Source organism: Lepus europaeus, chromosome 11, assembly GCF_033115175.1.
Source record: "Lepus europaeus isolate LE1 chromosome 11, mLepTim1.pri, whole genome shotgun sequence".
Taxonomy (NCBI): domain Eukaryota; kingdom Metazoa; phylum Chordata; class Mammalia; order Lagomorpha; family Leporidae; genus Lepus; species Lepus europaeus.
Window position 1 is genome coordinate 107889711 of NC_084837.1, and position 144179 is coordinate 108033889.

The following is a 144179-nucleotide window of genomic DNA, read 5'->3' on the forward strand; positions in this document are numbered from 1 at the left end:
GTTGGTCGCACTCTGAAGCTTGCCTGTGTATACCCTTGGATGCCGTCTTAGATGAGGTGCTTGGCCGCTCTGATACAACTCTCCATTTCTTGCACTAGGCTTCCCTCGGGACTGTGGGAGCCCGTCACTGTTCCCTGGGGGTTGCTTCTCTTTGGGGGGTATTTTCAGACCCAGCTTAATTTGTCTTCATTCACTGTTCATCTCCAGTTATAAGCTCTCATCTTTAATAGCAAATCCCTGGAAGGAGACGATTTTCTGTGCTTTCAGCTTGGACTGTCGTCTCATCTACAAAATCAATTCATTAACAATGTGAATTAAAGCAATATTAGCTTTAATAGGAAGGCTTTTAAACATAATTTGATGTGATTTTATATACACCCAAGAACCTTTCATGATAATTGTCCTCCTTTATGTATGGAGAACATTATAATTTGTGAAACTCATTCATTCGTGTAGTTCTTAATTAAAGTAACATCTGTTGAACATCTACGATATCCTGGATGCAGTCCCAGGTCTTTCAAGGGGGTGGGGCAAAGATCCACAAGACAGGGTCTCGGTCCTCGAGAACCCATTGTCTTGTAATAGGGTGTCTTACGACAAAATGGGAGGGGACCATCATTCAGTGAACAGAAATCAGTGAAGTGAGGTTGATGGGCTTTGAACTTTTTTAAAATTTAATTTTTTAAAGATTTATTTATTTATTTGAAAGAGTTGTACAGAGAGAAAAGGAGAGGCAGAAGGAGAGAGAGGTCTTCCATCCAATGGTTCATTCCCCAGATGGCCACAACAGCTGGAGCTGCACCAATCCAAAGCTAGGAGTTTCTTTCGGGTCTCCCACACAGGTGCAGGGGCCCAAGGACTTGGGCCATCTTCTAGTGCTTTCCTAGGCCATAGCAGAGAGCTGGATTGGAAGTGGAGCAGCCGGGACTCGAACCAGCACCCATTTGGATGCTGGCACTGCAAGCTTCACCCAGCTACCCCATAGCGCCAGCCCAGGATTTTCGAGTTTTAAATGCTGTGATGCAAATATTCTATGCATAGCCACATCCATGGTTCACGAGTAGAAGCAAAAGAAAGTCACTGTCAGATTTTTATTTTTTATAATATATTCTTAGAAAACATATTGTCTCCAGCTTCTTTCTAAAAGCTTTACTTGATGATATGCACAAAGCAGCTATGAGATAAATCAAAATGAAGGGCTCACACACGGAGAATTCGCGGTACGAGAGGGATGGAGGGATGTCCTGTGACACTTTAAAGACGCGTTAAACCTGGAGACGTTCTGTAGGGATGGCCACAGAAAAGTTAAATATTGCAGGTCATTCTTCAAAGAAAAGATTTGTAAGAGAGTAAAAGTTTGTCATCAAGAATCTGGGCAGGGCTGACGCTGTGGCGCAGTGGGCTAAGCCACCACCTGCAGTGCTGGCATCCCATATGGGCACCGGTTCGAGTCCCGGCTGCTTCTCTTCTGATCCAGCTCTCTGCTATGGCCTGGGAAAGCAGTAGAAGATGGCCCAAGTCCTTGGGCCCCTGCACCCGTGTGGGAGACCCAGAAGAAGCTCCTGGCTCCTGGCTTCGGATTGGCTCCACTCGGGAAATTGTGATCATTTGGGGAGTGAACCAGTGAACAGAAGACTTCTCTCTCTCGCTCTCACTCTCTCTCTTTGTAACTCTACCTTTCAAATAAATAAATAAAATTTTTAAAAAAATGGAAGCTTGGCAGACATTTGGCCTGGCTGCTATGACTCCACATCAGAGTGCCCGAAATTAAGCCCCAGTTCCACTCCTGATTCCGAATTCCCATTAATACGGATCTGGAGAGACAGCAGGTGATAGCGCAGGTGCTGAGGGGCCAGGCTGCTCCTGAGCCAGATCCTGACTCCCGAACATTTGGGGAGTAAACTAGCAGATGAGAGCTCTCTGTCTCCAACTGAATAAATTAATTTTTTTCTAAAATGGAGCTGAGTAGGCCAGCGCCGCAGCTCAGTAGGCTAATCCTCTGCCTGCGGCGCTGGCACACTGGGTTCTAGTCCCGGTTGGGGCGCCGGATTCTGTCCTGGTTGCTCCTCTTCCAGTCCAGCTCTCTGCTGTGGCCAGGGAGTGCAGTGGAGGATGGCCCAGGTCCTTGGGCCCTGCACCCACATGGGAGACCAGGAGGAAGTACCTGGCTCCTGGCTTCGGATTGGTGCAGCACCAGCTGTAGCGGCCATTTGGGGGGTGAACCAACGGAAGGAAGACCTTTCTCTCTGTCTTTCTCACTGTCTAACTCTGCCTGTCAAAAAAAAAAATTGTTAAATGAAGCTGAATAAAAAAAGTCCCAACTATATTATTTAGAATCAGAAGAGGGTGGGGTAGAAATCATGACAGTTATAACTTTTTTTCAGCATCTACGATCATATTCAACATATATTATATTGTAGGTGATGAGTGTATTCAAAGAAAACTTAAGTAAAATTGCTTACGAAGTTTTTAAACTTTTCCTAATTCCTAAATGAGCAACAGTGAAAAATATGAAACAATGAACAAGTATGAAAATAAAAAAATATAATATGCATGACAGACGTAAGCCGTGAGACCACATGTAATTGGATTAAAATATAAAGTATTTTTGAGGAATACAATTGTACTTCAGGGCCAGTGTTGTGGTACAGTGGGCTAAGCTGCTGTGTGCGATGCTGGCATCCCCTATCGGAGTGCCAGTTCAAGTCCCGGCTGTGCTGTTTCCGATCCAGCTGCCTGCTAATGTGCCTGTGAGAGCAGTGGCTGATGGCCCAGGTGCTTGAGCCCCTGTCACTTGCTGGGGGGATCCAGATGTGGTTCTGGGCTCCTGGCTTTGGTCTGGACCAGCTCTGAACACTGTGTCAACTTGAGGAATTAACCAACAGATAGACGGTCTCTCTCTCTCTCTCTCTCTCTGCTTTTCAAATGAGAACAAAACTATATTTCAACTCTATACTGTTTCTAAGTGACACTCCCAAAGCAGAGTGCTTCAAAATCTAAAATCATAAGCAAAAGGTTTTACCTTTCACAGAAAAAAAAAATCAAAGGGAGTGACAAGTTACCTCCGCCACACATCAAGAGAATGAAATCAGCATTTCAAAGAAGAGGGAATTTTTGAAATGCAAGGACAGCTCAATATTAGGAAGGCTAACTGTAAAGTTAATTTTGTTCATCGATCAGAAAGTAAAAGGTTATGTGATTATCTGAATCCTTTTTGAAGTTCAATTGATAAAATTAGATAGCTATTCCTTGCAAGAGACCTCTCGTCAAGTAGGAGTTGAAAGGTATCTTGACTATCACAGTGAACACTGAAATACTAGAAAATTTCTGTCAAAAGTAGGGAAAGCACAGATCTGAGAGTTAAACAGAGATACGGGCGTATGTCCCAGTTCCACACTAACTTCTGTGGGACTTCAGTCTCTCCAAATCTCATTTTTCCCTACGTGTAAAATAATAATAAAATAATAATAGTCATAATACTGCGATAACAGCTGTTGTAATTGAAGCTGGCTCTACTAGCTAATGAGCGAGTGTTTTATAGGCATTTAGTCTCTGCCGCAGTCCTGAGGTGTAGGTAGGTTATTATACTCATTTGGCAAATGGGAAGCTGAGAATACAAAACTCAATTAACGTCTTACCTGATGAGGTTATTTTGAAGAATAAATAAGATCTGTAAGTGGATTGGCAGAGATAAGCATATACTCCATGGTAACATTTCTTAGATGCTGTTATAAAAATATGGCTATCAACATCATTATAGATAATTTTGCTACAGTACTACAAGGAGACAGAGCTGTTAGAGGTAGAGGGAAGATAACTACTTGTAAATGACATTTTCTTTTCTTATCTACTGGGAAAACCCACGTAAATAAACTGAAAATGTGTTTGGAATAAATGAGTTTATTAAACTGATTGGGGGATCATTTTCAAAATAAAAATATAGCAGTCAACAGTTTCCCTATGTACTGGGGAAAAATAACTTAGAATATACACAGTTACTTCAAATGTTTGTGGACAATAAAATTAGTGGGTACTTTGGAAAGACCTTGGAAGATGGATTAAAAGGTCAGTTAATTTTGTTGCGAAAATGTTTGAAACCCAGGCGGACAAGGGGGTCTTTGAAAAGTTCATGGAAAATGTCTATTATGAAAAAAAACATGTATTGTTTCAATTTTTTTGCACCCAAATAAACTTCTCTTTGGATCCCATTTTCCATGCGTATTTTCAAATATCCTTGTATATCAATATTATCAATATCCCCCAGAGAAATTCACCAGTTACTGCATTACCAGTAGAAATCTGAAAGTTGTCAGAATACCATCACACAGTCACAAGGTTAACCCAGTAGGGCAAACTGGCAAAAAGGATTGCAAAAAAAAAAAAAAAAAAAGGGTAAAGATGGAGAGAGCTTTCTTTACTAATTATTATGAAAACGTATTTTAAGGTGACATTCATTTCACAAAACAGTTCTATAAAAAGCATCAGCAGACAAAGACTGGAAAGAATAAAACGTCCAGAAGTCGACTCGGGCATGTGTGGAAGCTTCTACTGCATGGCGCACGTGATCACGTCCAAGGCTGGGGAAACACAGGATCCCACAATAGAGAGATTAAACAAAGACTCACCGAACAGAAGCCAGGAGAATGGAATCACAGGAGGGCTTCTTCAGTGAAACAGATCCAAGGAGAGATTTTTTTAAAAACTGAGAGAGAGAGGGTGGGAGAGAGAGAGGTCTTCCACCTACTTCTTCGTGTCCCAGATGGCCGCAACAGCCCGAGTTGTGCTGATCCGAAGCCAGGAGCTGGGAGCTTCTTCCGGGTCCCCGACGTGGGTGCAGGGGCCCAAGGACTTGGGCCATCTTCCATTGCTTTCCCAGGCCACAGCAGAGAGCTGGATAGGAAGTGCAGCAGCTGGGTCTCGAACTGGCACCCACATAGGATGCCGGCGCTGCAAACCAGGGCTTTAACCCGCTGCGTCACAGCGCTGGTCCCCCAAGGAGAGATTTATCTTAAGGAATGGGTTCATGCGGAGGACCAGTGGGCCGGAGACCCAGGAGCTGGCTGCTGCAGTGCCAGCCCAAGGCCACCTGCTGCAGAGCTGCCTCGGCCTCGGGGAGTGGGGGCTGCTTCCCCAGGTTGTGAAGGGCAAGTACTTAAAGCTTGATGATTTCAGTGTTAATCTCATCCCAAAAGACCCGTGTGGAAGCATCCAGAACAAGATGACCACATATCTAGGGGCCCGGTCAAGTCGACACATAAAATTCACCCTCAGAAAGCAGGAGCTCTGTGCAGTGGTTAGTGCATCCCACGTTGGGTGCCTTGGTTAGAGTCCCACCTCCACTTCCTACCCAGCTTCCTGTTAGGCCACAGGTGTTGTCTCAAGTGCTTGGGTCCCTGCTACCCATGACGGAGGCTTGGACTGAGTTTCAGGCTCCTGGTTGAGGCCTGGAGCAGCCCTGGCTGTTGCAAACATTTGGGGAGTGAGTCGGCAGATGAAAAACATCTCTCTGTGTCTTCTCTCTCTCTCTGCCCCTGAAATAAAGTAAAATAAATAATAAGACATTTTAAGAATTAATTTTAAAATAATTTTTAAAATTTTCTTAAGATTTATTTATTTACTTGAAAATCAGAGTTACATGGAGAAGGAGAGACAGAGAGAGAGGTCTTCCACCTGCTGGTTCACTCTCCAATTGGCTGCAATGGCCAAGGCTGTGCCGATCTGAAGCCAGGAGCCAGGAGATTCCTCCAGGTCTTCCACGCAAGTGCAGGAGCCCGAGGACTTGGGCCATCTTCCACTGCTTTCCCAGGCCAGAGCAGAGAGCTGGATTGGAAGTGGAGCAGCCAGGACTCCAACTGGTACCCACATGGGATATTGGCATTGCAGACGGCAGCTTTATCTGCTACGCCACAGTGCTGGCCCCTAATTTTAAAATAATTAATATCTCTATAACATAATATATGATTCACTAATTATACATTATGTACCTAAATAAATTTGGAAGGATCAAAGATTAAAATTTAATATAATGGGATTATAAATATATAATAACGTATATATCTTATCCATCATGGCATGAGGGGCCAGCCACCTTCGAGGGAACTTGAATGAAGCTTTGATCCGTGTAGATGCTCTGCTTTGGAAAGCGGCAGCCTAGTGCAATCCGACCTTATTTCTGTGAAATATCTGAGTGTTAGGTGAACTGTGAAAAGGTGAGTCATTTAGGTTTTAGCCATTGTCCTAACAGTGCTGCATTGCCTAATCATTCTTTATGAGATGCTTGTGTATACCGAACTCAGACACACAGGAATAGAGAATGTTTGTGTAGTAATTAGGTACAAGCTAAAATAGCCCCCTGTCACTCCACACTCCGTGGATCCTAATAGCACAAATCCATCACTGGTGGACATTGCTGTTCATCTTTCTTTACATTTCCAACCGACCCGGAGAAGGACTTTTTAAAAAATTAAAAAAAAATTTTTTTATTTCATAAATGTGAATTTACAAAGTGCAACTTTTGTATTGTTGTGGCTTCCCCCCAACCTCCCTCCCTCCCGTGGCCCTCCCCTCTCCTCTCCCATCCCACCCTTTATCGAGTTTCATTTTCAATTACCTTCATATACCGACGATCAACTTAGTATATACTAAGCAAGGATTTCAACAGGCTGCATTCACACAACCGCACAAGCTATAGGGTATTGTTTGACTAGTAGTGTTTTTAAGTTTCATAGTAAAACACATTAAGGACAGAGATCCTACATGGGGAGCATGTATCCAGTGACTCCCGTTGTTGATTTAACAATTGACACTCTTATTTGTGACGTCAGCAATCACCCGGGACTCTTGCTATGAGCTGTCTAGGCTATGGAAGTCCCTTGAGTTCACTGACTCTGAACTTGTTTAGTCAAGGCCGTGTCACAGTGGAGGTTCCTTCCTCCCTTCAGAGAAAGGCGCCCGGAGAAGGACTTATAACGTGCTCTGTAAACGGTTCGTTCTCAAAGGCGTCACCACCTGCACACATCAGCTCCTCTGAATGGCGCTCTTGGAAGCTCCCAGGCAGTGTGCGTTTCTTCCCCATCTGTCTTTGCTGCAGTACAAGTTCCCATGCCACGGCAGGCTGGTGTTAGAAACTCCTTCACAAAACTCCATAGACTGAACAATTTGCCTCCCCAATAATGGGTGAGCAACTTTCAGAAAGTGATGTTTAGGGTTTTTCTACGTCTGTAGCACGCAACAGGGTACCTGGAGTATGCACAGCAGGTACTCAATAAATGGCATTTGACAAAAGTTCTAGTAGAGCTCAGTGGTAATACTAAACATTGCCAACAGGTGTCGCTGTGACAATAGACGTTACCATTATGGAACACCCTCTTTGCAAAGGACCTAAATTGTCTTATCAACCCCTATCCTACAGGTGAAGAAATTGAAGTTCAGAGAAGTTGTGTTGCCTGCTCAAAATCACTCAATTAGTAGGTTGGGAAGAAGAATTCATATGCTGCTCTTTGATCTGAAAATTTTTAATTTCCAGAAATCAAGTGAAATTAACATATGCAAATCACTAACCTCGTCCACTAAATCATTCACTTACATTTTAAGTTTTTATTTCAGGCTTACCATAAGAAGAGTCTTCAAGAAATTCACAGGAAATGTGTATCATGCAAAAAGCATGAATGAATTTCAAAAAATATTTTGCATCAAAATTAGCTTCTCTTTGAATTGTGTGTTTCCTAGTTCTGGTGATAATGGGGTCATGGAGAGTTGAAACTGAAAGAGGAGCCAGAGACCATTAGGTCTTTCCCCTACTGCCCTCTGACTGTAGGAACCAGCAGTCAGAGCTGAGGTATGGGAAGTGATGCTACGTGTTCCAGGTGCCACATTTACGGCTTCCTTCTTGACACTTGGGTCTCCTGACTCTCAGCTCGATGCCTTTCCTTCTATGATTTGTTGTCCTCCTACTGCACTGGGCTGATAGGAGAGAGAGCTGGTGCAATTTCAGGCAAATCCTTAAGTTTTCCTTTTGTAAACCTGGGCTGACAGTCTCACAGTAAAATGGAGAGTCACTGTGTTCAACACAAGATGCTAGGCTTTGGGTACTGAGAGTGTTAGGTACTAGCGGGCGTGGGAGGGCCTCTGAGCCTGGGGCTCACTTACAAATAGAAGTCAGTGCTGCAACAGACATCTGTGCCGCATTTAAGGTGACGGCAACACAAGGTCCCATCTGAACAGAGGGCATTAGGAGAGGATGAGTTAGAGTGACTCGGGTGCTCTAAGCTGTCATGGAACTCGCCATCTTGGTCATGTCCTGTCTTACTGTGGACACTGAAGGGACAGACGCTAAGAAAGCTGTGATCCATCCAATATTTACAGTCTATCAGAAGTGCCGGTAGGCATGGCCAGCTAAGGACACGAGGAACCTTGATACTCAAGGTGGGGAGAGACTTCCCTGAGGGAAAGGGGTAGGCTCTTCCCAGTCAGACAAGGAGACTCGAAGTTCATTCTCAAAAACCCAATGTGTCCAAATGCAACTCGTCGGAGGACCCACTTCTTCAACGTACACTTACCCATTGTGGCTTTACATTTTAATGCGACTCTTTTAATAGATGTGGCAGGAATGTTTGCTTTCGATTACTCATTCCCTAATAGGATTTTCTAATTATGAACTCATCTGAAATTGTTCTGCCACCCGAGAGGCTGGCAAGCACATCCTAAAATTCTGAAAGATTAATCCAAGAGAAATTGCCCTGGAATGCTGTCCAAAGGAAATACTATTTTTCTGTAATTAAAATTTTCGTATTTTAAATGTGATGAGGTCTTGGTTTCTTCTATTTCCTTCTGATGACTTGGGGTGGATTTTTGAAAGATTCTCAGTGCCTCAGGCATTCTTTTGCTAATCCCTCAAGTCAGCCTGTGTGTATTCCTACCAATTAAGTTTTCAAAGATACACTAACTGGAAAGATCCTAAAGGAATCAGAATGAACTGGAAACATCTTGCTAAAATGTTGAAATTTTCATTTCTAATGAGGAATACTTTGGTGTGTTGATTTGTTACTGGTTGGCAGGGAAATCAGGAAATGATAAGCCATTCAAATCAGGCGAAAGAGAAAGGGAATTCTTGAAGAAAATACTCTGGTGGGTTGTGCACTCGCAACTCAAATCTAATTTCTATTTATACTGTGAAATGATGAAAGGAGGATTAAAATCATAGAAATGCTAAATGATAGTTAAAAGCAACGACAAAAACATTGAAAGCGATTTCCAAATTGGTCATGAAAATGAGCGTGAACTGGACAATGTGCACCTACAATGCTGACATGTTGGCATCGGATAATGAGATACCTAATATTCTGGCCGGCGCCGCGGCTCACTAGGCTAATCCTCCACCTTGCGGCGCCGGCACACCAGGTTCCAGTCCCGGTCGGGGCACCGGTCCTGTCCCAGTTGTCCCTCTTCCAGGCCAGCTCTCTGCTGTGGCCAGGGAGTGCAGTGGAGGATGGCCCAAGTGCTTGGGCCCTGCACCCCATGGGAGACCAGGAGAAGCACCTGGCTCCTGCCATCGGATCAGCGCGGTGCGCCGGTTGCAGCGCGCCTACCGCGGCGGCCATTGGAGGGTGAACCAACGGCAAAGGAAGACCTTTCTCTCTCTCTCTCTCACTGTCCACTCTGCCCGTCAAAAAATTAAAAAAAAATAAATAAATAAAAATAAATAAATAAAAAACTTCACTCTCAGTAATAAGGATGGATTCTTAAAGCAGTGGAGTAATCACTGGTAAGGTGGTGAGGAGCATTTTGGGTACAGAAATGCGGTCATTTTAGGAAATCATTAGTCAGCTGTTTCCATCAAATCCGTGAGTCAGCGAATTTCACGCCAGTGCTGGCTCTGGAGGGTGGGCCTCCCGCTGGTGCACGCACACAGGGACTTTGGCAGCTGAGGGGGCAGGAACTGAGGGGGCAGCTCAGGGGTCTCAAAGGACTCTGGGTTAGCACAGGGAGACCTTGTGCTGGGAAAAGGGTGGGCCTAGGTACGTGGCCAGGCAGTTGGGAAAGGCCAGGAAGGTGCCGCCCATGAGGGTCAAGCGACCGGCCAGGGACACCAGGTGACATGGCTCGGTGGCATCGAGGCAGCCTGTAGTGACAGCAAAGCTTCTGCACCCCTCTCTTGGTCCAGAGGGCTCACCACCTGCAGGCCTCCGCCCGGCTGTCATCCTGAACTCTCGGCACAAGCCAGGCCCCTTCCTCTCTTCCCATCTCCCCATCCTGCTGGGTTTGTCTGCAGCTCTCACCTGATCTGGTAGCCTCCGCCTGCTAGAAGACATCAGTAACATACAAGGAGCTCTGTCCACTCCTGTTTCCTCTCCTGGGTCCTGCTGTCTAGCTGCTTCCTGCAAACAGCCTGCTACATCGCATCTGCCCTGTGTTTTATTTATTTATGCTTGTATTTTTATTGGCTGCTCCGCCGCCTCAAGTCCCCTCTCGGGCTTTGCATGTGCTGTGCTTCCTGCTCATCACCTGAGCCACCGCTGGAGTCCCCTGTCCCATCTCAGGGGTCGGTGACCTGGCTGCTGCTGCTGCCGCACGGCTGAGTGCATCTCTCCAAGGTGGGTGCAGGGAGGGCCCCGGAAGTGTGCACAGCACGAGGTGTGCACTGTAGCCCCGGGCTTTCCCTCTCCAAATTGGGCCTCGATCATCTTCATTTACCCCAGATCTGTCACAGGGATTCTGGAAAGATGTGTGGCGTGAATGCGTCCACAGCAGGGACACACGTTGAGTTTGTCCGCTGAGATTCTGAGTGGATTGCGCAGGATCTCAGCCTTGTGTGCCCCCATCAGGGATAACCGATTGCATAGGACTCTGCTGCACCACGCCCCAACTGGAGGCAAGAAAAATGCCACTGCTTGTGCCTGCACCGTCTGGTCTCACCGCCTCCAAGGACAAGAAAGGCAAGGGACTGAATTCAGCCACACGCCAAGCTTGCATCTCTTCTGGGCCCCTCTGGGATCCTAACTCATGGAGCAGGGGTGCACCCCCAAGAAGGAGAAGGGGACAGGTGCACCAGGCAATCAGAGCAGGGAAGCTGCCCGAAGATGGCACTGCCCTTGGAGCAAAGGCAGATGGTAAGGTTTTTATTTTTAGCCTCATCAACTATTAGTATCTGGGAGCAACAGAACCCTTGATTGCTCATTTCCACCTGGCAGGTGGGAGGATGGGGGCGGTAAGGGCATGGGCGCCCCCTAAAGGTTACCTGCTGCTACTACAGCAACCCCTGTTAATCTCCCAGGTTGGGTCAGTTAATATACAACCAGACTGAAGACATCTGATGGGACAAGGACATCAGCCTCAGCCATTCTAGCTCCTTGCCTGAAAACAGATCAAATCCGAATTTACCCCTTACTCCTGTATCCTTTGGAATCTGAAATGTACCCCTTATCCTTTCAAGAGACTGGGTCAGTCTCACACCCTGTGTTGCTTCCCCACCCTACCCCCCTGCATTGTTTTCCAGGTTTGAAAACCTGAAGAACCTGTACAGAGAAACCCACTCCATGTAGCACCACCACCCCACCACCAAACCCTTAGTCCATTCTGGAATCTGTAAGGCCCAGCCCACCGGAGGACTCGGCCCTCTGCCATGTGCTTGCTCTGTGTGCACCCGGGCAGTTTGCCACCTCTGTGAATGTATTTATTTTCCCTGAATAAATTTGTTTGGACTGTGAGTTCATATCCTGTCTCGTCTCTGTTCCGTGCCCCTTTTCCTTGCAACATCCACTTCAAAATGTTGGTGGAAAAATGGGGTTTGAAAGACCAGTGTATGTGGATGCGAAAAATTTGAAATCCATGCATAGTTTTCAACATATGTTCTTCTGTGAAGAGTTTTTGGGTGGCCTTTCGGAGGTCAGGTGTGTCCACTCCTTTATAAACCGTATTGGGATGACCTGTTCACCAAGCGGATCCATAGGGCAGGCACTCTGTCTCAATCCACCGTCTTTTGAATGTGGCAAGGAATCAAGGCAAATGCAAAGGCTGTCTCCGCTGCTGCCTCGGTAACTTAGGAGATGAACACGTTTCTAAAGACAGAACTGGAAAAGGCATCCAATGTCCTGCCTTGGCTTCCGTCGCTTCTCATTTTGAGAACTTGGATTTCATGACTTTCTGGAGATCCAGCCTCTATAATTCGCTTCTCCGGCATCACCAGCTGAGAGCAGGGTGCTTCTGTGGAAAATGCATTGAAATCATTACAGAAAAATGTCTCCAAGAAGCGCTGGCCAAACAATAAATGACAAGACGCCTGGGGGCATATATCTAGAAAGGGTGTATGGGAATTGCAAATGACACCACTGCCGCCGCCAGCTCCCACGCTCAGACAGTTTTTGGCTGTCGGACACTTTTAGGAGCCTCACTGGTCGGCCCTGTGATCCTCATCCCATCGAGCGAGCGTTCTTGGAGATGAAACCAATGCTGTTAGCACAGCTTGGGAGAGATGCTGACTGCTTTTTCCCACTCGAATGCCAGCCTCACCAAGGACAGTTTAAATTTTAGGTATGTTCACTCTCGGAGCAAAAACTCCCATGGAAAATAATTCTTGGGAGGACATGCAAATATGCCGCTGACCTACATACGGAGCCCATAAGCCCATCAGATTGCTTCTGCCACTTGAAACTTGGGGGAAAAAATGGAAAAATAAAATTACACTTGTATGCTATGCTCCAGAAAGCACTACATTTTTTTTTTTTCTTCCGGGATTGTCTAATAAAAGATTATTCATTAGGGTTTTTATTATTTTCTCCTTTGCCTTTATGGCTTTGCCAAATGACACATTTAAACTAGATGTGGTTATTCATGGAATAATTAAGGTGTGAAATGATTGTGTTTGATGTTTTATTTGAAGGTTTCCAAACCGCACGGTCCTTTCACTCCATACAGGAACAGTAGCTTTACATAAGAGAAGCGTGAGTTTGTGGAGCCAGTGTCAACCAGCCATAAGCATAGGAGATCGCCATCACTCTCCTTGTGGCTGGGCAGATAGAAGCTAATGGCAGAGGATGGTTTGGGATCGGTAAAGGAGGTGGGGGATTCTGAGGTCTGTGTTGAGCCAAGCCACACACTGGACACGGGAGGTTCGCTTCCCTCTGTGGTGTTGGCACTTGCCTTTCCTTGGCTGGCAGTGGCCCCGTGCTAGGACTGGGCTATGGTTTGAGTTTGCTCCCCAAAGGCTTTGGAAGCTTGTCTTGAGGCGTAGGAACACGCAAGAGGCGACACTTAGTGGGCAGCAGTTAGGTGATGGGGGTGGTAGGAAAGGATTAATGTTGATATCACGGGAAGTCTTGAAAGAGTGGATTTCTACACAGGACGCCCCGTGCGGTTGTCCCCTTCTGCTCACTGCTGCAATCCTTTCTACTCCTGTGTCACACTGGGGGGCAACTAAGGAGGTCCTCCCCAGGGGCTGCACAGAGGAGACCACTTGCTCTGGGACCCCAGCCTCCAAACAGAATTGAATAAACCCCATTTCTCTACACAGTACTCAGCCTCGGCTATTTTGTTACAATAGCAGAAAATGGATTAACACTGGAAAAACTGGTGCCGGTTGAAGACCAAAGCCTCATGTGAGATTCAAGGCAAACTCTTTCCAGCTGTGAGCCTGTAAAATCACACACAAGCCCTAAGTTTCCATGATGCAATGGGGGACACCCATCTTTCCATTTGCAATAAAATATAATGCCATTGGTTATTGCTCATCCTCCCTCGCCCACCCAGGACTGTATTTTGGGGAAACATACGTGTGCTTAGTATTTGTCAAGAGGATCAAAAGAACACAAAACACACAGAAGACCCCCAGGCACATCCGGGCTGGCAAGGAGACCAAGCAATGAAATGCTGTGCCATGAAGGAAATCAAGACCAAAAATACTATGGGGAGATGGTTGGAGGCACAGCAAGAATGGGAAAGCTCCAGGAGTTATCACGTGACCCTGGAGCCTTTCAGATTCAAGAGACAAAAGTGTACTTCGCACCAGCTTGGGAAAAAAACTGGGCGAGAAGGTCTCTGGGAAGTGCAGGGATCTGTGAGAACAAAGGGAACGACTCAACACCCACTTTGCACCTCCTGTGTCTCTGCTTTGGCTGAGCTTGTCCTGGCTTTCAATCAGTGAGCTTTCTCCACGTGGAAATGGTCAACAGCAAAAGCCACCTGCAAAGAGAAAGAAGTAGCCAATCGTCTCTGCATTAGCTCACTCTGGGTTGTGTGGCTGGGGACACAGGGCAGGATAAGTCTGCTCTTGGCCATGCGTCCAGCCTGTGTGCTGGAGAGGGGAGAGCAGGGCATTTGATTTGCAGCCTTACCAGAAGTACCGGAAGCCAAGGAAGGAACGCCCCCAGGAGAGAAAGGGCTGTGAACAGAGCGCAGGAACGGAAAGCCGGCAAGAGAGTCAGAGCAGACTCGCCATTTCCCTTTGCAATCACTGACCTTAGAGAGGAGGGCAATGATTAATGTACCAGGGTGGCTGGATCAGTTTCATCTTAGGCCTAAAGAAAGAGCCTGCCCGGCTCTGGGACAGCATCAGAGAGTGGGTAGAGATTTTCAGAGACAGACAGGGAAGTCACTGTGTCCCTGGAAATGAACTCAGCAAGTGACGTGTGTAAGGCTACTAGCTAGTAAGCTGCAAAGTGGAGCTACACCTTTAAGGATTTTATGGAAGTAAGGGATAGGAGAGTGCTGTTGTCCAGAGAGCTTGGTGGATGATCTTTGACAGGCTTTTTAGCTTGGGGTTTCTGGTGGCGGGATCTGGGCTTGTCTGTCTTCATGTCTTTCTTAGTCTGGGGCCGGAAGGGACTATGGTGGAGGGGCAGAAGATATGTCTTTGGTAGGCTATTAACGGGCTCCAGTCTGACCAGGGGGAATGCTTGGAAGCAGGAGGAACCCCATTCTGGCACTAGGGGGCACCCAGGGGAGAGTTTTGGCTTGGTGAATTCCCAGCCCCAGGTATTGATCCCAGGGACCCTGGGACCTGTGCTGGGTCACACACATTTAAAGCCAGGCCAAATTCTCATTGGCTTAGAACCTGGGAGGGGCTGAGACAAAGGAGGAAGGATGATGAGGTGTCAAGAGGCACCTGAGACAGTGACACCAGATAGGAACTGGGGAGGACGAGGGGGCTCACCCATCCCGGGATCGCCTCTGTGCTTTGCCCTAATCCAGTGCTACACGGAAACTGCCAGGCTGTGTCCTTCCTGCCTCGTCACTGTCAAAGGTCACCTGGGCAGGTGCAGTGAGGAGGTGCTGGCCTGGCTTTGCAGGTCCCGCAGGCACTGCTCTCTCCCAAGGCCACATTCAGGGGGCTTCAACCCCAAGTTCTGTAGGCTCAGTGCTCTAAACCCCCCTGTGACTGCCGTCGGCTTCTCCTCAATTTCCTCTTGGCAGTTTTGAGGCTCTGGAAGCAAACTCCGCTGCCTCCTTCCCGCATTGTTTCTCTCAACCACATTGCATGGTCCTGCACCAACCTGGAGGGTTTAGTGCCGAGTGCACAGATAAGAACAGCGTTTTTTTCTGAAATTGAATTTCCTTTTTCCCCCTCTTCTAGGAAAAGTTCAAGCAGCCAGGACTATATAGGTCATGTTTCTAATTATAAAACACACCATGGATGCTATTTTTTTCCTTCCAGTGGAAGGAGAAATAGCAAGAACAAGGGGAGCTGAGTTGTTCCTGTGAAGCCAGCAGTCACCAGCATGGCTGCTGCGAGCTTCCGCTGTGGACCAGCCGTCCCCACACGCCTTGATGTAGCAGTCACTAGGTGGCGCTCTCAGGAGGGAAGGATTCAAAAGTGCTTCTTGCCCCCAGACCTGTTAAGACCAGTTAAGAGAAGCTGATTATTTAAAAAGATTTATTTTATTTGTTTGAATGGCAGAATTCCAGAGAGAGAGAGAGAATCTTCCATAGGCTGGGTCACTCCAAATGGCTGCGATGGTTGGCGCTCGGCCAGGCAGAAGCCAGGAGCCAGGAACTCCATCCGGGTCTCCCATATGGGTTGCAGGAGTCCAAGTACTTGGGCCATCTTCCCCTGCACATTAGCAGGAAGCTGGAGACTCGAACAAGTGCTCATATGGAACGTTGGCATTGCAGGTGGTGGTTTACTTAACCAGCTATGCCACACCATGGGCCCAAGCTGGTTTATCTTGTTGTTTTGTTTGTTAGTTTTGGTAAATGATATTCACCCATGGAAGAGAGTACTAGCAGGCAAGTTGAATTCCTGGAGAGTAGAAGCTTGAGGGTGGTCAAAAGGGGCACGGGTATTCTTGGAGGAGGGAACACATTCTGCAAAGCATCTTATGCAGAACAAGACTTTCTCTGTGGCACTTAAGGAATGCCATGTGCTGTGGCTTCAGCTTCCTGTGGGAAAGCAGGAAGACGTGAGGCTGAGACGGCGAGTGGATCTGAGCAAGAGGAAGATTACCTCCCTAATACACACCTGTTCTCCAGGAGTAGAATCTCCCTTTGGAGTCTTTGGAGGAGACCTTCATGATGGTTAATCCATTGCAGGGCCTTGCTGACGTCATGGTCAACCAGTTTCTGCTGGAGAAAACACTTACAGGCATGAGCCAAGTCAACAGATTGTGTACAGTGCAAAATAGAGGAGATCCTGTTCATTGCACGTGTAGCTTCCTCCCTAGCAAGAACCATAGCTGCGGCTGGGGCTTCCTGTCCACATCCCAGCAGACCTTGCCTCTGCAGGGGCTGCGAGCCAGCTGACCAGAAGCACTCGGGTATGAGCGACTTCCGGCTCAGCCCCCAGCTGATGATGAGTGGGTTACTGCAGAACATTCTCCCCGCTTCCCCTCGCCCGAGGTAGCTGCTTCCTAGAGGTGTCTCAGCAACATCGCGCCTTAGATGCTGTGAATGTCCACTGGCTCTTTAATGCCCAGTTTCTTGCTTCCTTCCTTTTTCTGTCTCACTTCCCTCCCCGGCCGCCATTGTAGGATTTTGGGGTCTGGAGGAAGGCAGAAAAGACTTTTACTGTGCCGGCGCCGTGGCTCAACAGGCTAATCCTCCGCCTTGCGGTGCTGGCACACCAGGTTCTAGTCCTGGTCGGGGCACCGATCCTGTCCCGGTTGTCCCTCTTCCAGGCCAGCTCTCTGCTGTGGCCCGGGAGTGCAGTGGAGGATGGCCCAAGTGCTTGGGCCCTGCACCCCATGGGAGACCAGGAGAAGCACCTGGCTCCTGGCTTCAGATCAGCGTGGTGCGCCGGCCGCAGCGGCCATTGGAGGGTGAACCAACGGCAAAAAGGAAGACCTTTCTCTCTGTCTCTCTCTCTCACTGTCCACTCTGCCTGTCCAAAAAAAAAAAAAAAAAAAAGTCTTATATTGTAGGCAGGGGAAATAGGTTTCCCGCTAGGACAGGCAGCAGGGGTGTGATGCGAGGTCCAGCCCCTTCCCAGCGGTGGGGGGCAGTCATCTTTTTAAACTCCTGTCTGGGGAGGGAGACCCGCCTGCAGGCAGGACCTGTGCCCACTGCAGTAAGGTGGGTCTGAACGGGCAGAAGACGCCCCCTCTCCCCGCCACTTGACAGCTGGTGATCCAAGCTGTTTGCTTGCCATCTGTGACGGTGCCAGTTTCAGATGTCCTGGGAGTGGTGCTCGTCAAAGCTCCCGGAGCCTGGCTGATGGAGTGCCGGGCACTGAAATCCCACCGTGTCACGTCAGGGTCATCGAGTTGCGCTCAAGGACACAACTATCAGGTTTGAAATGGACGATTTGTGTCCTAGTGGCCGAGTACGCCCTAACACCAGTATTTCCTGGGATCATCTCTGACGCTGCCTGCTTTGTCTTCGGCTGAACTGAAACTGGGCATAGCCCCGCTCTATAGAGAAAATACACTGGAAAGGATGCTTGGAGCCAGTCAACCAGGCAGAAGCTCTGAGGGTGGAGGCGGTAATCCACAGCTTAACAAACTCTCAGTAAGCCTGCGAACCCCTGGGCTAGGGGATACTCGTGTAGCGAAGTTGAAGGTGACGCTTCCAGAACCTTCTAACCTCCCTCCCCCTTTTGGTGGCCCTCTTCTGGGTGCATCCGAGTTCTCCAACATCATCACAATGCCCCCAGCCCGCTACGGCAGAACCCCCAGGTCGGAATTCCCTACAGGTCGGAATACAACTCGCAGGAGAGCACACAGGAGAGCCGCTGTCGGAGGGAAAGCTCTTTCAGCCTCATTTTCCCAAATCCTTCCAGCATGTATCCCCCGAAGCTGTCTACAGCTACTGGTGACAGCCCCAACAGTAAGAACATGTGGCAGGAGGATGCGCACTGGCACACATTGTCTGTGTCTCTTCTGTACGATGTTGTTAGCAGAAGCTAAGTGGGCGTGGAGGGTGCTGTCAGGGAGGATGACGCCTGCTTTCTTAGGTGCATACTAGGGGGTTCTTAGTGCAAACTAAGAGTCACCGGGCTCTGGCTGTTCTGCAGGGAGGCACGCGGGGCTTGTGGAAGGAAGGAGTTTGCACACACCACCAGGCATCCCAGCTGTGGCTCTCCGACCTCCTGGACGGCAGTGCCCGCTGTTCCCTGTTTGGATACCACCCCTGTCAAACTCGGGCCGCTCACTTTTGTCTGTTTTCTGCCTTTCTCTAGATCCCTTGGCTTTCCCCATTTGAGTTGAAATTTGTTCTCCAAGAGCACTTCAAAAGGCTTGTGGACAATGAAATGAAAAGCCGTGTTTATTTTGCTACAAAGCATTCCGAAACTCATGCATGTCACGGGTCCCTAAAATGTTCATGGCAAATGTGCATTATGAAAAAAAAAAGCATAGATTTTCAAAATCATTGACACCCAAACCAGCTCATCTTTTAATTCCATTTTTTTAAAAAAAAGATTTATTTATTTATTTATTCGAAAGGCAGAGTTACGGAGAGGCAGAGAAGAGAGAGAGAGAGAGAGGTCTTCCACCCACTAGTTCACTTCCCAGATGGCTGCAACGGCTGGAGCTGGGCTGATCTGAAGCCAGGAGCCAGGAGCTTCTTCCGGGTCTCCCACATGGGTGCAGGAGCCCAAGGACTTGGGCCATCCTCCACTGCTTTCCCAGGCCATAGCAGAGAGCTGGATCAGAACCGGAGCAGCCGGGACCCAAACCGGTGCCCATATGGGATGCCGGCACTGCAGGTGACGGCTTTACCCACTATGCCACAGCGATGACCCCTTAATTCCATTTTTTGCAAAGTTTTCAAAGCATTCTCAGATGTGCCACACGATGAGTTCAGGATGCAATATGAATTATCAGCAGCATCTTTACTCCCAGTGAAAACACACTGGGTGGTGCTCCGCTCCATGTGTATCCCTTGGGGGTTCAGATAGCACCTACTCGCCAGGGACATGAGCCAAGCCGTCAGCACACTGGCGTTGAGCTGGGGCACCTGACAGATGATGCGGGTCTTTAACAGGCAGCATTTTTGCCAGGACACTCTCAGGGTCCCATTTGTTTCCCAGGCCTGAGGCTGGGAGGGGTTCAGAGAGGTCTACACCCTATACTGTCCACTACCTTCTCACGCCCAGGCCAGCATCTCCTTCCTACCCTCTGTGTGTCATCTCCTCCAGCTGCAGACCACGTGGAGCCTGCCGGAAAGTGGAACACAGAGAGGCTGAGGAAGTGGGGAGAGGCCACACAGCCGAGAGGAGGGGTGAAGAGCACAGAACTCATCCATGAGTTTCTGGAGTGGAGATCTTTGCTCATCCCCTGCCCAGGATCTCAGGTTTCTGTGAGAGTGGGAGTCAAGGGGGAGGCTGTTCTGTAACTTCACTTGGAAATCAGTGGGAAATCACTGCCCAGGGCCCTGAAAGTGGAAAACTGGCACTGTCATCCCCCAGCCAGTGTGTCACCGGATGCTGACGGGCTCACGGCTGGAGTCGCATTCATCAGCTGCTGTCGCTGACACCTTTTAGGACACACCCCCCTGTGGGGGCTGGCCTTGTGGCACAACGGGTGTGGCTCCTGCGTGGGAGGCCGGCATCCCGCATTGGAGAGCCAGTTCAAGTCCTAACCATATCACTTCTGATCCAGCCCCCTGCTACTGGGCCTGGGAAAGCAGCTGGAGATGGCCCAAGTGCTGGGGCGCCTGCCAAACGCGTGGGAGACCTGGATGGAGTTCAGGTTCCTGGCTTCGGCCTTTGTGGCCATTTGGGGAGTGAACCAGTGGATGGAAGATCTCTTTATCACTCTCCCCATCCCCTCTCCTGTGTCACTCTGCCTTACAAATAAATAAATAAATATTTTGAAAATATTTATATACATGCCATGTCCTCAGATCCTTTCCTTTGGTCACCTTCTCCTACAATTGAGCACTTGTCATTATATATTAATTTTTTAAAGATTTTATTTATTTACTTGAAAATCAGAGTTACAGAGAGGCAGAGACAGAAAGAGAGAGAGAGGTCTTCCATTGCTGGTTCACCCCCAATTGGCCACAACGCCTGGAGCTGTGCCGATCCTAAGCCAGGAGGTAGGACTTTCTTCTAGGTCTCCCACATGCAGGGGCCCAAGGACTTGTGCCATCTTCTACTGCTTTCCAGGCCACAGCAGAGAGCTGGATCGGAAGAGGAGCAGCCGGGACTTGAACCGGCGCCCCTATGGGATGCCAACACTGCCAGGCAGTAGCTTTACCCACTATGCCACAGTGCCGGCCCCTGTTATGTGTTCTTACAACATGACCTCTAACATGGAGAAGGGAGTTCTGATGCAGAAGGTGCAGAAGCAATGCTCCCAGATTTCTTTAGCAACCATATGATGCCCACAGATTTCATTCATTTCTTTTTTTTTAGAGACTCATTTATTTGAGAGGCAGAGTTACAGAAAAAGAGAAAGAGGCAGAGAGAGAGAGAGAGAGAGAGAGAGAGAGAGCACTCTTCCATCTGCTGGTTCACTCCCCAAATGGCTACAATGGCTGGAGTTGGTCCAATCTGAAGCCAGGAGCCAGGAGCTCCTTCCAGGCCTCCCACATGGGTGCAAGCACTAGGCCATCTTCCATTGCTGTCCTAGGCACATTAGCAGGGCGCTGGATTGGAAGTGGAGCAGCCAGGACTGGAACCAGTGCCCATGGGGGATGCCCGCAGTGCCACAGCACTGACTTCTCATTCATTTCTTCAATCTTACATATGATTCCCAGTTTTATCCCTCTCCTTGGCAAAGAACAATGGTGGTTCAAAAATAGACATACTTACAAACCACTAACAGGTCTCATCCACCATCCTTCCTCCCTGCCATCTCCCATTTCCAATCACCCTGGCTGAGCAATGGAAAAGGCCTGGACCAGGCATCCTTCCTCTGCTCATCTCTTTCCTTCATTGTCTTATCATCTTATTGCAACCAAGGTTTTCCATTTCTGGGCTTGCCCCTGGACACAGGGGATTAAGCTTTATCACCTGGGCCTAGAGCAGTGCTTGGAGGAGAAGAATAGCTTAATCCAATCAAGTCAGTGGGAAAAAATTCTCTTAAGAAAGCTATCTCCAGGCCAGCGCCGCGGCTCAATAGGCTAATCCTCTGCCTTGCGGCACCGGCACATCGGTTCTAGTCCCGGTCGGGGCGCCGGATTCTGTCCTGGTTGCCCCTCTTCCAGGCCCGCTCTCTGCTGTGGCCTGGGAGCGTAGTGGAGGATGGCCCAAGTGCTTGGGCCCTTGCACCTGCATGAGAGACCAGGAGAAGCACCTGGCTCCTGGCTTCAGATCAGCGCGGTGCGCCGGCCACAGTGCACTGGCCGCGGCGGCCATTGGAGGGTGAACCAATGGCAAAAGGAAGACCTTTCTCTGTGTCTCTCTCTCTCACTGTCTACTCTGCCTGTCAAAAAAAAAAAAAAAAAAAAAAAAAAGGAAGAAAGCTATCTCCAGTTATTTTCTGTTCCTCCTTTTTTAATGTGTAGAAAGAGATTTTCTTATTCCATTGGAGGCAGATGATCTTCCTTGAGCACACCTGCCTGCCCCGGGTCTTGCAACTTCTATCACATGGCTTTTTTTTCTCCAAGTCCCAACAACCTTCCCATCGCCATGCATTGCGAGAGCTCACAGGCACCTAGCCCAGGAGGGACATGTTAGGAAGGACCAGGCTTGTCTTGCTGTGTGTCTGTTTTTTTTTTTTTATTCTCCCCCACCCTGCTACCTTATTTTAGTGGCAGCAAGCTCAGCCATGGAGCTCTCTGTGACCCTAGGATTGCAACGGGGTGAGAGGTCTCTTGTCAAAGCTGCCAAGGGGGTAGCTGTGATGATTCTCAAGCCCCCTCTCTGGCCCCAGGTCTAGGATTCTTGTGTTCATTGCCCTGCGGGCTTGGTTAGATGCCACCTTTCACCTAGTTCTGATTCTTAGACCAAAAGATAATAAGAATACACAGTGACCTAAGGCATTTAGCACAAGCACGAATGAGACCCTCTGTACAATGGAGCAGATTTTCAGCCAAAGTGACACCCTTTGGTGGCTAATAAAGCAGCCAGCCCAGGTTGAATAGATCAAGTACAAGCCACGTTGTTGAACCTGGCCACGCATTCTCTCACACCATCCATCCTGCCCCATCAAAGCCGCCTTCCTGCTAGTCACATCTTTTCTTTCATTAAACTATTTTTTTCCTCTCTACCTTTGAGTAGATAGGTCGAGATGTTGAGGGGAGAAGAGTGGAGAGGCAGAGGTTTTGAAAAAGACTTTGGGCAAAATGGCATGCAATTATTCTTTTAAATAAAATGGGCAATTATTAGAATGTCGACCTCAACTCTAAATGGATGGCAAAGTACTGGAATATATTACAAAGTGTCTGTTTTAATATCTGTATCTTGGTAGTTGCTAGGTTACACTGGTACTTTTAATAACATAAAGGGAACTGGAAATGTTTTTAGATACTTTTCCCACTGAAAATATTACTGGCAAGAAAACGGACATACTGCTGGCTCCTGTGGTGGGATATTATGAGCTTTTTGTTGCTCATTAAAATGCATCTTAGTTGTTCATATTATTAATGCTTCAGTTTAGAGTTTTCCTTCAAAATAGACTAACCCTGTGATAATGAGACTTGTGACTTGGCAGGTCTTCCCGAAACCCAAGCATGTGTGATTCCATTCCCCCTTACTCTAGTCCATCCCACTGGGCTCAGAAAACCTCTACTGCTCACCCAGTAAGTGCTAAGCTCTCGTTTGCTTCTTGCAATGTAGAAGCTTTAAATAAGACAGGATTGGGACTTTTTCTTGGCAGTCAGGAAAGCATATAATTTTTTTAAATGAAAATTAGCAAGCATCTTTATTTCTGCTTAAGAATGTACACCTCCTTTCCATCACTTGGGTGTCAGACACTGTGGACCTCGAATTAGCCCTTCGTGGAAGAGTTACCCCGCTCCCAGTGTGTGCTGGGCAAAGCTGCACCAAGTGGTTAGTTCACATACAAGGTTGACACTGCTCTCGCTGTGTCTGGATAGATCTCGCGAGGACGTGGTCTGTGGTTGATTTTAACTTGGAGGACAGGAAAAGAAGAAACTAAAGCTTTAAAGAAGTGGTGACATTTGAGCTGGAACTTAGAAGAGCAGCACTTTGGGACGGGCGGGTTGGGAAGAGTTTCTAGCAGAGACACCAGGTGGCAGCATCACGGGAAACGTGGACACATGTTGTGCAATCACCAGTGCTTGCTGATAAACATGCTTGGAGCTTTGCCTGTATGAACTCATGTAATCCCATCCAACCTTCAGAGATGGATCTCATTACCAGCCAATTTATACAGGGCTAGGAGTGGATATCTATACTAAGGCCACACAATCTGTACAGGCTGTGAACCTGGGGTTCCTTGGAACCCCACTTCCTCTAAAGCCTGAACTCTCATCCATTATCCCCCTCCTCTGTGAGGGTGGTGGTCCAGCATGGTTAGCATGAATGGGATGAAAAAGGGAGGTAGGATGGGGTTACATTGTTCCGGGCCTTCAATGCCAGATTAAAAGTGTTTCTTTTTTATTTTTGATATTATGGGGTGATGGTGAAGTGTCCACAGCAGAGGAGCAACAAGTCTTGAATTCATGTTTTAGAGCCATTAATATAGTGAGAGTATAATGGATGGATGTCGGTGGCAGTTGCAACAGGAAATTTTTCTTAAAAATTAGTTAAGAAAGCATTGCAAAAAAAAAAAAAAACTCAGCTTGAAAAACACCTTTTGAGAATCTACAGAATGGCTCCCAGGAGCTCAGGTCCTCCTAAAATAACATTCTAATGACCGGTCTTTTCATAACCACGATGCTCACTAATTTCATCCATTCCTGGCCACCATCCACAGCTTGGGCCCCTTAGCTCACTTTTTCCATACACTCATATCCCCGCTTTTCCAGGCGTCCTTCCTAGGCTTGCATCATGGATCCTTCCAAATCCACACATCACGCTTTCTGGAATTCCGGTCACTGTGGGGGACATATTGTATGGTTCTGGCGTCTTCACCAAAGCTTGTTCCACCTTTTGCCTTAATCAAAATGTAGATAGATGCACACTGTGGATATTCTTTCTCAACCAGTGCACCCTCTCTAATGCTCCTCTATTGTCTTTTTTATTTTTTTAATTTGACAGGTAGAGTTGTAGACAGTGAGAGAGACAGAGAGAAAGTCTTCCTTCCATTGGTTCACTCATCAAATGGCCGCCATGGCTGGCACTGCGCCGATCTGAAGCCAGGAGCCAGGAGCTTCCTCCTGGTCTCCCATGCGGGTGCAGGAGCCCAAGGACTTGGGCCATCCTCCACTGCCCTCTTGGGCCACAGCAGAGAGCTGGACTGGAAGAGGAGCAACCAGGCCTAGAACCCGGCACCCATATGGGATGCCGGTGCCGCAGGTGGAGGATTAATCAAGTGAGCCACTGCGCTGGCCCTCTCCTCTATTGTCTACACTCTCAGGACAGTAGTTGGTAAGGAAGGATTTACTCGATCATGCACGCCGCTGCTTCTTTTAAATTCTGAGCAAAAAAATCCACTTACATAAAAAATTCACACTATTTCTTGCAGTATTATTTACCAGCCCTAAGATTATTTTATAACTCAGACATGCACCCCAAACCCTGCCATAGCCCTGGGGAGCCTCACTCTATCACCAACATTGATTTTAAGGTTTTATGACTCCTTCATTCCAGTGCTGTTTGCCTCCTTACTTAGCAGCACCTAGCCTTGGCTGCCTTGAAGCTTACCATCCTCTTGAATGATTCTTCTTCTATAATATGGCTGAGAAGATCCTTCCTTGAATAGAGCTGAGGTGTGCTGGGCTTGGCTGCATCAAGGGTATCACAAACTCACCTCCCTTCATGCGCCTGCTCAGTGGTTGTATTGCTCAGTGAGGTCCTGTGTTCTTAATGACTCCTCCAGACCTGTCCATTCAGGCTCGTGCTGCTTTGCAGTCCATTTTACTACCTAAGAGGTGGCTGAATCGTCTTTTTGCTTGTTGTCCAAGTGGACCCTTCAGATGCTGTCGTGAGCTGTGGGCATGGGAAAGATATTTGGGGACCCTGACACTAAGGTGACACTAAGGAGGGCCCAGACTTAGAATAAGCATGTACAAGGCAGACATTGGCTTACCACAAGCCAACAAAATCAAACCAATAAAAAGGGCTTGCACTGTGGCACAGCGGGTTAAGCTATTACCTGCAACAGCAGCATTTTAATAAGAATGCCAGTTCAAGCCCCGACTGCTCTTCTTCAAATCCAGCTCTCTCTTATAGCACCTGGGAAAGCAGTGGAAGATGGCCCAAGTTTTGAGACCCCTGCCACCCTTGGGAGAGATGAGGGTGGAGTTCCAGGTTGCTGGCTTTGGCCTGGCCCAGTTCCAACTGTTGCAGCCATTTGGAGAGTGGGTCAGCAGATGGAAGACCTCTGCCCCTCACTCTTTCTCTACCCCACTCTCTCTCTGTCACTCTGCATTTCAAATACATAAAAAAATTTCAAAGTAAGTCCACAAAGTGAGCAGTTGAGACTCCTATAGATAATCACCTTCAGTGTGGGGTAAGGCTGGTGTTGATGACCCTAAGGTTAGTATGGACCCGTTGTGATGATGGGAGCTGCAAACAGATTGGAATATTACCATGAGCATAGAGACTTTGTGAAGGGAACCCAGCTCAGTTAGCCAGTGTACTTGCTACCATCACTAAGTGATTGTAGGAAACTCAAAGACTCTGAATCCCTTTTTTTTTAATAGTTAAGAGAAGTAGCAAAGTTCAATGAAGAGAAATGCTCCTGAGAGCACTTTGGACTGGGGTTATTTCTGGTATTTTCCTGGGTGGAGGGCTCCCTGGGTGTAGAATTGTTGAAATTCCTCCTGGACCCCATCGGTCCAGTGTTATTAGACCTAATAGCCCCCTTGGTGTGGGCAGGGAAGAGTCCCTTAAGCTTCCCCGAGAGAGGGCTGAGATTCACCTATTACTGAACAAATTATTGAACAAAGACAGCAGTTTTGATGTGCAAATGTTGGTCTGCTTCCAAGACTTGCTTCTACATTTTCTTTCTCATTCAGTCACAGAAAAATTCCCATTTTCTTTCTTACACACAGAGGCTCATGTCTACCTGGCCACTAAGCATTTCCCTCCTCAAGAGAAGTAACCCATAATCTTTGGGGAGAGGTAGGAGGGGTGATGGCCCATCTTCTGTATTTTCTTCAAGCTGACATTTGGTATAGAGCTGGCTATGGTTATTCTGTGCTATGGTGTTCAGCCGTCTTGTGTAGTCTAGAGGGCTGGTCACATCACCACGTGGGTTAGACTGGAAGTCCCGCCCCATGGCCATCTGGAGTTGGATGGGCTGTATTGACTGCTCTCATGATCTCCTGGCTGGTTCTGGCAGATCCGTTTCTGGAGACTGCTGCTCAGAGGTTCTTGACTGTGCAAAAGACAGAATTCAGATGTGAGACCACAAGTGGTAGTGAGCAAGGCGACAAAGTTTGATGTTAGAGTGCACCTGATAGACCAGCCATTTGTCCCAGGAAGAACTGAGAGCCAGAGTTTGAATCATAAACCCAGCATGCCATTGGAGCTCGTTCTTCCTGTTTCCCACACTTCACTCCCATTCTGCATGTGAACATCTTGAAAACCCTGCTCTTGGGCCACACACAAGCCAACGCAATCACTCCTGCTACTTCTGCTACCCTCCCCAGTGTTCCATCACTCCTTCCCCGTCTAGTTGGAAGACAGCCTCATTCTCTAAACATTCTGACTCACCGTCCAAGCCCTGGCTGCTCTTTGTCCTTCTACAAGATCCCTTCTGCTTGATCAAGGCTTAAATACTTACAACATCCCACTTTCCAGCCACCTTTATATATTGTCCAGGCACCAATGCAGAAAAATCACCAATACAGCTACCCGTCTCACAAGTCTTGTGGGTGAACCTGTCAATCCTTCTCCAGCATGACTGACAGCTCTTGGAGCCCTCCCCCTCTGTACGTACACCTTTCCATTGAGGGCACCCCTGTGGCTGATGGGGTTACCTCTCTGGTCTGGGCTGTGGTTCCTCAGCTCTGGATGCTTTACCCAAACTTCTGACCTTTGCCCTGCAAGCTTTCATGGCAGACTTAGGATGGAGTCTTTGCTTATAGCAAACCTTTCCTTGTTTCACAAGTCCTTTCTGTTACCTCCAATTTTCCATCACATTCAATCACTCCACTGATATCAACTTAAGCTTATGCCCGTTGGATAGCAAGAGTACCAAATGGACATCTTTTCAGGTCCACCCTGGCTCCCCACATACCGCGACCCTGCCAATCCATAAAGCTAATAAATGCATGATTAGTCAGGTTTTTTTTTAGTGAGATTTACTCACTGTACTGTAGTGTGAATCAGGTTCCGATTTGAATTGTGACTTCACATTTATTTGATCATAAATGGCACTCTTCTATAGAAGGAAAATTGAGAAATAGATAATAGCACAAGAAACAAAATAGAGGAGACTAAAAGCCACTTTCAATTCCAGCTTTCTGAAAGAACCAATTGACAATGGGTGTATTCTTATTGAATCAACGTTCCAGGCATGTGTAGATATTTGTTGCATGGTAATTTCCATTTTGCTAATGTTGTAACATCACGTAGCCTTATATAGAGAATTTCGTGCTTATACACTTTAACTTTTATTAGTGGGATTTCTGGAAGGTCAATTGAGAGGCCTCAAATAATATCATTTTCTCCCTGGGTCTTGATATATAATGCCAAAAGGACAAGGTGGGGACAATTTTCATCCATCCTTCTCAGTACTGTGTAATATGAAGTAAAACCAATTTAGTTTGATAGCTGAATATGGTCTGTTATTGTTTTGATTTTTATTTATTTGAATACTAGTAAGATGGGACACTCAAGAATAGTTTTGACCATTTTTAAATTATTTTGTGAATTATCACTATGTGCCATTTGTCAGTCTTTTAATGGCAGGTTTGATCTCCTCTGATAAGTGAGATTCATGATATATTAAAGACACTAACCAGCAGTCCCATAGTTCAAATATTTGTCTCCAGCTTTTAATTGATTTTTTCTATTTTAATAAAGATTTATTTATTTATTTGAGAATCAGAGTTATACAGAGAGAGGAGAGGCAGAGAGAGAGAGAGAGAGAGAGAGAGAGAGGTCTTCCATCTGCTGGTTCACTCCCCAGTTGACTGCAACAGGTGGACCTGCACCAAACAGAAGGCAGGAGCCAGGAGCTTCTTCCGGGTCTCCCACGTGGGTGCAGGGGCCAAAGGACTTGGGCCATCTTCTACTGCTTTCCCAGGCCATAGCAGAGAGCTGGATCAGAAGTGGAGCAGCTGGGACTCGAACCGGCATCCCCATGGGATGCCGGATGCCGGCGCTGCAGGCAACGACTTTACCCACTACGCCACAGTGTCAGCCCCTCGTTGACTTTTCAATATGCTAATGAAAGTCTTGGATTTTTTGTCTGTGTATGGCTTTTACATTAATGTTTTTGTACAGCTGAAACCTCTGTGGGTTCCATGTCCATGAATTCAACCATTCAGATAGAAATATATCAGAGAAAAAATTGCAACTGTTCCGAACATGCCCAGATTTGCTTGCCATTATTGTCTAAATAAGGCAGCCGAGCAGCTAACTTCACAGTCCTAGATGTTATAAGTATTTTAGTATACTTGTTCAAGTATATGGGTAGGTTACATGCGAATGCCCTGTGCTGGGCATCACCCACAGATTTTGGTATTTGTGGGGGTTGCTCGAGCCGATGCCTACAGATTGTGCTATATTTGTTTTAAGAATAATTTTTATATTTGTATGTAGTATTTGTTTTTATTCTTTAAGAATAGCAAAAAGATACTCTCCTACAGTTACTTTGGTTCTTCTTACATAGACTTTTCAAAGTCCTCGTCTTCCTTTCCACTTGTGGTTTCGTCTTCACCTCATATTGGAGAACGTTTTCCTTCGCTTCCTGAGGCTTTCCTTAATACTTATCCTTGAAAAGGGCCAGGGGTTTCCTGGGAGATGAGACTTTCAGTTTTTTAAAAAAGATTTATTACTTATTTATTTGAAAGGCAGCGTGGCAGAGAGAGGGGGAGACAGAAAGAGAGAGATCTTCATCTGCTAGTTCACTCCCTAAACGGCTGCAGTGGCTGGAGCTGGGTCAGGCCGAAGCTAGGATCCTGGGTCTCTATGTAGGTTCCCCGCATGGGAGGCAGGGACTCAGGTACTTGGGCCATCTTCTACTGACTTCCAGGTGCAGTAGCAGGGAGCTGGATTGGAGGCGAACAACTGGGATTCGAACCGACGTTCCGATATAGGATGCAAGTGTTGCAAGCAGAGGCTGAACCCACTGCATCTGACTTTCAGGGTAACCCAGGGAACCCAGGAGGAACCCACTCTCTGTTAGGTGAAGGGAGACTGGTCCATCTAAACCAGGCACACCCACACTCCTGCTGCCCCATTTACACGGTACAGTGGATGGCTCGGTTGCCAGTATTCATAAACAGGGGTGCTTTAAAAAGTTCTTGGGGCCGGCGCCGTGGCTTAACAGGCTAATCCTCCGCCTTGCGGCACCGGCACACCGGGTTCTAGTTCTGCTTGGGGCGCCAGATTCTATCCCGGTTGCCCCTCTTCCAGTCCAGCTCTCTGCTATGGCCCGGGAAGGCAGTGGAGGATGGCCCAAGTCCTTGGGCCCTACACCCGTAAGGGAGACCAGGAGAAGCACCTGGCTCCTGGCTTCGGATCAGCGAGATGCGCCAGCTGCAGCGGCCATTGGAGGGTGAACCAACGGCAAAAAGGAAGACCTTTCTCTCTGTCTCTCTCTCTCACTATCCACTCTGCCTGTCAAAATAAATAAATAAATAAAAAGTTCTTGGAAAATAGAGTTGAAAGATAAAAGTTTATTTTGGTGCAAAGAAATTTTTGAAATCCATGCAGTTTTTTTTTTCCATAATATGCATTTTACATGAACTTTTCAAAGCACCCTTATATAATTCTCACCTGCTAAAATAACTGGTGAAGAAATCTATCTGGATGTGGTAAAAATAGTGACTTCTCATCTGGACAGAATCCCCTTTGATTTCTCATTTCAGTGTCTCCAGGTGCTCTGGTGCACATCCTAGGCAGATGCCATCTTCCGCTTCTTGTTGCCTTGGGCCTTGGCACTGCCACTTCCTGCCTGCAGTAGTCTTCCTTCAGTTCAGTTGCTCATGCCTTAGTGTCCCTTAGGTCCTTCTCAATGGCTTCTTGCTACAGAAGTCTCCACGGGTTCTTCCACCCTCTTAACCTGCCTTCAGCTTTCAAAGATTACACCAATCGCTTGTCTCCCCACCATCCTGGGGCCTCCATGAAGGCAAGCCTTGTTTTTGTTTGTTTGTTTGTTTGTTTTTGACAGACAGAGTGGACAGTGAGAGAGAGAGAAATGTCTTCCTTTTCCGTTGGTTCACCCCTCAATGGCAGCTGCGGCCGGTGCACCGCGCTGATCTGAAGCCAGGAGCCAGGTGCTTCTCCTGGTCTCCCATGGGGGTGCAGGGCCCAAGGACTTGGGCCATCCTCCACTGCCTTCCCGGGCCACAGCAGAGAGCTGGCCTGGAAGAGGAGCGACCGGGACAAAATCCGGTGCCCTGACCGGGACTAGAACCCGGTGTGCCAGCATCGCAGGCAGAGGATTAGCCTATTGAGCCACGGCGCCGGCCGCCTTGGTCTGTTTTGTTCTCCACTGTGTGTCTATTGCCTGCTGCTGTACCTGACATTGGGTGTGCACTCAAAACATTTGTGCTGAATCAGCGAGAAAATAGGAGGAGGTTTTCAAACTCTGCAGAAAATAGAATTAAATGAGAAGTCTACTTGGTGCTCAAACTACTGAAATCCATGCATAAAAGAGGTCTTCACCATGGAGAGGTGGGCGGTTAGCCTGGCAGTTCTGATGCTGGTTAAAATAAATGCCTGTGTCCTACATCTCTGTACCTGGGCTTGATTGCCCAGGCTCCTGACTCTAGCTTCCTGCTAATGTCCATCCTGGGAGGCAGCAGGTCATGGCTAACTGAGTCCCTATTACACTTGTGGGAGTCCTACACTGATTGCCCAGTTTCTGACCTCAGCCTGTCCTAGCCCCACCATTGTGGGCATTTGAGGAGTGAGCCAGTGAGTGAGAATGCTTATTCTCTTTCTCTCTCTCTCTCTCTATCTCCACACACAACCCCCACTATCTCAGCTTTTCAAATTTTTTTTTAAATTTCATAAAAATATGTATTATGAAAATTCATGCATGGATTTCAATGTATTTTGCATGAAAATAAACTGCTCTTTAATTCCGTTGCTCCATGAATGTTGTGGGGTTCCCTTGCATATGCACCTGCTGGGTTCTGTCTCTATTATGTCTGTGACTATTTCCCTCATCTGCGTGTATTCTCTCAGTGCTACCATGATGGAGAGAGGGCTATTTTTCTTATTTTATTTTAGTGCAAATGGTAACCTTTAGATCTGCCTGTGTTGGCTAATTTTGTGGCCAGTCGACTTGACTGCCCCATGGGTGCTCAGACTAAATCTCATTTCTGGTGTGTGGGTTAGGGTGTTCCGGGATGAGAGTCTCACTTCAATTGGTGGACTCCGAAAACTAGTGGACCCTCTCCCGTGAAGGTGGGCAGCATTGAATTCATTGAAGGTCTGAATAGAGAAGAAAGGGAATGGAAAAAAAAAAAATTTTTCTCTCTTTCTTCCTGCCTTCTTGCTTTAGCTGGGGCACCTCATCTTTGGCCCTTCTTTGGAATGCAATTTCCTCATCTGCTCTCCTGGGTCTCAGGCCCTTGAACTTGGACTGGAATTAAAACACTGGCTTTGCTTAGTTTCCATCGTGCAGACAGAAGATCACGGGACTCCTCCGCTTTGGTAGCCCATGAACCAATTCCTTGTAACAAATGCCCCCACACAGAGAGGGAGAGGAAGAGGGAGGAAAGGCGGGGCCGAGGGAACTCATTCTGTATCAGTTGCATTTCTCCAGGATGAGAACGAAGCCTCCTCTGGACGGAGGCCACAACAGACCCAGAGGTCCTTGAGAACTCCATTGAAACATCTCGATATTTCACTCTTCATATCAGGTGGTTAATTGACGAGGTCATTTCCGTTTGATGTGCGGGTTTACTTCTCCTAAGCTCAAGGAACAGGGATGAGGCAGCTTCCGTGGTCCACCTCACTGTTCCCCTGCCCCCTGCTGTGGCCTCCGACAGTCTCCACAACACACACCCACCAAAGGTCCTGACAAATGGGGCACGCTGGAGACATCTCAGGCAGGGTGCCGGGAAACAGATGAAAAACAAGCATCCAAACACATCCCCGTTACATCGGGAAATAATCAGTGTAGACTGAGCGTCAGAACTTCCTCCCCAGCCAGGGGCTCCTTGCAGCTCATCCGTCATCTTGCCTGGCGGAGCAGAGATGTGTGCAGCACACGCAGGGGTTCCCGGGGCACGTGGGCCATCTCCTACAGTGAAATTGATCTGTGCATAAGGCCCCAGAATCCCCAGCAGAGTCTCTATGCTGACAGCCTCCATAGCGACCTCCGCGTGGAGGTGTTTGTTGAGACTTATTTCTGGAGAACACATTTCTTTATTTTCTTCTCAAGATGGAGGGAAGTGAGTTATCAAGGGTTTGGAGGAAATGTGAAAGATTGTCTGAAATGAAGCAATTTGGCTCCCTCTGGGGAAGAGATTTTCCTTCTCGAGCATCCATTGAAAAGTCATCAATATTAATGTGCATTTTCATAGAGCTCCAAAGCGTTCGGAGTGCTTTTCAACTTTTGTTTTCCCAACCTTGTTGGTGCTCTCTCGCAGGGTGTGATTTGGAAGCAAAAGTTCTCATTTGTGTTGCAGAGTCAGAAGCCTCATGAATTTCCCCAGAACAGAGACTTAAATGACGAGAGGTTGGTTGAGTCCAAGCCTCAGACCCTCTCACTCACTGGAATGTGGTCCAGGAGGCGGCAGGTGAGAGGCATCGTATAGGGGATGCAAGTCACTCATGCGTGGATCCTGAAACTCTTCTCTAAATCCTATTTTGACTCTATTTAGCTTCTGAGAGAGAGAGAGAGAAAGAGAGAGAGAGAGAGAGGAGAGAGGAGAGAAGAGAGAGGAGAGAGGAGAGAGGAGAGAGGAGAGAGGAGAGAGGAGAGAGGAAGTGAGTGAGTACTCTCGGAAGCCAGGAGCTGAGAACTCCATCCAAGCCTTTCACATGGATTTTGGAAACCCAATTATTAGAGCCTTTACTGCTGTCTCCCGGGGTCTGCATTAGCAAGAAGCTAGAGTTAGGAGCTGGAGCTGAGCATTGAACCTGGACACTCTGCTATGGGGCACAGGTATCTTAACCGGTGTCTTAATTGCGAGGCTAAATGCTCACTCAAATTCCTTAACTTTTTCTGCCTGTGGAATGCTGATTCAAATGGTGGTGGTGGAGCACTCGGAAGGAGCTGGGGCAGCCCAGACACACGCAAGGATGTGTCAGCACACTTCAGGAAACAGGGAGAAGTCTCTCTCTCTGCTTGGGTTTCTTGTCTTGAAGAAGATACTTGGGGGTTGGCACTGTAGCCTAGCGGCTAAAGCCACCACCTGCAGTGCCGGCATCCCATTTGGGTGCCAGTTTGAATCCTGGCTGTTCCACTTCCAATCCAGCTCTCTTCTATGGCCTGGGAAAGCAGTGGAAGATGGCCCAAGTGCTTGGGTCCTTGCACCAGTGTGGGAGACCCGGAAGAAGCCCCTGGCTCCGGCTGTTGCAGCCATTTGGGGAGTGAACCAGTGGATAGAAGACCTCTCTCTCTCTCTCTCTCTCTCTCTCTCTCTCTCTGCCTCTTCTCTTTCTGTGTAACTCTACTTTTCCAATAAATAAATAAATCTTTAGAAACAGAAAAAGAAAAAGATAGACGGACGGAATCTTCATAAAGTTTGTGGGGCTGCATTAGGATATAACTCGAGTCAGGAGCTGGAGCTCGCTATAGAAATTCAGTACTCCAATATGGGATGTGAGAGCATCCTAACCAGTAGGCTAAATGCCCGTCCCTGCTAACTTTAATTATTTTTTAAGATTTATTTATTTAGTTGAGAGGCAGAGTTACAGATTGACAGAGGGAGAGATGGATAGGTCTTCCATCTGCTGGTTCACTCCCCAAATACAATGGCCAAAGATGGGCAGACCCGAAACCTGGAACCAGGAGCTTCTTCCAGGTCTCCCACACGGGCACAGGGGTCCAAGACTTGGGTCATCTTCTGCTGCTTTCCCAGGCCACAGCAGAGAGCTGGATGAGAAGAGGAGCATCCGGGACTTGAACCAGCACCCATATGGGATGCCACCGCCATGGGCAGAGGCTTGAGCCTACTACACCACAGCACAGGCCCCATAACTCTAATTATTTTATTGGATGGTCTATGTCTGTCTCTCCCCACTGTTTTTCGTTCTCCTCTTCCTCTCTCACTTGTAGGCCCATGTCCTCTTAAGCTTTCTCATGTTTATCTCATGCCAACCCTTCTTATCTCAGCAACATCCTCACCAACGTGTGTAGTGTTTTCATCCAAAGAGAAAATTGTGTTTACAAAAACACAAAATTTGGGAGAGAAAGGGAGGCAAGCAGCTTAGCTCTGAGTTAGTGCAAAGTTGACCTGGTGTGGCTCCACATGGACCCTGCATTTCTTCATTGTCCTTGCTGTTAGCAACCATCTGGAATGCCTAGGGCATGATCTTCTTAATTGATGGCACCTTAGCTGATGGCCTTGAGCAAAAGGAAGGCTTCTGTTCCTCTACTTCCCCATCCCTGAAGGGCCTCCATTGCATAATTTGACACCACACTTCATTCTGTGAATATACCCACCTATCCTTATCTGTTTTTACTGTTTATGGACATCTGGGGTTTTATTTTGTTTTTCAAGATGTATTTATTTGATGAGAGAGAGAGAGAGAGAGAGAGAGAGAGAGAGAGAGAGAGAGACTTAGATCCTCCATTTGCTGGATCACTCCCCAAATGGCAGCAATGGTAACTGGGCCAGGCTAGGAGCCTGGAACTCCATCTGGGTCTCTCACATGCATGGAAGGGGCCCAAGTACTTGGACCACTTTCTGCTGCTTTCCTAGGTGCATTTGCAGGGAGCTGAATTGCAAGTGGAGCAACCAGATTTGAGCTGGTGTTCTGATATGGGATGCCAGTGTAGCAGGCAGTGTCTTAATCTGCTGTGCCACAACACCAGATGCTGGGACTTTGTTTTTATTTAATTTCCATTTTCAAATTTTGAACTTATCTGCAAGTCTAAGAGACTTTGGTATAGGTTTGGAGATGAGCCTGTTAAGTGTAGTTAAGGCATTAACACACAAAATTTGATACTGGAAGCATGATTTGTTTTAAAAAGTACATTTTATGTTCCCCAAAAGATTTGTCATGAATGTTTGTAGCATCAGCGTTTGTAATAGCCTCGATCTAGAAAGTACAAGTGTCCGTCAGTGGTAGAGTGGATGGACTGTGACCTCCTCACAGAATGAAATGTATACTACCCAGCAACACAAATGACCAAGCAGTGATTAAACCTCACCCAACAGTATGGATGCATCTTGCAAAAACATTGCTGGGCAAAAGAAGCCAGACAGAAAAGAGCCGGCACTGGATGACTATTTCCAGAGGGCTCGAAGTCTGGCCAGCCAGCTCTTTCATACTGGAGTTCAGGGCAGTGGTAACCTCGGGAAGGAATGAGGCTGGGGGAACAACTGGAAGGGGACATGAAGTGGTCCCAGAACTGCTGGTCATACTCTGTTTCTTGGTGGAGTTTTGGCTTCCTGGAGACCTTCTGTTTATGAATGTTCGTCAGGGTGCACACTTTCAATTTATAGAATTTCTGTTTGGATGTTGTACATCAATGAAAATTTCAACAAAAAGTGGCAGTTGCATAAAGAAAGACATTCATTTGCTACCCCTTCCCTTACCTCCTGTCCCTTGTCTCTGGGCTCTCCTCTTCCCCAGGGTGCAGTCATCCACAGCCTGATGTCAGCCAAAGTTGGGGAGCATTCCTTCCAGATCCTGGAACAGTACCCGAGGACGCTGGCATGACAGCCCGGGTAAGGCTTTAGGAGTCTGAGTGCCTTGGCCTTGGGAGCCAGTCAACTATCACAGAGGCAAGGTGTGCTCCCTCCTGCTTCCCTCTCACACAGGCAACACCTGCCTCCCTGGCACACAACAGCTGTGCAGCCAAAATCCACACTGAGGACAAGAAAGCAAAAACCATTGTCTTGCTAAATGCAGCATTGTGTGCACATTTATATATCCTACAAAGTACACATTGTGGCACATGGAGTTTCCAAGAGTTTACTTGAGTAAGAAGCAAGTCCTGGCCTGGGGACACCAAGCTGAAAGCAATCTCGGGTTCTGATGGCAAAATGACAGAAGCAAGCATTTCCCGAGAAAATGCAGGAGCCAAAGAGTGATGGATGGGTTGCAATTATAGAGTGGCCTTGTTTGGTCTGTGCCATTGGAAAACCTGCATTTCTGTAAGTTTGTTGGCTACTTCTGATTGATTGAGCTAAACTTTTGTTTTTTTCTTGATGTAAGAATGTATAAGAAATAGCCCCAGCCAAGTTTTGCTGATGTTTGCACATCAAGCAACACTGAGGCCGCTTTGGAAGCCTACACTGGTTTCGCCTGCTCCAGGCTTGGTCTGTGTTTTCGTTTACATGAGCAAGTGTTGGTGGCTCTGAGAAAGGGTGGCGGTCCTGGAAGGAGCTCTCAGAGCAGGGCCACTCAGTCCCTCCTCCCACTTCAAGGTCATCTGGCCACCCTCTCCTAGATCAGGATGATACCTTGATGTCCTAACCCCAGAGCCTGTGGCCATGACCTTGTCTGCTCAGAGCTGTGATGAACCAGAGGGTTTGGGAAGACTTTGACCTGGGTGACCTGGGTGGGCCTTCCTGCAGGGCCACGTATCCTGGTAATGGAGCCCTCCTGGGAGAGGACTGGAAGCAGTTTTAGGTCAGACACCCGGAGAAGACATGAAGAAAAGGAGGCGGCAGCATAAGTGTGGATGCAGGGGTGGGTGAAACACTCATGGATCCCAGAAGCCACAGGAGACTGGAAAACCCAGGGCACAGATCCCCCCCTTGAGCATCCCATGGGCGTGTGGCCCTGCTGACACCTGGGTCTGGACAGCTGCCCTCCTGCAGTGTGAGTGGAGTGAGTATCCCCCAGGATGTGGGGAGTGGCCAGGGCAGCCCTGGGAATCCCACTTTGAAGGTCCTGGTGGCGTTTGCAGCCCCTCACCGCTGGGACACACCAGCATAGGTTGCAAGGTTTATGGCAATGTGCACAGCTTCCCCCTTCTTCCAGAGTCCACCACGAGTCACATGGGCTAAAGCACGTTGGTGGCAGTGCTGTAGAGACTCCGTCTCCGGGCCTTTCCCATCGGTCTGAAGCAGCCTGCCCCTCGAGGCAAGGCCCGGCATCTCTCTGACCTCTGCTCCATCCCCACAGCTTCTGACACATCCCCACAGCTGTGACCCTCCTGTGTCTCTCGCACAAGGAGCCTGGTGATTACAGTTCATACGCTAGCGGCTAATCTGGGACGATATCCCCCTGAAAACCTCTCTAATCGCGACACCCCTGCAAGATCACTTTTGTCTCTCAGGCTCTCAGGATTAGGATGGTGACATCTTTGGGGGCCATTCTGCAGCCTAGAGCACCACCCTGGCTTTTGAGCCTTCTGGAACTTTCTTGGGGTTTTGGGTTCAAGTTGCCAAGTTGCCCTTAAGTAAGACCTCCACACCCCAGCCTCCAGACACATCTTTCACAACCTGGGGCCAGACACCTACCCTGCCAGCCCTGCCTGCTTTCTTGGCCTCCTTGCTTTGGGGAGGTCTCTCAGGTCTCGCAGCTCACCTGGTCACGCCCTGTGGCTTCGTGGCTTTGCTTCCACAGGTGTGCACCTAGGCTTCCTGAGGGTCCCGTGAACTGGATATTGACAAACAGTTGGAGATGCTTTGTCCCCCAAGAAACCTTGGCTCTGCCACATCTGTCCCCCTACTCAGCCTTCCTCCTCTACTTCCTCCTCTGCACGACCTCTGTTTTCTCCAGGAAATCTTCCCTCTCCCCCTGTCTAAGGCGCTGTGTTTCCTGCAGACCCTCTGAACTTGATCTGTTCGCCGTTTGTGCATGGGGTGTGTTCGTGGTCATATTCTAACTACCTGCACCTGTGGATCCCCCAGCAGAAGTCTGAGAGTGAAGGAACTGCTCCTTGGCCATTCTTGCAATGTTCCCAGTGGCCAGCTCATAGCATTCAATAAATAATGGTTGAGTCACTTAACTCTATTTGATTTTTTAAAAAAATCTATTTACTTGAAAGAATAGTTATTTATTTCCTTCAGAAATAGAGTTGGGACTTAAGGCACTCTGATGTGAAATGTGGGTGCCCCAGCCTGGCATCTTAACTGCTGAACCATGTTCACCTCACTTAACCTCATTTGAGACTGTTCCCTATTTAGAAAATAGGGGAATGGCATGATAATAGACAGCAAATCTTTGGAGGAGCTGTTATGAATGAAGCAAGGTTCCTACCAGGAAGTGAGACACGTTATGGAAGAAAGTGACAACTTTGCCATTTTTAAAAAAGATTTATTTGAATGGCAGAGTGACAGAGATTCATGGAGAAATACACACACACACACAAAGATAGATAGATAGATAGATAGATAGATAGAGATAGAGCGAGAGCGAGAGATCTTCCATCCACTAGTTCACTCCCCAAATGGCCGCAACAGCCAAGGCTGGGCCAGGCCAAAGCCAGGAGCCAGAAGCTTCTTCTGGGTCTCCCATGTGGATGGCAGGGAGCCAAAGACTCGGGCCCTCCTCCACTGCTTTCCCAAGCACACTAGCAGGGAGCTGGATTGGAAGTGGAGCAGCTGGGACTCAAACTGGCACACATATGGGATGCTGGCCCTGCAGGCGGCAGCCAGGGAAGGGGTTGGTCCTCCAGGCCTCCTCCCCAGGTGCTGTGTAGAGCTGCCCACCACTGTCTCTGCTCCTTTATTACCCAAGGTAGGAAACGGGGTCCAGGTCATGGACTTGGGTTCTTAAACCTGTAAGAGCCAGGGCCGCCTGAGTGAGCGGACATGGCTTTTTCTGAAACCTTTTCAGAAGCCTTTTCAGAAACGCTCTCTTGCTGGCCAACTTGGCAGGTGCTCTGGAACAGAGGTCCTGGCTGCTAAGTGTCGTGTCATAAATGTCTAAGGAGACCATGGAGCCAGCTGGCTGCTGTCCTGCCTGGTCCTGTGTGGAAGTGTCTGTCTTTTGGGACGAGAGATCTGGCGAGGGCTCTGGCTGCAGTGCCACCTCCAGGGCTGAATGGAGACCCTAGAGTGGCAACACACAACCCGTACTTTCTCTGTTCCTTCCCCTGTCACCTTCCCTGCCATTGCAACTGACCTGGAGGCCCTAGGGTTGATGGCTGATAGCAGACTTTCACAGCGCGGTGGGTGGTGGGAGTTACACCTGGGCACTTGCCTCTTTCCCATCCCAGTCCAGATGCCCTGTCCAGCTTCCCCACTGTCCTCCTTGGTGGCATCCCTCGCTGGAGCCCAAGATGGCCCACAGGTGACCGCATCTCAGCCGTTTGAAGGGCTGTGAGCAGGTGGATCATTTTCACCCACTTGCAGTGGTCAGAGAGGCTGGAGCTCCGTGGTGGTGCCCGTGGAAGGTGGAAGAGTGTCCCTGGAGATGTCCACACCCTAATTCCTGGAGCCCACACATGAGGACTTTGCACATGTGATTCAGGTTATAGATATTGAGGCGGGGAGATTATGCTGGTAGTTTTTTTTTTTTTTGGGGGGGGTGCAACAGGGAGATGGCAGAGTCTCAGAAGGCCCAAGCCCCTTGACTGCAAGGACAGAAGCAGGCATCAGATGGACGCGGGTCAAGAGCCAAGAAACCTAGACAGCTGCCCCTGATGCTGAGGAGGGCGGGGGAGCAGCCTGACCTTCGGGTCTGCGGGAAGGCAGGCAGCCGGGACAGCGCTTTCATCGGAGCCCGGGGAGACCCATGTTGGACTTCTGATCTCAAGAACTATAAGGTGACACGTTTGTGCTGTCTTGCAGCAAGGGCTGCAGAATGGGGGGAGGGAAGGATTGTGGGGGACACCACCAGCTTTCCTGTTGTCACCATAGATTCTGGGGGAGGGTCCATTGGCCTTTGAGTGCCCAGCACCCCATGGGTATTCTAGCCCACAAGCCCAAGCCAGGGCATGTGTCTTCCAGATGCTTCTTTCATTCCTTGCACTGTCCTGCTCCCTGTGAAGCCCCCGTTCTGACAGCCTAGCCCACACTACGTGTGCTTGCTGTGTCCGTGGCACCTGCTCTTCTATGGGGCCCCTGATCCCTTGCAGAGAAACTGCATTTTGAAGGCTTCGCTTAGTTGCACTTGCTCCCCTCTCCGCCCCAGAACTTGGGGTCTCTCTGAGCAGCTCAGAGGAGGCTCTGGCTCTCACCAGGTGCCCCTGCTTCTGCAGGAATGGGGAGGTGCTGGCTCCTTCAAGCTCTCCAGCGCCACACTGAGGCCAGTGATCCCGTGCACCATCGCTTTGTGTTTCTACTTCATGCCTTTCACTTTCCCTTGCATTTCTGCTTCCTATTATTAATGTTTCTGCATTTCTATTCCGGTCCCCAGAGCATACCGGTTCCTGCTCCCTGGCCAGGAAATCTCTGATGTTTTGCACGATAACCCCTAGGGTTCATTTCTTCCAAGGCTGGTTAGCCGGTACCCTGTCCTCCCACCCCTTTAGAGCCCGGATGACTAGCCTGCTTCCTTCTCTCTCCTTTACAAGTGCATGGTCATTTTTTTCCCCTGATGCTTCCCGTGCCAGCCCCAGGATTAGCTACAGACAAGCACAACCCAAAGACAGAAAATGCAATGCAAGGAGATTTTACAGAGAGCATGTGATATGAAAAACTACAAAGGACAAAAGAAAATATTTGCATCCGATGTGTCAAAAGTAGCAAGTGCAGGAAGCAGCTTCTATCCCCAAAGTTGTGGGAACACAGGGGAGAAGTTAAAATCTCTGCCTTGAGGCTCAGACTGCTGTGATGTGGGCACTGCTTGGCTGGAGTTAACGTCCCCCAGTGGAAGGGTCCTTGTATCAGGACCCAGACATCCGAGGCGGGGACACCAGGCTGCTGGTGCTGGTGCTACTGAGAGTGTGAAATGAACCCGGGTCTGAAGTGTTGGACAAACACACACTGGCTTCAAACACTTCTCCTGGAGCATCTGTGGCAATGAGGAGGCCGCTGTGGGTGTCACGGTCACACTTCCTGTCTCTTAGGGTTGCAAACAAAAACATAAGATACCCAATTTCCTATTACCAATTGATGATTTTTTTAATATAAATATGCCCCATGCAACACTTGGGGTGTAGGCAGACTGAAATTGTAACTGTTGTTGACTTGAAATCACCACTATAGTGAGTCCCTTAGATATTTGATTGCTTATGCTCACGGAAAAATGGATGCTAGGATAGACACTTAACATTTGGGGGAATTTTAAAGATTCAAGCAATTTCCTGAATTTATCAGTGGACCTGGGGGCAGTCTGATGAAAATGGTGCACAGTCTGCTCGCTCAGACTTAGATTTGGTCTTTGTCCAGTGCTTTGGAACACGTGCTGGGCCTTCAGTTGACTTCAGCTTTGCTTCTGCAACTTTTTCACACACACACACACACACAGTGAGAGAGAGAGAGAGAGAGAGAGAGAGAGACAGAGACAGAGACACAGAGAGAGAGAGCACACCCATCTGTTGATTCACTCCCTAAATGCCCACAATGTCTGGGACTGGGTCAGGATGGAAGCCAGGATTCAGACCCACAATCCTACTCTCCCACGTGGGTGGCCAGAACCCAATCACTTGAGCCAGCATGGCCGCCTCCCAAGGTCTGCACTGGAAGGAAGCTAGAGTCAGGAGCCAGAGCGGGGCCTTGCAACTCCGCTTGGGTTTCCCATCTTGAAAAAGATACGAGGGGCCTTCAACGGGGCCGGTGCCGTGGCACAGTAGGGTAATGCTCTGGCCTGCAGCACCGGCATTCCATATAGGCGCCAGTTCGAGACCAGGCTGCTCCACTTCCGATCCAGCTCTCTGTTATGGCCTGGGAAAGCAGTGGAGGATGGCCCAAGTCCTTGTACCCACATGGAGAGACCCTGAAGAAGCTCCTGGCTCCTGGCTTCATATCGGTGCAGCTTCAGCCATTGCTGCCAATTGGGGAGTGAACCAGCAGATGGAAGACCTCTTTTTCTCCAGCCCCCCCATCTCTCTCTCTCTCTCTCTGCCTCTTTCTGTGTAACTCTGACTTTCAAATAAATAAATCCTTAAAAAAAGATATGAGGGGCCTTCAAAAAGTTCATGGGAAATGAATATTAAGGGAAAAAAATCTGTGCATAGATTCAAAGGCTTTTGTACCCAAATAAACTTACCCATTGCTTCCCTTTGCCACAAACGTTTGGAAGTACCTTTGCAGGACCCTTTGCTCTTGCTCTGCCACAGAATGAACAGGGTTCTGGGAGCTCACACAAAGGGGACTCTGATTTACGCGGCTGATTTCACAGAAGTCAACACCTCCATTGCTCTTCCAACAGCCATATTGGGTCTCCCCAGGACACCCTGCTTGGCCACTGTGTTGGGTCATTTGGTCCCGTGATTTCATTTGATCCTCTCTCTTTTCTCTCCTTCAAGGGCTTTCCTTTGGCTGCCTGGCATTGGGCCTGATACCCACCGCCTCTGCAGTCTGGCGTTTCAATGCTAGGTCCTTCTCAGTACCAGTCTGAAGGCAAAACACAGTCGTACCCAAACACGATATGCTTGTTTGTGGAGAAGTGGATACTCAGAGGATGACTATCTTCCCTGAGTAACAGCTGAGTGTGATAGACATAAGCCCTCAAACCATCGAGGTAGTTCCCCCCGTGATATAGTATCGGTGTGCTCTTCATTTTCCAAAAATGGAAATGGCTTTCTGATTGTGAAAGTAGTACAGGTTTATTGTGGTAAGTTCAGAAAGAAAAATAAGGCAGCATGAAATTAAAGTCATGAGTATCCATCAGCCAGAGAAATCACAATTTTCACTTTGAAATATAATTTCTGAGATATTTTACTAAGCAAACATTTACACACACACACACGCATTGTACATACTCACGCTCTCCGTTTGCTGTGATTTTAAAAAAAAAATTCATGTATTACTCGAGTTGGCTAAGTTTTTACTGCAGCAATAAATTAACTCTGGATTCTCAGGGGCTTCATAAAACAAAGATGGATCGCTCCCAGTTCCTGATTCTTTCCAACGCAGGTTGGCAGGGTCTCGGCTCTGCACAGCTGTTTACTGACCGAGGTTAGCAGAGACACCACTGTCTCGCGGTGTGCACCACGTCGCCTCCCTGGCTTCTGCAGGAGGGGAAGAGAGGCATCAGCTTTTTAACTTCATTGTGCAGGTGAATGCAAGAATCTGTTTACCCGGGGTGTCGCCAAATAATCAGCTTCCAGCAGGAGTTGCTCAGAGGAGAGCTCAACTCCCTTGTGACAAGGAAAGGAGGCAGTGGGAGGGGAGAGGTCCCTACAGACAGCGCCTCCTCCAAAGGCAGCTTTCCAGGGCTTTGACAGCAAGGGGTGGGGAGCATCCAGGATGTAGTGTGGGGGGAGAAGGGTCTTTTCCTCTCAAGAAACTCACATCTGCACACCCTGCAGCTTCAAACCTGACCCGGCCCCGTCTCTTGCACTGTTCCTTGTCTGTGCTGGTCTGGCCCCATCTAACTATGAGGTTGCAGAAGCCTTCCCTGAACATCCTCAGAAAAACAAGTTCAAGTGAGCGAACCGTGAAGGGTCCTGTGCCCCGCTCTTGCCTGAGTCCTACACTCTCCTTCACAGCTTCACTTGTCCAGAGCTAGCCACGTGATCCAGAGGTGGGCACGAGCCGATGCGCTTTCAGTCCAGGTTCTTGTCCCACGCAGAGATGGAAACTCTAAGGGCAGATTAGTCATGTGTGTAAACCGCAATGGGATTTATTTAATGGCGAAGGAATGAGCATATTTTGGGTGTGAGTGGGAGCCCATCAGACGTGGGCCAGAGGGATGCCCATAAAGAGAGAGAGAAATGGACAGCGGTGCCTCGAAGGGGCCGCTCCCCACAAAACTTCTCAGCCTCTGTTGTGAGGTGGGGGTGGTACCCTAACTGGATATATAAATGTGGTAGGGTCCTAGTGTTCACCCTGATCAGATGAGACAGGTGCATTCTGCAAGGTGGGCGTATCAAGCCCACAGCTGAAGGGTCAGCATTACTTTGCAGGGTAGAGGAATTCCAGCTTGCATCAGCTTTAATTAACTGGCTAGTTTCCACCACATCAATCCCACCCAAATTCCACGAGACTGAAAGGGTGTCTTTCCAAAATAAAAGTCCCTGGTCAAGGAATATGCACATTTCAAAAAATGTGCAACATTAAAAAATTGTAATGTGCAGGAAAGATAAATTGATTGGATCCTAAAGACAACTGTTGAAGTGTTCATTTTCTCACACTGTGTTGGGGACCAGATATTGAAATTCTCTGTTAAGATGATCAGTAGAAAATGGTATTTATTCTAAATGCAATTTAAAATTTTTTTATGCCTTTGTATAACTTATCTTGTGAATTAACCCATTATTTTATTATCTCTGAGGTCGGATTATTTTTTACTAATTAATTAAATTAATTAGTGAGAGATTCCGTATTTTAAGCAACTCGCTATTTTAAAAATATTTTTACAAACAGTATTTTTAAAAATACTGTTTTCAATATTTTATTTATATTATAACTTTTTGCAGGATTTTCATTTTTGGAAAGTTTTTTTTTTTTTTCTAAATCATCACAGTTATTGCTCTTTCTTTGCACATATCTTAGTGACATGATTATTAAAAGACTACCTTAAAATTAATGATTATTTAAATGACAATTCATAGTTTAATTATTTTACATTGTTATTTCAAACACTGGGGGGAGTGTTGTGGTGCAGTGGGTTTTGCCACGTCTTGGGATACCACGACCCATATCAGGGTCCCTGGTTCAAGTCCCAGTTTCCTGGCACCGCCCACCCTGGGAGGCAGCAGATGATGGTTTGAGTACTTGAGTCCCTGCCATTGACTGGGAGACCCAGACAGAGTCCAGCCTCCTTTTGTCCTGGCCCAGCCATGATTATTGTTGGCACTTGGGGAGTGAACCAGGAGATGGAAGCTCTCTCTCTCTTTCTCTTTTTTCCTTCCTCCCTCCCTCCTTCCCTTCTTCCCTCCCCCCCTTCTCTCTTTCTCTCTCTCTCTCCATTTCTAAAAAATGATTTATTTATTTGAAATGCAGAGTTAGAGAGAGAGAGAGAGAGAAATCTTCCACCTGCTAGTTCACTCCCCAGTTGCCCAAAATGGCCTGGACCAATCTGAAGCCAGGAGGCTGGGGCTTCTTCTGGGTCTCCCACGAGGGTGCAAAGTCCCAGGCACTTGGGCCATCTTCCTCTGCTTTTCCAAGTGCATTAGCAGGGAACTGGATCAGAAGTGGAGCAGCAGGGACTTGAAGTGGCACCCATATAGGGTGCCAGTGTCACAGGCTATGACTTTACCCACCATGCCACAACACCAGCCCCCCTCTGCTTTTCAAATAAATAAATTTTTAAAAAAATTATATTGACTTTCATTGTTTTAATTTTTCAAAAACATTTAAACATCTGAGCCATCCGTAAATTATTTTGGTGTAAAGGAAGAGGCTGGGAAAAGAACGTAGTATGATTAAAATGACTTCAGGTAGGACCGCAGGCTTCTCTGTTCCACTTACTGAATGGTTCTCCCCATTTCAAATGCTGTTTTGCCATCCACCGGTTTGTTCATGGATCGGTCCATTGCTGACTAAACCCTTGCTGTGGATGCACCTGCAGTTGGAGAGGGGAGCCGTGTCCTAGCAGCTTTTTCAGGAACCCTGCATGCTCTCTGCCACTGGTCCCGAAGTCACCCAACGGTAGTTCTGCAAAGGTTGTTGCATGTGGCACTGAGATCATATCAGAAAGTTTTTGTACCCTGTTATCTTCAAGGCTGTTGGTTTTTATTGTCCTCTGAGTAAACCCTTTATCCCCGATTCTGTCATGTCCTGGATTGATATTGGGAAAGTGTTGGCTCACGGAGCTATGCAGGTCTTCCAAATGCTTCATTATACAACATCGTATAACTCACATCGATGAATAGAATTACTGATCTCACCAGAAAGTGGCCTCGTGTTGATGACTTTTACTGACTTGTCACTCTGCAGGCATCCAGCAATGACAACTGTATGACAACTTACCCGTCTTTCTGTCTCGTGTGCCCTGCTCCAGCCAACGTGGTGTGGCACTATGCCCTGTACCTTGCGTTAGGAGTTTTGTCATTTCCACTTGAAAAGTTGTAAAACACAGTTTTGGTGTTTCACAAAGCTCACCATGTCAGGGCTGGCATTGTGGTCCTGTGGGGGTTAAGGGACCACTTGTGGAGGCAATGTCCCACGTCCAAGGGATGGTGTGAGTCCCAGCTCCTCTGTTTATAGTCTAGCTTCCTTGCCAATGTGCCTGGGGAGGCAAAGGAGGATGGCCCAAGGGCTTGAGTCCCTGCCACCCATGTGGGAGACCAGGATGGAGTTCCATTACCCTGGCTTCTGCCTGGCCTATCCCAGCCAATGCAACCATTTGTGGAGTGAACCATTGGATGGAAGCTGCTCTCTCTCTCTCTCTCTCTCTTTCTCTCTGACACTTTGTCTTTCAAACAAACAAACCTTAAAAAAAAGAAAGCCCAAAGAGCTCACTGTGCCTACATTTAAATACTCAACTTCTTTTTGTTTAAACAGTGAGTGACTAGTCTCAATATAATGTGACAATTTATCAGTCACCATAGCACTATTTGAAAATACTTTGTTGTATCAGGCACAATAATGTAAATTATGAACATCCCTAAGGCAAAGGAAACAAGAGTGTTTGTCATGTGATTTTATATCCAGAATTTCTCCCAGTTGCTCCCATATATCCCTCTGTTTCATGAGTCAGCAAATTCTGATAGGTCTGTCTCATCCTTCTTCAGCACCTGCAGACCTGGTGCACCTGTGTGTGAGAAAACTCCTCTTCTTTAAGCCAGTGGCCATAAGTAAATATAAGAAAAAGACATTATATGGATTTTTAATTTTTTGAATGAAATAATCAATTCTAAAATAATTTTGGCTAATATATAGTACCTAAGAAATTTTTTTCGAAAAATTTTGAGTACAACTACAAAATACAATAAGTTGCTTTATTTCTTATTGTTTGTTGTATAAGCAAAAGGAAAGCTTTGGGCTTTAAAGTAATGATTTATAGGATGACAAACGCCATAGCAGAGGAAGAAGAAATAGGAAATAGTGAAATCACGACAGAACACAGCAAAACAACAGAGAACAAACTGAGTTACTCCCCCTAAAATGTGTGTGTTTATTACCTAAACTTGCTACCTTTGGATATTTGGTTTTTTAAAAAAGGTTTTTATTTATTAAATTGAGAGGTAGAGTTACAGACAGAGGGAAAGACAGAGAGAAAGGTCTTCCTTCCGTTGGTTCGCTCTCCAGATGGTCACAATGGCTGGAGCTGGGCTGACCCGAAGCCAGGAGCCAGGAGCTTCTTCCTGGTCTCCCACATGGGTGCAGGGGCCCGAGGACTTGGGCCATCCTCCACTGCTTTCCCAGGCCATAGCAGAGAGCTGGATCACAAGAGGAGCAGCCGGGACTCGAACCGGCGCCCATATCGGATGCCAGCACTGCAGGTGGAGGATTAACCTACTTCGCCATGGCGCCGGCCTCTACCTTTGTATATTCTAATAAACACGAAGACACGGGCCCACAGTCTTTGAACTATCAGAGAAGGATAGCGTTGGATGTACGGGACCTCTGAAAGACTCCACCCTTCACCGGCAAATGAGTGAAAGTGGAAGTGATGGACAGCTTTTTCCTATCAGGAAAGTGATTTTGACCTGGCAGAGCCATTGAAGAGTGTGGGGGGCCCAGGAGCCTCATCTCACATTCCAGTCACCATGGCTCCAGGTGATATTTAGAGTGGTTTTTATCAAACCCAGTAAGTTCCTTCCGCAGGGAATTGAACTGGAATGACTTCCATTGTGCAGTCGTGTTTGTGGAATGTTTCTAGCTAAAATGTCTTTTGTGTCTCGTAGCAGATTTTCATTGTATTGCTTACTTTCCCATGTTTGGGGAAGTGTATAGGCAAGTATTTTACATTTTTGTTGTTTTCCAAGCCTTCTCTATTCACTTAGTTTTTAAAAAATGTGTTCTCTTTAGATGGGCTTATCCACTTCCACAGCCTCAATGTAATAAACATATTTGAATGACGATAAAACTTTTATTTCTAAACCCAAGCTTTTTCCCCAAACTTCCCACATATACACCAAACTGTTTATTTATTTTTTTTCATTTTAGTAAAGAATTAGAGTATTACAGAGAGAACACTAATCTTGGATAAGCCAGAGGACTTCCTTTGGCCAAATAGATCTTCCCACTGGTTTCCATGACAATCTGGCTGCCACCAAGTGTCCCAACCACACGTTCTCCACTGTCTGCCAGATAAATCAAGCTCCTCATGGTAACACCAGTCACTGCCTACACAGCCCCTCACCAGACGGCCACAGTTCCAGCCACAGCAGGTGCTCAGACCCTGGGACCATGTCAGGATGTCCTCTCATTTCCTTCTGTCCTCCTCAAGTGCTATCCACTCTTCAGGTCTTTCCTTGACACCTGCAAGTCCTGGGCAGAGTTGGAAGTCATTGCTTTTGAGGAATCGTATCACTTTCCATGCAGCTCTGATCTAACCCAGATCTCACTGCATTCTATTTGGTTGACAAGGATACTTCAAAGACTGATGGTTTATTTTGGTGCCATGAATCTGAACTCCATGCCTAACTTTTGCATAATGCCACGAACTTTCTGAAATTCCTTCCTCTGAATGGATCTCACAATGCTGTGCGCTAAAAGACATTTATCTCTTAATTCCATCTTCTGTAGACTTTTCAAAGTGCCCCCCAGCTATTAGAGGCACAGACTTTGGGGCCATGTTCAATGTTTCTCTCATGATACCCAATACCTGCCCCCTGAACCTGGCCATGGCTAGGTCCTGAACAGATGCGTAGTGAGTTGAATAAACAAGCAGTGTTCGCATATTGAGCTTGCAAAGTGACAGTATCACAAACAGTAACTAAGCCATCCCCTTGGGTTCCCCAGTGGGATAAACTTTGGAAGTTACCAAAGAGCACATGGTTTACAACCCATCATCTCACTGACTACCTCATGCAGTTTAATTTGGATGGATGGCAACTCTGGAAAACCAGGAACCAAGGTGGTTTCAGGAGGACTTGGTGCACAATTGATGCGGCTAATGATTGCTTTCAGGTAATTGGGTCATGCGTGAGTACACCTGTCCTCTGTCTGGGCTGGAGCAACCTACCAATTACCTCTGCCTTTTCAAACTACCAACGAGGGAGCTCCAAGCAATCAGCTTTTAACAGTCAATTAATCTCTCTGGATAATGTTTGTGTAGCACTTAGTGAGTTCCAATAAACGAGCCACCCAGGGCTGAGTTGCCACAGTAATTGGAAGGTCAGTCGGGGAAAGGGGACCTGGACTTCCTGCACACAGGATGGTCAGAGGGACTGGGAGAGTCTCCCCACGGGGGCCCGCAGGAGCAGGTGGGAATTACATCATGACCCAGCACCCCACCGTGAGCAGTCTGCAAACTCAGTCCCTCCCGCAGGGCTCCTGGCTGACTTTCCTGTAAGATCCAGTCTACTGTGTAGAACAGAAAGCCCCCAACACCTTCCTCTGTGAGGAAAAAGTGGAGCTTGGAGGTTAACTTCTCATCACTATCTAAGACAAAGCTGAATACAAGGCTCCATTTCTTCTGCTCCTTGAGACTACTATGGCCAGAAAGGCCACTGGCCACGGGATCCCCACGATAGTCCAGCCGAGGCTCCATTCCTGCTGGGCCCTCTCTAGCATGTGGTGGAACATAGTCTGGGACTAAGGCCACTTCTGCCCCACTGGAGAACCTGCTCAGAACGCCCCACTGGGCGGGCAGAGATCTTATGAGACCTGCATGGCAGCCAAAAGCTTCCCCTGCCTGAAACCAGCTGCTCCCCCTGGTTCCACTCTTTCCCCAACCTCTCAATAAACACCTGGTCCAGGGAGGACCAAACATGACTGAGTCCAGTTGCATTTGGATGGGCCTGTTGTAGGGAGAAGCCATCACAAGCGCAGGTGGTGGGTTCACATTGCAGTGTGTTAGCGGTGAAATTATTTGTGTTTGATCTGTAAGTCACTGAGTTGCCGGGGCCCTCTATTTATCCATGAACAACACCTTCTGGTATGTGAACTCTGCCTCTGTCTAAGAGATTCCCCTTATCAACTCCATCCTTGTGACCCAAGCTTAACTTACAAGGAGCTGAGGTTCACACATGCAGGTCGTCTGCGAAGAAGATACAAGCAGAACTTCAATATCCATGACCTCATCAGAGACCCGGATGTAGGTAGAGTCTATTGCAATTTATTTCTATTTGAAAAGCAGAGTTACAGAGAGTGGGAGATATGGAGAAAGAACAAGAGAGTAGGAGAATAAGAGCAAGTGAGAAAGAGAGAGAATCTTCTATCCATTGACTCACTCCCCAATTGGCTGCAATGGCCAGGGCAGGGCCAGGCCAAAGCCAGGAGCCAGGTCTGGGTCTCCATCTGGGTCTCCCATGTGGTTGGCAGGGACCCAAGCACTTGGACCATTCTTTATTGCCTTCTCAGGCACATTAGCAGAGAGCTGGATCAGAAGTGGAGCAGCCAGGACTCGAATCAGCACTCACACAGGATGCGTGGCTGGAGGCAGCTTAACCTGCTGTGCCACACAGTGTAGGCTACAGACATCTGGGGTGCTGGAATTTGGCACAGCGGTTAAAATGCCTCTTGTGATGCCATCATCCCACAGCAGAGTGCCTGGTTCAAGTCCTAGCTCCTCTGTTTCCAATCCAGTTTCCTGCCAAAGTGCATCCTGAGAATCAGCAGGTGATGGCTCCAAATACTTGGACCTCTGACAACCACCTGGGAGACCCAGATGAAGTTCTGGGCTCCTGGCTTTGGCCTGACCCAGCCCCCAACTCTTGTGGACATTTAGCAAAATGACAATCTCTCTCTTTCTGCCTCTCGGCTTTTCGAATAAAAATTTTAAAAATACATAGAAAAGGTACAAAAGGAAAAAAATCAAAGGGTTAGGTTCACAGAAAACTTGAGACATTTACAGAGATACGCAGTGTATTCCCTTTCCCATTATCAATGTATCAACAAACGGTGCCTTTGTTACAAACCCCTTGAAGTTTACGATGTCCACTCGGGTTTGCTGTTGATGTTGAGCATTCTATGGCTTCGGATAAATGTGATATGGCGTGTGTCCACCAATACAGTATCATACAGAACAGTTTAGCCACCTTAGAAACCCCCTGTGCTCATCTATCCATCCCTCCTCTGCCATCAGCCCTTGGCCATCAGCCGTCCGTTTTCCCATCTTCATAGTTTTGCCTTTTACAGGATGTCATGAAGGTGGAGCTGCACAGTTCATAGCCTTCCCCTGATTGGCTGCTTTCACTTAGGGATACACAGTGAAGGGTCCTCCATGGCTTTTCATGGCTTGACAACCCATTTATTTTTAGCTCAGGATAGTATTCTTTTATGTGGGTGCATCACAGTCTATTTATGTATTCACCTGTTGAAGCACATCTCCCGTTGGGGAAACTGTGAATAAAACTTCTATTGACCTCTGTGTGCAGGTTTTCTGTAGACCTGAGTTTTCTAGTTGGGGAAATTTTTACCTTTTATTTAAAAAATTATTTTCATTTTATTTGAAAGGCATAGAGAGACAGGGACAGAGACAACCAGAGTAACAGAGAGGGAGAAGGAGAGAGAGAGGGCGAAGGGGAGGGAGAGGGAGAGGGGTATGGATAGGGAGAGGGGGAGGGGGAGGGAGAAGGAGAGGGAGAGAGGGAGAGATCTTCCTTTGGCTGGTTCACTCTTCAAGCTGAGTCCAGGAACCTGGACCTCCATCTGGGTCTCCTGGGGGGGGTGGCAGGGACCATGAACTTGAGCCATCACGTGCTACCTCCCAGAATGTACATTAGCAGGAAGCTGGATTAGAAGCAGGACTCAAACCAGCCACTCTGATATGTAGGCATTTCAAGTGGCACCTTAACCACTATGCCAAATACCCACCCCACACAGGGACCCTTAGCCACCTGCATTTCACAGAGGAAAGTATGAGGCTGAGAGACATTAAGGGACCTGCATCAGGTGGCACAGCTGAGATACCTCTGAGCCCAGTAGCCATCTGGCATATGGTGCAGCCATGGGATAGTAGTGCTGTCAGTTCGGCACTAATAACTAGTGACTAATTAGCAACGATCAGAGTGAATGAACGCCGGAGAGTCTCAAGAAAAGCAGAGACCATTAAAGACCAGGCCCAGCACAGCCGCTCACTTCCCTGTTTGTTTTCCATTCACATGGCACTCAGCAGGTCTCATATATTTTTAACGAGAACATTCTATTCATGTCAATGGGATTGATTTTTAAGGAAGCATTGGGAGCAGCAAAACGTGACTCTGGCTCGGTATTGACTGAGATCCATTATCCCACCACGTCATTCTGATCTTAGCGCTAGCCGACAAGGAGAAATGGGATGTTGGCGTGTTTCAGAAAAGCTGAGTCTGAGACTAGGAGGAGGCCTGGGCCCCCTGTGCTTCTGAGCAGGTGTCCCCTTCTGCGCAGCTGTGTGTGCAGGGCCAGCGGCACAGCCGGCTTGTGCATGGGCAGGCCAAGTAATGAGGGGGTTGGTGGTTCCCACACACTCCTCTTCTCTCTGAGCTCAGCATCCTGCCAGCTACCAACTCATCCAGGGCTCCCACGGCACAAAACAGAGGGCGACAAATGCACTCCAGCTCCAGCGTCTCCCTGCACCTCAGTTTCCCCACCTGAAAAACAAGGATAATGATCACAACTAACTCACCCAATTCTTGGGGAGGCTTAAGTACATTAATATAATGGATGCTTGGAGAGGTGCGTGGTGTATGATACAAGGTATAGTGTATGATACATGATGTATGATACAAGGTATGGTGTATGATACAAGGATGATGTGTGATACAAGGTATGGTGTGTGATCCATGATGTATGATACATGATACATGACATATGATACAAGGCATGGTGTGTGATACATGATGTACTTCACAAGGTATGGAGCAGGATACAGGGTTGGCTGTTACTATCACTGCTGCTGTGACATCTGGAGGAAGGAAACCATTGTGAGATCTGTGAGACGTGCAGTGTGGATCTCCCACGTGGTCCTTTACCTGGGTTGTCTTCAGTGATGGAAGTTGATGATGAGCTGGAGAAACTTCTCTGCACCAGGATTCTTCAGCTGGCCTCAATCTGTACAGAAGTACCTTGGATAACTTCCAGCTGAGAAGGGTGCGACCCGAGGGCCCATAATCTTAAGTCACCAAATGCTGCTGCTCATGATCTTCGGGTTTGCTGGGTCTTTCACCTGTGGGGTTTTCACGGCATTTCAGTCGTTATGGGTTTGGGTGTTTAAGTCCTGGGTAGAGCTGAGTTGGTCTGGACAATGAAGCATGAGGGATGTGCGGTTCTACAGACTTAGGGGAGGTATATTAGCAGGTTGGTGCTGTCTGGGGACTTGAGAGTGGGGAGAGCATGATCAAAACAACACCAACACACAGACAGTGTAAGGCCAGGGCGGGGTTCTGATAGAGCTTATGTGGGATTCTGGGCTGCTCACAGTAGGATTTTGGACATAAGTCCCTTCTCTGTCTTTTCCATGAGCTCATTGGTGGAGCTACATAGTTCACACAGGGTAAACTACCTGTCGGCAATAGCCAAGATATGTCAGCAAAAAACACTGACAAGCAATGTGAGGCTATTAAAAATGTACAAATAGTGGCATGGTCATAAAACAATAACTACACCCATGTTGTTCCTGTCAAGGTCATTTGGGGCAACACTTTGTAATCAACTGACAATCTATGTCAAGGTCATGAAGTATGCATATCCTTGAACTCTATTTCCTCTTCGTGTACTTTTGCACACATTAAATCATTGGACCCTTCCAGTGAGGTGGACTGGACATGACTATTCCTGATTTTGAGGTGAAGAAGTATAGATTGGGAGAGCGCAGGGTTTGTCCAGGTCACACAGATGGCATATGGTAGGGCTGGGGGTAGAAGCATTAGTGTCTTGCGAACCATAAACCTATGTTCCCTCCACTGCACTCCATTGAACTCTGATTAGTACAAAAAGGCTAAATGACATTTCCAAACCCTGGATTTGTCTAGGGCTTCAGACATTTGGTGGAGTCAGGATCCCTCATTCCCAGACTAAAAGAAACAAACTCTGGGGACTGGTGCTATGGTGCAGTGGGTTAAGCTGCTGCCTGTGGTGCAGTCATCCCATGTGAGTGCCTGTTTGAGATCTGGCTGCTCCACTTCTGATCCATCTCCCTGCTGATGTGCCTGGGAAAGCAGAGGAGGATGGCCCAAGTGCACAGGCCCCTGCTCCCACGTGGAGACCTGTTACAAGCTCTGGGCTCCTGGCTTCAGTCTGGTACAGCCTTGGCTGTTGTGGCCATTTGGGGAGTGAACCAGCAGATGAAAGATCTCCTCTCTCTCTCTCTCTTACTCTCTCTCTTTCTATGTGTGGGTATGTGTGTGTGTGTGTGTGTTACCTCTCTCTCTCTGAACCATGCCTTTCAAATTAGAAAAAGAGAGAGAAAGAAACTCATCAAAAAGAGGTAACTCATTGCAAACAGTACCTTGTATCACAACTGGTACCATAGATCTGTTGAGAATTCACCAGACTGTGTAATTCTTCTGTGCATTTTAGATCCAGTACAAAGTTAAGTGCAAAGAACAACACCCATTAACCTTTTTTCCTCTCGTAGTGGACTATTAATAGCTGAAAGTTTTTACAGAATTTTCCCCCTATGGGGTTAAGGATTGAGTAAGCATGATTTTATTTATTATTTCATTTTGTTGCCAAGAAAATTAGAAGCCCCAATTATATCCCAGCCACGTATCATGTAATTAATATCCCTTCATTTTCATGGGGCCTCATTTTCACCATCCATGTTTTTCCCACAAACACCAAGCATGACCGCACTGGTCCCTCTCATTCGTGTACAAAGTTCCTCCTTCCTTTAGAAGTGTCACAGACAAGTGTTGGAAACCTAGCTGATTAACAGTCGGCTACCATGTAAAGTTGGCATTGTAAAACTGGCCATGATAAAAATAACCAAGAGTGACATCCAAGAGAGCTGCCCCTAATGACCAAGTTAAACCATGCAACAGTGTAGAGTCGTAGCACAAAGGAATGGGTGAGAGAAGTGGACAGGGGGCTCAGTGCTGCCATTGGAGAAAGAGTGTGGTACCCGGTAACTCTCCTCTGAGCTATGTATTTGTGGATGCAATCGGGATTTTCTGATGCTGCAAGAAACAGGCATTCAGTAGGGTCACCTTGACCGTGAGCACACCTAAACGCTGTGCTGGTGTCACCATGCATGGGTGCATGGGTACGCGACTTGCACAGGCGCTGCGGCCCAGGGTGGGAGGAAGTTCTGCAGCTCTCTACTAGAAACAGGGACCCAAGGGCTGCAGGGAGCACTCTGAGTTTCTCCCTCTGTAGTGATCTCTTGGCTCAGAGTGCAAGAGGCTCCTGTACCTCCCAACTCGGAACTTGGCCACTAGAGAGGGCTTGTTCTCCTTTCCCACACCCAGCGATGAAACCCCCCAGGGAGTGGGCCTGAATTCGTTGCATCACTTATAAACCCACCCTGTGGGTGATGAGCAGTGGCCAAGGTAGTGGAGAGGCTATGATAGGCACCCCCTACAGAATAGCAAGAAGAAACCTTCTAGCACACACAACGTGGCATTTAACATCCCAACACTTCCTGTGTGGATGCTTGACCCATCGAATCCTCAGCATGACAGCATTAGCTACCCCACGATCACAAGAATGTACCACGAGGTCAGTACTCTTAAGATCATTCCTGTACTAGGGATGAGACAACTGGGGCACAGAGAGATTGAGTCACCCAAGGCCACATAGCTAGTAAACTGTCCAGCTTGTTTGAGAACCCATACGATTCTCAAGCCCAGCTGGGCTTTCGGTCACCACTCCTCACATATCTCGCGGCATGTTGGGAGGAGAGGGAGGGAAAGGAGTTGGTGGGTGGATGAAACAGAGCAAGCCCCCTTCCCCAACCCAAGGAAGAGCTGAGGTGCAGGAAAAACATTGAGGTCTAGAGGCTGGGCCGTAGGAAAGTTCACTGGTAAGGGCTCTGATCTTGGGACCCTGTCATTGGTTCAACGGAGATGCTCAGGAGGTTATAAATGGTTTTCCTGGCTCCACAGCCCAACACAGCTTGAGTGCCTGCGCTAGACTGGAGCAGGTCCCAGGGGGGGCACATGTGAATGGATGGGTGTGAAGATGCAAATGAGAAGGCTGGAGCCCAGCTTCCTGGGAGAAGGGGGTTTACCAGTCCCGCCTGGCGCCAACACGGATCCTGCAGGGGCTTCCTGTGGCTTTCCTGGGAACTGACACCCTGAGCAATTCCTGCTCTTCCAGGCCCAGGGATGATTGATGTGAACCAGGGCAGTGTTCTGTGTTTGCCCAGCCCACTCTGGGCTGGATGTGACTTTCAGGATTACAATGAATGAGGCTGGCAGGGGGCTCTGCATGGGGCAGGGCCATTAGAAGCATTTTCCCTGGTGTCCTGACCCTGTAGGTCCACCTGGACCTTGCCCACTGTGCTTCAGACCCACACCATGCTTCTGGCTGGGAGTACGATCTTTACAAAGAGTTCTGTACCTGTGATGGCACACCCCCAAGCAAAGCTGTTTTGTAGACAACATCCAAAATGCCTACATCCAAGAACACCTTATACCATCATCATATTAATCATATTAATCCTACTAATCATATTCATCTCTGTGGACCCCCCACATAGGAGCTGCGGGCTCTACATCCCAGAGGGATGAAAGAGTCTAGTTGTGGAAAGGAAGAGGGAAAAACAGTTTGGTATTCCTGCCGGAGTTCTCTGTAAGATTAAATATCTGGGTTTTCTTTTTTTTTAAATAGAGTTGGATGCAGTCCACTTAAACAACAAATCATGAAATGGCCATGTTAATTGCTGTTGAAAAGGAGGAGCTGAAATTCCTTTGATGTGAAGTTAATAGGACTCATTCCTGTTTATATTTCCTCTCCATAGATCAAACAGCACCATAGCCTTAGCTGCTTCTGACATTTGCACGCTTTAAGCATTGTTCCTTTTATACCCAAAGACTCTGAGGCAGGTATCTATTTCCTCGGGCTATGTTAGGTAGGAATTAAACAGATATTGGGGCAACAGGCTCATTTTTTTCTTAAGCATATCTTGAGTGATTGGAGAAGGGCACTTCCTCCCATGGTTCATTTGGAGCAGCCAGCCCAAGGCTCCCGATAACTGCCGACGAATGGTAGATCATGTCAGCCCTGGTTACACGAAACAGTGCCACCTCCTCTCATTGCAAGCTGAAGGGCAAGGCCATCCACCACCAGGTCCATGCAAGAAGTGGCCCAGCTCTGCCCACCAAGAGGCACGGCATGGATTTGTGCTAAGCTTTTGTTGGTTCCATTGTGTCAACCACAAACAGGGATTGAGCAGGTTCTGGTGGCAGGAGCTGTGGGAGGCATAGGGAAAGTGGAGGTGAATTGGACCAAGTCCCTGCCCTTCCAGGGGCAGTCCTGAGTCCTCCCAAACCAGGCAATTAATTATAAAGCCGGTCAGATGCTTAATCACCTATGCGGAAAGTTCTTGTGGGACACTGGTTCTGCCTTGAAGACAGAGAAGTTGTGTCTTGAAGGATGAGTCGGAGTTCTAAGATCCAAGAAATGGAGAAGGGACTTGGAAGTGGCAGAGAGAGAGAGAGAGAGATCTGGGGGCAGAGTGGCCTCCTGTGGCCCAGGGTAAGGTGCACCGGTAGGGAGAGGGGACACAGCTGAATTTCAAGCACAGGAAGAGGAGGAGAGGACGGATTTTGAAGGTATTTGCAAGTCGTGTTGCGGGGTTGGGTTTTATACGAGTAGAGATCCATCGAAGGGTTTTAAGCAGGAAGATTCTTATAGTGCACGATCACATGTGAGACCTAAAATCAGAGTAGTAACACAGGTTAGTTTGCTAAGCAGTAGGACCGAAGGCAGGGAGATGAAGACAAAGCTAGGTCAGCACACTGAATCCAAGGATCTTAACACAACGGAGGACAGGGATGAGGGAGCAGGGGTGGGTGTGTGATGCACCAGGGAAGGTGGCACACCCACGTCCCACATCACAGTGCCTAGGTTCAAGCCCTGGCTCTGTGTCTGATGTACCCTGGGAGGCAGCCGGTGATGGCTCAAGTACCTGAGTCCCTACCGCCCACAGGGTCAGCCTGGATGAAGCTCCTGGCTCTCATCTTTAGCTTGGCTCAGTCGCAGCTGTTCTGAGCATTTTGGGAAGCAAACCAGCAGATGGAGCGTCTCCGCTGTCTCCCTGCCTTCCAAATAAATAAAACTACCAATTAAACAAGTGATGAGGGGTTACATTCTAGAACTATTTGGGAGATGTTTGGGTAAAGCCAAGATTTCCTTGAAAACTTGTTTAAGGTCTAGGTCCACCACCATATGACAGCCTCCCTAACACTAAGTTTCCCTGGGTTCTCAAATAGACGTGGTAATAACAACGCCTATTTCACAGATAGAGGATTGTACGGTGGCTGTGAGAATGCACCGCACAGACCACCAATGACAGGGAGGGACTTGCAGCTCAAGGGACTTCCCTGTGCTTGTGTCTGGTGTGGCTTCTCGCTCCCAGCCAGTGACCGAGCTTGGCAGGGGAGTCCAGGCAGGCACACACATAGTAACATGGGATGCCCTTATGCGTGTCTTGGGATTACAGACTCTCCAGCACCCACGGCAAACCTCCTTGGACTGTGTGGTGCCTGAATGACTTCCCCAGCCTTCTCTCCCTCTCTCCTTCATGGGCACTGTGATCTCCCAGCCCAACCTCGCTCCCTTCCCACTTTTCTCCCACAAGTGATGCCCTTAGTAAAACCAGGGCACAGTTCACCCCATTTCAGGCTCTGCCTCTCGGAAGACCTGGACTAGCCCAGGTTGGGACAATCATTGGCAAACCCTAAAGCTTTACTTACACTTACGGATGAATGGTTACAATAAAACAGATGCCACTGAGCCTTAGAAAGGATATGAAGTGCAGATAGATGTTCTACCATGGACGAACCTTGAGAACACGGGAAGTTCTTTTCTTTATTTTTATTTTTATTTTTTAATATTTATTTCTTTATTTGAAAGTCAGAGTTACACACAGAGAGAAGGAGAGGCAGAGAGAGAGAAAGAGAGAGAGAGAGGTTTTCCATCCACTGGTTCACTCCCCAGATGGCCACAATGGCTGGAGCAGCGCCGATCCGAAACCAGGAGCCAGGAGCCAGGAGTTTCTTCCGGTCTCCTATGTGGGAGCAGGGGCCCAAGGACTTGGGCCATCTTCTACTGCTTTCCCAGGCCATAGCAGAAAGCTGGATGGGAAGTGGAGCAGCCGGGACTAGAACCAGCATCCATATGGGATGCTGGTACTGCAGGCATTGGCTTTACCTGATATGCCACAGTGCTGGCCCCGGAAGGTCTTATGTTAAGAGGAAGAAGTCAGGCACAAGGAACCACATATAGTTTTCAGAATAAGTAAATCCAAAGAGATAGAAAATAGATTAGTGATTGCCAGGAGCTGGGGGAGAAAAGGGGGGAGCAACTGCTTTCTGGGTATTACATTTACTTTGCACATTGGAAGTTTATTTGGGTTCTAGAACTAGATCTTGGTGAGAGCTGTATTAACATTGTACATATGCTCAGTACCTCTGATTTGTGTAACTGAAGATGGTTAAAATGGTGAATTTTATGTTGTATGTATATTACCACAACAAAATATTTTATGCAGGTACTAGATTTAATCTCATTATTTTTTAAGGATTTATTTATGCAAAGCTACAGAGAGAGAGAGAGAGAGAGAGAGAGAGAGAGAGAGAAGATAGATCCTCCATCTGCTGGTTCACTTCCCAAATGGCTGCAAATGGCTGGAGTTGGGTCAAACTAAAGCCAGGAGCCAAGAATTCCATCTGGGTCTCCCAGGTGGGTAGCAGCACCCAAATATTGAGGCCATCTTCCACTGCTTTCCCAGGCCATCGGCAGGGAGCTGGATTGGAGGTGGAGCAGCCGAGACTTGAGCGGTTGCCCACATGGGATGCTGGCACCGCAGGAGGAGGCTTAGCCTACTTAGATACAACACCGGCCCCAGAAATTGATTTTCATCATGTGTTTTGTCCACCTCTCTGTTATTCCTCAACCCTCCTTGCGACTATCTCCTCTCCCTGGTCCGCTGGAATGTTGCTAAATTTGCAAAGCCACTGGGTGCACTCAGCACTATAGTGCTCTGCAGTGACACTGTTAACCCCTCCCTCTTTCTTGAAATGGTCTCTTTCAATCCACCCTCAAGAAGGGCTGACCACCTCCAAAAGTACAACTCAACTTCCCCAGCCTGTCCCGGCTCCAGACCCGAAGAGCTCCAGTCTCCTCCTGGCCCCTGCGTCCCAATGTTCCTGGACCAACTGACCCAGCTCTCTTCCTTTGTTCCATATCTCCATCATTGTCACCAGCACACACAGTTCTGAATCAACCTTGGGCTTTGTTTTTGCAACAGCACCCAGGGGGAGTTGATCTAAAGCTCAGCCTACACTGGCCGGTGCCGTGGCTCAATAGGCTAATCCTCCGCCTTGCGGCGCCAGCACACCAGGTTCTAGTCCCGGTCGGGGCACCAGATTCTGTCCTGGTTGCCCCTCTTCCAGTCCAGCTCTCTGCTGTGGCCCAGGAGGGCAGTGGAGGATGGCCCAAGTGCTTGGGCCCTGCACCTGCATGGGAGACCAGGAGAAGCACCTGGCTCCTGGCTTCGGATCAGCGCAGTATGCCGGCCAGAGCGCGTGGCCTCGGCAGCCATTGGAGGATGAACCAACGGCAAAGGAAGACCTTTCTCTCTGTCTCTCTCTCTCACTGTCCACTCTGCCTGTCAAAAAAATAAATAAATAAATAAAGCTCAGCCTACACTAGTGAAACCCATTCTACTGCTTCCCTCAAGGTCTTCCCCCCTGCTCATCTGGGCCACTGCAGTAGCCTCAGTTGGTCTCCTACCTTTATACTTGCTAATTCTAAATAATTTGCTAAAGCAAATGTTATAAATGGAGACCTGACTACCTTCCCTCTGCATACAGATCCTTCTGAGTCCCCTCACTGCCTGCTCCTTACGTGACCATGAAGCCTGTAGGACTCCCAGCACTTGACCTTCTCCCTTTCCCGGCAGGTCTGTCCATACCCTGCACCCAGTGAGTCTCCATCCTGGCTGTGTCTCAGCCTCTGCAGAGAGTCTGGTCTGCGATGGTGCCTCACGCATTCCTGTCTCTTTACCTGCTTTCAAAACTCACAGGGGTGAGCATAGCTGTGAGCCCAGCCCTCATGATGCAGAGCATAGAGACTCCAGGTCACCAGGATAGGGATCAATAGTCTGCCTTTCGTCATGGGTCATGGTGACATCACGGGCATCCACTCTAACAACCTGATCCAACCGAATCACCACCCAAAGGCCCCGCCTCCAGGCACCCTAACTGGATTGGGTTTCCAAGCTTAATCCGTTAGCCATCAACATAAGACTTTGGGGACCAAGCCTTTACTACGTGGGCCTTTGGCAGATGCCCAAACTAAGATCCCAACCATAGTACTGGAGTAGAAGGAACCAGTCCATAGCCACCCAACCTCCTTCCTTTTCCACCCTCTCCTAATGTTTCTAGGAAGGAGTTGACATCAGCTGTGGCTCAGATAGTCCTAGAATATTCTCCCAGGGCATAATTAAATGGCCACGCTTGCCTCTCATCCTCCCCTCCACCTGCTGGAGAGAGCTAGGGTGCGGAGTCCAGTGCTGAAGCCAGGCAGGTAAGATGCATCTGTTTAGAAGCAATAGGGTAGGGATAAGAGAGAGTGGAGATTGACTTGAGCATGAATGGTCTGTCTCCCTTTCATTGTCTGGCTCTGATCTACCTAACCGTATGCCTACTAGGGCCATGGCAGCTGTAACCTAGAACCACCAACTGAGTGGCTACCACAGCAGGACTTGGTGTCTTGCACTTCCGGAAGCTGGCAACGCAAGGTCAAGGGCCGCTTCCTTCTGAGGCTGTGAGATGGGATCTGTTCTGTGTCTCTCTTGCAGTTTCCGGTGGTTTGCCAGCAAACAGTGGCATGGCTGGGCTTGTAGATGCAGCGTCCCTCTCTGGCCATCTGGTCTACCTGTGTGCAGATCCATGTTCGAATTTCCTCTTTGTAGAAGGAAGCTGATCTTATTGGGTTGGGGTCCAGCCTGCTCCAGCATGACCTCCTCTTCACTAATTACACTTGTGAATGGCCTGATTTGCAAGTAGAGAGTTAGGACTTATACTAGCACAACTGTGCCTCCAAGAGTGCGAGTGTGTCGCCCCTCTCCTCCTGTCTGTCCAGCACAACTCAAAGCAAAGAGAACAAATGAGAAAGATTCCAGTCTGCAGTTAAATCTCAAACCCCTACCACCATGCCCCAAGCATTTTGAATCTCCTTAGTTCCATTTCCAACCCTCAAATTTTGTTTCCTCTCAGACTCCAATTGCCAATCTGAAACCTTGTTTCTATTTAGCTTTGTCTATGGGACAGATGTGGCTTCTCATTTGATAATGAGTGACTAAATAAAAATGCCTCTTAATGGGTGTGAAGAGTCCTGGAAGAAATTGGGGGAATGAGTGGCTTGCAGAAGGGTTAAAGATGGCAAAAGTGGCATTCAGGACGGTGACAATGAAGCCACTCTAGTGGAAACACTCAGGGAGCAGATCTAGGTCTCTATCTCCATGCCTTGCTAGCTGCTCTTTCCTAGTTCTTAAAAAAAAAGATTTATTTGAAATGCAGAGTTACAGAGAGGCAGAGAGAAAGAGAGAGGTCTTCCATTCACTGGTTCACTCCCCAGTTGGCTGCAACAGCTGGAACTGAGCCAATCCGAAGCCAGGAGCCAGGAGCCAGGAGCCAGGAGCCAGGAGCCAGGAGCCAGGAGCCGGGTCTTTCATGCAAGTGCAGGGGCCCAAGCACTTGGGCCATCTTCCACTGCTTTCCCAGGCCACAGCAGAGAGCCGGATGGAAAGTGGAGCAGCCGGGACTCGAACCGGCGCCCATGTGGAATGCCAGCACTGCAGGCGGAGGCTTTACCCGCTACACCACAGTGCTGGCCCCAATTCTCACTTTCACAGCACATGAAACACTTTGATTCTCACCTTCCCAATGTGTTATTTCACAGCTTCCCCACTGAGGATATTCTGGGCTAAATCATTATTGGTTGTGGGGGACAGTCTTGCGCATGAGAAGGTGTTTAGCTGCACCCCACTCCAGGGTCCCTATCCTCTCCTAGATGCCGATAGCACACCCCCTTCCCCAAGTTCTGACAGCCAAGGCTGTCTTGTAACATTGTTGAATGTCCCCAGTAGGGCACAGTCATCCCCCAAAACCAGTGTCTTAAAGCATGCAAACACATTTTGCAGCTCTCAAATGCAATGCAGATGTGTGGAAGGAGCCCATTTATTACTTCCAACAGCTGAGTGGTTTGTTTAGCTGGGGAAATAAGGCCGGTTGTTTAAATGACTTGCTTCAGATCACACTGCAGATCTGTGTTAGTTTGGTGCTCTGGAGATTATGCTGCAGTTGCTTCCATTCTAAATGGTTTTAATGGTTCTCTCCGGTAGGCGAGAGCTTTGTCCCCAAGTCACCACCAGAGGACGTGTCTGATGGTGAGCTGTGCTATTCCTGGACTGCCTAGAACTCGGAGCCCACACCAGCTTTCCATCCTAATACTGTGAGCATCAGACTCCCAGGTTTGCACACAGTTCTTAAACAATGAATGCAGTGAGCATCCTTGCTTGCAACGGAGACTTGCATAGCTCTTTCCTAGTGCGTCTTTATTTTAGTTCAAGTTCTCCTTGCAGAAGTGTGGGTGAACGGCTACAGAGGATGGATCCCTGGACTCTAATGGCTTGAAAAGCAATGCATGTATGAGCTCACCCTCCCTACACCACACACACACACACACACACATACACACTCAGGTCTGTTCATGGTCACAGAGCTAATCTTATTCTGCCTGCCAATTGTGGGAGGCTTAGTTAATCTAATTAAACGAAGCCAGTGCCTCCTGATTTCCAATGCCTGCTCCCCCTTCCCCAGCAAGGAGTGGCTTTAAGGGCCTAACAAAAGGGGTCAGCCCAGTGCAGCGTGAATTTGAGTGAACGTCCCACGTTGGGGCTAACCCAGCTCTCCCGCCAGCCGAGCTGATGCCATCTGCCCGGTTATTGACAGCCTTGTCAGCAAAAATCTGGAGACGGAGGGTTGGCAGGCAGCCAGCCTGCTTCCCACTGTCTATGCAGCGTTGCATGAGCAGCTGTTGTGCCTCATGCCTGGAGCTGCTGTTGGCAAATCATTGCCTGCTCATGTTGTTTATCAGAGGGTATAGGGAGGGCAGGCGGGGAGACGTGTTTTCCAGGAAGGAATTCGTATTTCTTTCCAGGTTCTTTGTAGATGGAGAGGGGAAAAAAATGAAGAAAACATGTGAAACTGACTTTTACAAATGCAAAATCATCAGCCTATTGTTTAGAAAAAATCATTTCCAACCAAGAAACTGTTGGAGGTGCCCTGACACATTTTATGCAACTGAGGTACGTGGACTTGACCCCGGCCACGGTCTGTTCCCCTTAGGAGCTCCCTGGCCTGGGAAGGTATCTTTCATTGTACAATCACACAAAGGCAACCGAGCTGGGAGGATTTCTTTCACAAACAGCGCCTCACTTACAGCGAGCTCCCACCCCCCAATCCATGGAAGTCGACCTGGGCGTTCACGAAGAGCCGTGTTAATTCAGTGGAGAGAAAATGTGCAGGTCTCAGAGAGAGAAAACTGTCCTGGCGGCACCTTCCCTTTGAAAGGAGGAAACCGGAAATCAATGCATTTAAAAAAAATGTTAAATGGTCATTGTCTATATTTACAACTTGATGCAGGTCATGCATCGGTTTAAGAAACAACCTGCAGCCTCTCTCTGTGGAGCTTGGTTCACATGTCCTTCTCAGCCATTCCAGGTTGCATATCCCTATTTGGAGAGGCTGGTGAGAGCAATTTTATCAAAGAAGATTTTTTTTCCCCTCTTACATTTAAGGTGATCCTGCAGGCTCTCAGTTTGTCCAGTTAGCCATAACAACAGAAGTGATGGATCAGGAGAGAAAAAGGAAAAAAAAAAAAAAAAAAACAGTGCAGAGGGGAGTAAGCCACACTGACAACTAGAAAGGGAAGTCATTCACCCGGCAGGTGGGGGGAGGGGCAGGTAGCCCTGGGCCAGGGAGGGGCACCATCCAAGGGTGTTCTTGTTGATCACGCCTCTCTGTGCACATTGAAAAAGCAAAGCTGCTGGGTGGGAATCAGAGGCTCTGCCAATGGCAAGCTCCCAGGAGAGAGAATGCTGAGCCTGCCCCAAGCTCTCCAGGAAAGGGGAGGCACCGGCAGCCTCCTGCAGCTCCCCAGTGTCCAGAGTCCAGCAGATCTGGTGGCAAAACCGTGCAGCTGCTGCCCTGTGCACGGTGCCACGCTGTGCTGGTCTAGGAGCAACGCCACTGGCTTCTAAGGAGCCAGTCTGAAGCACCAATTCAATAATAAAAAAAACCTGATGCCAAAGAGGGCAAAGTATCTAGGACTGTTCCCCCCAGAGTAACTCAGGAATGCAAAAGCGGAGAAATTTTGGGTCCAGCAAGCGTAGGTACTGCTAATCAGCATTGTGCATTGTAGTTTCAAATATCTCTTTCAGATGCAGTTTCTTATCCAGTGGAAGATTTTCTTCCTGGCTGGTGTCCAGGCTAAACTGTCCACTCTGACTCTCCAGGTTGTACAAGCTGGGGACGTGCTAACTCCTTAGTGTAAGCGAGGTTGTGACCCAAGTGTGGCTGGGGCACGGGAACCAGCAGGGGGTGGGGGGAGGCCAGACTCCAAATGGTAAACTGAGGCCGCCGGCTCGGATGCCGTCACACCACAGGTGGGGCGCCTCTTACGTGATGGATAAGGACTCCGGCTCTGGGCCATAATAACTACAGGACAACCCAAACTGGGGCCCCTAAAATGCCCGGTGCCAGAGGTCGAGGCCACAGGGGATGCCCGCAGGGCGGTGATTAATGGTGCCAGCAGCACAGGGGAGCAGCCTGGCAAGGAGGCACCTTCTCCCCGCCCCCTGCTCTCGCCCCTTCTCCTCTGCCTCCAAATATCGGCAGCGCCGAAGTCAATGGTGACATCTCCCAGGGCGCACATCCTGCTGCCTAAGTGGGCGACACCGGCTGGCCAGGGCAGTGGGCCGGGAAGAGTGGCTTTGTCTTCCCAGCCCTCAGGAGCTTTGCACAGGGAACTTCCAGGCCCATGGCTCCCTCTTACCTTTTGCTCCCAGGAAGCTGAGCAGTGAGGTTTCGCCTGCCTCCCCCGGCTACAGCCCCTGCTGCGCTCCGGCAGCCGGCGGGGCGCCCAACTCCTCTCCACGCTGGCGCAGACTTGCTGCATGGAGACAAAGGCAATTTGGAGCCCACGGGGCAGAAGGAGCCAAGAACAGGGGTTGCTGTTCTCTCAATGCACCCTGAATGCCAACGGACCACACCTTCCCGTCCCCAGAGCTGTGCAGCGCCCAGCGGCTCCTGGGACGCGCGCAGGGGCGCTGGCTGCGCACCGCCACCGCGCAGTCTGCTGCGCCCAGCCCCGGCTGCATCATCTCTGCGCTCCCTTCCCGCTCAGCTTCAGCCCGTGCCGCTCTGGAAGGGGCGAGCAGGTGCGTGGGTCGCAGCCTGGCCGGCGCGAGCTGAGAACCGCAGGCTCCCGGGCGCCGCAGCCTGCTCTTTGTTCAGCTCGCCCTAGCCAGGCGCGGCTGCAGCGCGTCCCTGCGCCTTGGCAGGGTACCGGTTCGCAGAAGCAGGAGCCGCCAACGCCTCCTCTCCTCCCCTTCCAAGCCTGCTTCTTTACCGGATCGGGAAGAAGCCTGGGCTAAGAAACCGCCTCCCACGCTGCGGGACCCGGACCCTCAAGGTGTGGAGCCACCAGGAGGGTCCTAGTCACAAGCCAAACCAACCCCCTGGGGCTGTGGCCTTGACCGCGAGCGTGAAATACTGCAGAGCAAGTCCTGGAGACTGCAGCAACCCCCCCCCACCCCCCCCACCCCCCCACCCCCCCACCCCCCCCCCCCCGGGCAGAAAGCGACCTGGTGTTGTCCTAGCTTCCAAATCGCCACGGAAAGGCAGAAATCTCAATTGGATGCAAACTATGAAATGCGGACAGCAGGTTCACCTCGTTTTGGGTCCGACCGGGGTTCTCCCAGCCAAGGGCAGCAAGTCTGTTCTGTGAATTCCTCCCCTAGGGTTTCTGAGCTCCTTGCTGGGTTCCAGTTTGGGTTGTGTCCCTGGGAGGCGGGGAGGTCTGAGGTCTTGCAGCACAGGAAGGGAACAAGCCCTGGACTAAAGAGAGTTTTCTAGGTCCGAATTCACGAGGTTCAAGGTTTGATCTCAGTGTATGCGGGCACTTCAAAAAGTTCATAGAAAATGGAATTCAAAGGGATGCTTATTTGGGGGCTGAAACAATTGAAATACAAGCATATTTTTAAAAAATGGATTTTATTTAATTTCTTTGAGAGGCACACACACACACTGAAACAGAGAGAGAGAGCGAAAGCGAGAGCGGGAGAGAGAGAGATAGAGAGAGAGAGATGGAGACGGTGTGGGAAAGGCAACAAATCCAGGTCTTCCATGTGGATGACAGGGACTCAAACACTGGAGCCATCACCTGCTTGCTCCCAGGGAGAGCCTTAGCAGGAAGGTGGGTCTGGGAGCAGAGCCAGGATTCAAACCCACTCTGATATGGGATGGGATTTCCTAACTGGAGTCTCCGCCGTGCTATGCCAAACACCCGCTTTTTCGTTTTTTTCGAACTCTACACGTCCCGTGAACTTTTGAAGACCTCCCATATTACTTTCCTGCGATGTCGAACAAATGACCACGAACCCGGAGGCTTGAACAGCGCCAGCGTGTTGTCTGTCCCACAGCTTCTCAGGGTGGAGCGTTGAGGCAGGGGGTAGTGGGCTCTGCTGCTCAGGATCTCAGCCGGCCTTGGTCTGTGCTGAGTTCTCATTGTCAGCTAAAGGCCCTCTTCCAGGCTCACCTGGGCTGTTAGCAGAATTCTGCTCCTTGCAACTAGAACACCCAGGCCCTCTGCTCCCGGAGACAGCCCGCTGTCCTCGGCCACAGGTTCCTGTGGGCAGTGTGGCTGTGTGGATCACTCTGCTTAGGTCAGGCTCACCCAGCACAAAAACCTCCCTTTTGATTGACGTGAAGTTAACCTAGGGCTAGGGACCTTAATACCTCTCAAAGAGTCCTGTAAAACATAACCTAGTCACAAGGGTAAAGCCCACCACGGTCACAGCTCCATCTCTACCCCGGGGGAGAGGATGATATGAGGGTACTTCATGCCATTTGTGGCAGTGAAGAGATAAGCTTTTTGGGGTACAAACATCATGTCAAAATTATCTTCATGGAACCATGTGTTATGGAAAACCTATGCGTGGATTCCGAATTCATTTTGCACTGGAGTAAAGTGACTTTTTAATTCCATATTTCCAGGAACATTTGTTTTGTGAGATTTTTATTTTATTTGTTTGAAAGGCAGAGTTACAGAAAGAGAGAAAGAGAGAGAGAGAGAGAGAGCAAGCGTCCATCTGCTGGTTCACTCCCCAAATGGCCGCAATGACCAGAGCTGGACCGATCTGAAACCAGGAGCCAGGAGCTTCTTCCAGGTCTCCCACATGGGTGCAGGGGCCCAAGGACTTGGGCCATCTTCCTCTGCTTCCCCAGGCCATAGCAGGAAGCTGGATCAGAAGCAGAGCAGCCGGGCACCAATTGGAGCCCATATAGGACGTGGGGGCTGCATTTTCGCATTTTTACATACTCTTGTACAGTGTGTGTACACCAGGGACAAGAATCTTGGAGGCATCCTCAGAATTCTCCCTTGTTCACTAAGAAAAGCTCACTTCCCCCTGCCTTTTAAATTATTGATTAAATTAGGGCTGTGCTAAATGATTTTTTCCATCAGCATTTTAGATTTAAATTGCTATACATGGATTTAAAAGGGTACCTTGAATTATAAAGCTATTCTAGGGGATGGCACTGGGGTGTAGTGGGTAAAGCCACCACCTGCAGTGCTGGCATCCCATATGGGCACCGGTTCGAGTCCCGGCTGCTCCACTTCCAATTCAGCTCTCTGCTATGGCCTGGGAAAGCAGGAGAAGATGGCCCAAGTCCTTGGGCCCCTGCACCCATGTGGGAGACCCGGAAGAAGCCCCCTGGCTCCTGGCTTCGGATCAGTACAGCTCCAGCCATTGTGGCCATGTGAGGAGTGAACCAGCAGATGGAAGACCTCTCTGTCTGTCTCCCTCTCTCTGTCTGTAACTCTACCTCTCAAATAACTAATAAATAAAATATTAAAAAAAAAACTATTCTATTTTCCATGGGAAACATTGCAGAGATGGGAAGGGGGTGGGTCTCAAGTTCATTATGCAACAAAGCTGATGTTTCATCCAGTAATTAATTACATGTTCCCCAGTTCTTGGATAGATACAATTGGAGGAACATAAAATGCCCATGAACACCCAGGTGTCTGAGCATTCTCCTTGGTCGTACTCATCTACATCAGTACGATCTGGTTGTGCCCGAACAGAGATCAGGCTAGAGCATGAAGCTCACTGCTCCTGGGGACAGTACGAGAGCCGAGGGACAATGTCGCCAGCCCCTCCGCAGAGGCGAGCTCCTGGTTTTGTGCAACTCACTCTCTGTGAAGAGGAGGTGAAAGGCTCCGGCCCTGGTGGGGGGTAGTGGGTGTCTCTGGTCCAGGCTTTGCTTGCTGCTGTCACACCTCTCCCTGGCCTTCTGTGCCTACTCGGAGGGAGCCACACACTGGACGCCCACCAAGCCTTTTCTGCTCACTGTTCCTGTGATCATCAGATCAGAGGCAGGCAGGAAGGCAAGGGCGGAGAAAACAAGTCCCACCAAGGCCAAGTTCCTCGCACAGGACCCCTCCGGGGATGTGGGCTCCCAGGTACCAACGACCAATCCGTCAGCAGCCACGTTCCTCGGCTCAGATGCAGAGCAAGCCTGGGACCGCTGTTCTCTGCTGTTTAACGACAGAAGAGGCAAAATCCTCGCTTACGTCGTTTGCCAGTTTCTAAGAAATACTGATCTTCCAGTACTCCTGTTTCTCTAAGAGGATGTGCTGAGGATTTGGGAGACGCATTGCTCTAAAATCCTCAGGTTCGTGTGAAGACTTTAAATGGTAGCTAGAAAAGTTGGGGACTCTTCCAGAGGTGCTTGCTGACTACAAAGGGGATAGCATCTTTTTGAAAATCCTTAGAAAATATATAAAACTGGCTGTTCTTTGCCTTCATTGCATTTGCCTGTGGCTCCTCCTGAGTTTTTGTTTTTTCTTGTTGGAATTACATATCATTTTCTTTTTTAAAAAAAGATTTATTTATTTATTTGAAAGTCAGAATTACACACAGAGACAGGAGAGGCAGAGAGAGAGAGAGAGAGAGAGAGAGAGAGGTCTTCCATCCGATGGTTCACTCCCTAATTGGTTGCAACGGGCAGAGCTGCACCAATCCGAAGCCAGGAGCCATGAGCTTTTTCTAGTTTTCCCACGTGGGTGCAGGGACCCAAGGACTTGATCCATCTTCTACTGCTATCCCAGGCCATAGCAAGGAGCTGGATCAGAAGAGGAGCAGCCGGGACTAGAACCGGCACCCATATGGAATGCTGGCACTTCGGGCCAGGGCGTTAACCCACCGGGCCACAGTGCCAACCCCTTACTTATCATTTTCATAGCACAAACAAGGTGATGGACTTGTTCCTGTTGATTAGGAAGATGTCCAGAGTTTAAAAAAAAAAAAAACAAACACTTGAACTTGAAAACACAAAGCAAAGATCAACTACAAGGAACCCAAAGTTCTATTTCCTAGCAAACTATTCCCCCTCTTCTATCCTGAGAGCTTCAGACCAAGTCTGATGATTTGGCTTGGCAGTGAATCCTTCCCAAGATGGATTTGACATGAATGAAATCAGAGGATATGAATGAGGGGCCTGAATCTACTCCAGGCACAAGTTAATTAATAGTTCCACTGTGTTCCCTGTAATTGCATGTTTTGCATCGAGTCTCAAACATGTACGTCTACAAAAGATATATTTAAGCAGCTGGAGCATTCTTCTTTGGGAGGCAGGCATTATCTCCCAGGGCACTGAGCACCGGACCAGGAGTTTGTAAACTTGTGTGCTGCTTCCGCGTAGCCCACGGACTTGAGGTGATTCTGCAGGGCTCACCCTGAGCCATCTCTGACCTCATGCTTCATAGCCAGGGAAGGAAGGGCGCTCGATTTAATCATTGGCTTTTAAACTGCACTTCTCAGTACTTCAGGTTTTCCCACACAAGGAAGGAAAAGTCAACACGGACAATATTTGGCTTAATAGTTAAGATACAAGCCAAGATGTCCATGGCCCACATCCGAGTACCTGGGTTCAAGTCCAGGCTCCAGCTAATTCAGATTCTGAGAGGTAGTAGAGGTGGCTCAAGCAATTGGGTTTCTGCCACTCACATGAAAGACCTGAATGGAATTCCTGGCCCTTGGCTTTGGCCCCAGCCAGGGGTCATTGTAGCCATTTGGCGAGTGAAGAAGCAGATGAAAGACTTCTCTTTCTTTCTACCTCTCATTTTTTTTTTTTTTTTAAAGAAAGGATGGGGCGGGTGCTATGGCACAGTGGGTTAAAGCCCTAGCCTACAGCACTGGCATCCCATATGGCACCAGTTCAAGTCCCAGCTGCTCCACTTCTGACCCAGCTCTCTGCTATGGCCTAGGAAAGCAGTAGAAGATGGCTCAAGTCCTTGGGCCCCTGCACCCACATGGGAGACCTGGAAGAAGCTCCTGGCTCCTGGCTTCGGATCAGCTGGACCACTGCAGTCATCTGGGAACTGAAAAAGTGGATTGAAGATCTTTCTCTGTCTCTACCTCTCTCTGTTATTCTTTCAAATAAATAAAAAATAAATTAAAAAATGTAAAAAAGAAAGAGAAACATGGGGGATACTATTTGAGTTCTGCATGTGCTCTCTCTTCGTGGAAGGAGTTCGCATCCATTCTCACGGGGTATGGCCACATGATTTGCTTTACCCAGTGGGAGTGACAGCTTACCAATCTCAGCATACTCTAAGAGAGATCACACATTTCCACTTCTGAATCTTGCATATCTACTCCCTGCCCTGAGAGTATCAAGTCCTCTGGAGGAGGTGCTGCCATGGGGTCCTGCCATGAGACTGCTCGTAGGGCAGATCTATACCCATCCACTCTTCCAGAACAGAGCCTCTGCAGCCAACCCACAATCTTTCATCTGCTGGTTCACCCCTCAAAATGGCCAGAGCTGGACCAGGCTGAAGCCAGGAGCCAGGAACTCCGGGAACTCCCTTTAGGTCTGCCATATGGGTGCAGGGATTCCAGCACCTGGGGCCATCTTCTGCTGCCTTCCCAGGCCATTAGCAGGAAGCTGGATAGGAAGTAGAGCAGTCAGGACTTGAACCGGTGTCTTAAGCAGCAGCTTCACTCACTGAGTCACAATGCCAGCCCCAAGAAAATAAATCTTTTTTTAAAAAGCAATAAAATTGGGGCTGGTGCTGTGGCATAGTGGGTGAGGTTGACACCTATGATGCCGGCATCCCATAGGGTTGCCAGTTCGTGTCTCGGCTGCTCCACTTCCTATCCAGCTTCCTATTGATGCACCTGGGAATGCAGTGGAAGACGGTCCAAGGGCTTGGGACCCTGAACCCATGTGGGAGATCCAGAAGAAGCTTCTGACTCCCGGCTTTGGCCTGGTTCAGCCCTGGCCATTGTGGTCAGTTGGGGAGTGAACCAGCAGGTGGAAGATCTCTCTCTGTAACACTGCCTTTCAGATAAATAAAATAAATATTTAAAAAAAATGTCTCCTAGCTCTGATAAAATTTTAAAAGGGATTAGCTTATTTTATAAACTTTTGAAAATTATTTATTTCAGAGAAGAGAGGGAGGAGAGGCAGAGAGAGAGAGAGATCTTTCATCTGATGGTTCACTCCCTAGATGGCCACAACAGCCGAAGCTGCACCGATCAAAAGCCAAGAGCCAGGAGCCTCTTCTGGGTCTCCCACATGGATGCAGGGGCCCAAGCACTTGGCCCATCTTCTATTGCTTTCCCAGGCCACAACAGAGAGCTGGATCGGAAGTGGAGCAGCCGCGTCTTGAACTGGCGCCCATATGGGATGCTGGCACTTCAGGCCAGGGCATTAACCCAGTGCACCACAGTGCTGGCCCTTCTGATAAATTTTAAAAGGGAATAGCTTCTTTTCTAAACTTTTAAAAATTATTTCAGAGGAGAGAGAGAGAGAGAGAGAGTGAGAGAGAGAGAGAGAGAGAGAGATGACATGCTCGAGAGCATTACTGTCCACTGGCTCTCTCGCAACATGCTTTCAGTGGCTGGGACAAGGAGCCAGGAACTCAGTCCGGATCTCCTGGCTGGGCATCAGGGCCCCAATTACTCTGAACCATCACCTGCTGCCTCCCAGGCACTGGACTATCAAGAAGCTGGAGCCAGGAGCCAGAGCTGAGGACCAAACCTAGATACTCCAAGAGCTATGAGGGCATGTCAACCAGCATCCTAATGGTTAGGCCCAAAGCCCACCCTTGTTTTAAAAGTTAAACTCTCATTTGGTCAAGAAGGGATTTTCTATAGCATTGGGGAACGAGACAGGGGCTCATGGTTGTGTCGGGGCTGGTCACGTGCCCAGAGTGCAGGGTAGTGGGATCCTGAAGGAGGTGTTTTCCAACACTTGTGCCTTGGCTGAAGCCCGGTCCTGGGGCTCTGCTGGTCTTCCCCTCCCCAGGAGATGCCCTCCTTGGCCAGCACTCAGTGTTGCCTAAGCACACGGGATGCAGGGGACCTATTGTGTCCATCATTTCCCCCTTAAGTGACCTTTCCTGTGTCTGATTTAATCAGAGCCCTGAAGGTAGCCAGCAGTCCAACCTAGTGAGTACATGGAGCTATCAGTTCAGGTGCTCATGATGCCAAGAATTTACTCTTCTAGAATTTTCCAACATCCCAGACCAAAGAAGTGAACCCTGATGGGTGTTCTAGACACTGCAGGAAGAAGGCTTCTAAGGACTTGTGTTCACATTTTTATAGCAATTTAGAGATCCAGTGTTGGCCTAAAAGCATTCAAGGTTGGTGATCAATAATTTCCTATAAAACGACCTTGGTCTTCTGTATATAAAGTTAATTAAAAATGAATCTTAATGAAGAATGGGATGGGAAAGGGAGTAGGGGGTGGGATGGGAGTGGGGGTGGGAGGGCGGGTATGGGGGGAAGAACTGCTATATTCCTAAAGCTGTACCTATGGAATTTGTATTCCTTAAATAAATTCTTTCCTTAAAAAATAAAATCACCTTAGTTTCAGTGAAAAAAACACATTGGATTAGAATTTTTTTCTGCCTCCTCTATTTCCTTCTATGCTCCTTGTTAGCATATTCTTTTTTTAAAGCATTAAATTGTCTTAATTACAACACACTTTGAATATGTGTGTATTTGTGTAAATAAAATATATTACATATGTAATATGTACTTGGACACATACAGTCAGACTCCATGAATCTCTCACATTTATTAAACAGATGTGAATTTTTTTGCCCATACACACTCTAGGCCTCCTATATTTAAGTCCTAAATCAATTTTCAAAATGTGAAAGTGCAAGGAATTGGATCTGTTAAAAATAAAAAAGTTATGTTAAATTAAGGAAGAAATAAAAGATGTTGATAAACAATTATGAAAATGAGAATATTACCAATGGAAAACCAACAGAAGGGCCAAATCCAAAATACATAATATATATATATATATAATATACTATATATAAATACATAATATACACATATAAATGCATAATATACATTATATATAAATATATAATACAATATACATAATACTACATATAATATACATAATATATATATAAATAGCCTTAAATACTTTTATTGTGTACAAAGAAAATAAACTCAAAAAAAGCAAAAGGTCAGGAGTCGGCATTGTGGCATGGTGGGTAAAGCCACTGCCTGTGGCACCAGCATCCCAGCTCTCTGCTAACGGCCTGAGAAAAGAATGGCCCAGGTGCTTGGGCACCTGCCACCCTTGTGGGAGACCAGAATGAGGCTCCTGGCTCCTGGCTTTGCGTTGGTCCAGCCCTGGTCATTGCAGCCACTTGGGGTGTGAACCTGTGGATGGCAGATCTCTCTCTGTCCCTCCCTCTCTCTTTGTAACTCATTCAAATAAATAAATGCATCTTTTAAAAAAGCAAAAGGACAACAAACAACTATGAGAGGGAGATGAAATCACAGATAGACAAATCCAAAAAGGGCAGCGCATGTCCCAGGAAGAGATTATATATACAATAGAATGAAGTCCTCCAGCCCAGTTACGAAGCAGACCTGCCTTGGACACCAATGCCTAACAAGGCAAATGATTAAAGACAAGCTATGGCTGAGTAAGTTCACAATAATCACATATGTTCTCTACACCTTTACTGGATTCAAGAAAGTATTAAACGAATACTATGCGGGGCTTGTACTGTGGCATAGTGGGTAAAGCCCGCTGCCTGCAGTGCCGGCATCCCATATGGGCGCCGGTATGAGTCCTGGTTGCTCCACTTCTGATCCAGCTCTCTGCTGTGGCCTGGGAAGGCAGCGGAAGATGGCCCAAGTCTTTGGGCCCCTGCACCCTCTTGGGAGACCTGGAGGAAGCTCCTGGCTCCTGGCTTCGGATAGGCTCAGCTCCGGCCGTTGCAGCCAATTGGGGAGTGACCCAGCAGATATAAGACCTCTCTTTCTCTGCCTATCCTTCTCTCTCTGTGTAACTCTGACTTTCAAATAAATCTTTAAAAAAAAAAGAAGAATACTATGTGTAGGGATTACTACACATATAGGAGTTACATTATTAGGAAACTATTAATAAACATTTAACAACAGGTAGTACAAGAAAAGCTCTCACTATGAGACATTCTCCTGAAGTCTGAAGGTCTTCGAGAAGTTGATGGAAAATGTGTATTATGGAAAAAACAAGGCATGCATTTCAAAGTTTTTTTTGGGCACCAAAATACGCTCATCTTTTAATTCCATTTTTCATGAGATTTTTGAAGTATCCTTGTGTGTATCTGAACAAACCTGGAGGCCATTATGCTGAGAGAAAGAAGCCAATCATGCCAATACAAACTGGGCTGGATTCCTCTTCGATAAGACACGTAGAGCACTCAGACAGAGACAGAAAGTGGAATGGGGGAAGCCAGGGGCTGGGGCAGGAGGGCACGGGGAGTTAGTGCTTCATGGATACGAGCTTCAGGTCTGCAAGATGAGAAGAATTCTGGAGCTGGCTGGCGGTGAGGGTTGTGCAACACTATGACTGTGTTTAATGCAAGCGAGCTGCACACTCAAAAATGGCTATTAGTAAAGCTTTTGAGATGTGTGTCTTAGCACAGTTTTTTTAAAAGCAGAATAAATCAGATTGTCAGTTTTCATATAGAGTAAAAATATATTTAACATCATTTTTGATCCAAATTTACATACACTTTCAAATAAGTGCAATTAATTAGTTTCTCCTAAAAAAAACTGTTGTAAAAACAGTGGTTTGTCTTATATTCAATGGTTTCCCAGAAATCAGGAAATAATTATAATATTTGTTTAGTAGAATGCTTCTCTATTTACAAAGGATGGTAAAGAGGTTCTTTTTTGATTTTGTAGTATTTTAATCTAAGTTTTAATTCCTACTGATAGCATCTATTTGCTAGTTTTCTAAGTATTTTACTTGCATTTTACTTGAGTGGCAGAGGAACAGAGAGACAGATGGAGAGAAGTTTTCCATCCACTGATTCGCTCCCTGGATAGCTGCCATTGGAGAGCTGGATCCACCTGCAACCGAGAGCCCTGAACGCGGTCGGAGTCTCCCGCATGGGTGGCCAGGGCCCAAGAGCCTGAGCTGTCTTCTGTGGCCTCCTAGGCTGCAGGTGAGCAGGAAACTGGATCAGAGGCTGAGCGTGGACTCCCATCAGGCAATTCCGTATGGGATATCATCACTGTGCCAAGCACCTGCCCATTCACTACTTTCCATCAGAGAATGTGACCTCCTGGGGGTTGTTGTGGTAAAGCTGGACCCCGGCATTCCATATGGGAGTGACTGAGACCCACTACTCCACTTCTGATCCATTTTCCCACTAATGCACCCAGGGAGGCAGAAGTTGATGGCCCAAGTACTTGGTCTCTGCTACCCACATGGTGGATTTGGGTGGAGTTCTGGGCTCCTGACTTCAGCCTGGCCCAGGCCCAGTTGTGGGCATTTGGAGGGAGTTGGCTTCTTATCTGTATTTAAATTTACTTTTTGAATGCAATGAAAATGTCAAGCACTGTCTAGATCCTGGAATCTCTACTTTAAAAATGTAGATTTTCATCTATGTCTATCAACTCTAGCAATTGCGTTGTTTGAATTCTTTCTACTTCTTTTTTTTTGTTTGCTCTTTTTTTAAAAGATTTATTTATTTGTTTGAAAGAGTTATAAAGAGGGAGAGAAGCCCACATACAGAGAGGGAGAGAAGGAGACACACATATACATATACATACACACACACACACACATTCAGAGAGAGAGAGAGAGAGAGAGAGAGAGAGAGAGAGAGGTTTTCCATCCGCTGATTCACTCCCCAGATGGCTGCAACAGCCAGAGCTGGCCCGATCCAAAGCCAAGAGCCAGGAGCTTCTTCTGGGTCTCCCACACTGCTTTCCTGGGTGCATTAGCAGGGAGCTGGATTGGAAGTGGAAGAGCTGGGAGTTGAACTGGCCCCTGTATGGGATGCCAGCATCACAGGCAATGGCTTTACTCACTATATCACAACTCCTGACCCGGTTCATTTTTGCTTTCTTGTTCTCATAAACTGAAATGGGTGCATTTAAGTGCTACAGTTACATTTCTAGTTTTTCATGTTTCCCAGTTTTTTAACCAATACCACAGTGTAAATAGTTCAGTACTGTTATTTCGTCAGTGTGAATCCTGTCTTCACCATCGGAATGGACTCTGTGTAGGCTGTGGGAAGGCAGAACTAGGGGATGTTTTCTAGTGGAGAGAACTCCAAGGGCAGTGGCCTGGAGTCATTACTGCAGACCGAAAGGAAAACCAGCGGGCAGTGTGCCCTGTCTCTGAGCCAGGCCTCCCCTGTGTGACACATTCATTTCCCTGAGCCAGATCTTCTCCTGAGGGTGGAGAGGCACTCATGAATTCGGCAGGTAGTGGCACCAAACAAGAGACTTGGTACAACCACACCACTCCCTTGTGTGCAGGTGAGAGTGAGCTGACCTTGACCCGTGGCACAAGTCCTGCAGCACATCCAGCAGTGGCATTGCTTGGAGACCAAGCGACATCCCTCGGCTGGGGTCTGTCCTCGGGTCACAAGCCACAGCACCCCTGGTCTCAGACGTCCAGGGCATAGCATGCCAGCAACGCGCCATGGGGAGCAGCCTCGCTTACTAAGTATGTTCCAGGTAACTTCTGGGCAAACAGCAGCCAGAGATCCATCTCTCCTTTCTTCGTTCAAGAATGAACATTTAAAAATAAGACCTGGATGTGGGTAAAATCCGAAACATCCAGATCAAGATGTTGATGAGATTGGTTTGAACTCATCATTAACTCTATCCTCTCTCATCTTCCTAGAAGCAGCCAAAAGACAAAGGAGTGAGCAATCAATACACAACCTGGCAAACAGGGAGGGTGTCACGGCACCTACACAGACACTTCGAGAAAGTTCTTGCTTGCTACGTCCTGCAACCTTTTAAGAAATTCCAGTCAGACCGTGGCTCAACACATTTCAAGGTGTACAAAGTCCCCATCAGAACTGTGCAACAAATGCCTTTGGAACTCAGAGAAGCAGGGCAGTCAGGTGGGAACCATGGGGCAGACAGGACTAATGCAAAGCCAGTGTCATGAGTGGCCTTAGGGGAAACAGACTGACATCGTTAGCAAAGCGACCAACCACGCCGCTTCTTCCAGGACTCCAAGGTGGCATAGAAAACATAAGAAAGGCAATGCTCTCCTGAGAGACAGGGGCAGTGTGCACTAAAATTCCGGCTACTGATCCCAAAATACTAAAAATGACGCAGCCGTGGGGTCTCCCCTAGGCTTCACTGAGAACCTCCGACACCCCTCACTAACAACCCCTGCTGAGCCTTGGTCCCCTTTGCAGATCGAAGGTGTCACATTTCTGCATAGCAGGGCGTTCCTCTTTTGCAACTTCAGGGCACCGGTTTGTATTCCTCTCTGACCCCAGATCTCCTTTCCGTGTTTATTCATTTTGTTTTCTTCCATTTCAATCTCCTGATCTTTGTTGAGAGCCAAGTGGCTTTTTATTTCTATGGAAATAAATGATCTTTTTGCCCGTGAAACCATTAGTCATCCTGCCTCCTCATTTGAAAACTTGCTTCTCCTGAGAAGGAGCCAAGGCAAGGGTGCACGGGCTCATCCATGCCTCCAGGGATCACCACCAGGATTGTTTTGTGCAGCGGTCATTCTCTGAATGGAAACATGATACTTTGTAGCCTGTGATTGCAGGCAGCATTAAGGCCTAATGGATACCTAGGCACCCCATGCTACTTTTTCCGATGTTTCATTTACAATGGTATCAAATGCGCTGTCATGAATGAGTTTCACCCTTCAGTGGAAACTGAGAAATACACAGTGTTGAGATGACTTTTCGATAAATCATGCTAGCAACACTTCAGAAACAAAGGTCAAAAAAATAGCACTCAAACACTTGTCTTTAGGAAAACTCTTCACTTACGTCACATTTGAAAATCCTTTCTCATTGTTCAAGCAAGCACATTAATCTCCCAAGGAACGAAAATAAGAAATTACCATGGATGGAGAGAATGAGAACAACTTCCTCTGGACTTTCTTCATCCCTGGAGAGCAACAGAGTGGACCAGTCCATTGGTTCGGGGCACTGATGATAAGGGACACTACAGCCACAGCCTGGTGGCCGCCCAGGGAGGTCCGTAATCACTCTCCTTTGAGTGTGGGTGGGACCTGTGACTCCCCGGTAACCAATGGACTGCAGGAAACATGCGGAGACATCATTCCTGTCATTGCACTCCTTGTGTGCATATATCTATGAAGCCATTCCTCTGTGCCCTCAGGTTTTGCATCCCTCATTCCATCAACCACAAATTAAAAATACTCAAAGAAAAAATGTGGGGCCGGCCTTGTGGCACAGTGGTTAAAGCTGCAGTGCCGGCATCACCAATGGGTGCTGGTGCGTGTCCCAGCTGTCCCACTTCTGATCCAGCTCCCTGCTAATGGCTTAGGAAAAACAGCCATGTGGGAGACCCTGGCCCCCTGCACCCACGTGGGAGACCCAGAAGAAGCTTCTGGCTCCTGGATTTGGCTTGGCTCAGCGCTGGCCACTGTGGCCACTTGGGGAATGAATTAGAGCATGGAAGATTTCTCTCTCTCTCTTTCTGTAACTCTGACTTTCAAATAAATAGATCTTAAAAAAAAAAGAAAAACTTCATCTGTGCTGAGCAGGTGGATTTTTTTTTTTTTTTGCCACTATTCCCTAAACAATTCAATGTAACAACTACTTATGTATTTACATCGCATTTGCTATTATAAGTCATCTAGAGATGATTTAAGGTATAGGGGAGGATGGCACAAGTTATATGCAAATGCAATGCCATTTTGTGTAAGAGACTTGAGCATCCTTGGATTTTGGTATCTATGGAATGTTCTGGAATTGATCCCTCAGAGATATCAAGGGACAACTATGGACAAGAGAGAAAGTTTCTCTATTGTTATTTTGCATAAATCAGCTGCCATGTGGTAAGAAGACCTGTGGAGAGGCGTCCTGTGGCAAAGAGCTGCAAGCAAGCCTCTGGACATTAGGGAGACCCTGGGCGACAGCTAGCAAGGAAGTGGGGGCCTCAGTCCTACGAGCTCTGCCAGCAGCCTGAGACAGCCTGGAAGTGGATCTTTCCCCAGCTGAGCCCCTGATGGGAGCCCAGCCCTGACACTTGCTTTGCCACCCGATGATACATTGAAGAAGAGAACCGGGTTAAGCTTTGTCCAGATTCACAGCCTGCTATGAGAAGATAAGGAAATGTTGCTTTAAGCTTCCAAGTTTGTGGTCACTCCTTATGCAACTGGGAGAGAAAAGCCTCAAGACTCGAGCTCTGGCCACTTCCTATTTTGTGCTGTTTTTCCAACAGGAGCTCTTGCCCTTTGCACTTTTCTTACTGGGTGGTCTAAGGGGACAAGTCTTTTACTTCCTACAGAAAATAAACGTGGTTTAAATTACAAGCTAGATTGAGGCTAAAACCAGGACTCCCCAAAGGTGCAGAGCCTCCCTCCCCACTCACACTGAGCCATGTACTTCCAACCAGCACCTTCTCTGGCCTGAGAGGTAGTGGCTCTGTTTCCAAACAGCTCCTCCTGGCCAACCCGAGGATCTCCTCACATTCATTTTCATGGTGTCCCTTTAAGTTGCAATAGTAATTACGAGGACACTTCAAAAATCCGGAGGGAAAAAGGAATGTAAGAAATGTTATGTTAGTGCAAAAATGTTGAAATCCATGCAGAGTTTTTCCAAACTATGCATTTTCCACAAGTTTTTGAAGATGCTTCATATATTTTGGTGATTTGTTTCTTTTTTTTTAAGATTTATTTTATTTATTTGAAAGACAGAGTTAGAGAGAGAGATAGAGACAGAGAGAGGTCTTCCATCTGTTGGTTCACTCCCCAATTGGCCGCAACGGCCAGAGCTGAGCCGATCTGAAGCCAGGAGCCGGAAGCTTCTTCTGGGTCTCCCACACGGGTGCAGGGACCCAAGGACTTGGGCCATCCTCTACTGCTTTTCCAGGCCATAGCAGAGAGCTGGATTGGAAGAGGAGCAGCCGGGACTAGAACCGGTGCCCATATGGGATGCCGGCACTTCAGGCCAGGCTGTAACCTGCTGCGCCACAACGCCAGACCCTTGGTGATTTGTTTCAATCGGCATAGCTTCAATAGGTGACAGTCCTCATTTAAGACACTACACTCTTGATGCATACCACTGTCTTAGCGACAGGGAGCCATTATTGCAGTCAGGTGTGTGTGTGTGTGTGTGTGTGGTTTGTGTAAACTCACATCCTAGGAGAGGTTTTATTTATGGAATTATGACGTATTTATATTTATTACTCTGCAATGTCTTAATTATTTAATGAATGAGATAATGCAGATATTCCGTTGTCAATCCATAAACATTCACTTTATTTTACTTAATAGTTGTAGGGTATTCTGCTTAAGAATGTATAAATATTGGAGCTGACATAGCAGGTAAAGCTGACATAGGCATCCCATATGAGCCCCAGTTAGAGTCCCGGCTGCTCCACTTCTGATCCAGCCCCCTGCTAATGCACCAGGGAAAGAAGTGGAGGATGGCTCAAGTGCTTGGGGCCCTGCACCCACGTGAGAGACATGCAAAAGTCTCCTGGCTCTTGGCTTTGTTCTGTCCCAGACCTGGCCATTGAGGCCATTTGGAGAGTCAACCAGCAGATGGAGGATTTCTCTCTCTCTCTCTCTTTCTCTCTCTCTCTCTCTCTCTCTCATTCCCTTTCTCTGTAACTGTGCCTTCAAGTGCACAAAATCAATCTTTAAAAAAAAAATGTATTTAGCAATTCACTTTTGTTGGATGTTTAGAGTTTTTCTTTTCCCTCCAGTTCTCCCTAAATACAGAAATTTAAAATCTTTGTATAATTTTTTAAACATATGTTCAACTATTTCATTACGGTAGAATCTTTAGTTGAATTGTTGGGTCATTAGAGTATACAGTTTATATGTAAATTTTAATTAATTCATTGATTGATTGATAGGCAGATACACACACACAGATCGAGAGAGAGAGAGAGAAAGAGAGAGAGAGAGAGAGAGAGAGAGAGAACAGAGACAGGACAGAGAGAATGAGACAGAGAAAGCTCCCATTCTCTGGTTCACTTCCCAAATGCCTACCATGGCCAGGGCTGAGCTGGGATGAAGTCAGGAGCCAGGGACTCCATACAGGTCTCCCACGTGGGTGGCCGGGATCCAGTGATTTGAGCCATCACTGATGCCTGCCAGGGTCTGCATTGGCAGGAAGCTGGAGTCAGAAGCCGGAGTTTGGTATCAAACCCAGGCTCTCCAATGGCAGACAGGGGTGTGTTAACCAGCAACTTTATTGCCAGGCTAAACACGTGCCCCTGTCTCTTCAGCTTCGACGGACAACTGCTCAGTTGCCCTTTGTGCAGACTACTCACTCATTGGAGTACTAGGGTCCTCATTTCCCCCCATGCTGGTGTCCACTGGACATTGTCAATCTTTGTCAATTTTCCCAACTTACAGAAACTTGAAACTTTTCCAACAAGGGCGGCTTCTTCCCTGGCCGTCTCTTCTCAATTTTTTCGACTGAGTGATGACCTTTCTGTTCTTTTGTTGCACCAAATGAAAAAGGGCTTACCTCACTCTCCAGTGTAATTTACATTTAAATTATATTACCAGACTTCCAAATTCTGAGTCACTCTCATACTAATAGGGGATGGGTTTGGTCTTTTAGTTTGCTAAGGGATTTGATTGGGGGACATTTTATTTAGGATATTTTTATATTTAATGGAAGTGGTTTTAATCTTGTCTAGTTTTGTTGTATTGGTTTTGCAAGACGGGTCAAATAAATTGAGATGTTTTCCATTTTTCTGTGTTCTAAAACAGATTACATAGGAATTACATAGGAATTTTCTGTTCCTAAAAGCATTTTCTAGAACACGCTGGTCAAAATTTCTGACATGTGTGTCTTTAGGGCATGAAACTGAAACTAAGGACAAAGATTTGATTCTCTGATTATAGAAAAAGGAGTTAAAAATGTGAAAATAACCCCCCCCCAGGCATTCCTACTCACATGGAGGGGAGTTCGAGGCACTGACAGAGCATAGCTCATCCCTCAAGTTTGGATCAGTAGACGGGATTACAGAAGAGACTTTGTAAAGCTTATCTCAGGGGTGAAAACAGAAAATCTGGGCGAGAAGAAGCAGGACGAGGCCAGCCACAAGGCTCTGTGAGTGACCTTCACTGCTAGTCCTCACAGAGCCTGTAGCCGCTGTGGGCAGCTGAGCTGTGTTGCTTTGCTTCTCAGGTTTGCCCTTTCATGCAGTGGTTCTGGGAGCACTGGCAGCCCAGACACCAGCGTACTTTCTAGATCTGCCTAGCTCCCCACAGGGTCTGCTTCACGGTAGATATTCAATACAAGTTAGTTTCCTTCCCCCAGACCCTTAAAAAAAAGTTGCATTTCATATGGACACAGTCACTTCTTTCTTTGAAGAAGAAAATGTAGCAGGGAGTGGCCTTGCTTAACAGTAGCTGACAACACATGCCAGCAGGAGTGAACCTCTATTGCAGTAAGAATGCGAGAGTCCTGAAAAAACCCGGATGTAAAAAAAAAAATTATAAAGGCACAGCAAATGCAGTCCAAGTCTATCCTTAAGGAAGGCTGATTTTTGGGGCCGGCGTGGTGGCGTAGCGGGTAAAGCCATATGGGCACCAGTTCAAGCCTGGCTGCTCCATTTCCAGTCCAGCTCTCTGCTATGGCCTGGGAAAGCTGTACGAGATGGTCCAAGTCCTTGGGCCCCTGCACCCACGTGGGAGACCTGGAAGAAGCTCCTGGCTCCTGGCTTCGGATCAGCACAGGTCCGGCTGTTGTGGCCAATTGGGGAGTGAACCAGCAGATGGAAGACCTCTCTCTCTCTCTCTCTCTCTCTCTCTCTCTCTCTCTCTCTGCTTCTCCTTCTCTCTCTGTGTAACTCTGACTTTCAAATAAATAAATAAATCCTTAAAAAAAAGAAGGCCGATTTTCCATCAGCTTCCCTATGAATTTCTTTCCCCTAAGTCTGGGCTATGTAGAGGTGGGTGTTGTGGGCTAACCTGCTACTTATAACGCAGGCAGGCTATCCATTATAGGAGCACTGGAGGGGGGTGGCTCCCAATACTCCACTTCTGACCCAGTTCCCCGCTAATTACATCCAGCAAAGCAATGAAAGATGGCCCAAGTACTCCAGCCCCTGCAGCCCACGCAAGCGACCAGGATGGAGTTCGGGCTCCTTGCTTTGATGTCACTCAGCCCTGGCTGCAGTGGCCTTTTAGGGAGTGAACCAGCTGATAGAAGACCTCTCTCACCTTTAAAATAAATAAAAATAAGTCTTTAAGCCAGCGCCGCAGCTCACTAGGCTAATCCTCCACCTGCGGCGCCGGCACTCCGGGTTCTAGTCCCGGTTGGGGCGCCGGATTCTGTCTCCATTGCTTCTCTCCCAGTCCAGCTCTCTGCTGTGGCTCAGGAGGGCAGTGGAAGATGGTTCAGGTCCTTGGGCCCTGCACCCACGTGGGAGACCAGGAGGAAGCACCTGGCTCCTGGCTTTGGATCGGCGCAGCGCCGGCCATAGCAGCCATTTGGGGGGTGAACCAATGGAAGGAAGACCTTTCTATCTCTCTCTCTCACTGTCTAACTCTGCTTATCAAAAATAAATAAAAAATTAAATAAATCTTTACAAAACATTTGGCAATGTAGAACCCCAGAAGTGCTGAGCAGGGTAAGTGTGCTGAATCTGGGAGTTCCAAAAACAATGAATGAGTTGAATTTCTACTTCACAGACATTTCAGCATTGGCACCAAACCCGGAGCAGTTCTCACGATATTGTACATAGAGCAGAACCATTTGTTTTATTCTCATGGCTCATTCCATACATTCTTTCCACGTTTTGGCGGAATTCACTGGTTCTAATATAAGACATGCCTGGCACTTGCTTTTAACTCAATAATCCACAGTACTGCTGTTTTGGAGGTGGCTGGGTGAAAACCAGCATATGCAGACGAGGGTCTCAAGGTACCAAACATGGGCCAAATATGAACACTTTTCAGATGGTTTTAACAGAGTTAAATGTTTGATAGCACAGGGAAATTGGCATCTGCAATTAGAATCTCTGCATAACAGCTACAGATAGCTGTAGGTGGACATATTGTCTGTGAACGCTCCATCGGAAACTGTCTCTACGCGTCAGACACCTCTGGCTCTTCCTCGTTCCCACTTTCTCACTAGCATGCAAGCAATATTGGTCAGAGTGGGGACATAAGCAAAGAAAGTAGACTTGTGTGCGTGCGTGTGTGCGTGTGTGTGTGTGTGTGATCTGCACTGAAGCTAGGGATGGTTTGTTGACAGAATTCTGGATAATGAGGGATAGTCCTCTGCTAAGGGTTTCTAGGAAATTCTTTGGTTTTTCTTCTTTTCCCTTCCATTTTGTTTTTTTTTTAACCTTCCTTCTATTTCTTTTCTTTTTCTTTTTCTTTTTTTTTTTTAAAGATTCATTTATCTATTTGAAAGTCAGAGTTACACAGAGAGAGAAGGAGAGGCATAGAGAGAGAGAGAGGTCTTCCATCTACTGGTTCACTCCTCAGTTGGCCACAACGGCTAGAGCTGTGCCAATCCGAAGACAGGAGCCAGGAGCTTCTTCCAGGTCTCCCACGTAGGTGCAGGGGCCCCAGGACTTGGGCCATCTTCTACTGCTTTCCCAGGCTGTAGCAGAGAGCTGGATTGGAGGAGGAGCAGCTGGGACTAGAACCAGTGCCCATATGGGATGCCGACGCTTCAGACCAGGGCTTTAACCCGCTGGGCCACAGCGCCGGCCCCAACCTTCCCTCCATTTCATCATACTCTGCTACCTGGAATACAGTATTGAGGCTAGAGTTCGAGTAGCCTCTTATGAGCATGAGGTAACATATTTAAGAGCCAAAAGTCACATGTTAAAGATGATGGAATGGAAAGAGAGATTATGTCTGGGTCACTGGATGCCTACATAGGATACTTTTGTGAGAAAAACAAGGCCTTATTTGCTTAATCCACTATAGTTAAGCTACTATTATTTTCAGTGGAACATAATCCAAACTATCATTACACAGACATTTCTTTCTCTTTCTCTTAATCTTTAATGATTTACCATCCAAGTTTAGAGTTGGGCTCACTTGAAGGATATAGAAAATTCTAACACCCATGCCTTCCTCAGTCTGAGCTTACAGTTCCTTTCTGAGTCAGCTATCCCCAACAGGGTGTGCAGGCTCCTTTGGAAAAGAAACGTGAGGTAGGCCTCCACAGTCAGTTGGAAGGGGGTACAGGTGGTTCTCAGGTCCCCAGTTGCAGATTTTGTGTGAAATTTAGGCTGTGTGCACAGACCCAGGTGTCTGCAGAGACCAGGGCTGCCCAGGGGCATCAGAGCATCTCCTGTCATGGTTCAACAGCTTCCATCTCCCAGAAGAGGAGCTCACAGGTCCAAAAAAGCTCCAGGAATTACTCACAGATTCTCAGAGCCAACAGGACAGCAACCACCTGGTAGAGTGGGAGACCAGTGCATGCGTGGATGAAGACAGAGGCCCATGGAGTCTACCTGTCCACACTGTGCCCTTGACTTTGCTGAGGGTCCAACTTCCTGTTGTTTGCTGATGAGGGGAGAGCACCCTGTGTAGTACATTACAGAGCATCGGCACCATCACAGAGATTCAGATGAGTTAACCCTGTATTGACACAGCTGGTGCTAGAATGAATGACCATCCGATGACCGGATCAGGTCTGGATTTCTGTTCATGTTAATCTCTATGGAAATTAAAGTAATGCGTCTTTCTTGTGTTTACTTATTGAAATTTGCCTAAGAGGCAGGGAGACAGGAATACAGATAGGGAAAGGGGGAGAGGGATATGGAGAGGAAGAGAGAGGCAGGGCTATTTGCTGGTTCACTCAAAAAATGCCTATAATGGCCAGGGCTGGACCAGGTTGAAGACTGGAGCTGGGAACTGAATGCAAGTGTTGAACCTGGGACCCAATTACTTGAGCCATCACCCTTGCTCTCCAAGATCTGTATTATCAGGGAGCTGGAGTTAGAAGGTGGAAGTGGCAGTTGAACTCAGGTACTCCATGGGTGTCTTAACTGGAATCTTAACTATTGTACCAAACACCTGTCCCGTTTCTTGTTTTATAAATAATATTTAAAATGGAAAAATAATAAAGAGCACTCTACCTCAATAAACCTTGAGGATGTAACACACCTCTTATTCTAGTCCTACTTCCTCCGATATCAGATAGCCTTGATAATATTGACAATATCCGGGCAATTATCAGTTTCTCTGAACCTTACCCTTTCTACTTCTACAACTGCACTAGAGCCCTTCTTGGTTTATTATGTGTCTGTACCGGAGACATGGGGACAAGCAGAAAAAGAAGGCACTCAAAGAGTCAATTCCTCTGCTCAAAGCAGGAGTTGAGAAAGTAATTGCAGAAAATATTAACAGTTGACAGCTCTGATTCATGGTCCTCAGCCCTCCCACCCCATCCATTTCCATGGAGAATTACAAATTGTTTACAAAAACAAACTTGAGGGACTAGGGGAATGTTAACAAGGTTAGTCATAGATGTGTTGTAACCATGCGGCTTTAATAGAACTACTGTGACAACAACCTCCAAGTACCCCATCCTAGAAAACAACCTGCAGTGACTGAAAAGTTGTTTTGATTTGTTTGTTTGATATTTAGAGAAAAGATTCGGTGTTGGAGCCTGCAGAATTCCCGACTGAAGCCAAGCGTTGCAGGTGGAAGGGCAATGAAACAGTCAACTAAGGTCACACTGTCCCAGGGCACGGCCAAGAGTCTACATTTGGGTGAGTTTCCTGGAACATGAGGGACAGTGAACTTGGAGGCAAAGGTAGCCGACTTGGGATCAAGCCTCCCAAGTGGTTTACAGGACGTACTGTGGGAAAGTTTTATAGCAGCTGTGTAGAGGAGAGACTATAAAGGAGAAGTTTGATTTTTCCAATAAGACGATAAGCTTTTGGGGATGCTCCCCATCCCTCCTTGGAACAGCCTTCTTCCAAGCCCAGAAAGGAGTCAAGGAGTTAAGTAAGTGCATCGGATTTTGGTTACAATTCATCTTCGTGGCCAGAATATTACAGCATTTTTGTCTTTTCGTAGGAATATCTCACAATTTTGTAGAAGGGAATGCAAATATTTTATTCCTGCTTTGAAAGAGGAACTCTGTGTATGAAACAAACATAAATGGCTTCTATATTGTGGATCCTCACTTTCTCAGTGCACTAGAGTAAGGTCCCACTATCAGGTGTTGCGTGGCTGCACCAATGGCTGTGGTTGTGCTAAGGTTTGAATGTGTCCTTACACAAGTTCATGTGTTGGGAACTTAATCCCCCAGCTCACGTGTTAGTGGTAGCTTGAGGTGAGGCCACTGGGGAATAGAATTAGATGTGGTTATGAACAGGGAACTTCCGTGGTAAGAGGAGAAAGAGAGCGCTGAGCCAGCACACTTTCTCCAACCCGCGATGTGATGCCCTGCCCTGTGTGAGGACCCAGCAGGAAGCCCCCACCGGAGGCTACCCCACCCTTGGACTCTCCATCCTCCAGAGACAGGAATGCGCTCCCCACATTGCTGTTCATCATGAATGACCGAGTCTAGTTTTCAGTTGCAGCAACAGAAGATGACTAAGGCAGGCTGTCGCCAAGTAGCAGAGTTCCTTGGAAGAACTTTGAAAAACTTTCAGAGTATTCCCCCAAGGGACGTGAGATCCAGGAGGAGAAAGACTTTTTGTGGAATCTCTGCTCTTTCTTCAGAGGCAGCGTGTGCTAAATGGTGGGTTTCCCTGCAGCCTTCAGAGATGGTCTTTCGTGCCTTCCTCCCATGGGGACTTGCACTCGGTATTCAGACGAGGCACTGAGGTCATTGAACATGATTGAAAATGAGTCCTGTGGCCGATCGGTTCACAGGCAAGCTTTGCGGAAACCCGACTTCATGCATCCGGGTACCCTCTGTCTTCTTTTCATCCACATGTCTCTGTTTCTTTAGGACAATGCTTGGGACTTAGCATGAGCTCAACAAATGCTTACTGAGTGAGTGAATGAGTGAGTGACTGGAAGGGGAAGCCACGTCCGTCAGTGGGAAATGGATACACAGTGTGGAACTGAAGATGTTTCCCGCAGCTGGGCTCCAGGTATGTATGCGTCTAGAATTACAAGCGATTACCTGGTGTGGAAAGTAGTTGCTGTGTGAATTTCCTGCTTGGTGTACTTTGATGTTCTTCCTACCAATCGTAGATTCTGTTTTTGTTTTTGAAGTTTGGATAATGTAGAACTTATCTACGAATCCACAGCTGTGGTTGCTATCAGAGCCAGCTCTTGTCCATGATGCGCTCTGTTGAGTGTTCTTGTTGACATGCGGATGGATGGGATCGGAATTCGGGATGCTTTGAAGATGCTGGGGGAGATCTGGCATAATTTGGGGATGTGGTGAGCTCATTAGGAACAGGGAGCAACAGTAATAGGAATGACAGTGCTTTGTCCATCTTTTAATCCAAGATGAGGCAAAGAGAAAAGCATAGAGGGGCCGGCTCTGTGGCACGGTAGGCTAAGCCTCCATCTGTGGTGCCGGCATCCCAAATGGGCGCTGGTTTGGGTCCGGGCTGCTCCTTTTCTGATCCAGCTCCTTGTTAGTGGATTGGAAAAGCCATGGTAGATGGTTCAAGTGCTTGGGCCCCTGCAGTCACATGGGAGACCCAGAGCAAGCTCCTGGCTCCTGGCTTCAGGTAAACCCAGCTCCAGCCATAGCAGCCATTTGGAGATTGAACCAGCAGATGGAAGATATCTCTCTCCGTCTCTCACTCACTCTGTAACTCTGCCTCTTAAATAAATAGATCTTTTTTTTTAAAACAGTAGACCTGGTGTTCAGCCAGATTTGGTGAGTAGCAATAGGACACAACTCCCTGAATCTGGCTCATCAGTTTGTGTAGTTATTGTCAATAGCTGGTGTGAAACCAGAGTGAGCTTTCTTCAGGGTTCCTGCCTGAACAAAAGACTGAAGTGTTGGGGCCGGCGCCATGGCTCACTTGGCTAATCCTCTGCCTGCGGCGCCGGCATCCCATATGGGCGCCGGGTTCTAGTCCTGGTTGCCCCTCTTCCAGGCCAGCTCTCTGCTGTGGCCCGGGAGGGCAGTGGAGGATGGCCCAAGTGCTTGGGCCCCTGCACTCGCTTGGGAGACTGGGAGGAAGCACCTGGCTCCTGGCTTCGGATTGGTGCAGTGCCGGCTGTAGCGGTCATTTGGGGGGTGAACTAACAGAAGGAAGACCTTTCTCTCTCTCTCTGTCTCTCTCTGTCTCTCTCATTGTCTAACTCTGTCAAATAAAAAAAAAAAGACTGAAATGTCAAAGATTGTGCGCAACTGTCATAGAGAAGCATGGAGGCAAGGATAGAGAGATGGGGGAAATAGATAAAAGCCAAGGTTTGGAGATGCGGCCATGGGGAAATGGACCCACATCTCACTGTCAAAGGAAATGGCCATGCGTTTCCATTTAACTCGAACATATTCACTTTGTGATCCTGGCCGGAAGCCTCTTAACAATGCCTCTCTGCTTGGGATCCTTCTGGAGCTGCATTCTGGCGCAGGTGGGACAAGCATGTGTGTGGGAGTTAAGTGCAATCAGTCCGTCCTGGCTACAGCACATCAGGGTCCACACAGGCCAACACATGTCTTTATTCAGTCATCATGGGATGAATAATAATTGCACATATGGCCACTGAAATCTGTTTCCCCTTCAAAGTGCTCACTGTCTGGCTTGGGCTGGGTTGGGATTTTGCAAATTGGCATTTGGGCAACTGCTTTTCCCCTGCTGAAGTGTCAGACCATTGAAGATCAGCTTATAATCCTTTCTTGGCCCAAGACATCCAGAGTTATTGCAAACCATAATTGCAGGACAGAGTTGCAGGCTGTGCATGTGGCCACGACATTTCTTTTATAAGCTTGTGCAGAATGTCAGGACCATTTCATTTTGCGTTTTTATGGGCAAGGTAAAGAATGCTTTATAAATATCTTGGAACTGGAAAAAAAAATAGTGGCAGCACACACACACACACACGCAGGCAGGCAACTCTAAGCTTATCCTTACTAATCATAAACATCAGGTATCTAGCGATCTAGCAACTTCCTGGCAAGATAGACCACAAGACAAGTCTGGGAGGGTTTCGCAGATGTGGACAAGCTGAGAAACCACGATCCATACCAAACCCTCAGCAAGGGCTAGGTGTAGAGCAATTCTGCATTCTCTTTGGAACTGCTTTGTTCTGCAATAAAACCTAGGAACAAAACAGCCATGGAGTCACTTATGTCTAAGTAGAAAATGGAAACTTGGGGAATGTTGTTGGAAAAAAAAAACTGAACATTTGATAAATGTTAGCTAAGATCCTAAGGATATTCAGCTTCGCTCTTGGTTGACTTAGTAGCAGCTGGGGTGATTTGTACATTTCTCTGGCTCACCACCAAGTTCAGAACGACCATAGCGGGAAACTGCATTGGACAGACTCAATAATGAGGGAGCGCCTTGAGCAAGCCGCAGCGACACTCCATTCCCTGTTCCAGAGCACATAGCCAGGGCCAGCATAGAATTGCCTGTGTCAGCATTGAAAATCCACACAGTATTACATAAGCTTCCCAGTCACAGCAGAGAACAGCGCGTTTCCCGGAGCCACCGAAGCAGGGCTGGAAGGGCCGTTCGAAGCCATCACGTCTCAGTTTCCTTGCAAGGCTGAGCTCCCGGGCTGTGGAAAGCAGCAGCTCTCTTGTCTCTCAACGTTGGATTAAGTACTGTCAGGGGCAGGAAGCTCATTTCCCAAACAGTTCTTCTCTACATTCGTTCTATTGTTACAACTTGTTTTTTTGGTCTTATTGCTATTTCTTTTTCTTTAGATTTTATTTATTTGAGAGGTAGAGTTACAGAGAGAGGGAGAGACAGAGGGAAAGGTCTTCCATCTGCTGGTTCACTCCCCAGATGGCCGTAATGGCTGGAGTTGTGCCGATCCAAAGCCAGGAGCCAGGAGCTTCTTCTGGGTCTCCCACACAGGTGCAGGGGCCCAAGCACTTGGGCCAGCTTCCACTGCTTTTGCAGGTCATAAGCAGAGAGAGAGCTGGATTGGAAGAGGAGCAGCTGGGACTAGAACCAGCACCCATATGGGATGCCAGTGCCGCAGGCAGAGGCTTAGCCCACTCCCCCACAGTGCTGGCTCCAGTTCCCTGTTATTTCCACTGCTGTTTAGGTTTGCCTTTTGGAGTCTCACAGAACACCCAACATAAGTCAACTTCCTAATCCCCACGACAACCTCTTCCCCTCTCTGCAGGCAGCTGCTGTACCACTCCTGGTCCTGTCCTTCTCTACCAATGTCCCGAAGCATCTCCTTGTTCTCCACGTCCCAGCCACGTGCGTCCTTCAGTTCCATGATCTGAGCTCTTTCTGGCCTGCGCTTGTCTGATTCTCTCTTCCTGGAATTCTGTTGGTTCTACTCTTTCCGTAGCCGGACCCTCCTGCTCGTCCTTAGCGCTCAGCTTCAACGACTGCCAGTGACAACTCTCTGATCTCCCGATCTGAAGACAGTCCTGCTTGCACTTCCTCAGCTTTCTGTCTTCCTCACGTTTTTTTAGAATAACCTGTAGTCATTTTGTGTTGATTTGAGCTTTGTCTTCTCCACTACAGAGCAGATCCAGAGACTTTCTTATTATTGGATTTCCCGTATGTATGCAGCCCTCAATGGCCATTCATAGTGTGCACTATGAATGAACTGCCAGGCTCATAAGTAGGAAGTGGAATAATAATGATATTGGCAGTCTCCTCTTGTTTCCAACCTTAAGAGAAATGACTCTCATTTTCACCATCTAATTATGCTTTAAATATACTGCTGATTTCAGGTTTCTAGTTGGAATCTTCGACAGACAGTGCTGCCCTCCTAACCAGCATCTTTACTTAATTCTAATAAAACTCCAATTCTGTTTGAGTCACCTGTGTTCTTCCATGTGGTCATGTGGACTCCCAGGAAAGAATGGCCATTGCATTATTATCAGCCATTGCTCTGTGAATGGGGTTTTGATGAAATTCCAGCTAATGAGACAATTTTTTTTAATACAAAAGGTTTTCTGTTTTACAAAGGGACAGCCAGAGAGCAGGGTGCTCCTTCTAGGGCACGTGGCAGTTTCTGCAGGGTAACGTGGCTGTGAGGTCAGCTAGTGAATATAACACCAATACCAGGGGTCTTCAAAACGTTCCTGGAAAACGCATATCACAAAAAAAACTATGTATAGATTCCAATTTTTTTTTGCACCAAATTGAATTTAATTCTTTCTTTTTTTAAAAAAAGATTTATCTATTTATTTGAAAGTCAGACTTACAGAGAAAGGGGGAAAGACAGAGAGAGAGAGAGAGCGCGAGCGAGAGCGAGCCAGCACTGTGGCTCACTTAGTTAATCCTCCGCCTGCGGCGCCAGCATCCCATGTGGGTGCCGGTTCTAGTCCCGGTTGCTCCTCTTCTAATCCAGCTCCCTGATGTGGCCCTGGGAAGGCAGTGGAGGATGGCCCAAGTGCTTGGGCGCTTGCACCCACGTGGGAGACCAGGAGAAAGCACCTGACTCCTGGCTTCGGATCGGCGTAGCTCCTGCCATAGCAGCCATTTGTGGGGGGGGGGGGTGAACCAACAGAAGGAAGACCTTTCTCTCTGTCTTTCTCTCTCACTGTCAAACTCTGTCAAATAAATAAAAAGAGAGAGAGAGAGAGAGAGAGAGAGAGAGAGATCATTCATCCACTGGTTCGCTCCCCAAGTGGCCACAACAGTCAGAACAGAGCCAGGTTGAAGCCAGGAGCCAGGAGGTTTATCTGGGTCTCCCATGCAGGTGGCACACACCCAAACTCTTGAGCCGTCTTCCGCTGCTTTTCTCAGCCCATTAACTGGGAGCTGGATCAGAAGTGGAGCAGCTGAAACATTGGCGTCCATATGGGATGCTAGTACTGCCTGAGGTGGCTTTACCCTCTATGCTACAATACCGGCCCCTGAATTTAACTGTTAATTCTATTTTTACCCAAGCATTTTGAGCGACTATAACGTGATTTCATTTAAATAGTGATCATAACCCTGAAACGGGAATAGGCAATTAGCCTAGCAGTAAAGACACGTATCAGAATTCCTTAGTTTAATTCTCAGCTCCAGCTCCTGACTCTAGCTTCTTGCAAATGTAGGCCATGGGAGGCAAAAGTGATGGCTCAAGGAGTTGGGTTCCTGCCACTGAATGTGGGGGAGCTGAATTGCAATCCCGGTTCCTGACCTCAGCCCCGTCCCAGCTCAGCCATCGCAGGCTCAAGTGTGGGGGCTCCTGGTTTTGGCCTGACCCAGCAGTGGCCTTTGTGGCCACTTGCAGGATGAACTAGCAGATGGAAGGCTTCTCTTTCTCTCTCTGTAACTCTGACTTTCAGATAAATCAGTAAATCATTTAAAAGAAACAAGTTAAAAAAGCAAAAAACCCTACTCTAGTAGGGATATTGACAATGGCCATAAACAATAATTGAATAGAAAAAAAATTGACCATTTCACCTACAACTTTTACAGTAAATTTTAAGGTAATGGCAGATCAATAAAAACTGTAGTAGTACAACATTGTTAACCGTGGGTTTGACAAAAGTATAAAATAAAGTTTGGAAAACTGCATTTACAGAAATACTGATACAGAGGCATTTCTTTTTTTGTTGTTGTTTCTTTTCTTTTTGTGTAAATTTTAGCTCCCACATGTGAGGAGGGACACGTGGTATTTGTCTTTCTGGGTCTGGCTTATTTCACTCAACATGGTGTCCGCAAGTTGCTTCCATTTTGCTGCAAATGGTAGAATTTCATTCTTTTTGTAGCTGAATAGTGTTCCATGGTGAATCTATATATCACTTTTTCTTCATTCACTCATGTGGTAATGGTCACCCTGGTGGACTCCAAGTTTTGGCTACTGAGAACAATGCTGTTGTCCTCAAGGTGGAGTGGGTATCTCACTGATGCAATGTGTTCTGTCTTTTGGGTTTATACTCAGTAGTGGGAATGCTGGATCATACAGCAAGTCTATTTCTAGCTTTTTTTTTTTTTAAGAATTATTCAGTGTTCTCCACAGTGGCTGCGCTAATTCCCATTCCCACCAACAGTGTGCAAGTGTTCCCCTTTCTCTACATCCTCTCTTGTATTTGCTACTCTTTGTATTTTGGATTTTAGCCTTTCCGACTTGGGTGAGGTGCTACCTTGTTGTGGTTTTGATTTGCATTTCCATGATGGCTAGTGATGTTGAGCATTTTTTTTTCCATGTATTTGTTGGCCATTGGTTTTTATCCTTTTGAGGATTGCCTATTAAGGTCACTTGCGCATTTCTTAATTGGATAGACTGTTTTTTGTTGCTTTTTCTTTTAAAGATTTATTTATTTTATTTGAAAGAGTTTCACAGAGAGAGGAGAGTCAGAGAGAGAGAGGTCTTCCATCTGATGTTTCACTCCCCCATATGGCCACAACAGCTGGAGCTAGGCCGATCCGAAGCCAGGAGCCAGGAGTTTCTTCCAGGTCTCCCATGCGGATGCAGGGGCCAAAGGACTTGGGCCATCTTCTACTGCTTTCCCAGGCCATAGCAGAGAGCTGGATTGAAAGAGGAGCAGCTGGGACTAGAACCCGTGCCCATATGGGATGCCGGCACTTCAGGCCAGGGCGTTAACCCGCTGAGCCACAGCGCCGGCCCCATGTTGCTGTTTTGAGTTTTTTAAGTTGTTAGTATGTTATGGATATTTATCCTCTGTCAGGTAGGTAGCTTGGAAATTACTTGTTCTTGATTGTTTCCTTTGCTATGCAGAAGCTTCTGAGTTTGGTATAATTCCATTTGTTTAGTTTTGTTTTTATTGCCTGGGCTTTGGGGTTGTCCTTGACATCAGTGTCTTGCAGTGTTTCCCTACATTTTCTTCCAGAAACTTCATGGCCTCAGGTCTTAAACTCTGCCATCAAGGGAAAGTCCAGAACCTGATATCTTTACTTCTGCACTCTACAAAACATTCAAAGAGGAAGTAACTCCAGTACCTTTCAAACTATTCCAAAATATTGATAGAACTGGATGGCTCTCTGCCAAACTCTTTTATGAGGCTAGCCTCACTTTGATACCAAAACTGAACAAAGATACGACACAAAAAGAAAATTACAAATATTCTTAATATAGGAACATAGACACAAAGAGTCTCAACAAAATACCAGCAAATCAATCCAAAATCACATAAAAAAGATCATATATCAGGATCAAGTGGGTTTTATCCCAGGAATGCAAGGGTGGCTTAACATTCACAAATCAATAAAAGTCATAAATCACATGACATTTATGAATGAGGAACAAAATCCATGTGGTTATCTCAATAGATGCAGAGAAAGCATTTGATAAGACTCAACACCCCTTCATGATAAAAACCTGCACAATAAATTAAAAATAAAAGGACACACACACACCTTGGGGACCAGCACTCTGATGCATTGTGTTAAGCTGCCATCTGTAGTGCCTGCATGCTGTATGGACGCCAGTGCAAGTCCTGGCTGCTCCACTTCTGATCCAGCTCCCTGCTAATGCACCTGGGAAAGCAGCAAAAGGTACCCAAGTAAGTCCTTGGGTTCCTGTACCCACATGGAAGATCCAGATGAAACTCCTGGCTCTTGGCTTCGGCTTGACACAGCCCCAGCCATTGCAGCCATTTGGGGAATGAACTTGCTGCTGGAAGATCTCTCTCTGTCTCCATGCAATTTTGACTTTCAAATAGGTAAATAAATAAAAATCTTTTTTAAAAAGACTTATTTGTTTATTTGAAAGTCATTGTTACACAGAGAGAGGAGGAGAGGCAGAGAGAGAAAGAGAGGTCTTCCATCTGCTGGTTCACGCCCCTACTGGCCGCAATGGTTGGAGCAGCACCCACCTGAAGCCAGGAGCCAGGAGCTTCTTCTGGGTCTCCCACGTGGGTGCAGGGGCCCAAGGACTTGGGTCATCTTCTACTGCTTTCCCAGGCCATAGAAGAGAGCTGAATCAGAAGTGGACATCTGGGACTCGAACTGGTGCCTATATAGAATGCTGGCACTGCAAGTGGTGGCTTTACCCTCTACACCACAGCACCAGCCCCTAAAAATCTTAAAAAAAAGAAAGAACACACCTCAAAATTTTAAAAGGAATGTATGACAAACTGATGGCCAATGTCATAATGAGTGGGGAAATGCTGAAAGCGTTTCCCCCTCGACTCTAGAGCAAGACAAGGATGTCCACCTTCCCCCTCACCATTCCTATTCAATATAATGCTGGAAGACTTAGCAAGAGCAGTTAGGGAGGAGAAGGAAATTTTTAAAAATATTTTCAACATGAAAAACAAAACATCATTGAGAGATGCCAACAAATGGCCTGGAAATGCAGAGAAAACCAAAAGAATGATTGACACAAATTCAGAAGATGGTGAGGCAAAAGAGGATTCTCATCAAGAGGCTTTAAGGACTGGCAATGCTCCCCTCATATATATGATTCTGAACATTTGTGCACCAGGATAAACTTATCTCACCCAGAGATTCTGAGTGAACGATGGCTCTGGGTGTTAGATTTGCATCAAGCACAGTGAGAACCAAATCCCAGTGCTGTCACTTCATAATTGCATGACCGTGGGAAAGTTAAATTGGTCTGTGCCTCAGTTTTCTGAAGAAATAGGGTAGCTACATCAAATAACTAGTGTGTGGATGAACTGGTTGAATACAGGCAAGACCCCTAGGACCCAGCTGTATTAGCTGTTAAATATTTAGGCTCAGGTTTTAAATAGCATTTATATGCTGGTGAGTTCCCCAGTATTCTCCCAGTCAGTGAAAGGGACAGCCATGCATTTAGTTGGAAGCAGTGGCATGGATGTCACTTTGTCTCTCTTTTCAGAGTCCTGCAGTCTCTGGTACACAGGAAACGCTCAGCAAACATTGCACGGAACACTATTTGAATACACTTTGTCCAAAGCCCATAAATACAGCGAAGATTCCTAAAACTTTTAAACCCTCAGTTCTAGTAGTAGAGTCATAAGCATATGAAGTCTGGGAAAGAAAAAGTAATCAATAATCAGACAGAAAATATACTATACTTTCCAATTAAAGAGTCAAAAGGGATTGATTCAATAGTTATTTGATCAAAACTAGGTAAAGGAAATAATGAGATAATACACTAAAATTTGACAATGAATATATAGAAAATAAAATTGAATATCTCTGTCATTACATTAAAGATGAACAGGTTAAATTTGCTCATAAAAATAGATGGAGTGTTTGGCCCAGTGGCTGAAATTTTGGTTAGATACCTGTTGTATATCAGGGTGCCTGGATCAATTCCTGGCTCTGATTCCTAGTTCCAGTTTCCTGCTAATGCAGACCCTGGAAGGTGGGAGCGTTGGTAGTTGAGTCCCCACCACCCACATGAGACACCTGGCAAGCTGGTCTAGACTTAGCTGCTGTGGGCATTGGTCAGTGGGTCAGTGGGTGGGAGCTTGCTCTCTGTCTCTGTTTTTGTCTCTCTGGCTCTTGAAAACAAAGAGATAAGAAAAAGGGATTCCATGGAAAATACAACCCAGAGAAGAGCAGAAATTGAAATTGTGACATCACAAGAAGAAATGGAAGGCTTCAGACTCTGGAGATGGGAGATGAGGATAAGAGGCACCAAATAATCCAAATACACTCACAGCTGAGCATGCTGCTATCTCTGTCCTGGACTTATCTGGCGGAAAAGAACTAATGACAGTTTGACATCCCTGGTGCCGTTTGACAGATATTGGCACCTGATGGGCACATGATAGGGCTACACTTGCGTGAAACCATATGACTGATCAGGAATAATAAACATGAGTTGACATGTATTTGGAGGCTGTCACTGTTCGAGATAATTAAGAAGAAACACATTTGGAAATAATATTTGAATCAAAGAAAAATTAAAAGAGAAATGATGAGCTATCTTAACCAGGGATCTCCACGGGATACAGTTATAGTTGTGCTCCAAGGGACAGAGGTTACCCTAGACATTCATGTGGTTAAACTGAAGAGAACAATGCAGAGCTAAGACTTCATCATAAGAAATCAACAAAATGCTACAGCAGTCAAAACAAAGTTAAACTGTGCATTCATAAAACGTCTAACATTATTAAAGTAGAAAAATGCATACATGGATTTTAAGAATTTTCCTTGAGAAAACTGCCCTGGGCTAACTCAAAGGGAAAAGTAGAAGGAGTGTGTACAGGATGAAGAATTTTTGACTGAAATGTAATAACTGTATATGTCTAAGGAGCACAGTGTAAGATAAGTAATTATAAAAACTTGATGTGTGTTGTAGCAGTGATAACAGACAAGACGTGGAAGCAACTCAAGTGTCCATGCACTGGTGAATGGATAAACACACTACTGCCGAGAGTACAGTGGAACATTACTAAGCCTTGAAAAGGAAGTGAATTCTGGAACTTGCTACAGCATGGAGGAGACTGGAGGGAATAAGTATGCAGCCACAAAAAAGATGAATTCTGTAGGCTTCCACTTATGTGAGGGGCTGAGAGTAGTCAGTTCACGGGGACAGAAAGTAGGGAGGAACTGCCAGAGGCTGGGGAGGGGGAACCGGAAGTCCCTGTTTCATGGGGACAGCGTTCCGTTTGGCAAGGTGAAGCATTCTGGAGATGGATGAAGGTGACAACGGCATAACCAGGTGGACTCACTGCACTACACGTTAACAATGGCCAAAATGACAAGTATTGGGTCATGTATTCCTTACCACAATTCATCATTTTTAAAAGGCCATAATAGACACAGAGAAGCTTGAGGATGCTATATTCTATTTGGTAACAGATTTCAAATGGAACAAAGACTGTTCAGCAACATGAACTCTAAAGGAAGTATACTTAAGTAAAAGAGAGTGAAAAGCGATTAAATATTTACCACTGGGCCGGCGCCATGGCTCACTTGGTTAATCCTCCACTTGCGATGCCGGCATATGGGCGCTGGGTTCTAGTTCCGATTGCTCCTCTTCCTGTCCAGCTCTCTACTGGACAAATTCCAAATTAAATGCAAATAGAAGGGAACTATTCAAATAAAATAAAGAATGGTTACCTCAAATTAATATCAAATGTTTTCTAATTGATAAAAAATTATACTGACATTAGTTACAGCCAGGAATTAGACGGGGATGCCAATATGGTTCTTTAACTTTGCCATTAAAAGTTTTAGCTAATGAACTGGTAACAGAGAATGGAATACCTGGCACTAACAATGTAAAACAAAGTATCAAATGATCTCTTGATGCTGATGTAACTTTAACTAGAAAATACAAGACATGCAAAAACTACTACAAAAGTAAGCAAAGGATATGCATTGGTAAATTACAGTACAGCAACTCCAAATAGCCCATAAAATAAGAAAAGTTACTCAAACTCACTAGTAGACAAGGAATGAAGATGGAGCTAATAACTATGAAACAGCACCACCCACTCACAGACAAGTCAATGTAAATAAAAAGATGCATAGCCGTTGTTGCTGAAAACCAGGGGAAAAGACCTGTGCTACCTGGTTGGTGGCAAGGTAAACTGAATCTTTGTGAAAAGCAATGTGACAACATTTGTTAAAATAATGTAGAGCTTCTGACCCAGAAACTCACTTCTGGGAAAATTTTCCTCTAAAAACAGAAGCTGCAGTCCATACAGAAGCCTCCATACCTGGGTATTTATTACAGCACGGTTGGTAGTGGCAAAAATGAGACAGGAATGCAATGCCCAGCCACAGAATGAATTTGATGCCCAGCAGTTGGTTTGGAAAACAATCCATGGGATATTTTTAGGCAAGAAAAGAAAAAGGAAAAGTATATAAGAAGTTTCAATTACTGTGAGACAGACAGTAATCTCCAAACAAAAAACCTCGTATGTTTCCTTGTGTATGAATAGAATTATGCATAAGTGTGGAGCTGTGTGTGTATATAGGATTAAGCAGCTATATAAGCATGTATATCACTACAACAAATCAAGCAGGTATCTATATCTCAGTATGATATGTGTGTGTGTGTGTGTGTGTATCACGGGCAACTTTATGTATATATGTAAAATATACGCATATGTTCCTATATGTAGAGGACTACATTTATGCATATCTCTGCTTCTATGAATAGGAAAATATGAATTCTCACAGGAGTAATAATATTGCCTAGATTGTTGGTATGACTGCCTGCCTATGTACATATGTGTGTTTGGATGGAGTTGAGAACAGAATTGCATATAAAACCAGGGGTTGTTGGCGTTAGGGCTACCGTTATGGCTGTAGATGGGAATGGAGTTGAAGGGTGTGTACATTCAGGGACAGGCATTGTGGCTCAAGGAGTTAAGCTGCTGCTTGAAACCCCACATCCCATATTAGAGTGCAGTTTTGAGTCCCAGGAAGCACCAGAAGTTGGTGTCGAGTTCCAGCCTGCTACGTGGGACATCTGGATGGAGTTTCTTGCTTCCTGGCTTTAGGCTGACCCAGCTCTGGCTACTGAGGCCATTTGGGAAGGAAACCAGCAGAAGAAAAATTAATATATCTCTATCTCTCTCTCCCTCTCCCTTTCAAATAAATAAAATAAATTGTTTTAAAAGCAAGGGTCTGTGCATCAGTATGAGTTTGGGGCTTGGATGTGGAGAGGATTAAGATCTAAATTAGATCTGGATGAGATATGATTATGATCTATTTTTCTACACAATTATATGTAAGGTTCTACAGCTGTAGCTTCTTGGGATTGTGAATATAGATTTTGTGGCATTACAGAGTTATTAGTTGGATTTTAAAGTTCGTACCTGAATATGATTTTGATTCTACATCTAAGATTGTGATTAACTATATTTAACTGTGTAAATCTATGTGTGTAGGAATATATAAATGTATCTTCCTTTTTCATCATAAAATTATGTAAGATGTGTCTATATTTGTAATAGCGAGGGGTTTGTAAGTGTATTTTCATAGAGTACCCTCTATGGGTTTGTGTAAATATACATCTAATTATGCAGGAATATATATCTATATATAGATAGATATATGCATTATATATGTTATACACATACACATATCTGGGGTCCTCCAAAAAAGTTTATGGAAATTGTATAGTATGAAAAAAACTATACTTGGATTTAAAAAAAAAATCTTCTGCACCAAAATAGCCCATGTCTGAACAGGATCTGACCAATTTGAGGCCAGAAGAAGAAAAGACATCAGTTTGAAAACAGCCCCTTGAGAGCAGCGTGAATTCTGCTACAATGGAAGGCAGAACATGTTAGATGGAACAGCAGTCAGCTCTATGGGGACAGTCCCTGGAAGCAGCCAGCAGGTAACAAACGGACAACTCATTTTAGGAAGGGACGGGATGATCTTGCTGCCAGAATCCACAGCAACAGACCATCCACAGCACTCCATCCCCACAGTGCTCCTGTCCGTTCCTCCCATCAGCCAAGGAGGATTTTGTGAGCATTTCAGTAGGAAATTGTTACACTTCCACCCTCAAGTCCTGATTTGGCTTCTTCCAGAGTACGTTTCACTTCCTAATCTTCAAACATCTCTCAAGAACACCTGTTTTTCTTCAGCTAATAACATGGGAAAGGATGCATGGACGTGGCTATCTTTCCAGGACCCACAAGTCTCCAGGGTTGCACTAAATGACTGCTATTACTGGTTACAAAGTGTCTTGAATTTGATGGAGCTCACGTTGAGAAAAACAGTTTTTGTGCTTTTATAAAAATGTTTATTTATTTTCAGATGCTTGAAAATTAGAATAGAGAGAGAGAGAGAGAGAAAGATCTATTTAATTCTTAATTCTGTTTTCCACAAATATTTTGAAATCCCATGCTGGCTTCAGAAAGTTCATGGAAAACTGGGTTTAATGGATAATTCATATTTTCAACAAATGTTTTAAAGTACCCTCAGCTGACTCATGTATATGTGCATGTATTTAAGAATGCATACCAATGCATATATATTTATAAATCATAATCCTCTAGTATGTTTGTAACATCTGTTAATTATTGATTTGCAAAAGAGATCCTACAAAATGGAATTTTGCCAAGATTATGTAAATACATCCATGCTTTTAGAGGGTACTTCAGTGTTTCTTTCTCTGATTCCATATTAGAGTGTGTAATTAATTCTATATCTCCACCAAGTTATGCATGTTGATCTGGATTTATGGAACACCAATATGAAGATGCTTCAAAAAGCCCTGGAAAGTGGTATTGAAAATTAGCTTATTTTGGTGAAGATAATATTTTTTGGTGCATGAAAAAAAATTTTTTTCATACTATGTGGAAAAGCCTTGCGTGGATTTCAGAAATATTTTTGTATTAGTTCTGTATTTGTTTACATTTCATAAATACATATTTATAAGATTATGTATGTTGATTAACAGCTGTAACTTTATATATTTAGGATTATGTAAACACTTCTCTCAGTATGGTATTATTTAAATGTTAGCTTCTGTTCTTCTATGGGATCATAAGAATATCTGTGTGTTTGACAGGATTATGTTAGTCGAGTTCTTACATGTATCTAGGAGAAAATAATAATACATTTATCTGACACTAAATAAGATTAAATACATGTGGCTAGATCTAGAACTCTTTTAGAATTGTACAAATGTGTCTACATATTTAGTTGCACAGAATCACAAAAATATATTTGTTTATGTATTTGTAAATGCATTTGTGTGTGTATATTACCTTTTGCTTCAAAGAAGGTACAAACATATCAGTATCTGTATATGATTTTACAAATATCATAAGTCAATTTCTTTTTCTATCTCTCTTCAGGTGAGATATACATCTCTGCAGTAAATGTTTGTGAAAATCCATCACTATTTTTATCTATGTAGTGTCATATCTTCTAGGAGCATGTAAAATATCTTAATCTGAATCTCCATAGAAGATTAACTAAATGTGTTCCTTGAACTTTACTTTAACTATACTTTAGATCTTTGCTCAAGATGGGCATGTATACCAATACAGTTATGTAAATATACTTGTATCTGAAAATCTGTATTTACATTATCTACATATTTTGATATTATAAATACATTAGATACAAATTGTACACAAGTTATGAAATGTAGTTAGTACAGAAAAACCTGCAAAATCATGGTACAAAATACAAAATTAGAATATTACTTAGCATCATGGTGCAGCAGGTTAAGACACTGCCTGTGACACTGGCATCCCATATTGGAGCCCTGGTTGAAGTCCCACCTGCTCTGCTTCTGATCCAGTTTCCTGCTACTGCTCCTGGAGCCTCAACGGATGATAGCCCAAATGCTTGGGTCTCTGACATCCACGTGGGAGACCTCAGTGGATTTCCTGGCTCCTGACTTCAGCCTTGGCCAGCCCTCAACCAGCTCCACTGTTTTTGCCTTTTGGAGAGTGAACCAGCAGATGTAAGATCTTTCTCAGTCTCTCCCTCCCGCTCATTTTATCACTCTGCCTTTAAAATAAAGAAAATGAATAAATAAAATAGATCTTTAAAACATTAATAAAAGAATATTGCTAGAAGCATATGCTCCTTCTAATTATTTTATCTACTATTTCAGTGCCTTTCCCATGAGCAATTTTAAATTTTAAAATAATACTGTCTGATATATGTACTTTCCCAAGAAACATGTTATATATTTCTCTTATTTTTAAATCTTCTAATTTTATGATTTTCTCTTAGTTTTTTTTTTTCTACTAAAATTGTATGTTAAAATTTACCCATATTGGGGGCTGGTGCTGTGGCGTAGCGGGTAGAGCTGCCGGCTGCCATGCCGGCATCCCATATTGGTGCTGATTCAAGCCCCTGCTGTTCCACTTCCAATCCAGCTCTCTGCTATGGCCTAGGAAAGCAGTGGAAGATGGCCCAAGTCCTTGGGCCCCTGCACCCACGTGGGAGACCTGGAAGAAGCTTCTGGCCCTTGGCTTTGGTTCAGCACAGCTCCAGTCATTGCGGTCATCTGGGGAGTGAACCAACACATGGAAGACCTCTCTCTCTCTGCCTCTCCTTCTCTATCTGTGTAACTCTGACTTTCAAATAAATAAATCAATCTTAAAAAAATTTACCCATGCTGGAACGAACCGGAAAGTAGAAAAATCTGTTTCTCTCCATCTCCCTCTCTATCTCTTTCCCTCATCTCTCTTTTTATCTTCCCTTCAAATAAATAAAATAAAATAATTACTTAAAAACTTTTACCCATGTTGGTGTAGGTGCCTATATAGCATATGAACTATGGTCATTTATTAGTTCTAGAAACAGAGTGGGCGGGTTAGTTAATTAGGAACAAACTTCCACTATCAGTATCTGAGTTTCTGTTAATTCCCCCACTGTCTGTCTATTCTCGTGGTTACTAATGAACTTGAACATGCTTCATTTTTAAAAAATCAGCCGCTGGTACTTTCGTCTCTGTGAATTGTGTTCCAGATCTCTTGCCATGCCAGGAAGGTGCCAGGAGCAGTGTCACCTGGGGGTTGTTAAAAATAAGGATCCTGTGACCAAGCGTGTGAGCTTCTGACAAGAAGGGCGTGGGAACACAGGCACAGAATCTGCAACTGATTACTCCTCGGAACTTGATTGTCATAAGACCTGAGAAAGTTTACCCTACAGCATGGTATTCAGAGGGAGCCTCTTAACTGGAAGAGAACTATCTGGGCAGATTTTAAAAATGTAACTAATTATTTACTTAATTTTTGAAAGGCAGAGAGATAGATGATAGGTAGCTATACAGATTAGAGATAGAGATATAGATATAGATAGATATAGATATAGATATAGATAGATATAGATAAATAGAGAGATCTCTGGGAAGCAGTTTCCTTAGGGATCTCTCCATTCCCTCACTCGTGCCCTTTCCTTGTCACCAGTAAATCAAGCTCTCCTCTGAGCACCTCCTGCTTGGGGCTGACTCTTTGGTGATACCCCAAGCTAACCAACCCCTTGTGTCTGTTGATAATCTCAGATCTCATCCAAGAGGATTGGTTTATTGGAGTTTGAGAGGAACCACTCATTTGGGTTTGCTTAATAGTTTTGTGTTCATTTATATATTTTGTGCCCCACTTAATAATGTGAGTGTTGAAAAAATTGTCATTGTTTACTTAAAATAATTAGCAATTTCCAACATTTCACTGCATCTACTTCATACGTAGATCTTATGTACATACACACTCAAAGTATTGATCTTGAAAACAGGGATATTAATATCACATGACACCGGATTCATGACAAAAGGATTTTTTTTTTTTTTGACAGTCAGAGTGGATAGTGAGAGAGACAGAGAGAAAGGTCTTCCTTTTTGCCATTGGTTCACCCTCCAATGGCCCCTGCGGCTGGTGCATCGTGCTGATCGAAAGCCAGGAGCCAGGTGCTGCCTCCTGGTCTCCCATGTGGGTGCAGGGCCCTAGGACTTGGGCCATCCTCCACTGCCTTCCCGGGCCACAGCAGAGAGCTGGCCTGGAAGAGGGGCAACCGGGACAGAATCCGGCACTCCGACCAGGACTAGAACCCAGGGTGCTGGCGCCGCAAGGTGGAGGATTAGCCTATTGAGCTGTGGTGCCGGCCAGACAAAAGGTTCTTAAAACAAGGGAAGAACAATATATGATTATTCAAAGGGTACGATTCAGTGAAGGTAATATTTATAGCTATCAATATACCAAATAATATGATCTTGACACATTTTAATATGTTTTAACTTCCACCTATGAGATAATTTTGTCTTTATGGGTCTGGTTATATCACTTAGCATAATGATCTCCTATTCCATTCATTTTGTGGCAACTGTCCTGACTTCAATCCTTTTATGAGTGAATAATATTCCATCCTGTGTATGTCCCATGTTTCCTTGACTCCAACATCAGATGATGGACATTCGAGTTGATTCTTTCCTATCGTGGGTTGGGCTGTAACAAACATGGGATTGTGCTGACTTCATTTCCCCTGCACATCCTCCCAGCCATGGGAGTACTGGGTCCCTTGGTGGATCTGTTTTTAGTTTAGTTTTTTTTTTTTTTTTTGAGAAATATCCATACTGTTTTCCATAATGCCTAGGCTAATTTGCATTCCCACCAACAGTATATCAGGGTTCTCCATTCTCTGCATCCTCTCCAGCGTATGTGATTTTTCAACTTTTGGATAATAGCCATTGTAACTGGCACAAAATGACACCACATTGTGGTTTTTATTTGCATTTCCCAGAAGGCTAAAGATACAGAGCATCTTTTTCATGGATCTTTTGGCCATTTATATTTCTTCTTTTGAGAAATGTCTATTTGTATACTTTGTCCGTTTCTTCACTGGATTCCTTGCTTTGTTGTTGTTGAATTTCTTGAGCTCCCTATATATTCTGGCTGTCAGCAAATATTTTCTCCCGTTCTGTCAGTTGTCTCTTCACTCCATAGATTGTTTCATTTACTGTGCAGATACTTCTTAGCTTGATATAATCCCATCTCTCTCTCTCTCTCTCTTTCTCTCTCTCTCTTTTTCTCTCTCTCTCTGTCTTTCTCCTTCAGTACCTGTGCTCTTGGGATCTTATACTGTAAGCTGATGCCTGTGCCAATGTCTTGCAATGTCTTGAGTGTTTCCCCTATGTTTTTCTACAGTAGTTTCACAGGTCTGTATCTTATATTTAGATCCTTGGTAAATCTTGAGTTGATGTTTGTAGACAGTGTAAGGTAAGGCTCTTGTTTCAAACTTCTGCATGTGAGATCAAATTTTTCCATCACTATTTATTGAAGAGAGTGTCCTTTCTCTAGGGAGTGTTTTTACCACTGACCCTGACCCTGACCCTGACCCTAATCAAAGATGAGTTGGCTTAGATATGTGGGTTTATTTCTGGGTTTCTATTTTGTTTCATGGGTCTACATGTCTATTTCTTGCCAGTACCATGCTGTTTTGGTTATAATATCCCTACAGTATGTCCTGAGATCTGATATTGTGATGCCTCCATTTTGTTTTTATCATTCTTGATGCTTCATTATTCTGGGTCTTTTGTGTTTCTTTATAAGTTTTAGCATTGCTTTTTTCTGTCATTGTGTTTTAATGGAGATTGCATTGAATCTATAAATTACTTTGTGTTGTATGGACATGTTGATAATATTAATTCTTCTAATCCACGAACATGAGGTCTTTCCATTATTGTGTGTGTTTCTTCTCTAATTTCTTTCATTAGTTTTTTTTTTTTTTTGGTAATTTCCATTGTAGAAGTTTTTCTTGTACTTGATTAAATTTATCCCAAGATATTTATATTTTTTGTAACTGATGTGAATAGGATTGCTCTCAAAATTTTTTCTCAGTGTGATCATTGCTGCTGTATAAAAGCTGCTACTGATTTTTGTGATTTTGTATCTTGCAACTTTGGTATAATCTCTTATCAGCTCTAATAATATTTTGGTGGAAGCCTTTTGGTTCTCTTATAGATAGGATTGTGTCATCTGCAAATAGGGATAATCTTACTACCTCCTTTCTAATTGGTATACAGTTTATTTCCTTCTCTTAGCTAGTGGTGCTGGCTAAAACTTCCAGAACCATATTGAATAAGAGGGCAAGAGTAGACATCCTAGTCAAGTTCCAGATTTCACTGGAAATGGTCCCAGCTTTTCCATAGTCAATGTGGTGTGGGCTGTGGACTTGTCATATATGGCCTTTGTTGTGTTCAGGCATGGTACTTGTATAGCTAACTTGCCCAAAGTTTTGTCATGAAATGCTGTTGTACTTTGTCAAATACTTTCTCTGCATTGATTGATATAATCATAGGATTTTTTTCAATCAATAAAAACAATCCTGTAAAAGTCATAGAAACAAATGATCGGCCGGCGCCGTGGCTCAACAGGCTAATCCTCCGCCTTTTGGCGCCGGCACACCAGGTTCTACTCCCGGTTGGGGCGCCGAATTCTATCCTGGTTGCCCCTCTTCCAGGCCAGCTCTCTGCTGTGGCCCAGGAGTGCAGTGGAGGATGGCCCAAGTGCTTGGGCCCTGCACCCCATGGAAGACCAGGTGAAGCACCTGGCTTCTGGCTTTGTATCAGCGCGATGCGCCTACCGCGGCGGCCATTGGAGGGTGAACCAATGGCAAAAGGAAGACCTTTCTCTCTGTCTCTCTCTCTCACTGTCCACTCTGCCTGTCAAAAAAAAAAAAAAAGAAAGAAAGAAACAAATGATCCTTCAGATGTACAAAAATAAACATAGAAACCCAAGAAATACAAATAAGCAAGAAAACATGCCCCAAAGGAACACAACAATGCATTAGCATTAGACCATGAAGAACGGAAGATTGACTAAGTGACTGAGAAAGGGATCAAAAGAATAGGTGCAAGGTTACTCAAAGAGATACAAGAATATACAGATAAACAATTAAATGAAACTAGAAAATCAGTGCATGATGTGAATGAGAACGAAATTCAGCAGACAGAGATACTGATGGAAGATAAAGAATAATAAAAACGAACTCAATAAACTAAATAAAAATATAGTAGGAACATTAAAAATAGACATCAACCAGAAGAAAGAATATCTGATCTTTGTGGGGGGTGGGAGCTGTGGTGTAGTGGGTTAAGCCTCTGCTTGTGGCGCCAGCTTTTGAGTCCCAGCTTTTTTTTTTTTTTTTTTTTTTTTTTTACAGGCAGAGTGGACAGTGAGAGAGAGAGAGACAGAGAGGAAGGTCTTCCTTTGCCATTGGTTCACCCTCCAACGGCCACCGCGGCCGGCGCACCACGCTGATCCAAAGGCAGGAGCCAGGTGCTTATCCTGGTCTCCCTTGGGGTGCAGGGCCCAAGCACTTGGGCCATCCTCCACTGCACTCCCTGGCCACAGCAGAGAGCTGGCCTGGAAGAGGGGTAACCGGGACAGAATCCGGCACCCCAGCCGGGACTAGAACCTGGTGTGCCGGCGCCACTAGGCAGAGGATTAGCCTATTGAGCCGCGGTGCCGGCCAGAATATCTGATCTTAAAGAGAAGTATTTTGAAAATATTTCAGTCAGAGATGAAAAAGAAAAAGACAGAATTAAAGAGAATAAAAACAGCACTTGGGATCTCTGGGATACCATCAAACAAATTAATATTTGTGTTTAGGGAATTCCTGAAAGAATGGAAAAGAAGAATAGCTTAGAAAAACCTATTCAATGAAGAAATACACATGTTCAGAAAAGTCTCACTATGACACATTACAGTCAAATTTTCAACAGTACAATGCAAAGTTAATATTCTAAGATTTGCAAGAGGAAAACATCTGATCACTTTTACAGGGACTCCCATTAATTAGATTGACAGCTGATATCTCAACAGAAACCTCACAGGCCAGCAGAGAATGAAAAGATATAATCTAACTTCCAAAAGAAAAAAAATTCCAGCCAGGAATACTTTATCCAGGAAAGCTCCCTTTCATAAATGAAGGTGAAATAAACACCTTTCAAGAATAGCAAAAAATTGGGGGCAGTGCTGAGGTGCAGCCTCAGGCTGCAGTGCCAGCATCCCATATGGGCATCAGTTTGAGTTCCAGCTGCTCCACTTCCTATCCAGCTCCCTGCTAATGCACAGGGGAAAAAAGTGGAAGATGGCCCAAGACTTGGTCCTGCACCCGTGTGGGAGGCCTGCAAGAGCTCCTGGCTCCTGGCTTCAGATAGGCCCAGTTTCAGCTGTTGCAGCCATTTGGGGAATGAATCAGCAGGTGGAAGACCCCTCTCTTTCTCTCTGTAACTCTACCTTTCAAATAAATGACATAAGTCTTTAAAAAATGAAAAAGCAAGCAAAAATTGAAAAAAATTCATTACTACTTGACCCAGCCTTACAAATGACATGCAAGGAAGTACTACATATAGAAACACAGAAAAAGCAATTGGCACTATAAAAGTGTGGAAGTATGACACCAACTATCGAAAGAAAGAACAAAGGATATTCAAAACAAACATTAGGAATTTTAAAGAAGAAAATGGCAGAACCTGGTCATTACTTATCAATACCAACCTTGAATGTCAATGCACTAAATTCCAATTGTGTTCTCTGATATGTGGTAGTTAATAGAGAACATAAAAATATGTATAAGGATGAAATGGACATCTTAGGATTTGATTATTGTTTTTAGTCATCATGTATACTTCTATGAAGCAGGAATCTTCCTACTTTTTACCTGTTGAACATTATGGTTAGTGGTGCATTAAACCTGTAAGTATAAAGTAATTAAAATTATGTTATTGCAAAAATTAAAAGAAAAAAGAAAGGAAGGAAGGGTGGGGGATAGAGTGAGAGAAGGAAGGAGGGACGTATGGTTATCTTCTTAGAATTGTTTCTATGAAACACATGAAATATGTTCTCTTCATATTAATAACAAGTTTTTAAAAAATACAGGCTGGTAGATAAAATCGAGACCCAACTAGATGCTGCTTCTACAAGAAACACAGTTTACCAATAAATACACACATACTGATTGAAAGTGAAAGGATGGAAAAATACAGGAAATGCAAACAGAAATCAGATGCAAGCAGAAGTAGCTATAATTGTACGAGACAAAATAAGACTTTAAGATAAAAACTGTTAAGAGACAAAACCACTACAGAATAGTCAAAGGATCAGTTCAACAAGAATGTATAACTATTGTCAATACATGTGCGCCTAATACCAGAGCACACAAAAAATGTTAATAGATATAAAGGATATATAAGCTCTAATAAAATAGCACTGGAGGCCTTAATACCCCACTTTCTTCAATGGAAAGATCAATCAGAAAAAAAAAAAAACAAAGAAACAAAGAGTTAATCTACTACGTAAAGAGTTAATCTACTATGGACTACATGGACCTACAGACATGTACAGAACACTTCACCCCACAGTTGCCCAATGCACATTCTTTTTATCAGTACATGGAACATTCTCTAGGATAGACAATGAATTAGGCCATGAACAAGTCTCAATAAATTTTAAAAAATTAAATCATATCATGTATCTTTTCTGACCACAATAGGATGAAGCTGGAAATTCACAAGAAAAGAAACTCAAGCAATTCAGCTGATGCATGAAGACTGAACAACACGCTTCTAAATGAACAGTAGGTCACTGAATAAATCAAAACAGAAGCTAAACAAACCCATGAAACTAATGGAAATGGAAATCCACATATCAAATCTTATCAGATACAGCAAGAGCAGTGTTAAGAGGAAAGTTTACAGCAAATAAAATGGAAAGTTACCATATAAATAATCTAATGCATCTCAAGGACCTAGAAAATAATAACAAAACAACTCCTAAAATTAGCAGAGAGAAATAAAATTGGATAAGGAATATACATTATAAAATTTTAAAATATGAAAGAGTAAGGAAATTATGAGCTGATTTTTTTGAAAAAATAAGCAAAATTGATACACCATTAGCCAGACTAATCAAGAAAAACAGAAAGACTCAGGCCAATAAAATCACAGATGAAAAAGGAGGTATTTCAACTGATACCACAGACAGACGAAGAATCATTAGAAATTATCATGGTCAATTACATACCAACAAATTGGAATCCTAGTAGAAACGATTTCTGGAAACATAATTTACCAAAATTCCATCATGAAGACATAGAAAACCAGGATCAGACTGCATCAGTAATTCTCCCAACAAATGAAATCCCAGGACCAGATGATTCCACTGCTGAATTCTACCAAACTTTTAAGGCAGAATTAACACCAGTACTTCTCAAACTGTTCTAGGCGATGGGGAGAGAAACTCATTCAATGAGATCAGCATTATCATAATAATTCAAAAACCAAACACAATGAAAAAAGAAGACTCTAGTCCAATATCCCTCATGAACATAGATCCAAAAGCCCTCAACAAAATACTAGCAGATCGAATTCAGAACACATCAAAGAAGACATCCACCCTGACCGAGTGGGATTTATCTCGGGGATACATGGATGGTTCAATATACCCCAAAGAATAGATGTGGTAACTATAGCAATGGCTTTAACTTTGGTACATGACAAACGTATTCCCATTTGTGGCTTACCCTTTTACTCTAATTCAGACATCTTTGGATAAATAAGAGTTCATAATATTAATGTGATAATTAAATTTCCAAATTTAATTCTTTGGTTTCTTGTTTAACCAGTTCTTGCCTATCCTTTGGTTACAAACAACTTTGCCTCTTTCATCTAATGTTGTGACGATTCTACCCGTAACTGTAATTCTCTCCATCTTTCCCTCTCTCCCTCAATCCTTCTCTGTCCTTCCTTTCTTTTTTCCTTTAATTTTTGCAGTAATATAATTTCAATTTACTCTATAATCATAGGCTTAATGCACCACTCACGCTTCCTTCTTTCCTCAGTTCTCTAGAATGCACTTCATACATTTATCAGATTCCCTGTGTGTGTGGCCTTACTTCTGCTTACGTTATCACGTTCAATGGTCTGTTTCTTTATGCTTCTTTCACATCACACCACCATAATGTTTAAGAACTTTTGTGGGGCCGACACCGCGGCTCACTAGGCTAATCCTCTACCTGCAGCTCCAGCACTCAGGGTTCTAGTCCCGGTCGGGATGCCGGATTCTGTCCCAATTGCTCCTCTTCCAGTCCAGCTCTCTGATGTGGCCCGGGAGGGCAGTGGAGGATGGTCTAGGTGCTTGGGCCCTGCACCCGCATGGGAAACCAGGAGGAAGCACCTGACTCCTGGCTTCAGATTGGCATAGCGCCGACTATGGTGGCCATTTGGGGGGTGAACCAACGGAAGGAAGACTTTCTCTCTGTCTCTCTCTCTCATGGTCTAACTCTGCCTGTCAAAAAAAAATTAGATTAAAATCACATTAAGTCTGTAGATAAATTTGGGAGAATTGACATCTTCCTGATATTGAAGTTGTGACCATGAACATGAGGTAGGATCATGGTCATCTTTAGTATATTTCAGTAGGAGTTACTAAACATTTTCATACAAGTCTTACACACATCTTGATAATTTATTTTTAGACCATATATATGCATATTCTATTTTAAAATCATACACTAAAATTGTTGCAATCTATAGAATCTGCCGTGAATTTTTGTTTATTAATCATATTGGCCATTTTAATAAACATTATGTATAAATTCTATCCATCTGTCTGCTGGGTTTTCTTGGCTTTTACATATAGAGACTGTCAATTTCTAAATAATGAGTTTTGTTTGTATTTCTTTTCAATTCCTACTTATTGATTGATTGATCTTTTCTGTTTGATTGTGTATGTGGGTATGTATGTGTGTTAATGTTTTTTGTTCAAAGAGGACATACAATAAATATTTGAATAGAAGTAATGATAGTGGATAAATTGATCTTGTGCCTATTTTATGAAGATTAATAGCCTTTTAGCATGAAGTATGAATTTTTGATGTAGTTTTTATATAAAGCCTTTAACAGCTGCAAAGAGCATCCTTTCCTTTTCCAGTGTGCTAAGGATATTTATCTATCATGCTTAGTTGTTGGCTTTTCAAAGATTTTTTTGGTGTCTGTTGGAGTGACTTCATATTTTTTTATTTAATCTAGTTCTATGCTTAATTATACTTTTTTCGCTTCTTAATCATGGTAAATTCCAAATGCATGTGAAAGTATGCTAGACCCTCACATATGCCTCACCTAAGGATAGCCAGTTTCAGCATTTTGTTAATTTCTTTTTTATTATTCCCTCTCTCTTGCACTCCCTCCTACCCTGCATTTGAGTATGCTAAGACTCGGGCTGTGCTGGTGCACCCATAGTATTTCAGAATGCATATGGAGGGCAATTTAAATGTGTTGCTGCTTTTTATGCTCTATGAAAGCATTCCTTTTTCTTCTTTATGTCATTGGCTTATGGAAACTGGATGGAGCATTGGGCCGATTCCTTTTGAGTATTGTCATTTAACTCCTCTTTCTTCTTTCCTGCCAACTGATAGTGGGACAGACACTTGTGGGTTCGTACACTGCCCAGGTGGGCTGTGTGCCTCCTGCAGCCTCCAGGTGTCCTGCGTTCAGTTCAGCTCAGACTGATGTCAGTCAGATCTGATGGTGTCAGCCCCACCCCTGCATTAGACCCTTCCCATCAATCTTTAGCCTAATGGTTTTTGTATTGATGGCCATGGCTGAGATCCATTACTTCATTACGAGTTGCACAATGGTGATCTTCTCATTATGTCATTCCTTCTGCATTTGCATGTACGAGGATAGGTTTTTAAAATGTGAAATCACTTAAGTTACTGGAACAACCCCAACTTTCTGATTAGACATGCGTATACATGTTGCTGGAATCAATTTGCTGGTGTTCTGTTTAGAATATGAAACTTGTCCATAGCATTTCTTTTTTAATGCTATTCTTTTCTTGCAAGATATCAATTTTGCAGTGATCTCATAGAGTGAATTAAGAATAGCCTTTCTCATCAATTCTATAGAGAAGTTTGTATAAGATTGAGATGATCTTTAAAAGTTGGAACTTGTTTGGAAAACATCAGGGCATAATCTATTTTTGCAGTAAGTTAACTTAACAATTCTTGGTCTGTGGTACATTAGTAACTAACAATCTTTGGAATTCTTACTTTTTATAAGTTAATTTTTTTAAATCTGCATGCATTATCCAAGTTTCTAATTTATTGGCATGAATTTCATCTTTATGTGTATTATCTTATATGACCTTTTTTATTCCAAATATTGTTTTATTTGAGCTATCTCTCAATTTTCTTAGTCCTTATCACTAGAAATATCAAATTTATTTAACTTCTCAAAGAATCAACTTCTGGTTTTGATGATCCTTTCAATTTAATTTAATTTCCATTAATGTAGTTGTTTTCTTCCAATTTTATGTTAATGCTTTGTTAATTTTCGTCCTTCTTTTCAAAAATGAACATTCTGGTTACAAAGTTGCCTCAAAACGTAGCTCTTACTCTACTACACATATTCATAATACAGTATTTTAATGGACATTTTAAGTTTCCATTTTTATTTCTTCTTTGACCTAAGAACACTCAGAACATCTGTTTAATAGTTCCAGATATATGAGGATTTATTTCTTGATTTTGTATTGACTTCTAAATTCGTTGCATCCAAGTGTTTGGCTGAATGATGTCACTTCTGTGTATTTTGTGTGAACACACTTTATAGCCCAACATGGGGCCAATTTCCATAAATGTCCTCATTGCTTTACAGAAATGTATACTTCTATTTTTCTGTATTTCCTCTAAACATTTTTCTACTGATTCTATCAGTATTTGAGAGATGTATGTTTAATTATCTCACTAAGATCCAGAGTTTGTCAAATTATTCCAGAAGTTTATGATCAATCTTTGCTTTATGTTTTTGCGACTACATTATTAGGTGCATACATTTAAGAACGGTTATGTCTTCTTGTGGGTTACAATCTTCATCATCACGTGAGAACTCCCTCTATCCCCAGTCATACATTTGTTCTAAATTCTATTTTGTCTTATGAACATTTGCATGAATGGGTAGCAAACTACAACTTTAATTTGGCTTATTATTATCCACCATTTGTTATCCTTTTACTTTTTTTGTGTGTTTATCTATTGTTTGTGCTGCTTGTTAACACATTACAGCTGAACTTTATTTTCTTTAATCCAACGTGACATTCTGTGCCTTTTAAATGATATCTTTAGTGCATTTCCGTTTATGATTATTTCCCTATGTTGATATATTTATATATTTACTACTACTTTGTTCTTTCTGTTCCTCATATTTTATTCCATGTTTCTCTCTTGCCTTTTTTTCTTTTTTTTAATATTTTATTTATTAGGCCGGCGCCGTGGCTTAACAGGCTAATCCTCTGCCTACGGTGCCGGCACACCGGGTTCTAGTCCCGGTTGGGGCGCCGGATTCTATCCCGGTTGCTCCTCTTCCAGTCCAGCTCTCTCCTATGGCCCTGGAAGGCAGTGGAGGATGGCCCAGGTGCTTGGGCCCTGCACCCGCATGGGAGACCAGGAGAAGCTCCTGGCTCCTGGCTTTGGATCAGCACGATGCGCCAGCCACAGCGGCCATTGGAGGGTGAACCAAAGGAAAAAGGAAGACCTTTCACTCTGTCTCTCTCTCTCACTATCCACTCTGCCTGTCAAAAAAAATATTTTATTTATTTATTTAAGAGGCAGGATTACAGCAGACAGAGGGAGAGACAGAGAGAAAGGTCTTCTATCTGCTGGTTCACTTCCCAAATGGCCGCAACGGCTGGAGCTGTCCCGGTTCAAAGCCAGGGGCCAGGAGCTTCTTTCAGGTTTCTCACACAGGTGCAGGGGCCCAGACACTTGGGCCATCTTCTGATGCTTCCTCAGGCCATAGCAGAGAGCTGGATTGGAAGAGAAGCAGCATGGACACAAACCAATGCCCATATGGAATGCTGGCACTGCAGGCAGAGGCTTAGCCTACTATGCCACATTGCCAGCCCCATGGCCTCTATTTTCTATATGATTGATTTTTTATCTCTTATTCTGCTTTCCTGCATTCAAGTGGGAGAGATGATAACTATTTTACATCTATTTTTAGTATATTCTTAAAAATATTTAGTATATATCTTAAAAATATTTAGTATATTCTTAAAATATACTTTGAATATTAATAAAGTATAAAGCTACTGTATATAAAATGTATAACTTAAGGATAACATTTTGTTATTATTCCTGTATCAATTAGTCTAGGTTAAATTATTTGGTGGTAACAAGCAACTTCAAATCTCTGATTTAAAATCTCCAAAGTTTTGTGTGGGCAACTGGCCAGGTGTGGTTGAGATGCTGGGTAAGTTGCCTGCATCCCAGTCACATAGTGTCTGAGTTCCCACCCTGGCCCTGGCTCCTGACTCCAGTTTTCTGCTAATGCAGACCTGGGAGGCAGTGGCGATGCCTCACCTAGGCGGGTCCCCGCCACTCCCATGGGGCCTGGATCGAGCTCCTGGCTCCCAGCTTCAGCCCCAGAGGGCTGTGTGCACCTCTGGGTGGTGGACCAGCAGACACGTGCTCTCTCTCTGCTTATCTGTCTCTCTGCCTCTCAACTAAAAATGCATATTTTTTTAAAAAAATAAAATCTCCAAAGTTTATTTCTTTCTCACACTAGGTATCTGTCAGGATTTGGCTTGGGACAGTCCTGGTCTCCTCCCATAATTCAGTTCAGGCTGATGGAGCAGCTTCTCCCTGGGACACTGTGCTCTTATGAACGGAGGGACTGGCAAAAGCAGTTGGTGGCTATGATGTCTGTCATTCAGAACAGGTTCACAGTTCCCTGACCAAGGAGGTCAAGTGCCCACGCCTGGCAACAAGACGGCTGGACACCTGCGCAGGACCCCAGCAGACTCGTCCACTCTCCTCACACACCCATCACTCTGTCCCGAAAGAAAGAGCCCCACACGCCCACACGGTCACTGCCGTCCACTCACCATTCGGGATCCCGTGGTGTTTTCTGCTCTCCTGCTTTCTGTGGATCAAGCATTTTGTGAAGTGGAGGGCACATCACACATCCAAACCTCAGCAGACAAGGTGGGGCAAGGACTTGGGGTGCCGCATCCAGAGCGAATGATGCTCTCAGCAGAGAGCCTGCCTCACAAACCGGGAATCTCTTCTTTAGGTCTTTCAGGGGCCCCGTTCCGGGGTCAGAGGGCATGGTTTCTCTGGGCCCACATCCTTCTACAAGTCCTCATCCCCTAAGCCTCTTCTCTGTCCTCTAGAACAACCCTGCTTTCTTTTCTTCTTCCTGACCTTGTCTGAGGGAGCATCGAGGACCACGCCCCAGCTGAGCACCTGTCTTCTGGCTCCTGGAGGGAGGACCCCAAAGGTTGTTCTAAGGTTTGATCAGCCAGAACTAGTAGGCTGAAGAAGCTGCTTCCATGAGTAAAACCCTCGTAAGAAAACTGAGTGGGCCTTTACCTATTTGATTCCTGTGTGCCAGCAGCCAGAATAAATCATTTTTTAAAAGATTTATTTATACTTAATATATACTAAACTGATCTTCTGTATATAAAGAGAATTGAAAATGAATCTTGATGTGAATGGAAGGGGAGAGGGAGCGGGAGAGGGGAGGATTGCGGGTGGGAGGGAAGTTATGGTGGGGGGAGCCATTGTAATCCATAAGCTGTACTTTGAAAATTTATATTCATTAAAAAAAGATTTATTTATTTTACATGAAAGTCAGAGTTACACAGAGAGAGAAGGAGAAGGAGAGAGAGAGAGAGGAGGTCTTCCATCCGCTGCTTTACTCCCAAATTGGCCACAACGGCCGGTGCTGCACTGATCCAAAGCTAGGAGCCAGGAGCTTCCTCCAGGTCTCCCACATGGGTGCAGGGGCCCAAGGACTTGGGCCATCTTCTACTGCTTTCCCAGACCATAGCAGAGAGCTGGATTGGAAGTGGAGCAGCCTGGACTTGAACTGGCACCCACATGGGATGCCGGCCCCGCAGGTGGCGGCTTTACCCGCTATGCCACAGTGCCTGCCCCACTAATCTACCTTCTATAATACAGATACACTTATCTACCTACCTTATATAACATAGACACAGACACACTTATCTGCCTTATATAACACAGAGGCAGACACACTTGGTACTGTCCCTCTTATTAGAAGTGATCTTGGAAACTGTATTTTCTGTATTTTAAAAGAAAAATAAGGGCAGATGGCATAACCATGCATGGAAGTAAAGAATAGCATCACTCCCATATAAATTTACTTTTTGACAATTAATATTCTGTCACGCTTATGTAGATTTTTAAATTTATTTTTTGTAGACTTTTAAATTTATTTTCATCTACTTTGAAAGAAGGAATGAGAGACACAGAGAGAAAGACAGGTAGAGTGTGACCTTCTCTCGGCTGGCTCACTTCCCAATGCCTGCAACAGCCATTTCCAGTCCTGACTGAAGCCAGGAGCACAGAAGTGAATCTGGGTCTCCCCTGTGGGTGGCCAGGACACAGGTCCCTGAGCCATCACCTGCTGCCTCCTAGGGTGCGCAGTAGCAGGAAGGTGGGTGAGAGGCAGAGGCGCCAGGACTCACAGCAGGCACTCGGATACCAGATCTGTGCAATCCAAATGAGGCCCCAACCCCATAGCCAACTGCCCACCTCTCTCCCTCTTTTTAGGTTTTTTTCTCTGTCTGTTTTGCTTTGGACACAAATGCACACACACAAATACACACTTGTGCACTCACACATTACTGCTGAACCATTTAAGATGACGTTGCAATAATGATATTATATCCTAAATGTTTGGCATGTGATGAGAACATACTTTTGCAGAATTACATTGTGGCAATCAAATTCACATAAATTCACATTGATAAATGTTTTTTATCTACCCCATAGTCCATGTTCCGATGTAACCCGTTATCCCAGTAGCGCTTTTCACTTTTCAAATCCAGGATCACAGATTGTTCTTAATTGTCGCCTCTCTCTGGTGCCCTTCCTGTTCCATGATATTTTTGATGAGGATGGGTCAGTTGTTTTGTTGAATTTTTTGGCAGTTGGCACTCGTCTGATTGGTTTTATTCAGTGAGTGCAGTTTCACGGGCACGAGCTGTGCTGTTGAGTCCTTCCCATGGCTTGTCTCAGGGTGCTGACTGCTCACCACTCCTGCAGAAGGCTCAGTGTTAATTGGCCTTTGTTATTCAAAGGTATGCTGAAGAGGAACCATGGAGTCTTTCACTGTCCAATGCTGGCATTTCTAGACTCACATCCCTTTCATCTCTGCCAGCTGCCAATTCTTTGATGAGTTCCTTTTTTTATTCTGATTCCTTGTCAAACACAGCCAATGGCAACAGTGACCTACTGCTGGCTTTCTGCTTCCCAGTCTCCCCACCTAAAATCATCAGTTTGTTGGGTGCGCTGTCTGCTGTCCAAGTTATCAGGGAGTTAGTTTACCCAGATGTGTCTCGAGCGTGTACTGTGGATTACCGCCTTTTTGCCCTCAATATATCACTGTGCACCGTCCGCCCCTGCAGCCAGTGCCATATATTTTATGTCCTGTTGTAATGGTAGCACCGTGTTCTGAGCACCATCATCCACATCACACGCTGTAGGCTAAGACAAGCCACCATGGGAAAATGCACAGTTCTGTGGGCTACTTATGGATGTTAAAATGCACACAGCTTCAAGTCAGTAGAAATAATAGGGAGAGGCTAGGATAGACCAGGAGAAAGCTTCCTGTCTAGATCATTTGTTGGAATAACTCTGCTAGAAGGAATCTCTCCTATAAGAAGTATTTGAACATACGCACAAAGACCGATATCTAAAGATGTTTATTACAGCATTGTTGACAACAGTGAGAGGCTGGGGACTGCCTATATAGCTATCCACAGGGGATGCTCAGTTGTAATTATGATTCAGTCAAATTATGAAATACTTTTGCAGACATTCAATAGCGTGAGGTATCCATATGGTCTGCTATGTCTAGAGCTAGTGGTCAGTGGGAATACAGCCAAGGGCCACATAGTGACATCTCTCTCAATGGACCCCAAATGACCGACACTGGCCCCAGCCAATTAAAATGGAGCTGAGAATTCCTACTCCTGGGCTGTCACAGCCATCATGACACCATCACACTGCACAGTGGTCACGTGTAATGGGTTATGCTGGTGCAAACACAGCAAACATGCTGCTAGTCATACAGACAACACACACAGTTGTGCATAGTATAGAATACCTGGCCCTGATGATAAATGACTGTGTTATCTGCTTATGCACCTACTTTATGGTACTCCTTACCCTTATTTTATTGTTTTTAATTGAAAGTTTATTTTTCTAATTTTTTTAAGGTATGTAAGTTTCATGTATTTCCTATATACAGATTCAGGAACATAATGATACTCTTTTTTTAAAAACATTTATTTATTTATTTATTTGAAAGTCAGAGTTGCACAGAGAGAGAAGGAGAGAGAGAGAGAGAGAGAGAGAGAGCGAGAGAGGTCTTCCATCTGCTGGTTCACTCCCCAGTTGGCCGCAATGGCTGGACCTGGGCCGACCCAAAGCCAGGAGCCAGGAGCTTTTTCCAGGTCTCCCACGCAGGTACAGGGGCCCAAGGACTTGGGCCATCTTCTATTGCTTTCCCAGGCCATAGCAGAGAGCAGGATCAGAGGTGGAGCAGCCAGGACTTGAACCAGTACCCATGTGGGGTGCCTGCACAGCAGGTGTCAGCTTTACCCTCTACGCCACAACACAATGATACTTTTCATCCTACTCTCCCTTCTGCCCATACTCCTACCCTTCTTCTTCTGCTCCTATTTTGACTTAATTTTTACAAAAATCTATTTTAGATTTACTTTACACTCATAAGGTTATCCCTACACTAAGTAACAAGTTCAACAAATAGTATGAAGAAAAAACACTGTTCCTCAACAGTAGAGACAAAGGCTGTCAACAATCATCAAATCTCAAAATGTTAATTTCACTCCAGCACATTACCTTGTCGGTGCTCTCTTACTTACCAAAAATCAGGGAGAATGAGTGGTATTTGTTTTTTGGGGACTGGCTTATTGCACTCAGTATAATGGTTTTCCGTTGCATCCATTTTGTTGCAAAAGACAGGGTTTCACTATTTTTTCCACTGAATGGTATTCCATAGTGTGTATATACCATAATTTCTTTATCTGGACTTCAGTTGCTGGGGGCTGATTCTGTATCTCAGCTATTGTGCATTGAGCTACAGTGAACATGGGCGCACCCTTATTTTGTAGTGTGCTTCTTCTGCTTACGTAAACTCTGTTCACTGTGGAACAGCCTCACGCGTGTCCTCCAGGAGGTGTGCAGCAGAAAGCCCTGTGATTGCAGGAGGACAGCTCTGCTCCTGGGGCTGCCCCTGGAGACCCCGTGGACGTGAGAGACGATGATGCTGATGCTCCTGACCCCTAGGGCCTAGGCTGACCTGTGTTTGCATCTTCATTTTTTAACAAAAAAAGGTTCAAGTATAAAAACTTTCAATAGAAAAGTCCTAGAGAACCAGGATAGAATAAAATATTCTATATGGCTGTCCAGTAGGTTTCTGTTTTAAGCTGAGTCAAAAACTTAGAAACCTGGACCGTGTTGTGGCACAGTGGGTTAAGCAGCCCTTGCGATGCCGGCATCCCGTCTCAGAGCACTGGTTTTGAGTCATGGCTGTTCTGTTTCTGATCCAGTTTTCTGCTAATGCACTTGGGGAGGCAGCGGATGATGGCCCAAGGGCTTGGGTGCCTTCCACCTGTTTGGGAAACCAGCAGGGAGTTCCAGGATCCTGGCTTTGGCTTGGCCCAGAGCTGGCTGTTCCAGTCATTTGGGGTCTGAGCCAGAGGATGGAAGATCTCTCTCTCTCTCTCTGTCTCTCTCTTTCTCTCTCTTTTCCTGTGTGTGTGTGTGTGTGTGTACAAGCATCTTTCTGCCTTTCAAACACACACACACCTATATTGAGTAAAAGGTACAGCCAGCTAAAGCTAATTTATTATTGAGGAAAGAATTTTTGTAAACTTAGCATTGCCTAGGCGAAAGGTGTTCCTGAAATCTTCAGGGTGTGCAGTGTTGCTCTTGGCATTCACCTTCCCCATCACTCACTCCCTGATTGCCCAACAGCAACTTCCAGGCCTGCAAACTCCACTCATGGGAAGTGCCCCATAGAGGAAACATTTTTATCTTCTATACCGCATTTGTACTGTACCTGTCCATGTTTAGAAGCACACATACTCACCAGCATGATAGAGTTGTCTATGGAATTCAGCGCAGTCGCAGGCTGCTCAGCTTTGCATCCTGGGAGCAGTGAGCTATACCACATAGCCAAGGTATATAGTGGGCTACTTCATCTAGGCTTGTGTAAGTGAACTCTGATGTTGGCTCAACAAAATTATGTAATGACACATTTCTTTTTTTAACATTTATTTATGTATTTGAAAGGAAAATTAAGAGAGAGAGAAAGAGAGAGACGTATTCCATCACTGGTTCACTCCAAGAAGGCTGTAACAGCTAAGCTGGAGCCAGCAGTCAAGAGCTTCCCTCAGGTCTCCCAGGTGGGTGGCAGGAGCCCTAGCACTTGGGCCATCTTCCACTGCTTTACCAGGCCATTAGCAGGGAGTTGGATTGGAAGTGGAACAGCCAGGACTTCAACCAGCACCCACATGGGATGCCAGCATTGTACACAGTGGCCTAACCCACTACACCACAATGCCAGTCCTCATACTGACACAGTTCTCAGAATGTATCCCCATTGTTAAGTGACACAAAAATATGACAATATAATATGTACTATGTTAATAATAAATGAGTGGACACATACAAAATCTGTAATATATTCCATTTGTATAAAAACAAGAACAAATGATAAAATACAGTTGTATAGAATAGAGTCTGGAAGAATATACGCCAAGCTCTTACACTTCCTTTGAAGAGAGATTTCTAAGTGAGGGTTAGAGAATGATGAAAAGACCCTTCACTATTTTATTCCAGGTATCGCTCCCTTGTTTAGACTTTTATATAGAAATATTGTATTGTTACCTTTTTAAGTTGATGCATTGAATAAACACCACCATTTGTAACTACAGAACATGATGAATGTGCAAGGCAATGAGAAGCCTGGGGCGAGAAAGACTGGGTGACGGGAAGAGTGCTCCTGATTCTTGTAATCAGATATTGAGGTGTTGGTCAAGTGAGAATAGCCTGCATTTATGTTGTGCATGCTCAGAGTGCAGGAGAGGAGCAACAGTCAAAACAGAAATCAACTCAGCTCTGGAAGCTAGCCACACATGGACTGGGATCCTCCTGGGATGTTATTGATTCTCTGGCTAGAAGGATCCTGAGGAGTAAATTCAACTTTGTACTAAAAGACAATCTAGCTGGTTTGTCATCCAGAAGTTTCTTGGACATCCCTAATTTCAATTTCTGATTGACTCTGTTAAGAAACCAATGCATCCAGAGGTATTTCCCCAAGCTCATGGAAAATAGAATCAAACAATTATTTGGGTGCCCAAAGTTTTTTGAATTCTATGCATAGGAGGGAGTCCTCAAAAAGTCTGTATATTATGAAAAAACTCTGCATGGATTTTTGAAAAGCTTTTGGCACCCAAACAAATTTATCTAATAATTTCATATTTTCATGAACTTTTGGAAATACCCTAGTATACTTTGAAATTCATAGTACTTGCAATTGAGTTCTGGCTCCCAGGGAGCCAAACAAACCAAAGGAATGTTTGGTTTTCTCTGTTTTTATCTTTAAAAAGTTATTTATTAAGTTTCATTTTATGTGAAAGGCAAAGAGATAAGAAAATGACAAAGACAAGGCTTTCATTCTCTGGTTCATTCCCCAGATGTTTGTAACATCAAGAGTTGGACAAGGCTGACACTGATCACTCATGTGGGTGTCAGGGACTAAACAGCTTGAGTCATAGCCTGCTGCCTCCCATGGTGTACATTTGTAGGAAGCAGAGTTGGAAGCAGAGCTGGGACTGGAATCCAGGTAATCTAATATGGGATGTGGGAGTCCCAGATAGTGGCTTAACTTCTGTGCAAAATGCCCACCTCTAACTCTGCTTTTAAATATGCTGGTAGACGTAAACAGCATGAACACACACAACACCATCAAATTCACTACCAAAGCACATATAATCAGCATTCAATAAACAGAATGACAGGTGTTCTTATCTATCAATACTAACCTGGAATGTAAATGGATGCAATTCTCCAGCCAAAACCCTTAGGTTGGCTGAATAGATTAAAAACTCAAGACCCCACTCTATGCTACCTACAAGAAATTCACTTCATATATAAAGATACATACAGACCGAAAGTGAAGTGCTCAAAAAAGATATACCAGTCAAATGGAAACAAAATCAATAACTATAAAAAGAGATAAAGAGGGATGTTATGTTTTGATAAAAGTTTTGATTCAGCAAGAAGATATAACAATCAAATATATATGAACCCAAGGTAAGACCACCCGGATATATGCAGCAAATACTATCAGACCTAAAGGGAAAGATAGAGTCCAATACAATAACAGTGGGTGACTTCAACACCCCACTCTCATCAGTGGACAGATCATCTAAACAGAAAATCAGTACAAGTATATTAGAATTGAGCAAATGGACCTAACAGACATTTATAGGACATTTCTCCCAGAAGCTACAGAATACACATTCTTCTCATCAGCACATGGAATATTTTCTAGAATAGACCATATATTAGGCCATAGATCATGTCTCAGTAAATTCAGAAAGTATGAAATCATACCATACATCTTCTCAGAACATAAAAGAATAAAACTAGAAATCAACAAGAATAATAGAACTCTCATAAATACTTGGAAATTAAATAACATATTACTGAATAATCAATGGATCATTGAAGAAATTAAAAAGGAAATCAAAAGCTTTCTTGAGATAAATGAAAATGAAAACAACACATCCAAACCATTGGGTATAGCAAAGCAAAAGTAAGGGAGAACTTGCTTACTTTAGAAAAAAAAGAAATGTCTCAAATTAAAGAACTAATGGTGCATCTCAAGGACGTAGAAAAACAAGAACAAACCAAAACCCCAAATCCACAGGAGGCAAGAAATAACAAGGATTAGAGGAGAAATAAATGAAATGGAAACTAAAAAAATACAAAAGCCCAACTAAACAAAAATTGGGTTTTTGAGAAGAGAAACAAAATCGATAAACCTCTAGCTAGACTAACAGAGAAAAATGGAAAAAAAAAACCTCAAATAAATAAAGTTAAAGATGAAAAAGGAGACATTATAACTGACACCACTAAAATATAACTGATCATGAGAAACTGCTATGAAGAACTACATGCTAATAAACTGGAAAATCTTGAAGAAATGGATAAATTCCTGAATACATATAGCCAACCAAGACTAAATCAAGAAGACTTAGACAATCTAGACAGATGCTTGACAAGTAATAAAATTGAAGCAGTAATCAAAATTCTTCCATCAAGGAGAAGTCCAGGAACTGATGGCTTTACTACAGGATTCTGCAAAACATTCAAAGAAGAAGTAGCTCCAATACCATTCTAACTGGTCCAAAATATTGAACAAGATGGAACTCTACCAAACTCTTTTGTATGAAGTTAGCAGCACTTTGATACCAAAACTGGACAGACATGGCACGAAAAGAAAATTACAGACCTATATCCTTCAGGAACATAGATGCAAAGATTCTCAACAACATACTAGCAAATCAGATCCAAAACACATCAAGAAGATCATATATCATGATCAAGTGGGATTTATCCCAGAAATACAAGGTTGGTTCAACATTCACAAATTAATAAACATCATAAATCACATCAATAGAATGAGGAAGAAAATCCATATGGTCATCTCAATAGATACAGAGAAAGCATTTGATAAGATTCAACACCCATTCATGATAAAAACCCTCTACACACTAGGTGTGGAAGGAACAGTCCTCAACATTCTAACAGCAGCTAATATTGTGCTGACTAGGGGAAAAGCTGAGAGCATTTTCTCTCAGATTTGGAAGAAGACAAGGATGCCCACTTTCACCACTCTTCTTTGATGTAATACTGGAAGTTTTAGCAACAGCAATTATGGAGGAGAAAGAAATAAGGGGCATCAAAATCAGAAAAGAGGAAGTCAAATTACCCATGTTTGTAGTTGACATGATGTTGTACCTGAAAAAACTAAACACTCCACCAAAAAGCAGTTAGAACTGATTTACCAATTCAGTAAAGTTGCAAAATAAACATAGATAATAAACATACAAAAATAGCAGCTTTTTATATGTTAATGATGAACTCCCTGAAAGAGAAATCAAGAGAGAAATTGCATTCACAATAGCTACAAAAGATCAAATATTTAGGAATAAATTTAACCAAAGAAATGGAGATCTCTACAACATTGATGAAACAAATCACCAAGGGCACAAGAAACGGAAAGATATTCCTTGCTCATTGATTGGAATAATTGATATCATTAAAATGTCTATATTACCTAAAACAATCTACAGATTCAATGCAATCCCTATCAAAATACCAATGACATTCTTTACAGAATTAGAAAAAAATGCATATGGAATTACAAAAGACCCAGAATAGTCAAGGCAATCCTGAGCAAGCAAAAGATCAAGTGCAGGCATCACAATACCTGACTTCAAAGCATGCTACAAAACTATAGTAATTAAAACAGCCTGGTACTAGCATAACAACCACCACACGGATCAATGGAACAGAACAAAGAGCCCAGAAATTAATCCATGTATATACAGCCAACTGATTTTTGACAAAAGTGCTCAGACCATACAGCAGAGTAAGGATAATCTTTTGAACAGACAGTGCTGGCAAGCCTGGATGAATGAATTTAGATCCATATCTTTCACCTTTTAAAACAATCAATTCAAGATGGATCAAATACCTACAGTTAAGACCTGGGACTATTAAGTTACCAGAAGAAAACGTAGTAGAAACACTCCAAGACACTGGTTTAGGAGATAACTTCTTGGACAAGACCCCCAAAGCACAGGCAACAAAAGCAAAACTAAAACAAATGGGATTATATCAAACTCAGAAATTTCGGTAGAATATACAAGCAGCTTAAAAACTCAACAATAAAAACAACCAATCCAAACAAGAAATGGGAAAATGACTCAATAGACAGTCCTCAAAAGAAGAAATACAAATGGCCAACAAATATATGAGAAAATGCTCAGCATCATTGACCAAAGCCAAAAGACAGAGAGTAACAAATGCTAGCGAGGATGTGGAGAAAAAGGAACAATTATACATGGATGGAGGGAATGGAAATTAGTGTGGCCACTGTGGAAAACAGTATGGAGATTTCTTAAAAAAAAAAAACCACTAGAAATAGACTTGACATGTGATCCAGCAATCCCACTCCTGGGTATATACCCAAAAGACTTGAACACAATGAATCAAAGAGACACTGCACCACCATGTTTATATCAGCACTGTTCACAACAGCCAAAATCTGCAACCAACCGAAGTGTCCATCACCAGATGAGCAGATAAAGAAAGTGTGCCATATTTACACAATGGAATGTTATTCAGCTATAAATAAAATAAAATTCTACCATTTGCATCCAAATGGATGCAACTGGAGGATGTAGCATTGAGTTAAATAAGCCAGACACAGAAAGACAAATGCCATATGGTCTCCATTATATTTGGGTACTAAAATTAAAAAAAAAAAAAGAAAAAAATATGTGTATCAGCATTTCTGCAAACATAATCTCATAAAAATTTTGTTTTATATCTTTGTGAAACCAATGGTTAAGAATGTTATACTACTACAGTGTTAATGACCTGTGGTTACTTTAAAATTTACTGTGTATGGGTGAAATGGTCATTTCCCATTCAATTATTGTTTATAGCTGTTGTCTATATTTCTACTAAACTAGGAGCTTTTTGCTTTTTATTTGTTAAATTTCTTATCTGGTGAAGCATTAAGCCTTTTTGCTGCAATGTAAATTTAAAACATGTTATTTCAAAAACTTAAAAAAAAAAGAAAAGAAAGAAACGAGAGGAAGGGTAGGTTGGAGGCGGGGAGTTCCTATGAACTATATTGAATCTGTTAAAAACTAATTAAACATTTTAGAAAATGAAAAACAAATTCTCACGTCACCACATTTCCTAAGCACTTCTTAGGCACGCTTAAATCGCCCAGCCTTCTGGAGAGGAACACTGTCTCTCTTGAACATTTCCCTTGGATTTCAGCACAACCTACTAATTTTTCTAGGTTCCCAGGAAAAGAAATAGAAACTCTAGAATTTGGGGTTTTAAATACTTCCATGCAGGGCCGGTGTTGTGGCATGACCGGTTAAGACTCCACCCATGATGCTGGCATCCCATTTGGGTGCAAATTCAAGGCCTGGCTGCTCCACTTCCATCAGATCCAGCTCCCCGTTAATGTGCCTGGGAAAATAACAGAGGCTTGGGCCCCTGCACCTACGTGGGGTACCTGGAAGAAGCTCTTGGCTATAGTCTTTGGCATGGCCCTGCCCTGGCCATTGCGGCCATTTGGGGAGTAAACCAGCAGGTGAAAGATCTCTCTGTCTGCACCTCCCCTCCCCTTGTGTGTGTGTGTGTGTGTATTCTCTCTGTAACCCTGCCTTTCAAATAAATAAAAAATAAATCTTTAAAAAAATACTTCTATGCCATCTTTCTCAAGGCAAGCATGCATAATCCTACCATCTTCTCCTGGATTATTGGCCAATGCACCTCATATGGCTCAAGTTCAACTGCAAGGGGTGTGAGAAGCATATTCTTCTTGCATGAATGAAAGGGAGGGATCTTCCGAAATATTGGTGAGCACCAGTAATGTTTATGATGGTGAGTCAGCTTCACCTTCACCTCTTAGAGGCAACAGGATATGGAAAATTCCTAAGACTCTATGCTTCTATTAAGTCTTCAGCTAAATTATCCAAGGATACTTCAAAAAGTTTGTGGAAAAGGGAATAAAAAATAAGTGTGGGGCAGACATTTGATTGAGAGGTTTGAGATGCCACTTGGACTACTTAACTCCCATATCGGGGTGCCTAGGTTAGGGCCCCAGCTCCACTCTTGATTCCAACTTTCTCCTAATGAACATCTTGGAGGCCCTAGATGATGGCTCCAGAAGTTGGGTCCCTGCCACCCATGCAGGAGATCCAGATTAAGTTCCTGGTTCCTGAGTTTGTCCTGGCCCAGCCTGGCTATTTTGAGCATTTGGAGAGGGTAGATCCCTATCTGTCTATCTAATCACCTCTCTCTCTCTCTCTCTTTCATTTATTTCTCATCAATCTATCTTCTATCTATCTCTGTCTCTCTGATTCTCAAATAAATACATGAATACAGATTTGTTTAAGATAAAACTATTTTGATATAAAAAATTTTCAAAATCCATGCATTATTTTTCATAATACATATGCATGAATTTCATATTTTTATATCAAAATAGTATTTTCTACAAGCTTTTTAAAGAACCTTTGAATAATGATATTTAATACTATTCTGTGTTTGTAATACACAAATGAAACACTGACATTAAAATAATTTTGGGAGAATTTTGTCTTACTTCGGCTTCATCCAGACTTTGAGACATTTTCAGTGATGTGCTTATTTGGGTTGCAAAGAGAGCCTGGGGCGTGACAGAGGCAGGGGAAGGCAGCTCTCCTAGATGGTGTAGTGAATTGGGAAAGACCATCAGTCTGTTGCCCTCTTCTTTGAATCTGAGCTGGCTTTGCCACTGGTGTTGATTGATAGAACTCAATAGAAATGGTATCTGGACTGGGCTGCAAGAGAATGTTATTTATTCCTTGCCTGCCCTGGAAATAAATGCTCTGTGAAGCAGCTCACACCAGCCTCCTGCAGGAAGAGATGGTGTGGAACAGAAATGAGTCATTCCATTCCCAGGTACCCTTGAGACAGCCAAGTAACTGTAGCCAAGTGAGTTTCATCCCAGATGAAACCAACAGAAGAACTGCCCAGCTAAGCCCAACCAAAATGGCTCACCCACAGAACTATAAGCAAATAAAAGTCAGTTTGGATTTAGGTCAGTTTCCTCTGCAGAAATAGATAACTGACAGCAGGTGGCCAGAGTTTATTAGACAGGAACAGTGTAAGATGATGGAAAACACATGCTTTACAATGTTCCCATCCAAGGACAGGGGAGCTGGAGTATTTATTTGCCAACTCCTGAGACTCTTGGGTTGAGTTCTGCTTGGGCTTGGAGATATTATTCTCCTAGCACTACTGGCTTATCACGGTTGTGGGCAATGCAGTCTTCCAGGAGTGTAGAAGAAAAGTTTGCAGGCACAGGATGCATATTGACAAAAGGAAGTCAACCAAAACATACTGACCATTCAGATGATGTGCACAGAACACTGAGAACCGTGGTTACTATATATGAGTGGACCTCAAAAGTTTATGGAAAATGGAATTAAAAGATCAGTTTATTTTGGTGCAAGAAAAATGTTTGAAATCCACACATACAAAGAATCTTCAAACAACTCATGGAAAATGTGTACTGTGGAAAAGCTACGCCTGCTTTTCAAAATGTTTTGCTCCAAAATAAACAACTTTTGCTTCCATTTTTCCATAAACTTTCTGATGTACCAATATTTATTAAATGACTTTACCAAACTGTGGTCATGTGTAGGAAAAGCAAGAGGGATAATATTCCTCTCTAGAATACCATGATTCATTTGTGTTCCTGAAGAGGCGAGAGGAGGGGTGGGGACCAGAATCCAAAGAAAGAATGGGTTATATAGAGGAGGAACATTTGGTGAAGTGCTTAAGATGCTGCTCAGGACAGCATCCCAAATCAGTGTGCTTGGCTTCAAATCTTGACTCTGTTCTCAATTCCAGGTTCTTGCTCATGTACACTCTGGGAGGCAGTGATGACAGAAGTCCTTTTGTCCCTGTCACCCACATGGGAGACTCAGAGCTCCCAGCTCCTAGCTTTGGCCTGGCCAGCCCCAGCTGTTGCAATCATTTGTGGAGGAAACCAGTAGATGAGAGCTCTCTCTGTGTCTGTTTGTCTGCCTTGCAAGTCAATAAAGTTTGAAAATAGGGAGCTACGTGGAGAGGGCTGTCTGTCAGGACCTTAAACCTTTGGTCAAGGGAGGCTGAGCCCTGTGTGGTCAAGCAAATGAAAACAGCATAAGAGTTCCAGGTGCAAAAGGTCACCCATGCAAGCCCCTGCACCAGAAGAGTTGAACAAACACTTGCAGAATTTCTAAAAGCTCAAGGACATGTCCCCAGGGCAGTCATTCCAGCCCCCTAAGATGCCTGCCTGGCATCCCCCACGTCACACTCAGTGCCTTGGATTTTGTCTGGGCAAAGTTCAGTTCCTACTGAACTCTCTTCCTGGTTGCATCCATTATTGCTGAATAACATTAGTCCTTACTGCCTTTAATTAGTGTCTGGTTTGGTTTGTCTTTGACAGAAGGGATCAGGGGAATCAATGCCCTTAAGTGTTCTCTCCCCCTCTCTCCTGGTTTCCTCTTGGCACTTCCTATCAGTTGAGTTCAGCTAGACAAGAGAAGGCAGGAAGCTGGTTGTGTGGTTTGCACAGAGCAGCCTGTTGGGTCAAAGGGTGGGGAGCAGGAGATGAGCAACACAATGCGGAGGGGAAATTGGAGGATACCAGCACACAATCCTTATGGCAAACTCAGTTTGGCTGAGGGCGAGTATGAGAGTACTTCAAAAATTCATGGAAAGTGAAATTAGATAAATGTGTCGGTGCAAAGCAAAAATTGAAATCCGTGAATAGGTTCTTTTATGCTACACACTTCCATGAACTTTTTGAAGAACGAACATGCAACCCTTGCATTCAACAGTGCATCTAAATAGCAAATGCGTGCACACGGATCGGATTTGGAGTCTGTTGCTGGATTAATGAGCTAGAAAATTCTTCAGAGTTGGAAGGCACAGGATGAAGGGAAAGTATTCTGTTTCTTATCAATGTTTTGGAGACAGAGAGACTGGATGAGAAAAAGAGGTGGTGACTGGCAATCTCAGAGGCAGACTTTTACATTTGAGTTGGAGACTCATCAAAGACCTGGAACTCTCTAGGGAGAAGACAGTTCCTAGGAAAAAGGCTGTGGCCAATGTGTAGTGAACTTTACAGATTGATTTAATAGTCAGAGACTCCCCTGGTTCTTGTAAGGTTATGACACGACTCTGATTCTTTCCTCTTCCTTTTCCCCATGTGGGCGGCCATTGATGGATCCTGCGCACACTGAGGCCAGCAACACCGAGGGGCCATCTCTGGTCAGATAGGGCAAGGCTAGGAGAGACCAGAGGAGGTCAGACTGGGGGCTACGAGGTTGACTCCACCTGGGCTGGTCTAACAAAGTACCAGAGAGTGACTTGATGACAAATAACAGGAAGCTCTGGAGCCGAAAAGTCCAAGATCAGAGTATCAGCAAGGTCGGAGTGTGGTGTGGAGCTGCTTCTAGTCTGCATATGTCTGCCTTCTGGCCATATCCTCGTGTGGGGGAAGGAGTGAGATGCTCTCTGGGTCTCCTTTATAAAGGCACTGGACTTTTCACAAGGACACAACACTCATACCTACTTACCTCCCAAAGCCTACACCTCCTAACACCATCACACTGGGAACTAGGATTCTAATTTATGCATTTGGTGGAAACACAAATATTCAGTCCCCCACAGGAGGGTTACTACACACTGTGAAGGTGGCTGCTCCCTCTGCCTGGAGGACAATCTCAGCATTGGACATTGGGCCCGACCCTCGGTATTCTTGCGGAGAGAGGATTCCAGCAACAAAAATGGCAGCTTCCACTCCACACGTTTCTTCTATGAGGATACGCTGACGCCCGTGTTCAGTTCCCTGCACCTCAAACCTACAGCTACCTCTCTGCTCCGAGATCAGTTCCACGTAGGAGGGAGTCTGTCTGTTCTTTAAACTTCCTGCCTCTATTCCCTCTGAGTTGTATCTCTCTTCCTTTGTCACCTTTGCTTCCTTCTCCACCACCCCTCCCCCATTGTATGTCTTCTCCACACCACTTCCTCTTGCTTTACCTAGAGTATGTTATTTATTTACTACTTTTAGAGACTTAATTTTTAGAATGGTTTCAGGTTCACAGCAAAATGAAGAGGAAGGCTCAGTGATATCCCATACACCCCCATTCCCACATAAGCACAGTCTTCCTCAAGATCAACATCCCACCCCCTACCCCCTGCAGTGTGGTCTCCTTGCTGCCACTGATGAGCCTTCATGGATGCCATTATCAACCACAGTCCATGCTTTATGTTAGGGGTCAGTGTTGATGTTACACTTTCTATGGATTTGGGTAAATTTATAAGGGCATGTGTCCATATCCATCACCATACAGTCACACACAGCATTCTCACTGCCCTGACAAATGCTCTTCGCTCTACCCCATCCAACCTGTGGCTACAACTGGTCTTTTTCCTGTCTTCATAGTTTTTCTTTTTCTAGAATAGCATATGCTTAGACTCATAGCATTTGTAACCTTTCTTGAGTAGCTTCTTCTACTCAGAAATATGCATTTAAGATTCCTCCATGCCTTTTCACGGTTTGATAGCTTTTAGTGCTGCATAATATTCCATAGCTGAATTGGCACAATTTATTTATCCATTAACCTACTGAAGGATTTCTTGTTTTTTTTTTTTTTCAGAGTTTTGTGCAGGTTTTGTGTAGACATAAATTTATAGCTCCTTTGGGTAAACTCCAAGGAGTACAATTGCTGGATCACACAGTAAGAGTAGGTTATTTTTGTAATTGTCTTCCAAAGTGACTTTCCCACCCACAATGGGTGACAGTTCCTTTGCTCCACACCCTCGCCAGCTTTGGCATTACCGGTGTTCTGTGTTCTGTCCATTCTGAAGTGTGCAGTGATATCTAACTGCTGCTTTTCAAACTTTTCTATGTTTCCTTCCCTCTTCTTTTTTGTTCTTGCTTTTTCTCCTCTTTCCATTTTTTTGTCCTTCATCTTGATGCCATCATCCTTGTCATTTAGTTACAGATGTATTTCCTAACGAGATATACTTGACCAAGACGAGGCAGTAACTGTAAGAATTTTTAAACCAGAGGCTACCTTTAAAGGTAGTTCCTATAGGTTGCTCTTTGTGTTGACAGTCAAGGTTCAAGTTTGTCTTCTATATAGAAAGCAAAACACTCAAAAATGAATGCCAAAAAAAAAAAAAAAATGGATGGCAATGATAGACCAGAGAAAGGAGCTCCTCACTGGGCTGTGACATCTGGGTGAACACATTCATTTCAGAAATAAGACACGATATCATACTCATGACCCGTGCATTCTCTTGGTTGTCTCAGCATGTGGGTAGGCTCACGTGGCATCAGATGCACTTCTTCTGTGTGTGGTAAAGTATGGATAGGGATGTAGATGTAGCGATAGGTACAGACATGGGTATAGATGCAAATATAGATACAGAGATAGGTGTTAAACAGATATAGATGCAGGTACAGGTGTAAACATAATATAGGTACAGAATAAACATAAACATAAATATAGGTATAGATACATAGGTATACATATGAATATGTACATATTGCTATAGGAACAGATATATAGATATAAATACACAGATAAGATATAAATATAGGTATAGATATAAATATATATAAGTATACATATACATATATAGGGTGATTAACAGATCCTAAGTTATGGCTACACAGGGGTAAGGAATTCTGGGTTTCCATTGCACTCTAGGGTGATTGTAGATGATGTTACTCCACTGTGTATTTCTCTAGTTAAGAAATAAACAAACTGGAAAATAGAATTTTGGATATTTTCATTATAAAGAAATGCTAAATGTTTGAAGAGATAAATACACCTAGCTTAATTGGACATTACTCAATGCACGCATGTACCAAAGCATCACCTCGTACCCTATAAATAGGCACCTTTTAATACGTCTCTTAAATTATTTTAAGGGAAAAAAAACAAGAATGGCAGAGTTCACTACCCCCAGCCTTTAATTAGCGTTCTTTCAGTCTGATGTTCAACACAGAGGTGCAGCTTCTCAGCACTGGACTTCACCCACACAAGGGCAGAGCTGACTCCTCCCTACCCAAAACCCTAACCCTTCCAGATGTCTTGTTCTAACCCTTTGGGGAGTCTTTTTCTCTGAATGATGATCTGTCCTCACCAACTTGCCCGCTTGCCTCGCGTGATGCAAGTTGATGCTTCTAGAAATATCCAGGGCTTTTTTTGTCGCAGAAGATCACATTTCTCATAGATTGTCAAGAAGGCTGGTCTTACCGTAAGATCCTATGTTGCGGGTGGTAAAGGCACCTTACCCTAGAATCTCCCCCAAGCTGAACAGTCTTCACTTTTGTTTCTGAGACCAAAATCTAACTTCTCAATGAGAACCAAAGAAGGTGTGCATTTTTCCAAATATTTTTATTTGTTTTGCTAAAAGATGAAAATGTATCCAAGTGCATGTACTCAAAAGATGATCAACTCAGAGAGCACACAATGCCAAGGTCGTAAGAATAAAGTTAGCATCAAACAGACTCAACACAAAGATATTTACCTGCTCATCATATCGTCTTTGAACTACCCTGTGCCTTTTAAATGGTATGACTCCTTACTGCCACTTAGAACTCTCGTGTAGTACAGATTGTTTTGTAACGTAAAGCAGTTTATCATTTTTGAATCAATATTTCACTTATGATAATGTCTTTGCTAAAGTGGATAGTGTGATGCCTTAATGGTTGGAAATGGGTTATGGCAAGGAGGTCAGGAAACAATGGCTGCCATTAATAACACACCTTCTACAAGGTAATCGACAGACAGTGAGTAGGTGACTCTAGAATGTTCCAGCAGGGGGTTGGTGTATGGGATATATACAAAAATAGCAGCTGATTTTAACAACAGCATATGTCAGGGAGGCACCTGTATTTCTGTGAATGTTATCAAAGCTTTGCCTGCAGCCAATAGCTTTTGTACTCATTCAAAGGCAGTAGGCCGTTCATTACAGAATTGTGTATGATTAGAGAGATCAAGAAAAAATGAAATGTGCTGGGGGGTCTAATTGCAGGAAGCACTGGGCTTGACATTCCTTTGCTGGATGATTCATCATTCATATTTTCTTAGTTTTCTATCCACAATTCAGGTGCTTGAATATTTATTTACCTTTCTGACGGTGCCACGGCAAATCCAAGGTGGAGAGAAGTTTGTGCACTGGATGGGGAAAGTCTGAGGAGTTCATTTGTGCTCTGTGCTTCATTGGAGGCGCATCATAATCATGGAAGATGGATGGGACAGCCCGTATTGTGCTCACTTTACAGATGCGGGAACCGAGGCCCAGCATGGTGCAGGATCTTCCGGTCTCAGATAATCTCCAATGATCTCATGATGGTGGCTTGAAACTGGCCGGGGTGGAAGAATTTACATTGTGGAATTGGCAAATGCCACAGATTGGGGATTTTGTCTTAAGAGCAGTTGTGAACTGGTTAGTGTATTATTAGTTTCATGCCAGCAATCACTGGACCTTTTACAGCCTGCATTTTTGCTAAAAATTCTGGCTGGAAGTCAGGTCACTGTCCTCCTTTATGAAGGCCTGGTTATGGGGAGAGGAACTGCAGGGTGTTCGGTCTTCTTTTTCCTGGGACACTCCAAGAATAAGTTGTCCCTGTTCCTCCAGGTTGCAACAGGATGTAGAAAGGTTCATGTAACATCGATAAGTAAGAGATAAATACTCAGGAAAGGGGACAGGCAGTTGGTCCAGTGGTTAAGTTGTCCTCGGAACACTCATATCCCATTCCAGAGTGCCTGGTTCGAGTCCTGGCTACACCACTTCTGATCCAGCTTCCTGCTAATGTGCACTAGGGGAGCAGTGGATGATGGCTCAGGCACTTGGGTCCCTGTAAGCCGCGTGACTGAGTTTTGAGCTCCTGCTGAGGACATTTGGAGAGTGAACTAACAGGTGGAAGATCCCTGTCTGTCTCTTTATGTTTCAACTAAAATGAAAAATGAATAAAAATTAAAGAAAAAATACACCCAAGAAAGGACTTTTCTGTTTCAGAGTTACTCTACTTAAAGCAATGGTTTCTAATCATATCTGTGGTTTTGTCCTCACCTGTATGTACATATGTGTCTTCATGCCTATAATCATAAACATACTAGGAAACTTCAAAAGGTCCATGAGAATTGGAATTAGAAGATAAACTTATTTTAGTGCCAAAGAATTTAGAAACCCATGGATAATTTTTCCATATGTATTTGAACAAACTTTTTGAAGATCTCTTCTATTGCTTAAACAAACCCACATTTTGATTATAAGTACATATAATTTTGCATAGTATCTAAGTTGACATTTATTTGTATACATTTGTAACTTCTGTATATTATCTCACTGAAATGTTTCAGTTATATATCAAACTGAAAGTGTTTAAAGGGTGATAAAAATGAGTTTTAAAAGTTATTAAAATTATTTTTAATTATACTATGTATTTTTCTCACACTAAATATTGCCAGTTATGTTATTTTATTTTATTTTTGACAGGCAGAGTGGACAGTAACAGAGAGAGACAGAGAGAAAGGTCTTCCTTTGCCGTTGGTTCACCCTCCAATGGCCGCTGTGGCTGGCGCATCGCACTGATCCGAAGCCAGGAGCCAGGTGCTTCTCCTGGTCTCCCATGCGGGTACAGGGCCCAAGCACCTGGGCCATCCTCCACTACACTCCCAGGCCATAGCAGAGAGCTGGCCTGGAAGAGGAGCAACTGGGACAGAATCCAGCGCCCCGACCGGGACTAGAACCCGGTGTGCCAGCGCCGCAGGTAGAGGATTAGCCTAGTGAGCCGCTGCGCTGGCCAAGGGTGCTTGATACTTTGTTTTCATGCCTTTCTAAATTGGAGACCTAAGTCTCAAGGCTCATAGATCCATATGGAAGCTGTATGTTTTTAGCCAAACACAACAAATTAGGTTGCTCCTTTCTTTTTTCTTTAAATATTTATTTATTTGAACATCAGAATTACAAAGAAGGAGAGAGGAAGATAGATCTTCTATCTGCTGGTTCACTCCCCAAATAGCTGCAAGGGCCAGGAGCTTCTTCCTGGTCTCTCATGTGGGTGCAGGGGCCCAAGCACTTGGGTCATCTTCTACTGCTTTCCCAGGCCACTAGCAGGAAGTAGAATCCTAAATGGAGCAGCCAGGACTCGAACCGGCACCCATATGGATGCTGGCGCTGTAGATGGCAGCTTATCCCTCTATGCCATCACCCCAGCCCCCAGACTGCTCCTCTTCTACGTCCCTCACCAGTAACACACATATTTGCCCAATTTGGCCAGTGTGCATTCATTGTTCCTGTGGCAATTCAGTGGGTCTCACAAACAACTCACGTGATGTGTTTTCACAGTTTCTACAACATTCAAAGCCCGCTGAAACCCTGTGCAGCTTTGACACTGAGAACATTTCATTTCCATGTTTTTAAAGTTTGCAGCTCTGAATGTTCTTATGGGTAATATTCCGTGCCATATTTAGGAACAACATTACATAACAAGGATCGTTCCCAATGTCAGATCTTTCCAGTCTGTTTCTCTGCCAAAACGAAGCTACCTTCACTTTTGCTGTGAGAATTTTGTTTTCACAGCGAAAGAGCAGATTAAAGGGATGGGTGTTTATAATATGCACTGGGAGATATTCTGAAAGTCACTCATTATCAAAGAAGTAGCAAATTTGGAACATTCATCTACTTAAAAATGGGTATACATCTTTAATTTGGAAAAATAGGCAAGTATACTGATATAAGGCATTAGCAGAATTTCTTTTTCTAGAAAAATATTTATTTATTTATTTGAAAGTCAAAGTTACACAGAGAGAGAAGGAGAGGCAGAGAGAGAGAGAGAGAGAGAGAGAGAGAGAGGTCTTCCATCCACTGGTTCACTCCCTAGTTGGCTGCAACGGCCAGAGCTGTGCCAATCCAATGTCAGGAGCCAGGAGCCAGGAGCTTCTTTCAGGGGTCTCCCATGTGGGTACTGGGGCCCAAAGACTTGGGCCATCTTCTACTGCTTTCCCAGGCCACAGCAGAGAGCTGGATAGGAAGTGGAGCAACCGGGTCTCGAACTGGCGCCCATATAGGATGCTGGCACTGCAGGCGGTGGCTTTACCTACTACGCCACAGGGCTGGTCCCAGAACTTATTTAAAGTTACCAAATATAAGAGGACTTCAAAAAGTTTGTAAAAAGATGGAATCAATGGCTTAGGATTATGGCACAGTGGGTTAAGCTGCTGCCTGTGACCACAGCATCTTATGTGAGTGCTGGTTCAAGTTCTGGCTGCCCCATTTCCAAACCAGCTCCCTGTTAATGTGCCTGGGAAATCAGCACAAGATGATACAAGTGGTTGGGGCCATGCCACCCAGGTGAGAGACCAGGATGGAGCTCTAGGCTCCTGGATTCAGCCTGACCCAGCCATGGCCATGGTAACCATTTGGGAGTGAGCCCGCAGATGGGAGACCTCTTTCTCTGTATATCTCTCTCTCCCTCCCTAATTCTTCCTTTCAAATAAATAAAATAAATCTTTAAAAATTACTAAATTGGCCAGCGCCGCGGCTCACTAAGCTAATCCTCTGCCTGCGACACCGGCACCCTGGGTTCTAGTCCTGGTCAGGGTGCCGGATTCTGTCCCGGTTGCTCCTCTTCCAGGCCAGCTCTCTGCTGTGGCCTGGGAAGGCAGTGGAGGATGGCCCAAGTGCTTGGGTCCTGCACCTGCATGGGAGACCAGGAGGAAGCACCTGGCTCCTGGCTTCGGATCAGTGCAGCACGCCAGCTGTAGCAGCCATTTGGGGAGTGAACCAATGGAAAAAGGAAGACCTTTCTCTCTGTCTCTCTCTCTTCACTGTCTAACTCTGCCTGTCCAAAAAAAAAAAAAAAATCACTAAATCAAAAACAGAATCAAAAGACAGGAATTTTGGTACAAAATATTTTTTTTTTGAAATCATATATATGAAAGGTCTTAAAAAGTCCATGGCAAATGTGTACTTTGAAAAAAACTAGGCATGGATTTCAAAGCAACACATCATTCACATACGAGCTTTGTGTATACATATACATAATTGTATCTATAAACTTTATCTTAGAAAACATCCTTTAATCAGATATGCAAAGTCTCTTTCTAGCTAGACACATGTATTTTATGAGTCCTTGTTTATGCACACATGCTTACAAAACCAGTATACGCACACGACATAACTCCATGCATATTCATAACACTGATCTAATCAGAATTATATGTAGTTACATCACATGCAAAATATGATCATCATTTTATGTGTCTAAGTACCCATAATACTTTATGTATGCATATTTATGCCTGCATACATATAATCCTTTACATAATATTATATATGCATGCACATTTCCATAATCCTATATATAATATAATTCTGTAAATATGAGGCTGCATCAAAAAGTTTGTGAAGAAATGCAAATAAAAGAAGTTTATTTTGGCAAAAAAAATTGAAATCCATGCATAGGGTTTTTTAAAAGATTTATTCATTTATTTGAAAAGCAGACTTATAGAGGCAGAGTCAGAGAGAGAGGTCTTCCATCTGCTGGTTCACTCCCCAAGTGGCCGCAACAGCCGGAGCTGCACCAATCCAAAGCCAGAAGCCAGGAGCTTCCTCTGGGTCTCCCATGTGGGTGCAGGGGCCCAAGGACTTGGGCCATCTTCCACTGCTTTCCCTGGCCATAGCAGAGAGCTGGATGGGAAGTGGAGCAGCCGGGTCTCGAACCAGCACCCATATGGGATGCTGGCGCTGTACTCAGAGTCTTTACCTACTATGCCACAGAGCTGGCCCCATAGATTTTTATAATACACATTTTCTGTGAACTTTCCAAAAACTTCTCTTATCCATGGATTTGAGTTTTCACACTGAAATAAATTTATTTTTAATTCTGTTTCCATGAATTCTTTGATGTACCCTCATAATATTAGACTTGCCCTATGTGAGTATATGTGTGTCTAAGCACTACTTAAAACATGCTATCAAGATTGTACCCTGGGCTGGCACCATGGCTCACTTGGTTAATCCTCTGCCTGCGGTGCCAGCATCCGGGGTTCTAGTCCCGGTT